Source organism: Mesoplodon bidens, assembly GCF_964165515.1.
Source record: "Mesoplodon bidens genome assembly, chromosome: 4".
NCBI classification, from domain to species: Eukaryota; Metazoa; Chordata; class Mammalia; order Artiodactyla; family Ziphiidae; genus Mesoplodon; species Mesoplodon bidens.
The window spans coordinates 167,866,194-168,010,372 of record NC_138160.1 but is presented as its reverse complement, the minus strand read 5'-3'; the positions used below and the strand labels follow the sequence as shown (position 1 = coordinate 168,010,372).

The 144,179-nt window shown below is 38.6% G+C and overlaps 4 protein-coding genes and 1 pseudogene across 10 annotated transcripts; 3 read left to right on the top strand and 2 right to left on the bottom strand.

Moving 5' to 3' along the window:
- The first annotated feature begins 40,134 nt into the window (after positions 1–40,134).
- CCNG1 (cyclin G1) lies at positions 40,135–46,957 on the top strand. Its single transcript, XM_081232577.1, has 7 exons — positions 40,135–40,371; positions 41,449–41,712; positions 43,340–43,593; positions 44,176–44,254; positions 44,335–44,433; positions 44,658–44,852; positions 45,692–46,957. The coding sequence occupies exons 2-6, from the start codon at positions 41,449–41,451 to the stop codon at positions 44,847–44,849; spliced, it is 888 nt and encodes a 295-aa protein (XP_081088703.1). The 5' UTR covers positions 40,135–40,371; the 3' UTR covers positions 44,850–44,852; positions 45,692–46,957.
- A 1,930-nt stretch (positions 46,958–48,887) lies between these two features.
- On the bottom strand, positions 48,888–57,364 carry NUDCD2 (NudC domain containing 2). 2 transcript variants are annotated; one of them, XM_081230776.1, is made up of 4 exons: positions 57,092–57,364; positions 54,265–54,313; positions 53,903–54,054; positions 48,888–51,685 (listed from the first exon to the last, which is right to left on the bottom strand). In XM_081230776.1, the coding sequence occupies exons 1-4, from the start codon at positions 57,143–57,145 to the stop codon at positions 51,602–51,604; spliced, it is 339 nt and encodes a 112-aa protein (XP_081086902.1). In that variant the 5' UTR covers positions 57,146–57,364; the 3' UTR covers positions 48,888–51,601. The 2 variants fall into 2 exon arrangements, with proteins under 2 accessions (XP_081086902.1, XP_081086901.1); XM_081230775.1 differs by lacking the exon at positions 57,092–57,364 and adding an exon at positions 56,851–57,085 and having other exon boundaries at positions 48,889–51,685.
- A 264-nt stretch (positions 57,365–57,628) lies between these two features.
- On the top strand, positions 57,629–102,567 carry HMMR (hyaluronan mediated motility receptor). 4 transcript variants are annotated; one of them, XM_081233517.1, is made up of 18 exons: positions 57,629–57,752; positions 61,020–61,118; positions 61,566–61,648; positions 63,558–63,605; positions 66,621–66,809; positions 67,842–67,928; positions 68,019–68,119; positions 70,060–70,134; positions 70,269–70,447; positions 70,917–71,065; positions 72,509–72,723; positions 75,833–75,949; positions 80,671–80,817; positions 81,064–81,216; positions 81,303–81,402; positions 82,716–82,892; positions 85,356–85,518; positions 102,484–102,567. In XM_081233517.1, exons 1-18 carry the CDS (start codon positions 57,707–57,709, stop codon positions 102,513–102,515), a joined length of 2,160 nt encoding a protein of 719 aa, XP_081089643.1. In that variant the 5' UTR covers positions 57,629–57,706; the 3' UTR covers positions 102,516–102,567. The 4 variants fall into 4 exon arrangements, with proteins under 4 accessions (XP_081089643.1, XP_081089642.1, XP_081089641.1 ...); XM_081233516.1 differs by lacking the exon at positions 102,484–102,567 and adding an exon at positions 101,503–101,696 and having other exon boundaries at positions 61,569–61,648; XM_081233515.1 differs by lacking the exon at positions 102,484–102,567 and adding an exon at positions 101,503–101,696.
- A 5,089-nt stretch (positions 102,568–107,656) lies between these two features.
- MAT2B (methionine adenosyltransferase 2 non-catalytic beta subunit) lies at positions 107,657–123,971 on the top strand. Of its 2 annotated transcripts, none has more exons than XM_081231211.1 (7): positions 107,657–107,817; positions 116,388–116,582; positions 117,923–118,037; positions 118,229–118,381; positions 121,012–121,205; positions 122,419–122,532; positions 123,047–123,971. In XM_081231211.1, exons 1-7 carry the CDS (start codon positions 107,788–107,790, stop codon positions 123,215–123,217), a joined length of 972 nt encoding a protein of 323 aa, XP_081087337.1. In that variant the 5' UTR covers positions 107,657–107,787; the 3' UTR covers positions 123,218–123,971. The 2 variants fall into 2 exon arrangements, with proteins under 2 accessions (XP_081087337.1, XP_081087336.1); XM_081231210.1 differs by lacking the exon at positions 107,657–107,817 and adding an exon at positions 110,029–110,184.
- A 9,464-nt stretch (positions 123,972–133,435) lies between these two features.
- On the bottom strand, positions 133,436–135,272 carry LOC308617056 (afadin- and alpha-actinin-binding protein-like; annotated as a pseudogene). Its single transcript has one exon. The product of its transcript is annotated as an afadin- and alpha-actinin-binding protein-like (transcript).
- Between the last annotated feature and the right edge of the window lie 8,907 nt (positions 135,273–144,179).

Sequence of the window (144,179 nt, the reverse complement as noted above, 5' to 3'; positions counted from 1 at the left end):
AAAGGAAAAAAAAGAGTCTTATTTTAATGTTAGCTCAATAAGAGTATAGATGTGAGGAGGCATCAACAACAATTAAAAAAAAAACATGAAGAAGGATATACAGATAACAAACTACCAAACGTAAGGTAGATAGCTAGTGGGAAGCAGCCGCATAGCACAGGGAGATCAGCTCGGTGCTTTGTGACTGCCTGGAGGGGTGGGATAGGGAGGGTAGGAGGGAGACGCAAAAGGGAGGGGATATGGGAACATATATATATGTATAACTGATTAAATTTGTTATAAAGCAAAAAATTTTAAATAAATAAATAAATAAATAAATAAATAAAAGTTTGAGGAACACTGAACATTACCTTTGGAAATGAGAAAACTGAAATGCAGTGATGTTACGTGAATTGCTCAAAATCACACAGCTAACCAGTGCCAGAGCCTGAGCTATCCTTAGCCTTTTTTGCAGTACGTCTCCCAAGGCAGAGTTGTATTCAGATTAGCTGTGGTTATTCAACACAAAGACATAGTATGCCTATTATGAAGAGGCCCAATTTTCCCACTTATTGGGATGTAGTTTAATGTCCCTTTGTTTAAAGATTCCCTGGCCTCTTCTATTCCCCTGTTTTCAATTACAATCTCAAATTGCAGAATAAATGTCTGTTAAGATTTGGGGAAAGAGATGTGACTAGCAAAATATTATCACACAGGCCTATTAGTGTCTTTTGAGGGAAGAAACACAGAAACACACACACACACACACACACACATGCACACACATGACTCAAAAGAAGGACCTTGGTGACCGAGTCAAGAAAAATGAAAACTGCACCTTTTTCTTTTAATGAGGAAAAACTGAAATGAGAAGGATGTCATACTGGGGATCTTGAAAAATGTTTAGTGACAACATCTGAAGTTTTTATAAGGACCTCCAAATGCTACAATCACTCCACTATTAGAACTTAGTCAATTCTTTTTCTAGGAAAGAAAGTAAAGGTAATAAAGACCTATTACCTAATTCTGGACTAAGGCTAAGTCCCTGTTTAAACAAACTTCAGTTACTGGCCTGCTTTCTCAAGGGTTAATCAATTGCCTTGAACAATGAATATGATGAGTCTTCCAGGCTTATTAGTCCAGCAGAATAGAACCACTCAGCATCGTTTTGTGGAAGAATGAAGTACAAGTCAATGTCTTCGGGGTTTGCAGGCTCTCTTCTATTTTGGAATTCGAATTTGCCGAACAAGCCGGCAAAGATGAGCGACTAAGAGGGAAGGAGAATTGGTACAGTGCCATGAAGACAAGAGATAAGGAACTCAGAGACCTGGATTCTTTTCACGGCCAAAACAAAACTCCAAAGTCCCTGGAAAAAGAAAACTTCCCAATACATTCACAGTAAGATGCAAAGGACTAATTTCACAGACTTTCCTTCCTTTTTTTTCAACAAAACTGCTCTTGGGAAAAAGCTGGGCCACTACTGATCCACTGCCTCCTCTCTTACTTATTAACTAATCTTAGACAAGTCAGGTAAGCTTTATGAGCCTCAGCCCTCTCCTCACCTGTAAAATCAGATATAAAATCACCTACTATTAGTGTGAGAATTAAATAACACACCTAAAATATTTAGCAATATGCCTGGCATACAGCCCAATAAATGACAGTTATTATTTTTATTATGATGTATGACAATGACAATGTTACTGCAAAATAGCTTAAAGATTACTCAAGCCACTTGACATGTGATGAGGGAGAAAGATAAAGGTAAAAAGTTAAAAAAAAACAGACAACATTTCCCTTTCTTTAAGATTTTGCTAAAGAATGATTCCAGGTTTACAAACAGTTGGCAGCCAAGCACCAAGGATGTTTTCTTAATTTTTCTTTCAAAATCCAACCAGTCTTCATAAGAATAGACCCTATGTTGGCCTAAGTAAACTAGGGTTGTCAGATTTAGCAAATAAAAATGCTGGACGCCTATTTAAATTGGAATATCAGATAAATAATGAAATTTTTTAGTATGAGTACTCCATGAGATATTTGAAATAACTTTACTCAAAAAGTATTTGTTGTATAGCTGAAATTCAAATTTAACCAGGCATCTTGTATTTTATCTGGGAACCCTAATAAACACCTGGGTTCCAGAAATCAGGAGAATCCGAATGGTGTACCTAGAGCAACCTTCAAACACAAGTGTAAGCCTGGGGGCTGACAGGATATTTAAAGGAAATGGAAAAGTGATATTTACCTTCACTGGCTTCAGTGCATTTCTATTCCTGAATACCAAAACACTTACCTTGTCCATTTTAGTTTTCCTATCTTGAAAGATAGAGGAATAAGAACCATAAGGCTCTTGTAAAGACAAAATAGAAACTGAATGTGAAAGTACTTTGTAAACTAGGTTTCGGGGACTTCCAGGTAAAAATGCTAGACTGAACACATCCTCCCTCCAGCAACCCTTCTCAAATAAGAGGGAAGGGATTTTTTTCAAGCATGAACCCAAAAGAAAAAGGAAAACAGGACCCGAAAGGACATAGAGGAGACAACAGCAGTGGCAACCCCTCCAAGGTGCCAGACTGGTGAGTGAAGCTGTCTTGGATCTTCTAGACCAGACCAGCTAAATACTATCAAGTGACCTCAGTCAACAACAGATGGAGAACAATCCCCCAGCTAAGTCCTATTCAAATCCTTGACCAAGAAAATGATGAGTTATAATAAAAGAGCCATTAATTTGGGATGATTCATTACACAGCACTGGAATCCATAACAGAAGGCAGAATGGGATTGGTGTCATTAAGACATAGGGTGATATGGGACACAGGTAAGATCCACTTCTAAGCAAGCAAACTGGAGAAGAGTTCACCAGGAAGGTAGCATTTCAGCTGGTCTTAAAGGATAAGTAGAAAACAAGAAGCATTTCATAGAGTGTATAGCATAAGCTTAAAGACCTTCCTCTCGTTCAGAGGGCTTTGAGAGCCCTAGATACTAGTTTTAAGGTCCCCTCAAATTATGGGAAATGCAAACATGAAGTGAGAAGTAAAATCCCCAGTGATAATGGAAGAGTAACTCCATTAAAAATATTAACTTCAATTCTAAAAAATAAGATTATGAAAAACATATTATTCCTAAAACCTTTCAAATACTGCTACCTGCAGAAAGTTTTCTTTGCCACTGAAAAGAGAGACCTGAATTTTTTTGTAATTTGTTTATTTTATTTATTTTTATTTTTGGCTGTGTTGGGTCTTTGCTGCTGCACAGGCTTTCTCTAGTTGCGGCGAGTGCGGGCTACTCTTCGTTGTGGTACGCGGGTTTCTCATTGCGGTGGCTTCTCTTGTTGCAGAGCACAGGCTCTAGGTGTGCAGGCTTCAGTAGTTGTGGTGCGTGGGCTTCAGTAGTTGTGGCATGCAAGCTCAGTAGTTCTGGCTCGTGGGCTCTAGAGCGCAGGCTCAGTAGTTGTGGTGCATGGGCTTAGTTGCTCTGTGGCATGTGGGATCTTCCCAGAGCAGGGTTCGAATCCATGTCCCCTGCATTGGCAGGCGGGTTCTTAACCAGTGTGCCACCAGGGAAGCCCCGAGACCTGAACTTTTAATAAAAGTTTTATTGCTTTTTCTTTTATGGACTGTCTTAGAAAAAGACTATTTCTGTTGCAACTGACAGAATGCCAATTGAAACCAACTTAAGCAACGGGACAACTTTATTGACTCAAGAAACTTAAAAGTTCACATATGAAACTGACCTTCTCTAAGAATTCAAATGACAATGTCATTCTCTCTTTCTCTCTGTGTGTCTAATTCTTTCCTATGATATGGAGGCTTCGGTCATAAGATGTTGAGCAGGCTATGACTTCAGATAAGACTAAGTCATCCCAGCTTGGTAAGCTCACAAAAAAATGAAAACTTTTTTTTCCCAACCTTGCCTTAGTATTTAAAATCACAGGGAAGGTCTCTCATTGGCTGACTTGTTCACATGTCTTTGTCCAATCATTGTCCAATCATTGTCACCAGTTGATAGGGTAATATGACTGGCCAGTGACAAAAGTTCCTACAGACGAAGGGGTAGTAGTGCCATAAATCAGAAGAAGCAGGGTAGAAGTGTTGCTGGGCTGATCAAAAAACAATTTTATATATATATGGCTGGTACATGGATGTAAGGACCGACTTTGTTTGCAGAATTACGGTTTGAACAATGAACCCTCATACTTTTAAGGGCAGCATAACTCTTCATTCCTAATGCACTCTTTCCTCATCCCACCTCAGTCTAATCTGATTGACTCTAGACTTAAGAAATCATAATTAATTCCTTGAGGAATTAAACAACTTGCACATCACAAAGAAGTCAATGAATAGACCTAGAAACATAATTCACCTTTTCTGAATTCCTAAGATGTGCAGGAAGGGAACACACAAGCAGGGATACATACGTCTTGAGAATGCAAAATAAGAATATAGACAATAAAAATAATGTGAGGAGTGGATAAATTTTACACTCCTGCACAGCAGATTTTATTTCCAAACATCTCATTCCCTCTCAAAAACTGCAGTGCAGATTTTGCAAACATGATGGGTTACATAAGTAGGATTATGTACTCTTCATGCAAACTCTGAAGCCAGCTGTCCATCTGGTTCTATTTCCCAGATAGCAAAAAGGATTACTACACAGCTCCAACACAATGCTGAACAGATATTGATAAATTCTGACTCTCTCATTTCAAGTTAGGAAGAGGAAATATATATATTTGAAAAGCTTATCCAACCAGACTCGCTTAATGAAGGCAATGGCATGTTGATTATATAATTATGGTTTTATAATTATATATTCAGTGTGTATATAAGGGATCCACACAATATATTAGAGTATTATGGGTTTAATTGTGTCCTCCAAAAATTCATATGTTGAAGTCATAGCCCACTCCATACTTCAGAATGTGACCATATTCAGAGACAGGGTCTTTACAGAGATAATCAATTTAAAATGGGGTCATTAGCATATGGCTGGTATCTTTATAAAAACGGGAAATTTGAAGACAAACACTCACAGGGAAAATGCTATGTGAGGATAAAGGCAGCAAGCATGGTGATGCTTCTACAAGCCAAGGAACATCAAAGATTGCCAGAAAACTACCAGAAACAGGGGAAGACGCATGGAACAGATTCTCCTTCACAGCTGCAGAAGCAAACAACCTTGCTGTGAGATCTGTGAGACAATACATTTCTATTGCTGAAGCCACAGTTTGGGGTACTTTGTTACAGCAGCTGTAGGAAACTAATATTGGGTTGGCCAAAAAGTTCCTTCGGTTTTTAAGTAAAAATAAAAGACACATTTTTCACTTTGACCAAGAACTTTATTGAACAACGTATTCACCGTTTTGTTCCACTACCTTCTGCCATTTCTCAGGCAACTTCATAATTCCATCTTGCCAAAACTTTTTATCATTTTGAGCAAAGAACTGTTCCAGGTGCCTTTTACAGTCTTCCAAGGAATTGAATTTTTTTCCATTAAGAGAACTTTGTAAAGACCTAAATAAATGGAAATCCGAAGGTGCAATGTCTGGTGAATACAGCAAATGAATCAGAACTCCCCAGTCAAGCTGTAACAGTTTTTGCCTGGTCATCAAAGAAACATGCGGTCCTGCGTTATCCTCATGGAAGATAATGCATTATCTGTTGACTAATTCCAGATGCTTTTCATCGAGTGCTGCTTTCAGTTGGTCTAATTGGGAGCAGTACTTGTTGGAATTAATTGTTTGGTTTTCCAGAAGGACCTCATAATAGGACTCCCTTCCAATCCCACCATATACACACCATCACCTTTTTGGATGAAGACAGGACTTTGATGTGGTTGGTGGTGGTTCATTTTGCTTGCCCCACGATCTCTTCCATTCCGCATTATTGTACAGTATCCATTTTTTGTCACCTGTCCCAATTTGTTTTAAAAACGGAACGTTTGGGGGACTTCCCTCATGGTGCAGTGGGTAAGACTCCAGGCTCCCAAGGCAGGGGGCCCAGGTTCGATCCCTGGTCAGGGAACTAGATCCCACATGCATGCCACAACTAAGAGTTCGAATGCCACAACTAAGAGTTTGAATGCCACAACCAAGGAACCCGTGTGCTACAATACAGAGCCTGAGAGCCGAAACTAAGGAGCCAGCGAGCTGCAACTAAGGAGACCTGGAGCTGCAACTAAGGAGCCCACCTGCCACAACTAAGACCAGGTGCAACCAAATAAATAAATAAACATTTTTTAAAAAAGAAAAGAAAAGAAATAAATAAAAACAGAACGTTTCCATTATGTTTAAGTAGAGAATTGCATGTGGAAATACAGTCAAGAAGGTTTTTTCACTTATGTGGAACCCAAACATCAAAGCAATTAACATAACCAAACTGGTGCAAATGATTTTCAACTCTTGATTTGGATATTTTGAGTTTGTCAGCTATCTCCCGCGTGGTATAACATTGACTGTTCTCAACGAATGTCTCAATTTGATCGCTATCGACTTCAACTAGTCTACCCGACCACTGAGCAGTCTCCAGCATGAAATTTCACAAATGACTTTTGACACATTCGATTAGTCACAGTACCTTCTTCATACACTGCACAAATCTTTTTTTGTGTTTCAGTTGCGTTTTTTACTTTCTTGAAATAATAAAGCACAATATGCAGAAAATGTTGCTTTTTTTCTTCCATCTTCAATATTAAAATGGCTACATAAAAAATTCACCAATTTTGATGTTTTTTTTTAAATGCACGTTGATATGACAGCTGTCACAATACAATCTAACAAAATTGTTTCGAATGAAGTTAAAGGCAACTAATAAGTGCTCACTACTGGAGCCACCTTACGGAAAAAAAACAAACCAATATTTTGGGCAACCGATCCATAAAGCAAGAAACATCATCACAAGAGTGGAAATGAAAGAAGGAATACATTACCTCTGAGAACTTTAAACTTTAATTTTTGCATTCACTCTAATGAAGAAAGGGTTTAGTCTATTCTCCTCAGACCAAACTACCTTCATAACCCAGGCCAAAATTTCTACTGTTTTATTCAGGAAAATCAGATTAATTGAAGCAAAATTAGGTTTCTTCCTACTGACTAAATAATCCAGATAACGGTCTCAGCCTTCAACTTTGGTTGGTCATTATGTAGTAAACCTGATTTCAGGTAAAGGAGTTTAGATTACCTTTGACCAAAAACACTTAACACCTTAATCAGTCTCTATTCATTGGCCCACAGAAAAGAGACCATTAACAGGCAGAGCTTTCCCTTTCTAACCTGCTAAGCAATTTAGTCCTAGTTTCAGTGTCTAATCTAGCTCTCCCTTTCAGTTCCATGTGGGTCCATGTTCCTTCCTGTGTAAGTGGTGGGAGAGGGGCTGGAGGGAGGGATGAAGATAATATTGAAAATGCAAAACTAGCAATCCAAACCATCTGTGTCTATGTGTCAGATGAAGGTCAAGACCCAGAACTGCCTGGGAAGATATCTAGGCTTCTCAACTTTTCCATTTCAGAAGCATTAGCTTCACACCCAGCCAAGAAAACGAATCAAAACTTTACTGAAGACACTATAAATCTGATACCCCTGATCCCATGACTCCAACAAGTTTCTTTTATAGGCCTGTGTACAGTTTTGGCAGAACTATATGGCCCTTAGCATCCTATTCACTGGTCAATCTGAGCATGAAATTCAATTGTTTCTCCAATAGGTAGCGAGAAAGCAGGATGCAGTGAAGGTAGTTATTAACTGGCGCTAAAGTAGCCTGGAAAGTCTGGGACTTGTTGTCATTTTAACCTCAGTTGAAAAGCACAGAAAGTTAAATGGGGTTAGGGTTACTGCATTGTTCAAGAAACAAGGGTTCTAGGAGAAGCATGTTGTCCTGTTCTTGCCTCCGTTGTCTTTTAGTTAGAAAACGTGGCTATTTACTCAATATCAGAAGCCCACTTAGGAATGCAAAAAGCATGGTAGGTGTGCCAACCTATATATTCAAAATGGCAAATGCCAAGTTGTTTTATGTAGGCAGATGGTATGCATTTGGAAAAGGCTTTGAGGTACAGATGCTTTGAGCAGAAGTAAAACTGCAAAGCCTCAAGAAATCTCTACCATTTCTGCCCCTTTTACCCTCCCAAACCTGCCCAATCCCCCAAGATGACACTCCTTTCACTTTATTCTTGGTTGTTGCCTCTCTGCATGCCCCACCCCCTTATAACTTGACCTATCACACTGCCTTTTGGTTTTGAAACTTGCTGCACTTAAATTGCCCTATTAATACCACACTCCCACCTCTACCTGGACTTCACCCCTATAACCAAAGATCATCACTGTCTTATTCCTACATCCCAGCACAAGCTCACCAGCCTGATGATTCAAAGCCTTGGTTTGCTGTTGTTATTTTTAACTTCCTTTATATCAAGAAAGATATGTGATTTTATCCCAAATGCCACTTCCTATTAATGGATAGAGCCTATTTCAGGTGCTGTGTTAAGAAGGATTCTGAGGTCTTATCCTAATTTAGTTGAAAGGATGCCTCAGCAATTAGCAATATCTGCCATAGTCACTAAGAGAGAAATGGAAAAATGCCTGCTATATGTTTGCCAACTGTCCTGTGTGTTACTAAATCCTGTGCTTTGGTTTACTTATTTCTTCAAATACACATACACACACACACAATCATTTTAAAAGAACTATTTTAGTTACATATTCTTGCATCTAGTAGTACAAGCCATGTGATCAAGGCAATTTTAACCACATGGTAGCAACCTGGTGTTGCAAGCCCATTTAAAAATGGGATTGCAAATTTAACTCGTAAAAAGATAATAGTGGAATTTCCCAGCAGCCCGTTGGTTAAGACCCCCATGCTTTCATTGCCGCGGGCATGGGTTCGATCCCTGGTCAGGGAACTAAGATCCCACAAGCCACGCAGTGTAGACAAAAAAATAAATTAATTAAAATAAAATCATTCTTAATTAAAAAAATAAATAGTAAGAAATTTTTTAAAAGATGATAGTAACATTACAAATTATAAAACATTAGCACATTCACTTACATTTGTTAACCATATTGCCTCAAAAAATCCTGAATAAAGAGAGCACAGAATGAGTCATTTTGATGAACTAGCAGGAAATAGACGAAAGGTCTAAAGCATGGGGTAGGGTCTAAAATGTCAAGCCTAGAGGAATGCTGAAAAAAGGGAAGGGACTTCTGAAAGAAAAAGGCACCAGAACCAAGTTGCCTTATCGCAGGGCTTTTGAGGGTAGATGCTAACTATAGAGAACATCTCATGAATGAGATGGTATTAGACTCTGTTCCAAAATGAATAAGCTTGAAACTGAAATCCACAGCAAGAAAAATCACATGAGTTAAAGTTTCCATAGTCTATCTTTAAACACAGTTTTTTTTTGTGGGGGGGAGAAATCTATTTTAAGCATGCATTTAGAAAAGCATTATTTCCCTGGCATGATTATTATGTGCTTCATGTTGGCAGAAAGACTTCATTTCCAGTGATATTTTCCAATTGTTAAAATTTAAAAAAAAACAAAAACCCGCTGCTTTCTTTGCAATCCATAATTTTGTATTTTTAATTTCAATAACTCAAGTGTCTCTAAGCAGAAATAAGCTGCATATTCATGAGTCCTGATTTGCTGTAATCATTATTTCTGTCGCTCTCTATCTATGAAGATTCCAAGTACTTGAGTCCTTGTTCTCAGGCAATTATATCAGATTGGCTTGGAGCTGAGGGAGCTCGGAGACCCCACTTTTTCCTTTTTCTCTTTGAAAGGCTCTGTTGCTCCATCTGAGGTCAACTTTCCTTGCTCCCAAATGGGGCTGTTAATTAGTTGCCTCAACATTAGCAGGAGGGATAAAAGTCTATTTAATATGCTCACTAGAGAATTGTTAACTTTTCATCAATCAGCCTTTGGTCATAGACAGCAAAGGGGAAAAAAAGATATATAAAAATGAGCTGAGCTGAAAGTAAAGGAAGGCAAATAGACATCAACAATGTTTTGTGTACGTGAAAGATATGGATGCAGAAGTAAAAAAATGAAATAAAATGAGGATGGCCAAAGGGTAAAAAAAAAACAATACTAGGAACTAGAAAAACATCTAGAAATCATCTATATTCCTGTCTAAAACTTGGCTTCTCTTAGTGGAAATAGCCCAGGTTTGATGTTCAAAGAAATAGGAGTTTGAACGTCATAGCTGCAGCTTACCAGCTATCTGCCCAAGGGAAAGTTCCCTAATCTCTTGGCCTTACTTTCTTGGTCAGGACTGATACCCTCATCTACAGTGGGGTGATCATACTTCCTGCTAAAGGTTTGTTGGGAGACTTAAATGAGATGTATTGAAAGCATATAGTATCGAGTCTAGTACAAAGTATACACTCACAATAAATGTTACTGTCTTGCTTTGCCGGATTTCTCTTCTAGCTACATAGCTATTCTGTTTTTAAAAGCCTAACAGCTCCCTTTAGCAACCATTCCAGGCTACAGCAAGCATCTCATTTAGGAAGTTCTTCCTAAAAGATGATACCAGAAAAGATGTCCCTGGTCATCTACCCATTTGCCTACAATTGGGCTTTCTTTAGATACAGTGGAAAGAGCACAAATAAGAGTTCCAAATCTGGCTCCACCATTTTCTACATATATGACCTTGGGTTCTCTAAACTTGTTTCCTCATCTATACTTTTTAGATTTAAAAGAGATACACTGAATAAAGGGGCTTACCATGGTAGGTGGACAAAGTAGTAGATTACCAAATAGTATTTGTTGTTATGTCTCTTCTAGTCCTCCTACTTCCCCCAAGAAAATGCCAGCAGGAAGAAAGAGCACATTTGGGAAATGTGTCTTTCCTTTCTGCAATTATTTGGCAACAGTTACATGGTCACATCATTCAGTTCCAGAATCAGCTTGAACTAACAGCTAGATTCCACCCAAAACATCTTTTTCAGATGTTGTGTGTGAAGCCCAGAAAGTTAAAGTCCCCATTGGAGGTCACGCAGCAGAGGAAGTCTGAGATTTTAAAGCCATGAGATCAAAATAATAGTATGTCTTAACTGCTCAGCTTCTTGCAGCTACTCAAGTCTACATCTTTAAAAATCTGACCCCACAGACCATTTTTTCTGCCTGTCAGCTGGTTCGTTTGTTTAGCATAAGCTAAATTTGAGATATATATTACCAGTATACACAAAGCTATAGTATATTTATTTATTCATTACTTAGAGAATGGATCTCTACCAGGGAAATAATAACATTTTCTATATAAATTCCTTGAGGGCAAGGGCTATGTCCCTAAAAGTACTTAGTAAAATGCCTCCTAATCAGTATTTGTTAAATAAATCATAAAGAATTATCTAATTGGGAGGGGGCTCCCCTACTTTTCGCTGGCTCCTTCCTTACCATGCCATTCGTGAAGGACAGAGGTGCACTTCCCACCACTAAACCTTTGCACCTGCTGTTCCTCTCCCTGTGATGCTCTTCCTCCTCTCTTCAATTAGCTGGCTCATTCTCATCCTTCAGTTCTTGGCTTACATGCCACTTCTTCCCAGAAGACACCCCAGACCATCCTTTGTAAATTCCAGTGACTTACTATCTTACACTGCTGGTAGCTTCTTTAATTGTGTCCACCATTAAAAGAATGACCTGATGGTGTGTTTCACATAAGCCAAATGGGAACACATTGCTTATCTGACTTGTTCTTTGCTATATGCCTAGGGCCTAGCATTGTGCCTGGCCAATAGAAAAGGCTCAACAAATGCTCACTGGAAAAGTGAGCAAAAGAATGCAAAGCAGAAACCCAGAGTGAATTTCTGATCCAGTGTTAGGAATACATGAACCTGTTCCTACTTGCCTTTTGTTAGAGATAGAAAATGTGGACTTGGTGCTCTTGGTTTTCTTTCTTCATTATTTAAAACATTAATCAATTAATTAAATTCATTCCAGGGTGCAAGAGCATGTGTGGTGAGTTCTGAAGGCTTCACTCCCCAACCCAAGACTTCATCTTGATCCCAGGCGAGGCCCCTAAAATAAAGATTAGCAATTGCATTGGGGAGTTTCCTGTTTCTTTTGAAAATTAAGTCCTGCCTGCTGTTCAAGAGATCAGCACTTACACCTCAGTTTTTTCTTGTTTGGTTACAAAGAAAGAGCAGGTCGATTCCCAGCAGGATGATTAAAAGGGCATTTTCCCCCTCTCTTAATCTTTCTATGTAAGTGAATCAGAGCTGACAGGCCATTACAGCAGTACAGTACCCAGCTGACAATATTGACTGAAAAGCAACTACCTTGCTTATTTTCTGTTGACTTAATGATGGGACAGGCACAAATGGAGCTTGCTGTCTTCGCTTTTAGTCCTTAATCCTGTAAAAGTGCTTAACCACGGCCATATTGGTCATGTAGAAAGAGACAGCAAGGTAAAACTAAAAGCCTGCCGAGAATATTTTGAGACAATCACAAGGCCATTTCACTCTCACACTTACAGATTTCTCCCTCACATCATGTTAATGAATTATATGAGAATATAACTAGAAATGCCTCATTAAAATAATTTTTGCTATATAAACATTCTTAAACATTTTACAAATTTTGCTTGTTAAATTATTTGGCTCTGGATAACACATTTAATTTTTATCAGCAATCATCACACGTACTTAGGAATTCCTACCAGGTGAGCAAATTAATTTTTAAGAAGTTTTCAAATTGAATGAATTTTTATGACATACATTTAAGATTATTAAAATTGACAATATATTATATTTTGCGAACATCTGATTTAACATTTATTACATTATGACTTTTTAACTTTTTATGGCATTTTTGAGCCAATTCAAAGAATTTTTTTTTTTCAGGTCTCAAACACAGCCCTTTAGGAGCCCACAGGCCCTAATATCTTAGAGGATAAATTAGCCCTACCTATGCCTCAACCATGCAAAATTCAGATTTAGAACTGATCAACTTTCAATAGATAATCATACCTCTAGAGTAAAATCACTGGTGGATTAACCTGAAATTGTGCACAAAAATAAAATAAATAAATAACATTTGATCTACGGGGCGGAAAAATGAATAAGTTCTTGACCCCCTTCAGAGAAAGACAATGGAAATGAGATGTTTTGGACAAACCTAAATACAGAACCTACCAAATAGTAGTTGCTAATAATACTTTTACTCATGTGAGTTTATATTATATAGAGTAGCCAGAAATAGCTCTAGTTATTTTTCATTTGGTGGTGGAAGAGACTACATTAAAATATTTTACCCTAAATTTATGTTTCTTTTATGTCCAACTATTTGGAAATTTCTGGTACCCTAGAAATTTTTGCAAGTATTATAACCAGTTTCAAAGAGAATTCCCTGGTGGTCAAGTGGTTAGGATTCCACGCTTCTATTGCAGGGGGCACGGGTTCAATCCCTGGTTGGGGAACTATGATCCCTCAAGCCACGGGGCACGGCCAAAAAATTTAAAAAACAAAAAACAAAGAAATAGGGCTTCCCTGGTGGCGCAGTGGTTGAGAGCCCGCCTGCCAATGCAGGGCACATGGGTTCGTGTCCCAGTTCAGGAAGATCCCACATGCCGCGGAGCGGCTGGACCCGTGAGCCATGGCCGCTGAGCCTGCGCGTCCGGAGCCTGTGCTCCACAACGGGAGAGGCCACAACAGTGAGAAGCCCGCGTACCGCAAAAAATAAAAATAAAAAAATAATAATAAAAAAAAAACACAAAGAAATAGTTTATACACTATACATTCTCTTATATACACAATGAAAGAGCTTCTAATCACCGATATTTTCTGAGAAGGTGTCTGTGGGGTGCAGTTGAGAACATGAAATAATACAGGGCATGATCCATATTCTCATTCCCTAACAGTTCAGTGTTAACATTCAGTGTAATTTGAAACAACCTTTTTAAATCACATTGGTGATTAGGTAATTTTCCTCTCCAGCTATCCAATTTTTCTGAAGCTGATCCCTTGAATTGAGTGCATTAATATTAAAGTTTGCAAAACAGCAACCTTGAAAAAAATGTACGCTCTGACTTTCCCCCTTTCGGAAGTGACTTCACCAGTGGCTGCAGCCATCGGATGCTCAATCAGCTGAATAACAATGATGATAATTAATATTTATGGAGCACTTGTCATATGCCAACACTGTGCTGAGCACTTTACATACATTACTTCATTTAATTTCTACAGCAACTATGAGACAGATATTATTCTCTCCATTCTAGAGATGAGGGAACAGACACTCGAAAAGTTTAAGTAAACTGCAAAAGTCCCACAGTTGACAAACAGTATAATAGGGATTCAAAGCCAAGCAGTCTGACCCAAGAGCTCACACTCTTACCTTCTTGGCTAGTTCTTTTCTTAAGTGGATAGTTTAATTCAACTATTTAACAGGCACAGGCAAAATTCTAGAAGATAATGGATTTTTTTTTAACTACACCAACCATCCTGACATTATGATGATAAAAACACTACAGCCTGAACTCCCAAAAACTAAACTGATTATTTCTTATTGTCAATTGTTCAATATGATTTAATTCTTAGTGAATGCAGATGGAACCTTTCTGGATATGAGGTGGGAGTCCAGACAGCCTCGTAACAATGGCACCAGCTTAAAAGATGTACTCTAAAAAAGCTACAGCTTTTAATCTTCAAAGTAAATATTGATTGACTTGGTATTTTTTCTCTAACTTTTGAAAAAGCTTTAGAAAGAGAAGAAAAGGGTGAGCTAAACTGAGAACATGATCAAGGAGGAGATGATCAAGAAGAAAAGGAAAAAAAGTATCACCACTATTCTGTGTTTCTCAGCTCTAAATTTTTCAAATAAACTAATCTACTCTGATATCTACTTGAATAACTCCACTTGACTTGGGTGATTTCTCAGGGAAACTGATAGGCATAGAACTGGGAATATCCTTTTTCCACTCAAAAATCTGCATTGTCTTCTTGAAGACTTCTTTTGTGGTCGTTATTACACACTAGCAAGGGATGCACGTAAAAGGTTCACTGGAATTCAACGCAGCTCCTCATTTATACCCTGTCATAGTCCATTCGGGCTGCTATAACAAATCCCACAGACTGGCGCCTTATCAAAAACATAAATGTATTTCTCACAGTCCTGGAGGCTGGAAGTCCCAGATGAGGGCACCAGCATTGCTGGGTTCTGGTGAGGGCCCTCTTCCAGATTACAAACTGACATCTTCTCCTTGTGTCCTCACATGGTAGAAGGGGCAAGCTAGCTCTCTGGAGCCTCTTTTATAAGGGCATTAATTTCATTAATTAATGAGAGCAGAACCACCATGAGCTAACCCCAAACACCCCACATCCTAATGTCATTATATTTCCACATGTAAATTTGGGGGGGACACAAACATTCAGACCATAGTACTTTCCTAGATAGGTATAATCTCTCTCTCTCACTCTCTCTCTCTCTCATACACACACACACCCAAAATGACCTTTATTTACTTCACAACTACATACACACCTCAGAACATAAGAGTTTTATGATTCCAATATTTAGTCATTTCTAAATGCTCTCAGCAAAGATTTATTGGGTATCTGTTGTGTCCCAGACACTCTGAATAACACCAAGTATACAAGATGAATAATCTATAGTTCCTACTGGATTTTAAAGGATCTTTAGTTGAGAAAACAAACATAAAAAAAAGAGCTACCTTTTTTGAGCATTTAGATGCCAAGCTAAGTGATTTCCATTTATTCTCTTGCTTGGTTATCACAAGAGCCTCATGATAAAAGTACTGTTATTTTTTCCATATGCCAGTTAGGTAACTGAAGCTTAGATAAGCACGTAATTTACACAGGATCACAGTGACAGAACTACTGCTACTATAATCAGTAGGGATAGACATTACATATACGGTATTTACAATGCACCAAGAATTGTTCTAAGCACCTTACATAGATTGGCTTATTTACTCATCACCTTCCTTTAATCAATGAGGCAACAGCAGCAAAGAGATGTTAAATTCTCCAAAGTTACCCAACTACAAAGTGGTAGAGCCAGGATGCAAACCCCAGCATTATAATACCAGTTGTTCTTAATAACTCACAGACTCAGTCTGACCATCCCAAACCCACACTCATAATCACTATGACACTGGAAAACAACGTATGGTGTCCCCGATCATGACAGTATGTCAATCTTCCTGGTCAGAAAACTAATGAAAGAAGAGGAGTTAAGGACAATGGTTTATTGCAACAGGTTAAACTTCTTTCAGAATATCTTCTGGTGTCAATCTGCAAACTGTAGTTAGAAGCTATAAGATTCATCAGTGAAACAGGGCTCCATTAAAGTGCCATTACACGGCTCAGTTTGCCACCTGTTTTTCCTGTTTATAACAAAGAAGTGAGTAACTAATAGTCATTTACTGCATAAGAGTGCTTTCCAAATAAAGCTCCATGAGAGAAAAATTAGGTCCATCTTTACTCATCAATTTGTTTAAGAAAGTGAGCACAGGGCTTCCCTGGTGGTGCAGTGGTTGGGAGTCCGCCTGCCGATGCAGGGGACGAGGGTTCGTGCCCCGGTCCGGGAAGATCCCACGTGCCGCAGAGCGGCTGGGACCGTGAGCCATGGCCGCTGAGCCTGCGCATCCGGAGCCTGTGCTCCGCAATGGGAGAGGCCACAACTGTGAGAGGCTCGCGTACTGCAAAAAAAATAATAAATAAATAAAACCGAGCACAGTGATCGGCATGTAGTAGTCACTCAATAATTTTTTATTGGATAAATGTTGAGGAAACCCATCTGAATAATCACTTCGGAGTATTTCCAGGGCTGGGACTAGGGAAAGGCAAGTGAGACATCCATTTGAGTGCAAAATTTAAGGGGGCATCGAAAAAATCTTTTGGAACCTTTTGCCTCAGGCTCCAAGGTGGATCAGCATGGCACTGATACTGGTCCTATCTTTATATAAATATTTGATATTTTCTTCATATGGATTATTTTGCATTTATTTTGTTTCTGCCCTGATTACACACATTCTGACTATACACAAACTCAATAAAGGCAATATAAGGCAAGAATATGAAGAAATCGCTCAGGCATGGATCCTATCTTCCTGAACTCACAGGGAAATAGATGATTTTATCTGTGTACCACTTTATAGTACAAAGTAGAAAGTGATACCTCATAAGAAAATCATGCCTATGTTTCTATAAGCTTTGAAGCAAAAGAGTTAGAGTTCCAACGTCCAGCTGGAATAGGAGATTTTTTTATATCTAAATCCTGATTAAACCGATTTCTTTTCTATAATAAATCTAGAAAAGGCTAAATGCCATCCCTACAAATAAAACCAATGAAACTTCTGATGTTGGAATATGGGGAACAGTTAATTTAAAGCCTTGTGCATAAGTCCCATCTTATAAAACTTGGGGTTGAATCTAGCTGAATTTACTGAGATTTTTTAAAAATCTAACTGCAATCAACATTTTCTCAAGAATTAAGCAAGGGTGTTTTACCGGTAAGTTAAGCTAACCTGGGTTCCAAACTCAGTTCTACCTTTTGGCTGCATTGTCTTGGGCTCATCACTAAACCTCTCGACTCTTAGTTTTCTCCAATGTAAAATGAGAGGTAATAATACTTAGTTCACGGGGATGTTATGAGACTTAAATGAAACAATTCCTGTAAAGTGCCTGGCGCACGGCAGTTATTGAGGCCGCTCCCCCAAGGGTTTAATTAAAGCTTTGGCTCTCTGCCTCTCAGTGAACAAAAAACTTTGAGTGTCATAATTAATGGAGGAAGTCCAAAAAAACAGAATGTCAAAACCACGCGCAGGATACAGATGAATGAGCTGGCATCCTTTCCAAACTCCTAAGCTGGAGTTTTTTCCTCCTAAATTTAGACTTTGCTGACTATTCGAAAAGTGACACGAGGCTGCCATCTCGTGGTTGAATGAATGAAAGCCAAACTCTTTGTATTTCAGAACCAGAGCTATGAATCCTTCAAAAGGTACCCCTGTTTTTAAAAGCACTCCCTCGCCACAAGACTTGATTGGCAGTAAAGTGCCAACTTCCTTAATCATAGCAACAAAGCTACTGACACAAACCCCTTCTTTGAGTTCTCTCCAACCTGATGCCCCACCTTCCGGCCAAAGTCTTGCTAGTTCTATCCCTGTCCAGCCTGTCAAAACCTGCTGTCAGCCACCTACCACACTGGAAAGAATCTGACTCATTTACAGTGCTATTTTATTTTCTTAAATTCCTAAGGTAGGGTCACTCCATGGGAGGTATGCATTTTAATTTTGATTTAGTTTGGATTTGGTTTTATTTTGCATTTCATCCTATTCTGTTCAGTTAAGGACACAATTGCTTAGGCAGTGTCTCTCACACCTTGGTGTACATCAGAATCACCCTGAGGGCTCTATAAATCACAGAATATTGGCCCCTACACTTTCTGGAAACATGGATTTCTAACGATTTCCCAGATGTTGTGATGTTTGCTGGTCTGGGGACCACACTCTGGTCTCCAATTTCCACGACAGAATTTCATAACAGGATACAGCTGAGGAGGGAGAGAATTTTTAAAGGAGCACCTCTGCAGACTGTTCCTGTGTTATCTCCTTTATTTCTGAAATCCATCCATCCTCTCCATCCCTGCTTCCATCTCTGTACTTGAGGTGACCACCACCTCTCTCCTCCATTCCTACAACAGCCTCTTTCAGTTTTGTCCGTCTCCAACAGATTCTCCATACATAGATTGAAGCAGTCAAAAGTATGTCACCATCAAGCCCCATCAAAAGCTTCCAATGGACCTTAGGACCCAAGTCAAACATCTTTTAAGACCCTTTATAATCTAGCCCTTGCTTCATGTCCAGCCCACTTCTAGCCAATTCTGCACCTCACTCATTGTGCTCTTTCTAGCCCAGTGGTTCTCAGAGTGTGGTCCCCAGACCAGCAGCAGCAGCATTACCTGGGAGCTTGTTAGAAATGCAAATTTTCCAGCCTTCCCGGACCTACTGAATTAGAAACTCTTGGGAGTAAGGCCCAGCTACCTGTGCTTAACAAGCTTCCAGGTGATTCTGATGCAGCCGAAGTTTAAGAACCACTGCCTGGCCGTCCTCAGCCATTTCTCAAGCACGCTACACCCTCCCTCTCATTGCCACCATTGTCACATGCCTCTCCCAGCACGCTCCAGCCCTACGCCTTCACCATCATAACTCCACGGCGTTCCTCAGGTCTCCCAATTCAGGTCGCTTCTTCCCCAGTAATTTCCCTGCCCACCCATCTGGGTTCTGGGCTCATGTTAGGAACTTCACAGCATCCTGCACTTCATTCAGTACTCAAGCCATTACCATAATACAAGTTGAGTGTTCACATGTTCCAGTCCCAGTCTGGGTACCAACTGCTTTATTATATGTACACTGTATCTCAAATGCCGAGGGCAGGGCCTGGTTAAGAACAGCTTTTCAGTGTTTGTTGAATGAATAAGCATCACATGAGTAAGCATCACAGGAACAGTTGCCCTCTCCACTTGGCTCCATATCTAAGACATGAAACAGGTGAGTAGGGCTTCCCTGGTGGTGCGGTGGTTAAGAATCCGCCTGCCAATTCAGGGGACACGGGTTTGAGCCCTGGTGTGGGAAGATCCCACATGCCACGGAGCAACTAAGCCCACAAGCCACAACTACTGAGCCCGTGTGCCACAACTACTGAAGCCCATGTGACTAGAGCCCATGCTCTGCAACAAGAGAAGCCACCGCAATAAGCCTGCGCACCACAACGAAGAGTAGCCCCTGCTCGCCGCAACCAGAGAAAAGCCCGCGTGCAGCAACGAAGACCCAACACAGCCAAAAATAAATTAAATAAATAAATAAAATTTTTTTTAAAACAGGTGAGTAAAATGCTTTCTAGTTCAGAGAAAGTATCGGGCCTTGGTAGGAGCTCACTGACTTCACAATGGATTGTGAGCCGCTCTGGTCTGAATAACATAATTGCTGTCGTAAGTCAGCCTTAGAATGACAAGGCGACATGAGCAATGCTTTAAGTTCAACAAGCATACTGAGGTCTTACAATATGTCAGGCACTGTGCTAGGTACACCAAGTCTAAGGAGTTCCTAATCTCCCACGTGAAACAGGCACACAAACAATTAGAATAGTGCCACAGAATCACAGAGCAGGGGGAAACGGTGTGGACTGATTAGGAAAGACTTCAGTGAGAAAAGTAGTGAGTTCTGCTGTAGTGAGTTCAGCAATAGTCCCCAAAAGATATTAAGTCCTAGTCCCCAGTATCTGTGACTGTGATAGAATTTGGAAAAAGAGTCTTTGCAGATGTAATTAAGTTACAGATCTTGCAATCTTCCTGGATTCAGATTCAATGACTGGTGTCCATACAAAAGAGAGAAAAGAGAGATTTGAGAAGAGAAAAAATAAGGAGAAGGCCATGTGAAGATAGAGGCGGAGACCAGAGTGATAAGGCCAGGAAGGCCAAAGATTGCCAGCCACCCCCCGAGCTGGGAGAGACGTATGGAACTGAATCCCCCTCAGAGCCTCCAGAAGGAATCAATCCTGCCAACACCTTGATTTTGGACTTCTGGCTTCCAGAACTGTGAAAGGAAAAATTTCTGTTGTTTTAAGCCACCAAGTTTGTGATTTGTTATGGCAGCCTTAGGAAACCAATACAGCCTTGAAGGATGGGTTAAAAGTAAGCTGTTAGATAGGGCTTCCCTGGTGGCGCAGTGGTTGCGAGTCCGTCTGCCGATGCAGGGGATGTGGGTTCGTGCCCCGGTTTGGGAGGATCCCACGTGCCGCACAGCGGCTGGGCCCGTGAGCCATGGCCGCTGAGCCTGCGTGTCTGGAGCCTGTGCTCCTCAGCGGGAGAGGCCACAAACGGGGAGAGGTCACAACGGTGAGAGGCCCGCGTACCGCAAAAAAAAAAAAAAAAAAGTAAGCTGTTAGATAAAGAAAACAGAACAAAGGAAAGAAAGGAACAACGTATAAGCTCATGAGGGTATCATGTGTTCCAAGGACAGGAAGAGATCTGATGAGGGAACACCAAGCAAAATAAGTCAACTCGAAAGGTAGACGGCCGCCAGGTTGAGAGGGGTTGAGAACCTCATGCTGTGTTAGAAACTGTAGTCGTACTGAGAGATATCTGGATGTTGTTATGGCCATCAGACTCAGGAATAAGGGAATTATCTTAGCTATTATCCTTGCTCTTACCCAGATATAGAAAAGGAAAGGAACACTTTAGTACCAGCCAGAGCCTTGGACCCAATCTCCAGACAGAAATCTAATAATCAATTTGTATCATATTGAAGCTTTCCTTCTCCTAAGCCTCAGACCAAAACAGACTCTGAGGCCAGCTCTCCCTCTGTCCCCTGCCCCCACCTCCAATGCTCTTTACCACCACGTTGCAGTAAAAGCAAACTGTTAAAAGGTAAACTGAGGCACATTAAATTTTTTTTTTTCAAGAATTTACTTGAGCACACGTCCATTCAAATCAGGCAGCAGCAAACCAGAAATTGCTAGGAGCACCTGACAGGAGCAGGGGGAGAGGTTTTTACAGAGAAGCCATAGAAGCAAAACAAGGAAATCATTACCTTGGCTGTAACTGAAGTGACTGCCTTATTTAGGAAAGCCTAGTTGCTGTTTGTGATTGGTTGTTCATAAGTTCCAACTTCTTGGATTCAAGTGCATTGACTTTGACTTAGGGTTTGGTTTGCTTTGCTTCCTTAAGCTGCCGAGGCATTAAAGCCACCCCAGTCTAATGGCCTTCTCATTTAATTACTTCAACAAAACCAAGCCTGTACTCTGCAGCATCACTGGAAATGAAGCCAGTGAGTCCCAGAAAGACCATGTTTACCCCTCGGTGCCTGGCACTGAGGCACCCTGAGCCAGTGTTCTGGGACCAGCTTCAAAGTAGAAGAGAGAGGATGTGTGAGAATGACCACACCCACTCCCCCACATGTCACTTCCCTTCTCAAACTCCACACAGGTTGCCTGTTGTAAATTTTACATTTATAAAAATACATATATACAGGGACTTCCCTGGCGGTCCAATGGTTAAGACTCCATGCTTCCAATGCAGGGGGCACAGGTCTGATCCCTGGTCAGGGAACTAAGATCCCACGTGCCACAGTACAGAAATAAAAAAAATATATATATATATATGTGTGTGTGTGTGTGTGTGTGTGTGTGTGTGTGTGTACGTACACATGCACATATACATACATACACATATATACATATTTATAAAGCAAATGCAATTTGCATTAATAAAATTCTTTATTATTTCCTATTCATTGAAGGAACTTTTTTTCTCTTTACCTAACATCACAGTCACTTCATAATTAGCATGTACTGTGGTATCTATACAGTTGAATTCTAGGCTTTGAACATGTTCAGCTGTTAGTAAGATACTCTCTGTCTCCTTTGACAGATCCTGTAAACTAGTTAACTGTGAGATGTTGTTTGCTCATAGCATCTCTTCATAGGTAACTGTGCAAACTAAGCTATTTCAAATGAAAACAAGATAGACAACTATATTTTTCAGCCACAGAAGACCTCTTCAGTCTACTTACTTTGAAACGCATGATTTGCCTCAGCCGAGGTTAATTTTACTTTGACTATGTTCTTAGCCTCCAGGCCATATGCCCCCATCATCCTACCCTCAGAAATTCCACTCACACTACACCCAAGGTCCCAGAGCTTACAAGTCTGGATTTGATCCATTTCCCAGACCAAGCTGTGTGGTATTCAGACACCCCTGAGCCTCCTTCATCTGTGAGACCAGCCAGCAGAACACAGAAGCACTTGAGCAGCACAAGACCTCAGAGGCAAGAGAAGTGGGTCCTCTCTGGGCCAGTTCCTAAAATTATAATGTAGAACCAAACTAAAATGGAGTCACTTATGTCAGGGACAAAATGGAGACAGTCAATGCAAGCAGAGAAAGGGAAAAAAAACAACCTCACCTAGCGGAAACTTACAACTCTTCTCAGAGATCAGCAGAGGACGCCACCTAATCCCCAAATGTCAAGTCTGTTCACACTATTTCTGGACTTCCTCGTTCCCATGACCCAGGTACCCTGATCCAAATAAGGAAGAAGGCCACTAGGCAACCAGTCAGCTGGAAAAGCCAAATAACTAGTGCCACATTTATCCCATAAAAATCCCTTAGTCTGTGAGCAACTCAGAGCTCATTGCTCATGTAAGCCTTGAGTTTCCCAGCTTCAGGTTGAAATCCTTACAATAAATTCATCTTCCTGCTTTGTTTTATCCAGTACTCTGAGTTTGTTGTTTGTTTGTTTTTTGCAGTACACGGGCCTCTCACTGTTGTGGCCACTCCCGTTGTGGAGCACAGGCTCCGGACGCGCAGGCTCAGCGGCCATGGCTCACGGGCCCAGCCACTCCGCGGCACTTGGGATCCTCCCGGACCGGGGCACGAACCCGTGTCCTCTGCTTTGGCAGGCAGACTCCCAACCGCTGTGCCACCAGGGAAGCCCCTCTGAGTTTGTTTTTTTGACAATAGCCTGGTTGCTGGTCCAATACAGGGAGAGAGCATGTGTTTGCCCCATACTGGTCTGTATCATCTAGATTCATCTTGCTCTTACTCCTCTTCCAATTGCACTGTTTAAATTTCTTTCATTTCTACTTCCTCATCACTATAATGTCCCCCTGAAGTTCGAAACATCTAGGGGCCAACATATTGAAATTTTCATAGCAATAATTAGTCTTCATAGTCTTTGCAGTAAAAAAAGGTCAACTGTTTTAGGCCCCCAACAAGCCTTTGAAAACATCCTTGTTTCATATTAATTTATGTCAGGCCATAGTGAGTCAGTGGGACAATATCTCAAACATATATAGTATATGTGACACCTAATTCACCAATGCGAGTGTGTAAGAAATCTCACATTTATTTTTCTTTAACCCAATTCCATCATTATTTCCTTCTCTAGAGTTACATGGAAATCTGGGGAGCTTAGAAGTATTGTACTTAAGAAATCAACAAAATTCATCTACTCTTCGGCCCACTGTGATTCCTGCCATTATCCTCATGTCTGATTTTTCAGGACCCCTTGAAGTGGGCGGTACCACTGCCACCATGTCGATAGAGCACAAGGGACTTCCCTTAGCCAGTAGCCCCAGAATTCAGCTTCCTGGGCCCACCAAGGGCAGTTCCTTCTGAGGTTTTGCCACTCTCTAGATGGGGGCTAGGGCTGCAGCCAAGGTTCCATCACATCATACTGCTGTTATATCCTGGCCTCTTACCCTCTGGAAGTGGGGCAAGTGCTTCCTTAATCATGCAGCTAAAATCCCTCTCATGCAACCTGATGTCTGACTTTGCTGGATCTCTGTGCTGCCCTAGAAGGAATGGGCAAAAGTACCCACCTGCCGGCTACTTCTGTCTCTGTGAATTTTCTCCAGTGGATATTGCAGTCTCAGGTCTGATGTGTGTGCTCTCTGGTTATTTGCCTTTGTTTGGCCATCACACACCCTATGCCAGAAGACAAGACAATGAATCTCTAGAGTGAAAATCACTTCATTCTTTCATGTCGGTTTTTTACTATGACACTTCAAAGCCATGCAAAAGGATTGACACCATTTTGGACTTCGTTTAAAGTGACAGTGTGGATACATGTGTTAACTGCCACTCCTTTCTGACACCCACTGAAAAAACAGTAAAAGAAATAGAAACAGTGTAATTCCAAAATACAAAGAGAATGGGAGTCGAGACAATGAAGAAGAAGTTAACATGTTTTTGAAAGATGAGAAGTAGTTAGCATAATGGTAACTGATGTACCAGAGCTGAGAAAGCATAAACCAGGACTGCAGGAAAGAGCTTCCCCCTCCCACCGTTCCTGCCGCCAAAAAAAGAAAACCTACTCAGTCAAAAAAAGAAAGACAAGAAGGGAAAGTGGAGGGAGGGGGGCGGAGAGAGAGAAGCACCACAGGAATTAAAGGCTCCAGGTATCTCAGAAGACAGAGTGAAATATTGGTGATCATTTGAAACTCTGTAAAACGAGCAGTAAACCACCCAGTTCCCCATCCCCACGTCACAGCCAGGTAATTGCTTCTCCCAGACCACCATGGACACTGCTGGGCTCATTCTCTAAAGACACTGAGGCAGAGAGATCTTGGGCTCTGGAACACAAGGCACTAAGGAGAGGGGGTGGCGCACCTTGCTGACAACAAGTGGACTTCCCTACCTCACTCCCCAAACACTGTCAGCTGAACTTATTTTCTTTTAATTCTGCAGACAAGGATCCCTTGGTGGAGAAAATGAATGCTCCCCAAGAAGCTCTATAGACAATCATTTTTGAAATAATTTTGTGAATATATCTCCCAGTTGTCTTATCACTAATATAGCAGAGGTCATTATACCCAATCACCTAGACAGAATGGACATTTTGGACCCTATAATTCTTTGTTGTGGGATCTGTCCTGTACTTTAGAGGATGTTTTAGCAGCACCCCTGGACTCTAGCCAGTAAAAGGCATAGATCTTGCCCAGTGGTAACAATCACAAACATCTCCAGATGTAGGCAAATGTCCCCTAGAGGGCAAAATCACGCCCAGATGAGAACCTCTGCCCTCCATTTTAACAGTGTGGTTGTAAATGCAAGAAAAAGTAGTTAAAATGTTCAGGGCTTTTATCTCTAATGAACAGAAGTGAGGGATGGGAAGAAGTTGGGGCAGAGATTTGAGTAGCATTGATAGATACGAAAATAGCTGTTACTATGAGTGCTAAGAAGACATGAGGTGATAATTGCCAAATGCAGAAGACAAATGATGTAAAAAACTTAAAAGAGAAAAAGCTATTTTTCTTTTGAGAACTGGGAATATCTTCATTGAAGAAGCTGTGTTTGAAAATGATCTGAAAGGGCCATAACAACTGAGAAGGGAGGAGCTAAGAAGGTGGGAGACATTGCAGGCAGAGGAATTTATGATTAGGTGAGATAGAATACAAAAGCCAGGGAGAACAGAATCAATGTTACTGGAGTAGTTGTAGGGAAACAAGGGAAAGAGTTCAGTTTCTTCAGCTAGAGGCAGAGGGCTGCACTGTGAGATGCAGTGCATGCTATGTCAAACTCTAATATTCCAGCCATTGCTGTAATCCTCAAATATTTTAAGAGGGGGATGTCAACCCAGTGTTTGGGATTAGGAGGTGTCTGTGGGGTGCTAGTCTTGTAGGGAGGATTAATGTATTAATATCCAGGTTTTTAGGAAACTACCAAGAGGAAGAGTATTGATTTAGGATGTCCTCATTATCTGAGGATAAATAATAACAAGAAAATTACATTGACTTAAAAAGAGAATATCATTTCATAGCAAATAATGAGAAAAATTTTATAAGGATATTCATAATGAGAAGAGAAACCAAAGATTATGAAATAATTTTATCACACATTTAAAAATTAGTTTATAATTACAATTAAGTTCTAACACAACAAACAAAAAATGTATTAAGGGTAGACTTTGTTTTATTTTTGGCATGATTCTTTTGATACACTTTTCTGAGAGTAATAAGTCAGTCTTTCATATTCAATTTTCAGATTTTTTGCAAAATGTACCAGAGCTTCATCAATTTTCCCAAGGGCCTCTCCTTATCCTTTGATATTCAAATCATTCCCTTCTGAATCATCTATCCTGTCATCATCCTTTTTACAAGGTTTGCAATTTCATTTTGTAATCCATTTGTGTCCTATTTACATTATATATTCTGTTTGACAAAGACGTTGACCTGATGGGTGGGCTGGACACAAGTGCTAATGAGTGAAAGAATCTTTGAGATGAGACTAATTTCATAAGTGTTTTAGTTCATTAGTGAGTATGTTCATATTATCATCCACTACTGCAACTGTGGGGTAACTTTCATAAGCACTTGTTTAACAAGAACTCCCTGTACCTACCACAATAATCTTCAGCTTACATATGAAATAAAGGCTCTGTTGTCCAGGGAATGATAAAGGAGAGTTACTCAAATATTCTGGTTAACTGATAGCATTCGGGTTTCCTTAACCATTAAACCACAATTCAAGGGAGTAAATAGGGAGGGACAACACCACCAGTAACAGCATGTGACCAAGAGAATGAAGCAACGGTGTCTTTCTTCTCAAATCAGAATAATACTAACTGTAGCAATTCAATATTCACTTAATGCTTAATACCTGTGAGTGTCAAAATTTGGTACCAGTAAGTAGACTGATGTTTGCATAAAAATATCAAATATATCTATCTGTAGAACTGTCTGTTTAGCAAAGTGACAAACAATAAAATTTGGAGTAGTTCTCCCCTACCCCAGTCATGAGTAACTTTCTCAACAGGCGCATACTGACCATGGAAATAATCAGACCTGGTTACACAAATGTAAATCACTTAGACTTTAAGTTCAAAATCCGCATGAATAAAGGCACTGACCATATTCTAGCAACACAGTGACTCTTTCTCCATAGAATTCTAAATGGCCTTCAAATCCAGTGTCTTTTTTTGACCTTCCCTGACATATTACTTTGTTCAACATTCATCTTTCATACTGCCTAAACTTTACTAATTTTATAATTAGGTGGTTTCGGAGTTTTAAAAAAGAACCCACACTGATAACACCCTGACCATTTCGGATGGCAATATATTTCTGTACAAGTTTAAGTAGAATGATAAAAAAAAAAACTTATTAGAACATTTCCTTCAAATCCTGAGATTAGTGAGTTTGCAAAAATAAATTCTACTTTGCAAGACTTTGCATGGAAAGCTTGGCTCATTTAAGCCTTAGAAAAGTTCATGGTTCCCTTTCAGAACTGAAGAATATGTGATTGCCTACCTAATGTTATTGAAAGAGCTGCCTAAATATCTCTGCCAGAGGTGCGCTTTATTGCCTGAAATTCCAATTTTGACAATCATTTCTTTAGATTTTGATCTTGCCTTTTTAAAATTTGTGTATCACCATTGAGAGGTGCAGGGATTATATTTTTCAAAAATAGCCACAGCCATATTTCCAGTTTTACATGCTCTTCTGGAACCTGGCAGCTCTCCATCAAGAAGTGGAACCTATTTTCTCTGTCCTTGAATTGGGCCAGGCCACCTGACCAATATAGAGGAAGGAAAGAAGCACGACTTCTAAAACTAGCTCAGACAAGACAATATGCCTTCTGCCTGCTCTTGTCTCTCTCCGTCTCTGTCTCTAAGTGATCACCCTTGGAACCCTGTCTCCGTGCTGTGAGGAAGGCCAGCGGCCACATGAAAAGGTCACATGTAAGCATTCTGACCACCGTCAAAGCTGAAGTCTCAGAGAGCATTAAAGACACACGTCTGAGTGAGTGAGTGAGTGACCCTTCAGAGAATTCCAGCCACCAGACTCCAACCCACTCTAGCCAATGCTAGCTGAGTGTAGATTTGTTAGTAAGTAAATGACATCATTATTTTACATCACTTAGCTTTGAGAGGTTTTTATGTACCCATAGATAACCAACAGGATTAACACATTAATATTGGTACAGGTTAACTTTTCAGAGTAGCTAGCCATTTTGTAGCAGATATAAAAACCATGAGGGGGACTTCCCTGGTGGTACGGTGGTTGGGAGTCCGCCTGCCAATGCAGGGGACATGGGTTAGATCCCTGGTCTGGGAGGATCCCACATGCTGTGGAGTAACTGGGCCCGTGCGCCATAACTACTGAGCCTGCACTCTAGAGCCCACGAGCCACAACTAGTGAGCCCGCGTGCCACAACTACTGAAGCCCGCACGCCTAGAGCCCCTGCTCCACAGCAAGAGAGGTCACCATAGTGAGGGGCCCTCACACCACAGGGAAGAGTGGCTCCTGCTTGCCACAGCTGGAGAGAGCCCATGCGCAGCAGTGAGGACCCAACGCAGCCATAAATAAATAAATAAATAAATTTATAAAAACCATGCGGGATTACAACATGAAGAGAAAAAGGAAGAAGAGAGATACTGCATCTAAGGCAAGATTTTTTTTCTGCTTATGTCAAGTAGGCTAAAACTATAAAACTCTTAAAAGAAAATACAAGGGGAAAGTTTCATGACATTATATTTAGCAATAATTTCTTGGATATGAAACCAAAAGAGTGGGCAACAAAATAAAAAATTGGACTGCATCAAAATGAGAAACTATTGTGCATCAAAGCTCACTACCATCAGAGTGAAAAGGCAACCCACAGAAAGGGAGAAAATATTTGCAAATCATATATATGATAAGGGGTTAATATCCATAATATATTAAAAAAACACCTACAACTCAACGACAACAAAAAAAAAACCTGATTAAAAAATGGACAAAGGACTTGACATTTCTCCAAAGAAGATATATAAATGGTCAATAACAACATGAAAAGGCACAACATCCCTGTGAAATGGGTGTTAGTGCTTTTACACAGAAGATGGAATGGATTCTCAGACAAGTTAATAATGTTCCCAAGGTCACACAGCTAGAGCTATCATAAATCCAAAGAGGTCTTAAGCACTAGATTATACTCAGTTACTAAGAAGAGCTTCTTGAGGTCCAGGATTATGGATGTACTTTGTTTCTGTATGCCCAGACCTAGGTCTTGGAAGACACCTAATAAACAACAGTTGAATTAAAAAAAGAATATAAAGAACATGAAAAGATGCTTAACATCACTAATCATTAGGGAAATGCAAGTCAAGACCACAGAAATACCACTTCTTACCCATTAGAATGGCTCTCATTAAAAAAAAAAGACAAAAGAAAAGAAAATAGCAAGTATTGGCAAGGATGTGGAGAAATTAGAACTATTGTGTGCTATTGTTAAGAACGTAAAATAGTGCAACCATTATACCAAACAGTATGGCAATTCTTCAAAAAATTAAAAGTCGAATTACCAACAATCCGACTTCAATATACACAAAAAGACTTGAAAGCAGAGTCTCAAAGAAATATTTATACACCAACGTTCATAGCAGCACTATTCATAAAAGCCAAAAGATGGAAACAACCCAAATATCTACTGACATATAAATGGATAAAGAAATATGGTATATACATACAAAGGACTACTACTTACTCTTATAAGGGAAAGAAATTCTTTTTTTTTTTTTTTTTTTTTTTTTTTGCGGTATGCGGGCCTCTCACTGTTGTGGCCTCTCCCATTGCAGAGCACAGGCTCCGGACGCGCAGGCTCAGCAGCCATGGCTCACAGGCCCAGCCGCTCCCCGGCATGTGGGATCTTCCCGGACCGGGGCACAAACCCGTGTCCCCTGCATCGGCAGGCGGACTCTCAACCACTGCGCCACCAGGGAAGCCCAAAGGAAAGAAATTCTGACACATGCTACAACGTGAATGATCCTTGAGGACATTATGCTAAGCTAAAGAAGCCAGTCACAAAAAGACAAATACTGTATGGTTCCATTTACATGAAACACTTAGAATAGTCATATTCATAGCCAACAAGTAGTATAGCAGTTGCCAGGAGCTGGGGAAGAGGGTACAGGGAGTTATTGCTGGGTACAGAGTTTCAGTTTGGGAAGATGAAAAAGTTCTGGAGCTGGATGGTGGTGATGGTTGCACAACAATGTAAATGTACTTAATGCCACTGAACTGTACACTTAAAAATGGTTAAAATGTAAATTTTATCTTACGTATATACTACCACAATAAAAAAAATTGGGCAAAGGCTTTGAACATTTTTCCAAAGAAGACATTAAAATGACCAATAAGCAAATGAAAAGATGCTCAACATCGTTAGTTAATAGGTAAAAGCAAACCAAAACTATGAAATACTTACTAGGATGGCAATCATCAAAACAACAGATAATAACAAGTGTTGACAAGGATATGGAGAAGTTGGAACGCTTACCTATTGCTGGTGGGAATGTACAGTGGTGCAGCTACTTTAGAAAATAGTTTGGCAGTTACTCAGAATGTTAAATATAGAGCTACCATATGGCCATCAATTCCACTGCTAGGTAAATACCCAACAGAAATGAAAGTATATGTCCATACAAAAACATATGCATGAATGTAGCATTATTCATAATTGCCAAAAAATAGAAACAACCCTGTTATGTGTCCCCTTAAAATTCGTATGCTGAAGCCCTAAAGCTCAATGTGATGGGATTTGGAGGTGGGAGTCTCTGGGAGGTAATCAGGTTTGCATGATGCCATGAGAGTCAGGCCCACTTAATGGGATTAGAGAGTTCTCTCTCTCCTTCCCCTGCCACCCCACCATTGAGGATACAGCCAGAAGGTAGCTATATGCACACCAGGAAGAGGGTCCTCACCAGGAACCAAGTCTGCCAGCACCTTAATCTCAGATTTCTCAGTCTCCAGAACTATGAGAAATAAATATCCGTTGTTTAAGCCATCCAGTCAATGGTATTTTGTTATAGCAGCCTGAGTTGACTAAGACAAATCCAAATGCCCATAAACTGTAGAAAAGATATACAAAATTTGGTATATTCATACAATGGAATATTATTTATAAGGAATGAAATGTTGATACATGCCACAACATGGAAGAACCTAGAAAACATTATGCTAAGTGAAAGAAGCCAATTGCAAAGGACCACATATCCTAAGATTCCATTTATATGAAATGTCCAGAATAGGCAAATATATAGAGACAGAAAGTAAATTATTGATGGCCTAGACCTGGGGAATTGAGAGAAGAGAATGAAGAATGACTGCTAATGAATATGGTGTTTCTTTGGGGGTGAAATGTTCTAAACTTAGATTGTGGTGATGTTTGCACAACTCTATGAATATAATAAAACCCATTGAATTGTACACTTTGGGTGAAATGTATTGTATGTGAATTAAAATCTTGATAAAAATATTCAAAAAGTTTTAAAAATCACTTTGAGAGAAGAAATATGTGGTCACTTATGGAAGGCACATACATGTGAGAAGGAATTATATATTCAAAAACAAACACTTATGTCCATAGATTCATTAAATTCCTTTTAGTAATGATCTCAAATTGGAGGTAGGAAAAGGGTAGCAGGTGTGCCTTCTGTGTGGATATCTTTCTGTAGAGTATTGGTATGATGACCTCTCCTTGGAAGAAAGGGAATTATAGCCATAATGGCTATGAAAACACCTTTTGCTTGAAATGTACAATGAATCAGGGATAAGTCTGTATGAAATATCTTTTCTTTTTTCAATATATAATGAATCAAGAGTAAATGTGTAAGTGTAATAAAATGTCTGATTAGAAAGATGTTTTGAGTCCTCAAATATTACCAAATTCTGTTACTCAACATTATACAACTTTTTTGAGCCTTGTGGGATGATGGACTGTGGGTGGGAGAGGCCAGAAGAACTGAGACTCTGTGTTCCACAGAGGACATTTCATTTGTATCAGTACTGACAAGATGTCCCTATTCATTCCCCTGTTTTAAAAAAATGAAAACTTGGAACCACAATAATAATTAATTCACAGCCCAAGAGAGGTTCTTAACATCACATTCCTCACAAGCAATTTCGTAATAGGCTCTTTCCTTTTTCAGGTTCTTATTGTTAAGGGGTTTGTGCGTTAGGGAGTATTTGAATAAGCTAGCCCTTAATTTCTCAAGATAGTCCAAAAGTTATTGTGAAATGACCATCTAAAAATTAACAATAGTGAAGTCTAAGACAGAGTTTAGTTGAATAGAGGAAAGTACAATCAAGCAATGAGATTGTGATATTCAGGATAAAGTAGCACTCTTTAGTCCATGAACTTAAAATCATTTTCATAAACACATGCCATCGGAAAAAAAGCATTTCTGGAGAAGTAATTCCAGAAGGGAATGTGGGATGTTCAATGGGGAAAAATAGGAGGATGAAAAGTCCTGCCAAGTGACCCTGAATAAAATCATTTAACCTCTCTGGGCTTTCTGTTCTCCCAAGAAAATATGGATCACAATCTGTTATGGACTGAATTGTGTCCCCCCAAATTCATATCCAACTATATTTGGAAATAGGGCCTGTAAAGGGATAATTAAAGTTAAATGAAGCCACAAAGGTGGGTCCCTAAGCCGATATGACTATTGTCCTTATAAGAAGAGGAAGAGACACCAGGAAGATGCAGATACACAGAAAAGTCCACGTGAGGATGCAGCGAGGAGGTGGCCACATGCAAGCCAAGGCAAGGTCTTAGGAGAACCCTAACCTACCGTCTCATCGATCCTGGACTTCAGACTCCAGACTGTGAGAAAACAAATTTCTGTTGTTTAAGGCAGCCAGTCTGTGGTATTTTGTGATGGCAGCCCTAGCAAACTAACACACAATCTCTGCCCTGAAAATCTGGCAAGGATTTTAGGGAGTTTGAGAAACTATATGTGAAAATCCTTGGTAAACTATGAAGTTTACTAAAAATAGAAGATTTTTATCTGGATGGGAATCATCATACACTTTCATACGTAAAGGAGAGTCCACTTAAGGAAAATGCTTCACAGAAGAAAGACTAAGGACAAACCTAAAACATTGGTTTATGTTTGTTAGTTGATTTGTACAAGCAACTCCTCCCAGTTTATGAGGTCTTATATCTGGCATAGTAGGACATGAATTCCCACTTTAAAGTGAAAACAACTGGAAGACTAACTTATTATTGTAAGTAAAAAAGAGCAAAGACCTTGATAACATTGCTTCGTTTAAATATACTTAGTAATTGATGTCAGCAGTATCGTGGGTTGCAATTTATTTATCTCACAGAAGGTTACTTATTTCTGCAGATAATAATATCTAACATTTATTAAGTCCTTACATATGCTATTTCTGAGTATTAGTTCAATTAATTAAACCTCTGATGTAGTACTGTTATTATTTTCCCAATTAAAATATGAAAATATTGAGGGTGGGAGATAGTAACTGGGGAAAATGAGACCCAGACTGTAGTCTGTCCTTTCATGTCTCAACCAAACCACTGCTTTTAGTTATTAAAAATTCTACAAGGCCAGGATTGACAGGAAATGTGTTATAGAAAAATCTATATCAATGCTATTTGGCAGTATTACTTATCACATCCACATATTTGCATGCTCAAACACATTTATGGTTGTATGATGTAAATATATGTATATTTCCATTAAAAATAGAAACCTCCATAATGTGCCTAAAGTTTTTATTCTATTTGAGCTCAATCTATGTATGGCTGACTTCCAACAAAAGCTAGATATTTAAGGCTTGGATGGATGCCTTGTTCTATCATATTTTAACTACATATGGGTACATAAAATGCATGTTTTTATTTATTACTCTTACTTCAACACTGATATAAAGCTCCTAAACCTGGCAAGCCAGAATATTTTAACTCAAGAGGAGGGCTTCAGATAATCTGAAACTGGAAATGCTGAATATAAAATAGCTATAGAAAACATAAACATTTATAAAGCATGTAGTGCTATTTCTTAACATCTATTTAGAGAATTTTAGGCATGCTAAACACATATAATTTCTGCCCCTTTGTGTTGTTCACCTCCATTGTAGTCTGTGAGTATTTGACTATATAGAAGCTTCTATAACAATACAGCTGACGGAATGCAAATTGACTAGTGTCATCTGAGAACTTAGATTGTTCTAGCAGTCAGATCTTTCTTTTTCTCTGCTGGCTCTTTCTGGTCACTACTTAAACATGCACAAGTCTAGCTCATCTTTGAAAAGCAAAATCTCTCTCTCAACACCATGTCCACTCTCTGTCCAGGGTCTCTATCCCTCACAGTCCAGCCCCTTGCAAGACTGGGTCACACATTCATTGATTTCATTTTCTTTCTCTGTTGTTCATACTTCATTATATCCTCTTTGCAGCATCAGACACTGGTGCTCACTCTCTCCTTGAAACACTTTCTCTTGACTCCTGTAACATGCCTTCTCCTTCTAGATCCCTTCAGAGACTCCTGTTCCCTACACTCCCTCCTCAGGCTTCTCTTACCACCTTCAATTGTCCCTGACTGATCTCTTTCCATGACTCAATCACCTCCCATATTCTGATGAGTCCCAAAGTTATCAGTAGCACCAAATGTTTCTCCGGATGCCTTTGGACATCTCCACCTGGAGTTCCCTCAGGCATCTCTAGGTCAACGTCTTCCCCCTACAAACTTGGTCTTTTTCCTGTATTCCCTGAACTTAGCACATAAATAGACTCTCCATTCAACTTTTTGCCTGAACCAGAAATTTGAACAGTATTCTTGACTCTGCCTTCAATCTGATCCCCTAACCAACCAAATCTAGTCAATCACCATAATCCACCAGCTCAACCTCCTAAGGTCCCTTGAATCCATCTCCTTCCCATTCTCACTCTCACTCCCTCAGTTCAATCTTCTCATTTTTTCCTAGGTTAAGGCAGTGGCCTCTTAAACTGCTCTTCTGACTCCACTTTGGCCCCCTCTTTCCTCTCTTCACACTGATGCCAAATGGTCATTCATTTTTTTTTTTTTTTTTTTTGCGGTACGCAGGCCTCTCACTGTAGTGGCCTCTCCCATTGCGGAGCACAGGCTCCGGACGCGCAGGCTCAGCAGCCATGGCTCACGGGCCCAGCCACTCTGCGGCATGTGGGATCTTCCCGGACCGGGGCACGAACCCGTGTCCCCTGCATCAGCAGGCGGACTCTCAACCACTGCGCCACCAGGGAAGCCCCCAAATAGTCATTCTAAATCACAAATCCAGTTGTGACATTCCCTTTAAATTCCAAAATTTGGTTCCCCAAAGCCTATAAAGTCCAGAATTCCAATAATGGTATATATGGTATACCTGGTCCTTCAGGATAAGCAACTGCTTCTTTCCCCACCTCACTGCTAGACTCCCCCACCTCCAACACCCTCCATGCTTTAGCCAGAGTCATCTATATTTCATTTACAGAAATCAACTTAGTCTCTCTTTCCTCCATACCTTTGCACATACTGTTGCTTTTGTCTGCAATGCCCTTTGCACCAACCTCTTCACTTGGCTGCATCAAAACTCAGATCACGAGTTAAAGAGTTAAAAGGCTAAAGAAATGAGAAAAGTGGTGACCTCAAGCAAGGAAGGCTGACCTAGAGAACAAAAGTTCAGACCTATGAGATCCCTAAGGGACAAAAAAGCTAGATTAGAAAGTACTTCATTTCCCAAAACTCAACTCTGTCAAAATCTTTTGTAAAAGGGTGTGTGGGGGGGCGGGGGTGTCTGCATGCACTTTTGTGAGGAAGGTTAGCAGTACAGGCAGACACCTAAATTAGGAAGGGAACTATTATCCCTCCCCATTCCCTACTTCTCCTACCAAAGCAGCAGACCCCAGAGACACCTTCAGCGTGGGCTTCAGACTAGAAAGAGATGCACCTAGAGAATGACCCAGGAGCATGATCCTTCCAACCCCTATCTTCACAAAACACAACAGCCAACACACCCTATGGCCCAAAATTGTAACATTTTCAATCTGGGACTACAGAACACAATGGTTTGGCACCTAGAAAGTTCTCAATAAATACTCGTTGAATTATGAGACAAACAGAAAGTAAACAGGCAACATGGGCAAAATGTTGATGATTATTGAAGTTGGGTAATGAGTTTAAAAGGTTCTAAAATAAAAACTTGTTTTTAAACGCTGTAAGATCCAAATTCAAGCTATGTGTTAAGAATATTTAGTAAACAGTAAAAAGTAGTTGCTAAACAGGAGATATACAAGATATTCCTCATTTCTGAAGATAATAATATCAGAGTTGTTAGAGGACTACATTAGATCATGTGTGTTTAAGTTCGGCACACAGCCTGGCACTTGGGAAATACATAACAAATGCAAACTCTTTTCGTTATTGGCTGATCTTGGCTTTGAGCCCTGTACTCAACAGAGCCTATGGCCATTAGACTAAATGCTAGCAAGTGGGAGATCTGCGTCTAATGTCTCCCAGTGCCTTTATATAGCAGTGGTTACTTGACAAAGTTTATTTTTTCACTGAATATAGTAACACCTCAATTAATTGGAAAGGGTTACTTTATCAGAGATAGCTAGAATCTCTGAAGGGCAAGATATACCTGACATTACTAATCTGTTTTCTATGTATCCTTTTCCCTGCCTCCCCATCACCACCCAAACTATACACAATTTCTCTGCAATCCCAGGGGCTAATGAAGACTCCAAAAAGCCACAGCCAAGCAAGTTCTCTTCTAAGACAGAGCAGATGCTCTAGAGAATAGTTGGAGAGGTGGAGGGGGCCATAATTAGTTCCAGGAAGGATCAGGAAGTAGAGCGGAAGAGACAGCTGAGATCTTTTGGATCCTCACTTTTCAGCCCTCATCACAGTTGGACAAGCCCACATTCAAAAGTTCTGGACATTTGTCAGGGAGCCTCAACAGAGGGTGAGGTACAAAGACTCCTCCAGTCTCTAGGATGGAAACAGAACCAATGAGGAATTTCCCTGGTCAGGGCAGCATTTGACAAGCCACCACTCTTATACCTGCTTGTTATAATTTTTGCTGCTCAAGGCACTTCTATAATCTGCAGTGTAGAGAATATGATTAAATCCTCCTGTTAACTGCCTTGGATTCTTGCCCAGCCTTGAGGCCATTATTCTGAGCTTCAGTACTTGCTGCACTTAACTGCTGATTAAGAAGAAAGTCTGAAGATGGCAGCTGAATATATCACTGAGCCTAGAAAATACCCTGGAAGTCAGTCCTTTGAAAGATTCCTGATAGACTCATTACTAAATCTGTAAGCCTTTAAAAATAAATCACAATTAACAAAAGGCTCATTTTTTTTTCTTTTACAATAGTACATAATTGAGTCTTACATTTGCACATTTTGCTAATTAGGACTTTAAAATTATTTAAATGATAGTCTGTATTCTAATATTATGGAATAAAAATGACAGTGGAGGTGAGGGGAAGGAGAAAAGGTAGAAAAATGTCCATTTGATCTGATTTGTATTGAAGCAATGTTTCTTCAGTGCTATAGAAACAATTTTTTTTCATGCAGGTAATTTCAGATTTTAATAAAAAGTAATAAGATCCTAACGTAAGAGAAAACATTTTTATTACATAAACAATGATATATTACCTAAAGCTGCATGTGAACATTTTAAGTATAAAAAAGGCATAGAAATTAATACACATGGGACTTCCCTGGAGGTCCAGTGGTAAAGAATCCACCTTACAATGCAGGTGACGTGGGTTCAATCCCTGGTCAGGGAACTAAGATCCCACATGCCATGGGGCAACTAAGCCTGCGTGCCACAACTACTGAGCTCACACGCCTCAACTAGAGAGAGAAAACCCACACACCACAACTAGAGAGAAGCCTGGGCGCCACAACTAAGAGCCCATGCACCGCAACGAAAAATCCCGCATGCCCCAACGAAGATCCCACATGCTGCAACTAAGACCCAACGCAGTCAAAAATAAATAAATAAATCTTAAAAAAAAAATTAATACACACAATTTAGATACTTTCATTAGTGTTAACAACTCCAATACTCCCATTCTAGAAGACTAACTCTGACAATAGATAAAACAGAATTAAATGTATGTTAAGCAAGACATTTCAAAAGAAATGTTAGTAATTTAATAATAAAGGCTACCATTTATCAAGTACTTACTGTGCTCTGGGCACAATGCCTACCTCTTTAGGTACTTTGCATTATTTAATCCTCTCAATAACCCTGTGAATAGGTATTTTTACTTCCTATTTTTTAATAAAAGAAAATGGAAACTCAATGCGATTAAAAACTTGCTAAAAGTCATGTACCTAGTTAGTAGCCTGTGACTTGAAAATAAATCAGTTTACATTGTCCACAAAACTACACGATCCACAAGGACAGGAACCAGTATATCCTGTCCTCCACTGGCACATATTACGTGTTCAACAAATAGTGAAAGAGTGCATGTGTACATACCTATATTCTTAATTTTGCTACTAATTTTGTTCCTTTGTTACTAAAGGAGAAACATGTACATTTGTAAACTCACACATTATTGTAAAAAGAACTTTTTTAATGTTTTTAATTGCCCATTTATATTCATTACGTGAGTTCATTTTCAAGGATGACCAAGGCCTCTTCCCCATTTGAAACACAGAGGTTTGACAAACTGACCTAGTGATGTAGCTAAGGTAATATTTTAGGGCATTAACTTTTTCTCTCAGGTTTTCCCTTCCCCTTTCTCTCCACAACTCTGCCCCCATTTCAGGGCTTGGTTCTGTGTCATTGCCTCAGGGAAGCACCCGGCAGGGCAAACAGCAAACATGCCGGCAAATCTTTCAGATTTTAATTTTTTCAAAGCCCAGGTAGCCACTAACCAGGAAGAGACCATGAGAACAGAGACATCAAAGTACAGTCCACCAGAACTGATAACCAATTCCTTGTTCACCAATCCTCAGGCCCTTTTAATGTAGACCCTTCCCATTTGTGACAATAGGGAAAGAAAGAGGGAAGGAGTGAGTCCAGGAAGGCTTCAAGCTAACTATTTTTCCAGTTACCAGGCAAAGGTTCACAATCAGAGATTAAGTTCACGGACAGCAAGTAAAAAGACTAATGTTGCTTCACACACGTATCTGTGAACTCAGATTCATAAGCACTACAATTATTTCTGTCTACTTATTCCTCTTGAGTCAACCACACCTTTTATTTTAAGCCGATGAAGAACTACCAACTTTTCTATTTCTAATTTGTTCAAAAATCAAATTCAGGAAATTGGTAGGAGACCAAGAATGTACGTAGCCCAACTCCACCCCTTGAAAATTATACAAAAAAGCAAAACAAGGCAAGGAACAAGTGATTTCCAAAGCTCACACGGAGAAACTTCTGGAAATTTAATAAACCACACCACAGAAAATCCACCACCTCTCCAACTGCAGTGAAAACTCAGGCCTTTTTGTGTGTGTGTGTGTGGAATCAGACACTGTATTTTTAGAGAGAGCAGAAGCACTCTACTAAACCGAACGGAACGAAAACTCCCAGTACATTCTGGAATGATATTCTGGCCAATCCACCCGCCAGCAGAGGCCTTACCGGGCCTGGGTTGGTGTGCGCAGCGTTCAGCTCCCCCTCCTCTTCATTGAAGACACTTGGGGAAATCCTCCAATGAGAGACAACTAGAGGCAGGGGGCGTGGCCTCAAGGGGCGGAGAATTCGACTCCGGGCTAGTTGAAAAGCGTGTGCTGATTGGCCGGACTTCTTCCCTCTACGGACCAGCCCTCTTTGGACAGCAGGAGCCATCCATCATAAGACTTACACCAATCAGCGGCGAAAATGCCTCCCATGTGCCCCTCCCACCGCAGCGAGAAAACCCCGCCCTCCAATATATTACTCAGGAGGCCAGGCGCGGCCCCTTCGGCTCCGAGCAGACCCCGAGGAGGGCAGTGTCGTCTCGGCGGCGCTGCAGAGACCTCCACCCAAGACGGCTCCCCCTCCCCGGGCCTCTCCCGTCTTGCCCGCGAGCCCTCTCGCCTCGTAGGCCTCTCGGTTCTAATATCTTGGGGTGAGGTGAGAGCAGGCCCGGGGAGGGTGATTACCGCTGAGGAGCTGCAGTCGCGATCAAGGTGAGCTTGGATTTCGGGGTTGACCTCGGAGTGCGGGTAGGGAGCAGGGTTGGGGGGCGCGGGGTGAGGGGTAGGTCTCGAGCCCTTTTCCTCGGTTAACTCTCCCCGACCAACAAGTTCAGGCTAGTACGAGCATGGAGGGGCGGGGCCAGATGCGACCTCCTCAGATGTCTTAGTGTCTTATGGGCCCGGTCCCAGCCCAGGGGCCAAAGAGTTGGACCCTTGAAGTTTGCGGTTCTCCATCTGCCCACCTTTCCGTCGCGCAACCCTAAGGATTCTTTCTGCTTCCCTGTCTTTCGGTTGTTGCGAGGAGGGACCGTCCGTGTGTCCAGGGCTTAGCCCGTGCCCGGAGCAGGCATATAGTAGATGTTCAGTATTGTCTTAAATTAATGAAACTCCCAGATTCCTCTTGCAGGCTGGATTAACCTCCCGCCCTGACTGCGTGCGCCCATAACTCCCTTTAAGCTTCCTTTCCTAACATCAATAAAAGTTAACAGTTACTGAGCAGTGAGTGCCAAGCACTATGCTAAACTCTTTAGTTGAATCATCTTGGTTAATCTTCACAGCCATTCAAAGAGGCAGATATTGCCTCATTTTACAGACTAGAAGTAAGCTCATTAATTTTGCCCAGTGTTTATTAGGCACCTACTGTATGTGCTAAGTACCTGTGTACCTAGATGATCCCATTCATTCCACACAAGTGTCTGTGAAATAGGTAATAATCTTATACCCACTTTACAGATTAGGAATTGAGGACTAAGAAAAATTTACTAACTTGAACAGTTCACATTGTTAATAAATGGCAGGATACATGCTACCATCTAATTTCAAAGTTTGGGCATGAAGATTTGCATTTTTTTTCTTTAAAAAGGCATGGCTACTGCCCTCTAGGAACTCAACAATTTAGGATGTGACCAACTGGTTGCGGAGGGGGAGAATAACAGATGGCATTTTTCAGTGACTTAGATTCACTAATAGCATTGAGGGAGGGGAGACTTGTGTTATAATGCACCTGGCACAACACAAGGCAGGAAGGGCTGTTCTTTCACTCCTTTCTGGGCTTTGTTCTATATATAGATGATAGAGGTACTGACAACAACTGACTCTCAGAAACTGCTACACCAGCTGAATGCCCTGTTGGAACAGGAGTTGAGATGTCAGCCAAAGGTCTGCGGCTTGAGACTAATTGAATCTGCACACGATAATGGCCTTAGAATGACTGCAAGACTGAGGGACTTTGAAGTAAAAGATCTCCTTAGTCTAACTCAGTTCTTTGGCTTTGACACGGAGACATTTTCTCTAGCTGTGAATTTACTGGACAGATTCCTGTCTAAAATGAAGGTACGTCTAAAGCTACATTACCCTGAATATTTCGTGGTTTTGTTCAATGTGTTTTGGAGGTGGTATTGCTAGCTTTGGGCTGGTATTCATAACTTGACCTTTTTCGTTTTCAGCAAGGAGCCAAAACATTATGGCAATTCTGTGTACTACAGCACTGATGAAACCCTTCCTTTTAATTAAGAGTGATGCATCATTTATTCAACTTACCTTCTGACATTGAAAAATAGTCTAATATCAAATCATTCATTGCAGAGTCTCCCAGTAGGAGAGTTGGCTGTTGTTTTTACAAGTCTTTTTTGATAGGTTGGGTGTTTTCATTTATTTGCTGCTGTTTCTAAATTTTAAGACATGTGTTAGAGGCAGAATGCTAGATTGTGGGTTAAGAATTAGACTATATTTCTTTTTTTTTTTCCTTTTTGTTGATGTTGTCAACCATCTGGTCATAGAGTACATTTCTTGATCTCTATTCATATAGAATAAAGTTCTAATTGTTTTAGCCTTAAATTTACCCAAGTCGTGCTTATGCTTGTCATTTCCAGCCTAAGTTTGCATATAATAGAGAGAGAGTATCTTCTGAAGGAGCATTTATATATAGTTGTTTCCCTGTATTGGATAAGCAGGACATCTGTGTAGCTTTCAGAGCTTAATTGTTAAAAATACATCTGACTTCTCTGTGTGCCAGTGGTCATTGGTAGATAATGAAGTAACGTGACAGTTAAAATGCAGCTCATCTTTTAGTCCTCAGTACCTAACAGAATGCATCATATGGGAGGAACACAATGTGTACTGAATGGTTCAAGAAACTTTTTCAATAGCCTAATTAAACAACTCTTCAGACACCATGTGCAGGCACTAACTTTGACTATAAATGTTACATAGATGGATGACGTACATATATCCCTTAAGTGTATTATAATCTTAGTGGCAGTAATGTTTGCACTGATAACTATTATATAGCACAAGGAATAATAAGAAAAATGATTACATTATACCTCAAAAGAGGCATAAATGTATTGCTGAAGGGGTTCTAAGAAGAGGAGAGCACAAATACTGGTAAAGGCTTCATAAAGTTTCCATTGAGTGGAACTTAAAGTGGACAGAATTTTGACTGTGACAAATTTCGTAGACATTCAGAAAATGATGAATAAATTTAAAATATTGGTAGTGAATAGAGCTTTACAGGCAGAGTAAACAGTATGTGCTATAGTATTTTAAAACATTTTACATGTGTTACTACAAAGAAAACAGCCTGGAAAAACACAGCATTCTGGAAAGAAATTTTGTGCGTAAGCTGTAAGGTATTTCAGTCCTCATATAAGCCTTTGACCTAGTAGCTTATTGCTTATCATTCTGCACTGATTTAAACAAACCAAAAGAAGTAAGAATTGTTATGTGCTGAAGCCACACATTACACTGAAACTTAGTCTGTTTACTCAAAAATTGGTTCCAAGTGGGTACATATGGTTAAGAGGCTACAGTTGAGGTATCAGTGGATCTTGTTAAGTCCTTCACAGCTGAGAAATATACCTCAAAGACACATTTTCGAAGTGATAGGTTGAGTTCTAGATTATCCTTTATGTTTTTTTAACTGAAATAAGGTAAAGACATGGACTTACTGTCTTTTTAGGTACAGCCCAAGCACCTTGGGTGTGTTGGACTGAGCTGCTTCTATTTGGCTGTAAAATCAGTAGAAGAGGAAAGGAATGTCCCATTGGCAACTGACTTGATCCGAATAAGCCAGTATAGGTTCACGGTTTCAGACTTGATGAGAATGGAAAAGATTGTGTTGGAGAAGGTGTGTTGGAAAGTCAAAGCTACTACTGCCTTTCAGTTTCTACAACTCTATTATTCACTCCTTCAAGAGAACTTGCCATATGAAAGGTATGTGATCTTTGTTTTTAACAAAGCAGATTTGGAAATGAGAATGATGTTGTCCGGATGTTACATAAAATCAATATCCTGGGAGAATTCCAATCAAAATAAGTAAAATGACAGCTAAGCTCCTTGAGTTTCACTTCACTCTCCAGAAGAAGTGAGAAGACTTTCAGTCAAAAGTAGCTTCTTGAAGTCTGTGAATTCTTAAGATGGACATTTCAACTTTTTTTTTTAATTATGTTTTCCATTTATAGACTAGTTAACTTATAGAACCTAGTAGGGAAGCATCTAACACAGATGTATGGAGGAAAAAGGAACTTCAGATTCAAAAATAGATTTATTAAAATGAAAAGAAAGCTTGGGAGTTGTAGCATGATACTTCTTTTTTGGCCCAAATCAGTTAAAATTCATATATGGTATCCTTAAGAAGTTAATGTTTCTGAAGGAAGGGAAATTCTTTACTTCAAATAATTCACTTTCTATAAGTGTGCATAAACTTCACTTTAAAATTGACTTATTTTTCTAAAAATTTCTTTTGACTTGATGTAAAATTATCTATATAAAATTAATTTCATTTTCTTTTTAAAGGAGGAATAGCCTTAATTTTGAAAGACTAGAAGCTCAACTTAAGGCATGCTACTGCAGGATCATATTTTCTAAAGCAAAGGTAAATATTTTATAAAGATTAAACCTATTTATATACCTACTTTTATATTCAATATTTACTTTAAAATTTATCTCTTTTAGCCATCTGTGTTGGCATTGTCTATCGTTGCCTTGGAGATCCAGGCACAGAGGTGTATGGAGTTAACAGAAGGAGTAGAATGTCTTCAGAAACATTCCAAGGTATGTCCAGGTCATAGCCTAAATCCTGTTGACAGCTGTAAAAGAAACTAAACCACTTGTTCCTAAAGTAAAATGAGATGTCCTGTGTTTATTTGAAACTTAGGTAGCTTATCCTCAAATTTTTTTGACGAGGAAACACACGTTAATAAGATTGCAACTATTACTATAATTAAATACTGTAGGAATTTTATTTTAAGGAATATATTTTTTTAATTTATGCACAGATCAATGGCAGAGATTTGACTTTCTGGCAAGAGCTCGTATCCAAGTGTTTAACTGAATATTCATCAAACAAGTGTTCCAAACCAAATGTTCAGAAGTTGAAATGGATTGTTTCTGGGCGTACTGCACGGCAACTGAAGCATAGTTACTACAGGATAACCCACCTTCCAACAATTCCTGAAATGGTTCCTTAATTGGTAAATTTGGTTCATAGTTTTTCTCCATGTAGAGAGACTTTTCTGATGCTATAATTTTCTTCTGCAATTCAAGAATTTAAATCTGCATTATTTTCAAAAAAAAATGGAGTTGGACTAGCAGAGGGGAAAATGACTTCACTGATCTAGTCAGCTAGTATTTGAGGGCATTTACTACACTCAAGGTACAACACCCTAAGAGTAAGGAATTTTCTTAACCTTTGATATATATGTTAGCCATTTCATTAAATTTTCAGCTTAAAAAGCAGCATCCTTAAGAACCTGAACTTTAAAAGTAGCACTAAAACTATTTTTTTTCAATTTCACATCATTTTGCTATATGTAGACTTAGGCTTTGGCTCATTTAAAGTTACACAAGCCTGAGTAAGGGAGCAGGACCAAAAGTTTGAACCATACATTGAACTAATTTGAGACTGTTAGCTTATTAGCAAAATCAGTATGAACTTGGGTATTGTACTTAAAAAGTAAGTTGTGACAGGTGGTCTCTACATTGAGTGTCTAGAAACTGCCGGGATGTCTCAACTGTATAGTTTTATCATAATACATCTCAACTATATGTGTATCATTGCTCTAGTAGTTGAGCACTGGAGAGTATTTACATGCATAAGAAGATGTAAAGCCTCCTCACAAATATATGATACACATTCTTGCCATCTAAGTTTAGTTCATGTTGGTGATTTCTTCCTACTCAAAACTAAATATTAACATAGAACACATCTATGTAAGACGTGATTATGAATCTTAGATATTTTAACAGGTAGTAAGTAATATTTGTGTTTGGCAGACTTCTGATAACTTGATTTTTTTTGTTTATTAAATAGGATTCTTACAGCAACAAAAAACTCTTCTGAAGCCTTTCTCCACAATCCTGAGCTGTGGATTCCATAATGTTATAACAGATTTAAGCTGTGAAGCCTCAAAACATCACAAGTAGATTAACATTGGTGTTCTCAGATTTGGGAAAACTGCCTAATTAACATTACCCTATGGTGGAATTACTCACATTTGAATTCACCTGTGAAGCATACAAATCAAAGCTAACAGCATAAATGTGAAATGCTAATGACAAGCCTGGGAAGGTAAACTGTGAATCTTCATTTCTAACATTGATCCAACTTTCTGTATTGGGTCAATATATTGTATTTAGGTGGTGTTAAAAATGGTAACCTACTTAATTTAAATTTAAATTTAAATATGAGGTTTACATCAAAACCACCACTTCACAAATGCACTTTTAAGGCATAATAAGGGTCAGTATTCTACGCAGTGAAAATGGTTTCTTGGCACCCATAATGCAAGTAATATATAATCCAGAGATGTGGACTTTATTGCTACATGGGAATCACATTTAAATTTGAGGGCATTTTATATAAAGCAAAACTACAGACCTATTAATTTCAGCATATTAAGTTATCTTTAATATTTTTCTAGAAAACAGGTGATGTTTATATCCATGATTTAAAAAGTTTTATACAAAATTTACTGCCTCAGTCTAGTCCCATCAAGAAAATTAGAAAATTAGTTTTTATTGTAGTAGTAACTCAAATTAACGCCACTCTGAAAACTTTCTGATTTAACACTCCAGAAGTTTTTACTAAGCACTGTTTTCATGAAACTGTCATTGCTTCTAATTTAGAATTTTACTTAAAGGGAGAGAATATACTTTCATTAATTGCCCCTACTGTGCCAAAAGAAAGTACTAAGAAAGGTAAGTAGGTAACTTCATAATTATAAGGTTGCTGAGGTAGTGTTCAGGATTTCATGAACCTAAGGAGATCTACTGTGTTAAAGTGTTATAAACAGTTAGTATAATGTGTAGCCTGAATCCATCCAGGATGGCTCTACCCAAATTTGACATCATGTTATGGGGAGATATGCATTGGAAAATAAACCAAAGAACCACAGTGTATCTTATACTTTTGTAAACCATGTTTTATGGATAACTTTCCAGTTTTCCCAAAAGACTGATAAATTTCAATATTTTGAATACATCAGTGTTAATTTTGAGTTGGCAGAGGTCACCTAACCAACTACTGTTATGTTTTGGTACTAAGGGATATACCTTTCAATAAAGTTACTGAAATGCATTCCTTTGCTGGGTGGTTATCTATTTGTTTCTCTTCTAATTTAATTAACTATTTTGGCACTGTGATAATAGAACCACAATAAAAAGCTGTCTTCACTCACTGTATTTAAATTTAGCACAAAAGTAAGATGCATGGTAGGAGAAACAAAATATCTTATATAAGATTTTGGCTATTACCTAATTGACACTTTCCTTTCTAATGGTTTTTTAAAGATAGACACAGGATGATGACAATTAAATATGCTTAATATGCATTCAAAAGTCGGTGTTTATACACTGTTGGTCGCTTTTATTATTTAGATTCATCACTACTATGGCTATCCATAATACAAATTCACCCTCAGATTCAGCCCACCTGAAGTTCTATGCAACCCTATTATCTAATTAAACAGTATTCCAGCAGGTGGTTGTTAATCTGCTTAGATCACTTGTTAATTATTATTATTGGAACTGAAACAATATATGACTTTGAACTGTTGACGTTTAAACTAACAAAATATAAAGTAGACACTGTACAGAATTACTGGTGAAAGAAAAACTTTTATAAAAGAAGGTTCCTGGGCTTCCCTGGTGGCGCAGTGGTTGAGAGTCCGCCTGCCGATGCAAGGGACACGGGTTCGTGCCCCGGTCCGGGAGGATCCCACATGCCGCGGAGCGGCTGGGCCCATGAGCCATGGCCGCTGAGCCTGCTTGTCCAGAGCCTGTGCTCCGCAACGGGAGAGGCCACAACAATGAGAGGCCCGAGTACCACAAAAAAAACCCAAAAAACAAAAAACCCACAATGTGATATAATTCCATATTCACTAGGATAGCTAGGATCAAAAAGTCACATAACACATGTTAGCAAAGATGTGGAGAAACTGGAACTCTCATATACTGCTGGTGGGAATGTAAAATGGTGTAGCCACTTTGCAAAACAATCTAGCAGTTCCTCCAATGATTAAACAGTTTCCATAAAACTTGAAATTCCACTCCTAGGTAAGAAATGAAAATACAGATGCACACAAAAGTTTGTACTTGAATGTTTATAGCAGAATTATTCACAGTAGCCAAAAGGTGGAAACTTCCCAGATGTCCATCAACTGGCAAATGGATAAATATGTGGTAGTTATAAATGGAGTTTTATTTAGCCAGCCAGAAAGAATGAAGCACTGACACATAGTAGAACATGGATGAACTTCTAAAACATTATGCTAAGTCAAAGAAACCAGAAACAAAAGACCACACTATGATTCCAGGTACATGAAATATCCAGAACAGAGAAATCTACTCAATGGAAAGTAAATTATTGGCTGCTTCAGGGGGTTGGGTGTGGGTGGCTGGGTGGGGTGATAGTTAAAAAGTAGGGATTTGGTGGGGTTTTTTTTCTGAGGTGATGAAAATTAAAGTTGACGATGGTGATGGTTGAACTTAATGTGACTATCCTAAAAACCACTGAATTATACACTTTAAATGAGTAAAATATATGGTATGTGAATTATCTCAAAGCTATGTTTTTAAAAAGATTATATATGATTCTATTTAAATGAAGATCTTGAAAAATAAATACTGAGGCAGAGACTAAATCAGTGGACTCCAGGGTTTGAGGCTAGGAGTAGGGTGTGACTATAAAGCATGAAGGAGTTTTTGGGCTGACTGAACCGGTCAATTTCCTGATTTTGGAGGTGTTTACACATATCTTTACATAAGTTAAAATTCACAAAACTACAAACAAAAAAAGTTGATTTTAGGGCTTCCCTGGTGGCGCAGTGGTTGAGAGTCCGCCTGCCGATGCAGGGGATGCGGGTTCGTGCCCTGGTCCGGGAAGATCCCACATGCCGCGGAGCGGCTGGGCCCGTGAGCCGTGGCCGCTGAGCCTGCGCGTCCGGAGCCTGTGCTCCACAACGGGAGAGGCCACAACAGTGAGAGGCCCGCGTACCGCAAAAAAAAAAAAAAAGTTGATTTTACTGTATGTTTATTCAAAACATTAAAAAATTTTAATGTCACATAGATAAGCCAATTAAAAGAAAAAAGCCTCTTCTCCAACAACTCATTCCTAAAGTTATTGGGTAAAATGAACATCATAGGTATCTTGCCAAAGGGTGTGGTTGGGCCACAGTGGCCCAGAGTGTGGCATTAGGATCCAAGTAGGTGAGGCGGGTTATCTCTGCTTGGCATAGGGTTTTGGAGCCTGAGCAGAGTGAGAAAGGTATTCGCATGGGAAGATGACCTAGAATAGTGAACCAAATATATTAAGGATAATAGGGATCAGGTATCTCACTGTCGAAAGGAGCTTTATACAAAGGGAGAGAGCAAAAATGAACCCCATGGGATCAGAAATGAAAGTAGGTGTGAACTCATGGTTTTCAATATATACATAAATATATAGATGTAAATATATGCATAATAAACACACACCAACAGCAACTACTCACTAACACATAGAACCTGGCTTCTAAACACCATTCTTCACTAGAGAACCAGGGCTCCTGGGAAAAATGGCTGATTCCTGTGCTAGGGTAGGGAAAGCTATAATAAGTCTGGTATATCTTATGCCAGAGAATAAGAAATTGCTTAAATAATGATGGGGACATGTCAAAAGGGCATAGAAGCCACCTACAATGACCTTCCACTGGCCAAATCCAGAAAAGATTTTGAGGATCAAAGTAATGGGAATAATAGATTTTAACCCAATGAATAAAGTGGAAATCATGAGTATATATAGATAAATTTAAAGTTTGATGAGAAACAAGGTGGTACTTTGAAACTACATCACACAAAATACTTAACCATAAACATGAAAAGAATAGCTTTATAGTGGAGAAGACTGACAGACACCACTTAATCAGTGATCTAAGTACAGTCGTCCCTCAGTATCCACAGGGTATTGGTTCCAGCATCCCCCTCGGACACCAAAATCCAGATGCTCAATAATATGACATAGTATTTTCATATAACCTACCCACATCCATCCCACAATACTTTAAATCATCTCTAGATTACTTAGAATACCTAATACAATGTAAATGCCATGTAACTAGTTGCCTGTTGCAAGGCAAATTCAAGTTTTGCTCTTTTGGAAGTTTCTGGATTTTTTTTTTTTTTTACTATTTTCTATCCTTGGTTGGTTGAATCTGAGAATTTGAAACCCACACATATGGCAGGCCAACAGTAAACACTATCAGAAAAAGGACAAATTGAAATTAATAACTTAGGATACAGAAAGAACACAGCATCACTCCTGCAACAGTCCTGTCAAAGATTCATAACCTGATTCTAATCATGAATAAATATCAAACAAAATTCACAATGACAGAGGTGTACAAAACTAGCCTGTAATCTTCAAAATAGCCAAGGCTGTCAAAGTCAAGGTTAAAATGAAGACTTGTTCCAGTTTGAAGCAGACTGAAGACCGTGATATTAAAGGCAAGGCATGGGGAATTCCCTAGCGGTCCAGTGGTTAGGACCTAGCACATTTTCACTGACGGCGGCCCAAGTTCAATCCCTGGTCAGGGAACTAAGATCCCACAAGCCATGTGGCACGGCAAAAAAAATAAAATAAAGGCAAGGCATGATTCTGACTGGACCCTTTTGCTAGAAAGAACGTTACTGGGACAATAAGTAAACTTGAATGGAATGAAGGTCCAAGGATTAGGTGGTCATAATGTGTCAATGCTACTTTCCTGATTTTAATGATTGTGTTGTAGCTATGTAGCAGCATGTCCTTCGAAGGAAATACACACTAAGGTACTCAGAGGTGACGGGGAATCAAGTTATCAACTTACACACACACCTGAAGAGTCAGGAAGAAAACAATTCTGGGTACCTGTAACTTTTCAATACATTTAAGACTTTAAAATATTTAAAATTAGAAAGGACATAAAAAGGATGAATTAAAACTTCAAGATAATTCTTACCTATATGTCTGGATCACTGGAGATCAAAATGATGCCACTGACTTATAACCATTGACTATAATTTGTTTTTGTCACTAACAAAGGATTCACCCAATAACCATATTCACTTCACCAATTCTCTTTTGCACTCATCTATTCTTATTGATAGGTTTTTCATTATTTTTCAATTTCTTGATTTAAAGGCATCTCTCAAGAAATAATATACTAATTCAGAAATTTTCAGTAACTCTTAAAATTAACTTAGAATATATCTGTGGATTGTTTTTTCCTTTCTGAAAATTTTTTCCAGTAATACAATTTCCTTGTATGAACTGGTACACTTAGACAAAGGGGTACACAATTCCTATTTAGAAAAGTTTATTGAAAATTATTCCTGCATCACACTTATTGAAAGAAAAACTTAATTTTCCCTGATGGCACCCTGTCATTTCACATGGTCTATACCCTACAGACTTTTGTATTAAAAATACAGGTTAAATATGAAATTAGTAAAATGCAGCATATAAAACTTCATGCTGAGCAAAAACAAGTCCAAAAAAAAGTTACCGTATATCAACAGAATAGTTCGTACAGTATTTAAGATGTTTGCTATGTAACTCATATTTGAATGCAATTTTTAGAACCATATTTAAATATATTTTGCAATCTGTTAACTGCAGATATTCACATTTTTCTTCCACCACATAATCTGTTCCTTTCATTAAGTTGGCAACATCTGCTAGGATCCACAAAATGCAGCAAGATGGCAGTTATTTCTCAAGATTTGAGAAATCTGGTCCACCTTTAGTGTAGTTTCCTGAGATTTCTGCTCCACTGAAGTCAAAACCAGGATTCTGAAAAACATGGAAAAAAAACATTATAAAACTTATAAGGAAAAATATAAGTAACCCAAAAGGAAAATGGTAAAAAGATATAAACCAGCAATTGACAAAAAAGGAAATCTAAATGGACAATAAACATGTGAAAAGATATCAAACCTCACTGTAATCACCAAAGTGGAACCTAAAACTATGAGGTACTTTTTAAACTTTCATATTTACAAATATTTAGAAGATCAATATGCATATTACAATACTGACAAGTGTATAGGCAAACATATACTTTACCATCAGTGTATAAACAGATTTTTAATAACTAGCATTTTTTGAGAGCTTATTACATGCCAGGCAGGGTTCTAAGAGCTATATATATTTTAAAATACTCAGTCCTCACAACAATCTTATGGAGTAAGTAAGTACTACCTCTGGCGTCAGTATTTTTAGAGGCATTTCATTTATTCAACAAACATCTATTGAGTTCCTACTGTTTAGAAGACACCATGAGAGGCATGTGGAATTTAAGAATGAAAAAAATAGACAAAGATCCATATTCTGGTGGAGATTACATTCTAACAGGAGGAGACAAAAAATAAACCCTAAATTACCTAGAGCAGGGGTCAGCAAGCTTTTCTGTAAAGAGCCAGGTAGTAAACACTTTAGGCTTTGAAGGTCATGTAGTCTCTGTCATAACTACTTAATTCTGCTGTGGCTATATGAAAGACAATACACAAATAAATAAGCATAGCTGTGTTCCAGTAAAACTTTCCTTCAAAAACAGGCAGTGGGCTGGATTTGACCAGTGGCCATAGTTTGCCAACCCCATGATCCAGTGTGTTAGAAGTTCCTAAGTGCTATAGTATAGGAAAAAAAAAAAAAGAAGAAAAGTAGGGCAAGTAAGGAAAATGAGGAGATTAGAGTATTTAAATAGAATGATCAAAGTATGCTTCATTGAGAAATGACTTGAAAACAGTAAAGAAATTAGCTAAGCTTTGGGAGAAGACCATTGCAGTCAAAAGGCCAGGCATGTTTAATGAACAGCAAAAAGGCCAGCATGGCTAGAGCAGAATGAATGAGGGGGGCAGCAGTAGGAGAGGAGGGTCAGAGACACCATGGAGGACCAGATCAAGGACCAGGGCCTTGTAAAAGACTTTGTCTTCTACTTGAGTGAAAGAGTTCTGAGAAGTGATATAATCTGACATGCATTTTAAAAGGACTGCTCTAACTGCTATTTTCAGAAGACGGTAGCTTGGCAAGGGTAGAGGTAAAGAGAACAATTAAAAGGTCATTAGAGTAACCCAGGCAAGACGTTAGAGGTGGTCCAGGTGAGAGTGGTAGTAGAGTTGGTGGTGATGAGTGGTCAAATCCTAATATATCTAGAAGGCCATGCCAGTAAGGTTTCCTGACAATTGGATAGGGTGTGAGACAGAGAGGAATGGAGGATGATTCCCCAGATTTTTTTGATCTGAACAACCAGTTTCCATCACGTGAGATGAGAAGGCCATAGGTAGGACAAATGTGGGAGGGAAATTAGGGAGTTCACATTGGACATATTGAGTTTGACATGTCTATTAGACAAAAAAGTGAAGATGTTAAATAGGCAGCTGGATATGCAAGTCCAACATTCAGGAGAAAAGTCCAGGCCAGAGACATACATTTGGGAATCACCATCATATAGATGGAAATTATCCATCAAAACTTTAACAGTGGTTTGATCCAGTAATAATTCTCCCATATATCTATCTTAAAGGAGAATTTGAATATTTTCAGAGATGAAAGTACAAACTGTTTGAAATAGACACAAACAGAAAAATCTAAATCTCATCAAAGAGGAAACAGCTAAATAATAACGATACACTCAAACTAGGGAACACTCTAAAGCAGTTAAAAGTAATGAATTTTATCTGTATGTACTAGTAGGGAAAGAGACCAAAGACATTTTTTTTTTTTTTTTTTGGCTGCACTGGGTCTTAGTTGCAGCACTCGGCATCTTTGTTGCGGCATGTTTAGTTGCGGCACGCAGGCTCTTAGTTGTAGCATGAGGACGTCTTAGTTGAGGCATGCAAATCCATATATAGAAAGGCCAGTCATTTTTCTAACCATTTAACTTAAAAAATTTCTTTGAAGAATTTTAGCAATTTTTTAAAACCACATTTGAGTTTTAATTTCAAATAATAATTATTCTATGAGTTTAAGATGTTTAACTATACATATTCATACATTCATCTGACTTACTTCTTTCTGGAATCTCTCTAATGTAAGTTTTCTCTGCATTTGGTCTTGCACCCAAGGATCAGCTGCATATCCAGATTCTAGAAGAGAAGTCCAACAATTTGCCGCATCTCTCTTTGTCTTTGTAAGAACAATACGGACCATTTTTCTATCCTCTAAACAAACAAACAAAAATCACAAAGAAATCAGAGTTAATCATTAATTTGTATTTTCAAAAATCATTAGGGAATCTTGACATACAATTGTTTTCAATACATTACTATATCTTCCAAAGCTGCAAATCTACAGCCGGGAGAAACATACTAATTTCCAAGACAAAATTAATTTTTAAAAAGATTCTAAGAAATATAATAGATTACCCTTACCCAGAGTCCACGTTCCCTCATCAGCTATTGTAGAATCAAAGAGTTTGCCCTGAAAAATAAACATATGAGTACTAAAAATAAAGAAATTCCATTAATTTTCATAAAGTTTTCATGATTTAAGACTTACCTTACTTCCCATCTAATCCACATATAATTACTTAATTTGTTTAGAGTAGGGAGATCAAATTTTATACCATTTCAACACACTGATAGGTGCTCAACCCTAAGTTCCCTCCTAGCAAGTGAAACAGAACCTAGTTTACACTACAGAATATATACTACGACAAAGAACACAGGGCTCTCTACAGAAAGATCAGGGCTCCTTAATTTTTAGAAGATGAAGAAATACTACTGATCACTGATTGGCCAAATGTGAAGTTAATATCTGAAATGCTTTAACTTTACCAACTATAATAAACTACAAGAAGAGCTCTCCTGTGGATATTAAGAAGAAATGATGTCTTTTAAAATAAACTTTTAAAAAACTAAAAACAGAACTACCATACAACCCAGCAGTCCCACTACTGGGCATATACCCGGAGAAAACTGTAATTCAAAAAGAGTCATGTACCACAGTGTTCACTGCAACTCTATTTACAATAGCCAGGACATGGAAGCAACCTAAGTGCCCATCGACGAATGGATAAAGAAGATGTGGCACATATATACAATAGAATATTACTCAGCCATAAAAAGAAACAAAATTGAGTTACTTGTAGTGAAATGGATGGATCTAGAGTCTGTCACACAGAGTGAAGTAAGGCAGAAAGAGAAAAACAAATACTGTATGCTAACACATATATATGGAATCTTAAAAAAAATGGTTCTGAGGAACCTAGGGGCAGGACAGGAATAAAGACACAGACATAGAGAATGGACTTGAGGACACGGGGAGGGGGAAGGGTAAGCTGGGACGAAGTGAGAGAGTGACATGGACATATATACACTACCAAATGTAAAATAGATAGCTAGTGGGAAGCAGCCGCACAGCACAGGGAGATCAGCGCAGTGCTTTGTGACCACCTAGAGAGGTGGGATAAGGAAGGTGGGACGGAGCCACAAGAGGGAGGAGATATGGGGATATACGTATATGTGTAGTTGATTCACCTTGTTATAAAGCAGAAGCTAACACACCATTGTAAAGCAATTATACTCCAATAAAGATGTTAAGAAAAATAAAATAAATAAATAAATAAAACTGGTTCAATCTCTTTGTAGGGCAATTTAGCATTAAAAAAATTTTAAAGCACATACTGTACATCTGAGGTCAGATGACTTGTCACTGATTTTTCAGAAACTCGTTTTAAGAAAGAAGCAAAATATAAGTTTAAAAGAGAATGCATCTGCTAAAATCCATTTTGATTTGTTGTAGGAAATGAAATTAAAACGTCACATTAAAAAAAGAAAACACATTCTTTTCATGTCAATACCAGTGGAAAAAATCCTACTTGTCTAAAATCCCAGAGTTAGAGTTATTGCTAAATTCCCTAAGCTACTGCAAATTAACTAAATTTACTAAAGTAAATTTGAAGTGTAATATTAAATCACCGTTCAGTAAACCGCACAAAATTGCACAGCTATTCAGAAAGGTCATCAAGATCCAAGCTGACATAAATCAACGTCTTTCACATGGATCTTCCTTTTCTCTGAGGCACTCAAAACGCTTTCATATAAAATAATAATAACTAACACGTAGTGTGAGCTTATTACATACCAGTCACTACTTACTCCAAGCTCTTCGCTCACCATGCTATGCTCAAAACAATCCTGAGAAAGGTACTATAATTACCCCACTTTGTGGATGAAGGCTTAAACAATGAATAATCTCTTGCCCAAGGTTACAAAACTGGAAAAATGACAAAGCCAGGTATCTTACCAAGTAGTATCCCTTGACCATTACACAACACTGCCATCAAATACCTTGGGCATCTAATCTGAGAAAGAAATCTAACCTCAACTTAACTGAATTTAACTATACATTTTAACAAGGAAAAAATGGGTACCAGATCCAAAGGGTACTGATGAGAATAAAAGGGATATTTATTTTCTTCACAACTTCTTGACACTGCTTAACCACTCCACAAACGAGCAGAATTTTTCTAATTTCAGATGAGAAAATAAATCACCTGACATCACCTTCGAATCCTCATCCTGACATCTTTATCCTTTATTTTCATCTTTATTTTCCTATAACTGCCTAAATATTTATTAGTTTAATTATGACTCCCTACAAGAGCATAACCTCTCTTGAGTGCGGGAACATTATCTGGCTCGTTCACCGCTGTCCTACTAGCACCGAGATCAGTGCCTAGGAGAAAGTATAGGTACCATAAGTATTTGTTCCTTCAACGATCTAGTTAAGCAGTTCTCGGCTGAAGACCCGCAGAGGAACAAAAGAAACAGCTTCATTTGGCTTAGAAACAAAGCCAGGAAAAGTGGCGTACTCAAATTCCCACCTCAACTCAGGACTGGCCCTGAGGGTGGGGCCTCCGCAGACCAGTCTTTCCAAGGAAACTATCAACTCTAGCACTCAGAGATTTGAGGGGGCCGGGAAGAAACTGAGCACAAGCCCCAGCCTGCCGCTACCTTGAGTATCTCGCGGCCCCCCACGGCCAGCGCCACATGCCGGCTCTGCAGGCCGCACTGAATATCCTGGGCGCGAGTGCCTGGCGGCACCTGAACTTCAATGAACACCTCCTCCAAGGTCTGGTACCACTGGCCCCACGGTGTTGCGCACGGAACCACCCCACTGCGCTCCTCAAACGGGGCTGACATACTCCAGTCGCCTCCCGACCCCGGTGGCACCGAGCGAACTGAGCGCACTCACGTAATCTCCGCGTTCGAGCCACGCCCCGGCTTCTCCGCTCGGGTCACTGCACATGCGCAGGAATGTAACCTGAAGTCTCCGCTCGTGTTCGTTTTTCCCTTTCAGGGGCCATTTAGGACGCTGGCAGGACCCAGGTTTAACGAACTGAAATCCGGAAAAGTTTACATCCAAGGAACGATGGGGGAGAGCTGGAACCAGTAAAGTCAGAATTCATTACATTGCCACCAATATGACGTCAAAAGCGACTGAAAATTCTTTGATGTGGACTGCGCTTGCGCAAATGCTGCTGGTGCGTCATTAAAATTGAGTAACGCCAGTAGGGGTTGGGCCCGTGGGGAGGGGGAGGGGCGAGAGGCGACAGTAATCGTCTCCTACTGGATGGTAACCTAAACAGGTCACCTAATTGGACGCTGCTAGAACCGAGTACGCATGCTCTATGGATGTTCCCGTCCTGGATTGGTGTGCCCAAGACTTTGGCTTTCCGATTGGTTAAAGTTGGGTGGGTGGGGAATAAGCGGGGAGTTTTGAATTTGAAGCGAATAGGGCCTAGCAAGCCGCGGGAAGTTGCCGAGGAGCACCCTAGAAACCTTCGGTTTTGTGCATCTGGTCGTCAGCATGTCCTTTTCTAAGGCGCCCCTGAAACGATTCAATGACCCTTCTGGTGCGTACGGGGAAAGGATCTGGGGGACAGAAGATGCTCTCACGCCCCTTGGCCCTCTTGGTTCCCTTCATCAGAGGCAAATAGAAGGCGGTTTTTAGGGCTGGGATGGGGCTCACTTAATTGATTCATTTTCCTGAAACACATGCTAAGGTTTTACTACATGCCAAGCACTATTCAGAATGATAAGGTTACAACAGCGAGCGAAGCAAAATCCCTGCTCCCTGAAGCTTACATTCAATTGGAGAATGCAGCCAATAAACAGTGCTGTGGAGAAACTAAAGCAGAGGGAAGGGAATAGGAATTAGGAAGCATTGATAGATTTGTTGGTCAAGTCCGAAGTCCTCACTGTTAAAATATATATATATATATATATATATATATATATATATATATATATATATATATATATATATATATATATATTTACTATTGCTTTTGATTTGAACTTGTGGATTTCTTTTGGATATCCCATTCAGGCGTAAAAGAAGGAAGATTAGTAAAGGCAGTTTATGGGTGTAAAATTATGGCAGTAGCACTTAGTGAAAACACTATAGATGAAGTAATGGGAGCTAATTTTGACAGTACCCCAGGCACCACACTAAGTCTTTACATAGATTATTCTATTTTAATTCCCCCAAATCCCTATTATTCATTATTTTATTGATAAAGAGATGGAGACTATTTGCTAAATGTTACACAATCCAAACTGTCAGAACTGGGGCTTGAAACCAGGCCTCCACGAACCCATCCTGTGCTCCTAACCACTGCGGTGCAAAAGCACAGTAACCATGAAGCCTTCCATGTGGTTGGTAAGGCATTCATCATTTAGTGGCTACTAACTGTATGCAGGGACTATGCTAAGGTCTTCCCTACTAGATCTGGTTTATTCTTGCCAACAGCCAGGTGAGGCAGGTACTGATATTGTCCTCGTTTTACTGCTGAGGACACTAAGGGGTTTTGTAACTACTGAGCAGCCTGTGACAGAGCTTAATATCAAAGCTCATGATTTTTCCTTTATAATGTACACTTTTAACAGTCACTCATTACACCTCAATCTCTATTAGCTAAAATGCAAATGGAAAAGACCTCTGCTCACAAAGGAAGGTCAAGGGAGCAAATGGATCAGCACAAGCATATTTTTTAATTAGAAGACTCAAGAACCATATAATTTTCCAGACATTCAAAGAACCTACTCTAAGTTCTGTCAGCAGTGTGTCTTTTAGGAGATTTGTTTGTTTGCTTGCTTTATAATAGATTAAACTGCTTTTGCCAGTTACACAAAATTTCAGGCTCACAGTTTCAAAAGTAATAAGTTACCATTTATTTGATGGTGTGTGTGTGTGTGTGTGTGTGTGTGTGTGTGTGTGTGGCACTGCAGTGATTTCTCGTATTACTCCAGAAATCCTAACAACCAAAGTATGAGGTAGATACTGTTTTTTTTATTCCTGTTTCGTGAATGAAGAATCAGTCTCAAATAGAAATAACTTTCCAGGGGTCTTAAAGCTAGACTGGAAAAGGAGAGAGTATAATGTTCTTATTCATCATCTTCTCCCTATGACTGCAAAGAACCTGGCATATAGTATTATCTATTGATTGGCAGGCAAAGCTGGGTTTGAACATCGATCTAGCTGATTACTATACAAAACTCTATTCCCAATCCCACATCCCAAGTAACTTTCTGTTTTCTTTGCTACACTGCCAAACTCAACCCTGAGCTAAATACTGAGGAAAGGGACATGATTGAGACTGTCCCTAACTTCAAGCCTTTTTGTCTAAGATGGGAGATGGATAAGTATGTTATTATAACCCATTACAAAACTGCAAGAAATTCTGTATAGTAACAATATGCGTAGGCTGCTGTGGAATGGAGGTTTCTAGCTTGATTTGGGGATTTGGAGAAAACGAAGAGGCGACCTCCAGGCTGAGATCTAAAGTAAGTAAGAGCCGGATCTCAAGTCAGCTTTGCATAAGCACTCTGAAATGCCTTCGATTTGGGACTCCAGTTACATGAGGTTATACAGTATAAATTGCTGGAACATAGAAATATAGTCTAGTGTAGTAGTTTGTACTTTGCATAACATGGCTTTATAAATTTTCTGGTGTATTGATATTAGACAGAGATGGATCGTCACTTTATTCCAAGCTAAATCTTGAGGGCTAGACAATTTTAGTTGCTTCATTTCTAAAATCTGCTGATAGTTACCTCAGTGAATCTCTCTTGAGTAGAGTTGATTCCAAGTATTTTATTTCTTATATTCAATCCTTAATAACAAAGCTGTATTGCTTGTTCTGACACAATTTTCATCCCAGAACTGTCTTTGTTGTTTTGCTTGGTTGTCTGTGTTCCTTTGACCCAATTGAAGTAAAGGTCATTTGGGAAGATAATGATATTATTCTTCACAGAGAAGCCTAGTATCAAATGGGTGCTATTTTTACATTTGAAAATAAAGGAAGCAATTTTTAAAAATTTTATTGGAGTATAGTTGATTTACAGTGTTGTGTTAGTTTCAGGTGTACAGCATAGTGATTCAGTTATACATACACATATATTCATTCTTTTTTAGATTCTTTTCCCATATAGGTTATTACAGAATATTGAGCAGAGTTCCATGTGGTATACAGTAGGTCTTGTTGGTTATCTATTTTTATATAGATATGTATGTGTGTATATGTTAATCCCAAGCTCCTAATTTATCCCTCCTCCCCATGTTTCCCTTTTGGTAACCAGAACTTTGTTTTTGAAATCTGCGAGTCTGTTTTGTAAATAAGTTCACTTATATCATTTTTTTAAATTAGAAAAAGAAGCAATTTATTAATAGTATTTTTACATTTATATTACTCACTTTACTATGACTTTTTTTTAACTGAAGTATAACTGATTTAAAATATTGTGTTAGTTTCAGGTGTACAGCAAAGTGATTCAATTATATTTTTTTCAGATTATTTTCTATTATAGGTTATTATAAGACATTGAATATAATTCCCGGTGCTACACAGGAGATCCTTGTTGCTTATCTGTTTTATGTGTAGTAGTTTGTATGTGTTAATCCCATACACTTAATTTGTCCCTCCCCACTTGCTCCCCTTTGGTATACATAAGTTTTTGTTTCCCATGTCTGTGAGTCTGTGTCTGCTTTGCATATAGATTCATTTGTATTAATTTTTAGATTCCACATATAAATATCATATAATATTTGTAAGACATGTTTTTAACTTAAGATCATAAGTCACATTAGATGAGATTTTAATATTTTATGTTTCCTCTAGGATGTGCACCATCTCCAGGTGCTTATGATGTTAAAACTTCAGAAGTATTAAAAGGACCAGTATCCTTTCAGAAGTCACAAAGGTTTAAAAGACAAAAAGGTAATTGATCCCAAAATAAAATAATGGTTATATGATCTGGTAAATTTTGAAGTTAAGAAAACAGTATTTAAATTTAAAGATGCTGTAGTATTTCTAAAAATGTGAAGCTACACCTATATTTAATTTTTCTTAATTGATAGATTTACAAAAGGGTCAACTTCAGAATAACACTTTCATCATTATGTTGTATAACCAGGAAAATTAAGCAAGATGCCATAGATACGTAGTTTTCCTTTTTGGTTACTTTAACTCTCTGTTGGAGAATATTAGAAAGAATATTAGGAAAATCAGGAAAAAGATGTGTAAAAAATATTGTGCAACTAATTATTTGAAAATGTACAATCAAGAAAAATAACTTTATATTGCTATAAGAAATTTGGGAATTGTGTTTTGTCTGTGGTTCAAATATGTAAGCACAAACCATGACCTGTACAACTTGTTTTATAGCAGAATCTCAACAAAATCTTAATGTTGACAAAGATACTACCTTGCCTGCTTCAGCAAGAAGAGTTAAGACTTCGGGATTAAAGGTAAGGAGCTCTTATATTCTAGCTGGTTTATAAACTGTAATATGAAAATATTTCTGAAAGGTACTGTATTTGACTAGAATGGGTTAAGTGTATAAATTAAGGTTATTGGTAAATGTGTAAATTAGTAAAACATTATCATTGGAACTCTAGCAAGCTTTACATACCTGCCTGTGTCATTACTAAATATATTGTGTTTAAATGTGCCCTTAGTTCAGAATTACAAAATGGTATCCACTTCTCAGTCATTTCTATAGCTGGGTAAATTTTATAATACTTAGTAAGCTTTTAAAAATTATGCAATGCTTTGATTTGTTAGTTACCATAATTTGAGTTGTTCTGGTTTTGTTTTATTTGTTTTGGCGGAAGAGTAAATATTGGTGAAGAAAAAGGAAAAAAACATTCTAATGCCTAAAAGAGGTTTGCTACTCAGAAACTGCCAAGGAGTGGTAGGAGATTAAATTCTTAATAACTTTATGTTATAGCTTGTGCAAGAGCCTACTATTACGGTTTCCATTAGTTCATAAAGCAAGTTGTACTTCCTTAAGGAGTTGCACAAGTTGGTATTTTAATGTGAAAAGATTCAGAGTTGGGAAATCAAAGCTATAAGTTAAGCTTATTCTTGTTCATTAATTTGGCGATTACCTAAGTCTCTTGTTCTATAAAAAAAGAGCTGTTGTCCAATATGGAAGTGATGAGCCACATGTGGCTACTGAGCACTTGAAAGTGAAGAATTGAATTTTTAGTATTATTTAATTTTAATTAATGGGTAGTTAAAAACTGATACTCGATTCTGTTGTTATAAAACTTAAATGTTTTTGGAATAACTTGGGTATGTGAATCTACTTTTTCACCTGTATATTTTGTGAAATCTAAATATAGATAGATATTTCTAATGAAAATTTAGCACCTGAATTGAGACGTGCTGTAAGTGTAAAATATACAGCAAATTTTGAAGACCTAGTACCAAAACTATAAAATATCTTGTTAATAATTTTATACTAATGACATGTTGAAATAATATTTTTGATATCTTGGGTAAAGTAAAATGTATTATTAAAAATTTTACCTTTTAAATATGGCTACTAGAAAATTTGAAAATATGTACATAGCTTGCATTATATTTTTATGGGCAGCACTGATACAGATACCCTTTTCTTGGAAATTGATGTAAATTTCTTGACTCGAATTTCTTGGAGAAACAGTTCCGAAATTTAAAACTAAATTACAAACAAGTTTGTGTAAAACTCCTATGTAATAGGCCTTCCTTGATAGAAAATGCTATCAGGTGTGAAATTAATAAACATGAGACTGTGGCCCTCCCCCAACTTAGAAATATATGAAACACATTTTGTTCAAGGTGTTTATGACTTTTCTTCCATCTTTAGATGGAAAAGATAGATATTCTGTTTTGGGCCATTATCTCAGAAAGGCTACTGGATATAAAAAGATATGTAAAAATACATCTTATTGAGAATAAAGGCAATGAGTAGATTAGAATCAGTTTGTATTATTTCAGTTTTTCTTTATGTTTTTGCACTTGAAGTTTTTTTTCATATTTGGGATCTAAGTTTAAGTTGATTTCTCTTTTTAAGAGTCTTTTGTTTCTGAGATAGCATACTTAAGTATTTAAAATGTATTGCTGTTTAACATTAGAAAAGAGGACCTGTTCTTTTCAGTGGACTTGTTAGCAAAAGCCTCATCTATTGGGGTAAAAATGTTCAGGCCTAAAATATTTTAAGATTTGAAGAACCTTTTCCTTCATTTGCTAGGTAAATCATCTACAAAGTATTTTATAGAGTCAGTGAAATGTTTGGAACCTTCAATCTTTTCTGATAACTAAAAATCAAATTTGGCTATGGTATTTGTGGCACTTAAATTTGATTGTCTTTGTTCTTTGATTTTCAAATAGAAAGAATCTCAAAAGAATGAAAAAGATTTGAAGATGTTGGAAAAAGAGGTAAGCAGTACTTTCAACTTACTGAAAAGTAAGTGCAATATAATGGAAAAAGAGTTACACATAGTTAAGAGACAAGGATTCTGTTGCTATTTGAGGAGTCATATAGGGAGGCATATGTACCATCCAGGCCAGTACCTACAGGGTAACCAGTCCTTGGCTTGGATATCATATTTTAGAGCTTGGTTGTCAATGTGGTATGCAATTTGTTAGCATACCAAGGGACATATTCAAGATAATCTACCTCATGAAAAACTGATAACTAAAACTCAATATGTTAGTTTATTACAACTATACGTGTATCAAATATTAACCTTTACTCATAGCATACACTCTTCCTATATAGTTATCTGTGTGTTAAGACAGTAACTAGCTAGAAAACTTGATGAGCATGAAATCCTAGCAGGTTATTTGAATTGTGATGGAGCTGTGCTAACTTACTGCATCTCTGCACTATAGGTATATGCCTTCCTCAAGGATAAAGTGACCTACTGCCTGTACTATCCAATATAGTAGCCATTCACCGCATGTCTCTATTTAAATAAAATTAAGAATTCAGTTCTTCAGTTCCACTAGTCACATTTCACCTGCTCATTAGGCACTTGTGGTAAGTGGCTACCATACTGCACAGTGCATTTCCATCGTAGCAGAAATCTCTATTGAGCAAAGCTGACCTCAAAAACCTGCCTACTTCCCTAAGCAGGGTGAGGCTGATCACTGCCAGCTTTGCTTTTCTGGCAGTCTTTTTTCTGTGTTTCCATTACTGAGCAACTCTTTCTAGTAGACATATTCTTTTTTTTTTTTAAAGAATTTTCTAGTTATCTATTTATTTATATTTTTGGCCACACCACACAGCATGTGGGATCTTAGTTCCCCGACCAGGAATCAAACCTGTGCCCACTGCATTGGAAGCGTGGAGTCTTAACCACTGGACCACCAGGGAAGTCCCCTAGACATATTCTTTTGACGGACGTATTAAAATTTACTGTTGATTACAGTTAAATGTTGGCTTAAGATCAAGAATATGTCAAAATAACTTTGCAAATCTCTGCCCTTGTTGCTCTGATCCTTTTTTGTATTTATTTTAGTACTATTGCCTATCATTTCATTGAGGATACACGCCTATGATGTAGGAGTTAATCCTTAGATATATAACAACTGAGTGTCTCCGAGTCTCTATGAGATAGCTGGTGCGTGAGCGGCAGTGCCAGGATTAGAACTGGTAATTTGTGTCCGTTACTTAATCTTTTGGAATAGAAATTTTTGACACATACAGCTCTATTTTATTTAAGCCCCACAGTATTTGTTGTTTGTTTGATTAATTTGAATGAATTATCAACATCTAAAGTAAAATATCGTGCAAAACAAATTCAGATTCCTGGCTTCTCTTGCAAAGTTAGAAGCTCTGGTAGCATGGTTTCTGCATCCCTCGCCTTCTGTAGACCCCACATTCGCTCAGTCAGTCCTCGCCTGGCTCCTCTCATTTATATTATCTGCTTGGTCATGGAGGCATTTGAGTTTACAGTCCTGTTTTGGAGCTTAAGTTTCTTTAACTGAAAAAAAGTGTGATGTAGATCATCTCAGCGTCCTTTTTTCTACTTTATGATATGCTATCCACATTGCTTTTAAACCAATAATGTAGGCATAAAGAATCTTATGGTAGGGAATCTTAAAGCTCGTGCAGTCCCTAGCATCTAGTTCACAGCTGTATATATAAGTGGTGCTTGATATATTTCTAGTTAAAGCAATTGGCTTAGAATACTGAGATTAGTATGAATCAGGGTAGAAAATACTTGGCATGTGATTTAATGCAGCTGGGCTTTCTTGATACTTTTATACCCAGCTAATAGTCTATTTGGCACAATGTTTTATGTGCACTAGAAGAGAATGTACATGCACTTGTTGGTTATAGTGGTCTATATATGACAATTAGTTCAAGTTGTTTAACAGTTTTCTTCAGGTCTTGATCTCTACTGATATTTTTGTCTGCTTATTCTATCAGTGACTGAGAAAGGTATTTTTAAGTTTGTAGCTCTGGGGATTAGTCTATTTATCTTTTTAATTCTGTCAGTTTTTGCTTTGTATATTTTGAAGTTATGATATTACTTTGTTGTGCACAACAAATTTAAGGTTATGTCTTCCTCTGGAAATAATCTTTTACCCATAAAATTCTTTATTCCTAGTAATATTTTTTGCCTTAAAGTCTACTTTGTATGATATTAACATAGCCATACCAGCTTTCTTTTGTTTAATGTTTACATGGTGAATCTTTTCCGATCCCTTTATTGTCAATCTATCTATATCCTTAAAGTGCATATCTTACAAACACGTGGGATCACTTTCCTTCAGCCTGAAGAGCTTCCTTTAGGAGTTCCTTATGCAGTTCTACTGTGGACAGATACCCTCAGCCTCTTTTTTTTTTCCCCTCTGAAAACATCTGTATGTCACCTTCGTATTTTTAAAGGATATTTTCGTTAGGAATAGAATTTTTGATTGGCAGATTTTCTGCATACATTCTTAAACATTTCATTGTCTTCTGGCTTCCACATTTTCTGTGGACAAGTGTGTGTTTTTGACTTAGGTTTTGGTTTTTCCCTAGTAATTGCAGCAGGAATGATGGCTTGCTGATGCCTACCATATCCTACTCAGAAGCCCAGTGCTGCTTTCCCAGAAATGAAAAAGATATTTCGTCTTTCAAGCTATAATTTGACTTCCTATAATTAGAACTAGAGTAAAGAAGACTTTTTATAGGTAGAAATACCTTAAAAGTGAATAAACAGTTTAATTACACCTAGAAGTTTATGACAGTTCAAATCCTCTGTTCTTAAAATGCTTACAGTTTTACAAGATGTGTCATAAAATAAATATGATTGCTTAAAACAGCTAAGAATATCTAAGAGCATCATGTCACAATCAGAAGTTTGTCTAGAACTTTAATATTTTGATTATCAGTAGCATTTAGTGATTATGTTGGCAGTAATCAGTGAATTATTCATTCATCACCTTGTTTCTGTACAGATTCGTGTTCTTGTGCAGGAACGTGGTGCTCAAGACAAGCGGATCCAGGATCTGGAAGCTGAGTTGGAGAAGATGGAAGCAAAGCTAAATGCTGCCATCAGGGAAAAAACATCTCTCTCTGCAAGTAATGCTTCACTGGAAAAACAGCTTATTGAATTAACCAGGACTAATGAGCTACTAAAATCTAAGGTATTTGAATCTCATGATAATATTTACAATTGAATAAATAATAAACATGTTTTTTTTCTCATATAGCTGTTTGGGAATTTTAGGCCTAGTTTAGTCATTTTCCTTCACTAAATGTTCTTTAAATATTAAGCTGCTTCCAGTAGGAATTATTATTGCATCTTTTTTATTTTGGTGCCTGGCACATAAGAGGTTATAAACAAAAAAGTTTACCTTTTGTTTTAATGTCTGACTTTTTCTCACCTTCTTCAAAGTCACCCCCAATAAATAAGGCCACTAATAAATGTTGCAGAATTTATATCTAGAAGTATCTTTAAAGATCTTTCTCTGAAATAAATAATAGCATAATAGCAAGCTTCCATCTCAAATCCTTTTGGAAATATAGTGGGAAATGAATAATTGTGTGGACTAAATGTGTTCAATAGATAAATTGTATTTATCAATATTAACATACTAATGATCTTAAAGGACTTAACATGGTCATCTTGCTTTTTTACAGAAGTAGCAGGAAGCTGTAAATCACTGTTCAGCTTAATAAGAGTCATTTATTCAGGGCCTGTAATGTACTGGGCTCTTTGCTTACAAAGGGAGTAAGGATGCATAAGAATTAAGCACGGGGAAGGGAGCAGATTCCTGGTCCCCACTCAGGGAGATTCTGATTTATTAGGCCTGCGATGGACCCTGTAGTCTGCATATTTCAAAGTAGACCAAACAATGCGGATGCATTTTGTTAAGCAAACGCACTTTACGAAATTCTCTCCAAGAAGCTTGTTTTAGAGCCACACAGTGGACTTTCTAGCATATACAGATAAATGACCACTGAAGCTGATTTCAAAAGTAGACCAGAAAGTCACATGAAGGAAAAGGAGAGACAAGAACAGTAGTAGTGTAAAACCAGTAATCCTGGCTCTTTTCTCTACCAGAGTATGTTGTAGGCAAATAATAGTCCCAATAATAGATAATCAATATTTAAGTGATTTTTTTACAGGACTTAATAGAAAATATTTCTCGATTTTTTATGTTCGTTGTACTTAGTTTTCTGATGATAGTAACCAGAAGAATTTGAGAATTCTAAGCCTTGAGTTGATGAAACTTAGAAACAAAAGAGAAATAAAGATGAGGGTGAGTGATACCTTTGGTAAGTTTGCTGTGTCTGGAGCGGGGGATCTGAACAAGTTCTCATTTCCTAAAACAGATATTTCTGTTGTGTAGAGCATGATGGCTAAACAAGAAGGCATGGAGGTGAAGCTGCAGGTTACCCAGAAGAATCTCGAAGAGTCTCAGGAGAAAATAGCACAACTTGAGGGGAAACTGTGAGTGACTAAAAGGAAAGAGATTCCTTTGTATAACCAATTTGTGTGTGTGTGTGTGTGTGTGTGTGTGTGTGTAACCAATTTTTGATTTACCTTTCTCGGCTAGTTATTGTTTACTGAGACTTTAACCTTCCCTTCATACTTACCTCATTGCCTGCCTCTACTTGCCCTATTTCTCTTCCTAAGGGACAGTTGAGCCCTAATCATTCCCAAACATTTTATGCTGAAAGATGTATGAATGTATTACTTTTGTACATCTTCTATATCAATGATGAGGAAAGACTCATAGTCTTTCTAACAACATAATCTTACGGAGGTTGTAGTGAGACCAAAACTGAGAAGTATTGGTATAGGAAGCTGTGATGAATGCACAATCCTAGCCTTCTTTTATTACTCAGCTGTAATTCATATACAGTAAAATGCACAGATCATAAGTATTCAGTTTAGTGACTTTTGACAATTGTATACACCTGTATAACCACCACCCAAATAAGGCAGAGAGCGTGGCCATCCCCTCAGAAAGTTCCTTCGTGCTCCTTCCTGCTCCCCTGTTCCTCCCCCATGGCTGCCCCATACCCCTGCAACCACTTTCTGACTTCTATCATCATAAATTAGTTTGGCCTTTTGGGGGACATTTATTACCACATGCATGCATATGTGTGTATATATGGCTTCTTTTGTTTAAGATAATTTTTTGAGATTCAGCCATACTGTTGTGTGTATTATAATTTGCTCCTTTCATTTCTGAGTAGTATTCCATTATATGAATATACCTCCATTTGTTTATTATTCTCCTACTGATCAATACTTGGGTTTCCAGTTTTTGACTATTATCAGTAAGTCTACTATATATGCCTTTTTGTAGACACAGGCTTTTATTTCTTTGAGTAAATATCTAGGAGTGGAATTTCTGTGTCATAGGGTTGTATACATATAACGTTTTTTAAAACACTCAAAGTGGTTTTGCTGTTTTACACTCCCACATAACAATGTGTGATAGTTTCATCTGTTCTTTACCTTCATCAACATTTGATGTTGTCATCTATTTGATTTCAGCCTTTCTAGTGGATGTGAAGTAGTATCTGATTTGTGATTTTATTTATTTATTTTAATTTATTTATTTTATTTATTCTTAGCTGCATTGGGTCTTCGTTGCTGCATGTAGGCTTTCCCCTAGTTGCGGTGAGCGGGGGCTACTCTTCATAGCGGTGCACGGGCTTCTCATCGTGGTGGCTTCTCTTGTTGCAGAGCACAGGCTCTAGGCGCACGGGCTTCAGTAGTTGTGGCGCATGAGCTCAGTAGTTGTGGCGCACGGGCTTAGTTGCTCCGTGGTATGTGGGATCTTCCTGGACCAGAGCTTGAACCCATGTCCCCTGCATTGGCAGGCGGATTCTTAACCACTGCACCACCAGGGAAGTCCCTCATTTGTGATTTTAATTTGTTGTTATTAATGTGGAGCATCTTTTTATGTGCTTATTGACCATTCATATATATCCTTTTGTAAGGTGTCTGTTTAAGTCACTTGCCCATTTCTTAAATTGTGGTGTTTGGAGGAGGTAAACACATAAGTAATTGAATATAAGGCATCCTGCAACAAAGGCTTTGTGGCACACAAAATGCTGTTTTGTATGTGTGGGGGGTGGGGAAGCTAGGAAAGCTACAGAAAAGATGATTTCTGTTACACTTGGAGTGTTGCAGGTGATGACTCTCATCATCATAACCCTTTTGTCAGAATATATTTGGAAAGCTTTCTTACTTAAAAAAAAACAAAAACTTGAGCCTCCTATTTGCATATATTAAATTGTCAACTTGAGAGGTCACATAAGTGAATGGTTAGGAGTTTGGACTCTGGAGTCAGCCTACCTGAGATAACAGTATCTGGTACAGAGTAAGCATTATGCGTGATTATTGTGTATATTAATATGTGCAATTTTTTTTAGTATTTCAATAGAGAAAGAAAAGATTGATGAAAAATCTGAAACAGAAAAACTTTTAGAGTACATCGAAGAAATAAGGTAATATGAAGAGTAGTTTTAAATTGGACTTTATTTTGTTGAACTGTGATGAATACATCATTTTCATCTCTTTTCATTTAATGTTCCCTATGCTTAAATAGATGTGCTCTTCAACATAATTTGTTTTAATGCAGTTGTGCATCAGATCAAGTGGAAAAATACAAGCTACATATTGCCCAGTTAGAAGAAAATCTGGAAGAGAAGAATCATGAAGTTTTAAGCCTTAAGCAGTCTCTGGAGGAAAATGTGGCTATATTGTCTAAACAAGTAGAAGACATGAATGCTAAATGCCAACTGCTTGAAAAAGAAAAAGGTATTCCACTGTTTATAGTACTACTTTCTTTAGATAAGTGCTACCGATGATTTTTTTTAAAGTACTGCTATGTTATAACAACTTTCTAAAATAATTATATAAACAACAAAAATTTTGTTCTATGTTTGGGAATTTTTGTCTTTTATGATATTTGTTATCTGTTTATTTCGTTATATTTCTTGTCTTGATTGAAATATATGTGGTTGTGCAGTTCTTGACTTCCCCATTGGGTGGCCATTTAAAATTGGTAGATACATAGAACTAGGTTTGGGGGTTTTATTATATAATATACATACTATTTTATATATAGTAATCATACCAACTTCAGAGTTATTTTTCCCCCCTTTGGAAATACTTGATCTCTGTAACACGCTATAAAGAAGTATAGTGGAATATTATGGGAATCTGGGTTTCTCAAACTTAATATTAGTATCTAATTACAGCATTGTTAATGTTCTCCCTTTTCTAGAAGACCTCATCAATAGGGACAGAGAACAGGATGAAAATCTAAACTCTGAGATACAAAACTTAAAAGAGAGGTCTGTTCTTGAACAACAAGAACATGAAGAGCTACAACAAAAAGTATTGCAAATTGATTCACTTCTGCAACAAGAGAAGGTAGTTTACTACAATATTTTAAAACGCTAGTGCTTCTTTCAGGGAATACATTTCCCTGTGTATCAGAAAAGCTTTAAATTGTATATGTCCTTTGATCCAGCAGTTCTACTTCTAGAATCTTATCCTGAGGAAATAATCGTGCCTATGTCGCATATTTAACTGCTGTTCACCACAGGGTTATTCATAATGTGAAAAAATTCAAGCAACAATTGAAGCAAAATAAGGAAATTGTTTTAAAAAATTTTTCAGCACATTCTTGTGTTAGATTACTACATAGGCATTTACAGTTCTATGGTAAAAGAGTGTCTAATTAGACAAGAAAGGAAACTGACAGTTTTTTAAAATGCAAATTACATAAAGAACACTTTACATATCAATGAGGAAAAAAAGACAATTCACTAAAAAAATAGGCATAGGATGGAAATAGATCATTCTTAGAAGTAGAAATTCAGATAGCTTTGGGAATTCCCTGATGGTCCAGTGATTAGGACTACATGCTTCCACTGCAGGGGGCCCAGGTTCGATCCCTGGTTGGGGAACTAGGATCCCACAAGCTCATGGTGCAGCCAAAAAATTTAAAAAAAAAAAAGAAAAAAAGAAAAAAGAAATTCAGGTAGTCTGTAAACATGAGAAGATGCTCTACCTTAGTAGTAATCCAAGAAATTGAAATAATTTGTTTTGTCACTTACAAGATTGGCACATATTAAAACATTTACTCATATGACACATTGTTGAGAGTTGGGCAAGCAGGCATTCACATGCACATGAAATATTATATCGTTGGGCAATCTGCAACAACAAAAGAATTAAGTAGATCTGTATATATTGACTTGAAAAGATCTCAACTACTATTTTTATGATATTTTAAATGACCTTTACATACACAGTATATATCATTTACGCTTTAAGTATATAAATATATAGAAGAAGACCATAAGGCATAGAATACCAAACTAGTGGTTATCTCTGGAATGGGAAAACTAAGGTTAGAATACGAGTAGGCAATTTTCGTTTTATTTGTAATGTTAGAATTTTTTCACAAGCGATTTACTTGTATTTATTTATTCATATTTACTCATCTTACATAACATTAAAATATTTTATATAACATTGAAATCGTAGTACTCTTTTTATATAAATCATATGAGAAAAAGGATAAAAGTCAGTTGTAGAATATGATTTTAGTTTTCTAAGTGTGTGTGTGTGTGTTGCGTAGGAAAAAAGGCTAAAATAACATTTACCATAATGTTAACAAGGTGTAGGATATAATCCATGATAAAATGAATATGACATCTCTCTATTTTTCAAGTTTCCTGGAGGCTCTTGAATTTAGTGTCCATACTTCATCATCTGTACTTCTTTTTTGCCCTTAGTAAAACCTCACAAATCATTAAATTTTCAAAAGCTTTCAAATTATTTTGATGGTTTTCTATTTGGATGCAGGAATTATCTTCTAGTCTTCAACAGAAGCTATGTTCTTTTCAAGAGGAAGTGGTTAAAGAGAGAGGTCTCTTTGAGGGAGAATTAAAGCAAGCACTGGATGAGCTAGATAAATTACAGCAAAAGGAGGAACAAGTTGAAAACCTGATCAAGCAACTGGAAGAAGAATCAGAATCTAGAGGTGAAGAACTAAAACTCGTAGAAGAAAGGCTGAAAGGGTTTGTATTAATAGGACTTCATTTTTATATATGACTTCAGATGTTAACAAGTGTTTTCTAGTACATTCTCTCAGGATTCTCACACCAGTCATGTGAGTGGTGAGGTTGGAATTATTTTACAAATAAGGGATAAACACGGACAGGTAAAGTACATGCACAGGATGTGCATATAAACAAGTATGACAGCCAAAGTCAGAAGCCATGCCCTTTCTTTATTTAAGGCCCAAGGTTTAACTAAAGAGAGTTTTAATAACCAAAATTTTGTATTCCTGTACTGCTCTTATATTTTCTAAAAATGATTGGACATTAGCATTACAATGATAACAGATTTAGAAAAACACCCAAAATAGTAAGATTCCCACCCTTTAATAAGAAACATTTCCATTTTTTGTCCATATGTGCATCATAGTGTAAGTTATACTTTTAATTACCTCTTTTGAGGGAGCACAAACACTTCAGAAGTAACAATCAAAAAGCACAATGGGGGCTTCCCTGGTGGCGCAGTGGTTGAGAGTCCGCCTGCCGATGCAGGGGACACGGGTTCGTGCCCCGGTCCGGGAAGATCCCACATGCCGCGGAGCGGCTGGGCCCGTGAGCCATGGCCGCTGGCTGAGCCTGCACCTCCAGAGCCTGTGCTCCGCAATGGGAGAGGCCACAACAGTGAGAGGCCCGCGTACCGCAAAAAAAAAAAAAAAAAAAAAGCACAATGGGAAAAAAACAGCCAGAAATGGGAAACATTCAAAAATAAAAAATTTGTCATTAAAAGTAGAAAGCCTGGGGCTTCCCTGGTGGCGCAGTGGTTAGGAATCCACCTGCCAGTGCAGGGGACACGGGTTCGAGCCGTGGTCCGGGAAGATCCCACATGCCACGGAGCAACTAAGCCCGTGCGCCACAACTACTGAGCCTGTGCTCTAGAGCCCGTGAGCCACAATTACTGAGCCCATGTGCCACAACTACTGAAGCCCGGGCACCTAGAGCCTGTGCTCTGCAACAAGAGAAGCCACCACAGTGAGAAGCCTGTGCACCTCAGCAAAGAGCAGCCCCCGCTTGCTGCAACCAGAGAAAGCCCATGCGCAGTAACGAAGACCCAATACGGCCAAAAATAAAATAAATAAATTTATTTAAAAATAAGTAAATAAATAACCTCAGTCTTCAAAGCCAGAAAGAGGAGGAGGACAATTTCAGGTAGACAAAGCTTGTGGGTTTAAAAAAAAAAAAAAAAAAAAAAAGTAGAAGGCCTAAGATCTCATGCTTTTTTTTTTTTTAACTCTTATTCCATATTATTTTCATCACATTATAGGTCCTTCTCCACTACATTTATTTAAATGGGTTGAGGGACTTCCCTGGTGGCGCAGTGGTTAAGAACCCACCTTCCAATGCAGGGGACAGGGGTTCGATCCCTGGTCAGGGTATTAGATCCCACATGCGTGCTGCAACTAAGAATTCACATGCCACAACTAAGGATCTGCATGCCACAACTAACAACCTGCAACAAAGGAGCCCACCTGCCGCAACTAAGACCCGGCACAACCAAAATAAATAAATAAAATAAAAAGTTTAAGTTGTTAAAAAAAAAAGAGAGTCAGCTAATAAATACAGAAGGTATAAAAATAAAATAAAACAATATCTGGGTTGATTCTTGAGTTTAATTTGTGAATAAATATTTGAATCCTTGGGATTTCAGCAGTAAAACATTTTCTAGCAAGGAACCATGGACTAGACATAAAGCTACAGAACTGCCACTAATTTCACAAGTGTGTATCTATCTCTTATTAGGTACTTTTGTTATTAATCCCTTTTCTGTTTTCTTTTAGTTGTCACTGATTTAAAAAACACCAAAGTTTTATCTATGCTTGCATTTTGGGGAATACTACCAAAGTGTACTTAGGGGGATTGTTCTATACTGCAACCAGCCTCAGGGAACAGGTACTTTAAGAAACTTGAGTGGATGATGTCAGTTTAGGAAAGAAAGATGAGATAATCATTTATTCTGACTCAAAGAACTCAGTCCAGAAGTCAGGAGATAAGGATTTTATTCCTAGATCTGTTAACTAGTTGTGTGATTCTGAGCAAGACAATCTTAATTTCTTTTATTTTCTCTTTCATTAGATATAAAATAAAGGAGTTTTACGAGATCATTTCTAAGGTTCTTTCCAGCCTGGAAATTTCAAGCTTAAGAGAAAAACTTAGAAGTTGACAATGATTCCTCTAGGGGGCAGGAAAGAGAATATTTTTATTATAAACCCTTTAGTCCTAGTTGATTGCTTTTAGCTGTGGTATATATTTTTTAAACCCTATACTCATTACAGAATGAATTTGATCAGCCATCTTGTCTCAGTGTCCAACTTAGTCTATAAGTGAATAATGCTTCTTACTTACAGTTCTTATTCTTTAAAAGATCTCTTATAAGCTCATATGCCTATCAAAAAAGTTGTATCACTATTGTGGTAATATGTAATATTAATATTTTTTTAAATCTCTATAGATTTGTAGTATATATTTATAAAGATGTCTTAAAAGCCATTCTGTCTATGCAAAATAGTCTACTAAATAAGTTGTTGAATCTTTGGATAATTAACAATTTATTATGTGGGTAATTGGTATAATCAAAATAAATCTGCTTAGTTCTGTAACTCTTTTTTCAAAAGAACTCTTAAAATGAAGATATAACTTAACTGTACCTAGTGTTCCTTAAATGTCTAAATGCAGAGAATTAAATTTTATTCAACCCTAGTGCTTTTAAACTGGTAATCCTTCACATTCTTTAGTTTTAGCTGCTATCAAGATTCTGTTTCAGTCTTTTTAATCTACTTTCTCCCAAAAAAGTGTTTAAACTACCTACCTAAGTACGTATGATATGAAACGATAAGTAAATAAATTAGGATGAAAATAGAAGTAAAATAAAAGCAGGAAAGATAAAATGAAGCTGTATGTAAATGAACAGGCTATTAGATGTAGGTCATAAATTTAGATCTAAGCTGCCAGTATCTGATATAAACATGAAGATATGGGATATATGATTCACAGTGTCAAAGGTATATCCTAGTCTCTTTCTGAGACTAATGATTTGCAGTTAGCATTTTATCTTTTAACTGTTCCTTTTTCTTAGGAAAGAAGCTGAACTGGAGAAAAGTAACGCTGCTCACGCTCAGGCCACGCTGGTTTTGCAGGAAAGGTATAACAGTACAGTGCAGAGCCTGAGAGATGTTACTGCTCAATTTGAAAGGTATTTGTATGGGGAGACTGCACTCTCGAACATACATGAGCAAGGAGGGGTGTTTACATAGGAACATCTGTCAACAAAACAATCACAAAAATAAAACAATTAGTATCACTTTAAATTCCATAGTGTCCAATCATAAATGGGCATTTAATGTTACCTCATATCTTAGAATATATAGTAATTTCCCTTTCCCACTACCCACTTCAAATTTCATGCATTCTCAGACCTTTGGCACTTCTGTCTGACTCTCCTCATGTCATCATTTTCCACGTGAAGAATCCAAACGCTTTTATTTCCTCTTCATCAAACCTGTAAACGCACCTGCATCTATGCTCATCCCGTCTTCCTCCCACTTATTACAGATGAAGTATCTAATTCCTTTAACCTTCAGTGACCTCATGCTATCATTTATCCCTTGTCTCATAATTTTCAGCCTTTCTTCTAGAATTTTTCCAGTCAATATTAAAGCATGTTAATATGCCTTCATCTTTAAAATACATTTTTAAAAAGTCTCTGTTTACCCCCCACTTCCTTCTGCAGTTATCCAATAACATCTGTCACTCCCAGCACCCTTCTTACCCCAAAATTCTACTCCTCTCTATAGCCTTTTTTTTTTTTTGGCCACGCAGTTAGTGAGATCTTAGTTCCCCCGACCAGGGATCGAACCCATGCCCCCTACCATGGAAGTGTGGAGTCCCAACCAACCACTGGACCACCAGCGAATTCCCCCATCTCCTTTTTTTGTTTTAATTTATTTTATTGAAATATAGTTGATTTACAGTGTTGTGTTAATTTCTGCTGTATTGCAAAGTGATTTAGTTATATATACATTCCTTTTCATATTCTTTTCCATTATGGCTTATCACAGGATATTGAATATAGTTCCCTGTGCTATACAGTAGGACCTTGTTGTTGATCCATCCTATATATAATAGTGTGCATCTCATAGCCCATCTTCTTGATAGAAGATTATATACTGTATCCACTTCTTCACTTCCTATTTTTCTCACTTGTTATTTTCCCTTTTTTTAAAGTTTATTTTGGAGGGGACTACAAATTGCAAAGGATAATACAACAAATACCAATACGTCACACAGTCTCACACCAAGAGTATATTAATGTTAACATTTTTACTTACTGTATATACTTTATATAATTTGGGGAGAAGGGCTCTTCTTTTATCTATTTTAGTATGTTCAATAAATAGAAAAGATATACAACGTATACATAAATTATAAAGCATAAAGGTAAAATTAATGTGCATGAGCTCATAGAAGACAACCTACAGGCTAAAAGATTTCCAACTGCTTGGTATATATATGAGTTCTTCCACTTCCCATCTTCATGCCTTCATGCTTTCCTCCAACAGATAACACCATCTCAGAGTCTACATTGATTATTTCCTTGCTTTTTTTCCTGTGTATAATTTTATAGCATATATATCCATATGAATAATATATTATCTAATTTTGTTTTTTCCTGAATTTCACCAAAAATGTCATGTAGCGTATGCCATATCCTGGGACTTGCCTTTTCACTCTGCGTTATGTATGTTTCTAGGATTGAATCACAGTGTTGCCAGTGTTCATTCATGGTCACTGTTATAGAATATTTGATTTTATCAATCTACCACTATTTATCCATTCTCAGTTTGGGCTTTTGGGTTGTTTCCCATTTCTTTCATTCTATTAATAGTACTCTATGAATATTCTTGTGGTCTTCTAGTATACACGTGTAAGAATTTATCTAAAGTAATATTTAAGTGAATGTTCAACCTTAAAATTTAATGCCCAATCACTTTACAAAGTGGGTGTGAAAATCTACATTCCCACTAGTGATGTGTGAGTTCTCAATGATCTATCTCCCCTCCAAAACTTGTCAGACTTCATAAATTTTGCCAGTGTAATAAGTGTAAAAGAGCTTTTTCTTATGGATGATTTATCTTTCCTTTTCTGTAACAGGCTTGTATGTGACTTTTTTTCATTTCTCATTTCATTTCTTTTCTTCATTGATTTGTAGTTTTTATCAGTGATATGGGTTGCAAATATCTTCTCGCAAAGTGTGGCTTGTCTTTTCATTTTCTTTATGGTTTCTTCTTTTTTTTTTAAAGCTTGTGTCTCACTACCTCTTTTTTTATTAATTTTTATTTTTTGGGGGGGTAACATTTATATACAATATTGTGTATGCTGCAGGTGTACAGTATCTTTTTCTGTTATACATATACATATATCTATTCATCTTTGGATTCTCTTCCCACATAGGTTATTACAGAGTATTGATAGACCTCCTTGGTATACATAGGTCCTTGCTGATTATCTATTTCTTTTCTTTATTTTTTTAGCTGCATCGGGTCTTAGGTGCAGCACGCAGGATCTTCACTGGGGCACGTGGGATCTTTCATTGCGGCATGCGGTCTCTTTGTTGCAGCGCTCAGGCTTCTCTCTAGTTTGGTGTGCAGGTTTTCTCTCTCTAGTTGTGGCGCCCGGGCTGCAGGGTCGGTGGGCTCTATAGTTGTGGCATGCAGGCTCCAGACTGCGTGGGCTCTGTAGTTTGCGGCACACAGGCTCTCTTGTTGAGGCATGCGAGCTCAACAGTTGTGGCACTCGGGCTTAGTTGCCCCGCGGCATGTGGGATCTTAGTTCCCTGACCAGGGATCGAACCCGAGGCCCCTGCATTGGAAGGCAGATTCTTTACCACTGGACCATCAGGGAAGTGCCTATGGTTTCTTCTGATGAATAGAAATTCTTGATTTTAATGTGCTTAAGTTTACAAATTTTTATGTGAACACTTTCACATCCAAAACTTCTTTCTATCCCAAGAACATAAAGATATTCACCAATTTTTTTCTAAAAGTTCCAAAGTTTCACTTTTCATTTGTCCACCTAGAACTGATTTCTGTATGTGTAGTGATAAAGGGATAAAATTTACTTTTGTTTTCCCATATGGATAATCAATTGCCTAGTACCCATTCATTGACTAGTACCTTCTTTCCCCAGTGGTCTGTTCCTACATCTGATATATTATGACATACATATATATATACAAACACACACATACATAACGTATGTGAGTATATATATATTTTAATTATAATTTACGCATGTCAACATGAATATAAATTGTATAAATTAAATATATATATATATATATATATATATATATATATATATATATATAATTTTTAGTGCTGTTCTCAACCCTGAAAAGCGATTTCCCTTCTTGCTATTTTAAAAAGTGCTGCCTTAAGAAGTTTTCAACCATTCTATGATGTCACTCACCATCAGTATGCTAATAGCATTAAAATTTATTTCTTCAAACCAGACCTGTCCTTTCAGCTTCCTACCCATATATCCAGCTGCCTACTAGACTTCTGCAAGCAGATATCTCACTATTGTCTAACATCAACCTGACCAAAACAGCTCTTGATCTCCTTTCTACCCCTTTCTCCCTCTAGTTTCTCATTCTTGTTGATCTCAGTCAGTGATATCTCCATCTTCCGAGCTTCTCGTTCCATAAATCTTAGAGTCCTCTTGATCATTTTCTCTCCCCTTCTCCCGACATCCAATCTATTTCTTGAATTTTTCAATTCTGCCTCCAAAAGAGAGCTCATATCTTACCATTGCCAACTCCTTGGTTCAAGATTCTTTTACCACTCACCTGGGCTGAAAAATAATTGTCTTCTAGTTAATCCTCCAGTGTAGCGTTCCTGCCCCTTCCCCGGTCAGTTCTCCACGTATCTCTAGAATAATCTACACACTTACTTAGAGACCTTTGGAGTCTCTCCTTTATCCCTCAGATACACCCACTCACTGGGCCCCACCAGCGATGACTGGCCTCCTGCCTCTTGCTTCTGCCCTGCCTCTCTTGTTCATTAGACTCCAGTCCCAGCTCTTTATGCACTGTGTTCTACCTGTCTCTGAGCACATGTGCATCTTTTCCCTCTGAAATACTTGTCCCCAACTGGCTAGCTAAATCCTTCCTATCCATCATGTCTCAGCTTAACTGTAAATTCCTCAGAAAGGCCTTTTCCATTTCTATCAGCTAATCAGCTAAGGTGTTCTGTAGTTTTCCTTCAAAACACTTACTACAATTTTTTTTTTTTTTTTTTTTTGCAAAGACCTGTGGAGGCATTTTTTTCCCTCTCTTACCCACAGGATGATAAAGTCTGTGACAATAGGTGGAAGGATGTGTGGGCTTCTTGTTTTGGGATAATTTTGATGTTTGGTAGTTGATTTTTTTTCATCTCTAGGCCTAGTTTCCGCACATAGTAGGCACTTGACTCTTTAAATGAACAGCATATGTCATATAAGTTCATATAAGTACTGACTTCAAAACACTGAATTCTTACCTATGCAAATGCAAAAATAGATAAGATTTTATTTGTTTTACCTAAAACCAGCAGTCCCCAACCTTTTGGGCACCAGGGACCAGTTTCATGGAAGACAGTTTTTCCATGGGGTTGGGGCTGGGAGGGTTGGGGCTGTGGTTCAGGCAGTAATGCCAGCAATGGGGAGCAGCAGATGAAGCTTCACTCACTCGCCCGCAGCTCACCTCCTGCTGTGCGGCCCTGTTCCTAACAGGCTGCAGACTGCTACCGGTCCACGGGCCAGGGGTTGGGGACCCCTGCCTAAAAGTGCATAAAATATAAGCTAATCAGCTATAGGTTTGTCATGCGTACAGCAGTTAGAAAAATCCTTTAACCTTTTTTTTTTCTTTTTTATAAGCTATAAAGCATCAGCAGCAAGTGAGATAGAAGATCTTAAGGTGGAGAACATGTCACTTCACGAAAAAGTGGCCAAGGCTGAGAAAAGTGCAGAGGATGTTCAGCATGAGATATTGGCAACTGAAAATGCAAATCAAGAATACGCAAGGTATTGGGGAAAAATAAAACCTGCCGACACCTGTGACCTGAGAACCATTAAGACAATTTAATGTTGTTGAAAGCCAGCTACTAAGTGATGCAGGAAACTGTAGTCCCATGGCTTGCTTTGGGTGATCTTCAATTGCAAATTAAGAATTTACACAGTTAAAAAAGTACAATTCTTGATAGTTGCTTGAGTTGAAAAAACTAAAATGTCTGTAAATTGTTTAGTGGACTCTTCTCTCTCAAACCCAAGGATGCTTCTAGATCTGCAGACCAAATCAGCACTTAAAGAAGCAGAAGTTAAAGAAATCACAGTTTCTTCTCTTAAAAAAATAACTGATTTGCAGAACCAACTCAAGCAACAAGGTGAAGACTTTAAGAAACAACTGGAAAAAGGAGAAGCAAGGTAATTTAGGTTTAGAACTGAAATGCTATGTGTCTCAGTTATTTTTTCTAGTATACTATAGTTTAAAATTTAATTTTCCCTTACAGAAAAGCTGGAAAAGAAAAATCAACAGCAGAATTAACTGAGGAAATGAATAAGTGGCGTCTCCTCTATGAAGAATTATATAATAAAACAAAACCTTTTCAGGTCTGTCAATTAGGACTTAGCTTACTTGTATTTAAGAATTCATGTTGTTCCCTGTCAGTCATGACAGTGACATGGTTCTTCTGAAAGATCATTTTGCTGTGCATTTACAGTACCAATTTAACTTCCTATTTTAAAAAGCCTATAAATTTTATTGCATTATTATGCATACTTTTTTTTTTTTTGGCTGCCTTGGGTCTTCGTTGCTGCATGTGGGCTTTCTCTAGTTGTGGTGAGCGGGGGCTACTCTTCATTGCAGTATGCATGCTTCTCATTGTGGTGGCTTCTCTTGTTGCGGACCACAGGCTCTAGGTGAGTGGGCTTCAGTAGTTGCAGCATGCAAGCTCTGTAGTTGCGGCATGCAGGCCCAAGAGCGTGCAGACTTCAGTAGTTGTGGCATGTGGGCTCAGTAGTTGTGGCACACGGGCTTAGTTGCTCCACGGCATGTGGGATCTTCCCGGACCAGGGCTCGAACCCGTGTCCCCTGCGTTGGCAGGCGGATTCTTAACCACTGTGCCACCAGGGAAGTCCCTAAAAGGTAATTTTTAAGCCTATAAAGATGACATTAAAAAATGTATGCATAGGGACTTCCCTGGTGGTGCAGTGGTTAAGAATCCGCCTGCCAACGCAGGGGACACGGGTTCGAGCCCTGGTCCGGGAAGATCCCACATGCCGTGGAGCAACTAAGCCCGTGTGCCACAACTACTGAGCCCACGCACCTAGAGCCCATGCTCCTCAACAAGAGAAACCACCGCAACGAAGAGTAGCCCCCGCTCGCCACAGCTAGAGAAAGCCCGTGTGTAGCAACGAAGACCCAAGGCAGCCAAAACTAAAAATAAAAATTAAAAAATTACCTTTTAATAAGCTTCTTAAAGTTAATGGCTTAGAAGGCTCTCCTGATGTGAACTTTTGATAATTAAGCTATGTAAATTTGTGACACTTACTTTATGATTTTTCTCAGTGTTTCTCTAGTACGCTGATCGTAAAAGGATAAATGCTAATCTTGGTAGTTAAATAGAGTCAGAAAACAGTATTAGTTATAATGGGGTGATGTGGCTGTTGTGGGTGATTAGGCTGGCTAGCAGGGCTTCTTTCCTCATTTCTTTCCCTCTGTTTTAATAATGACCTTTGAAATGAAAAACAACTTTTTTTAAAAAAGAGCCAATTTATGGAGAACCCTAAGTAAGTCAGCATAATCTTTTTTTTGTCTTTTGCCTTTTTATTTTCTTTCACTTTAGTTGTACTTATAGTTTATATGAGTCAAGTAAGATTTAACAGTTTTAAATCTTAACTTTATAAAAAAATATATTTTTCAGCTACAACTGGATGCATTTGAAGCAGAGAAACAGGCTTTGTTGAATGAACATGGTGCAGCTCAGGAACAGCTAAATAAACTAAGAGACTCGTATGCTAAATTATTGGGTCATCAGAATCTAAAGCAAAAAATCAAGCATGTTGTGAAATTGAAAGATGAAAATAGCCAACTCAAATCGGTTTGTAAAATCACATTTAGTTCTGTTGATATTGATATTGGGGTGGGGTGGGGTTTATTTTATTAGGGTAGTGCTGACCTCATAAAATGAGCTGGCAAGTGTTTCATCCTTTCCGTTTCTTTGGAATAGTTTGTGAATAACTGGTATTAATTCTTTATTGAATGTGTAGTAGAATTCAGTGTTAAAGTCATCTGGACCTGGGCTTTTCTTTGTGGGTGGTTTTTGATTGCTAGTTTAATCTATTTGCTTATTAGAGGTCTATCAGATTGACTTTCTTTTGGAGACAGTTTCAGGAGTTTCTGGATTTCTTGGAATTTGTTCATTTCATTTTAGTTATTGGATTTGTTGGTATACAGTTGTTCATAATATTCCCTTACAATCCTTTTTATTTTAGTAATATCAGTAGTAATGTCCCCTCTTTCATTTCTGATTCTAGTAATTTGAGTATACTCCCTTTTTTTAGTTCCTTTACTTCTGCGAACATGTTTATAATGCCTTTAAAATCTTTTTTGGATAAATTCAATATCTGATTACTCTCTTGGACTGTTTTTGTTGCCTGCTTTCTCCCAGTATATAGGTCATGCTTTCCTGTTTGCATACTTTGTAATTTTTCGTTGGAAAATGGATGTTTTAGATAAGATTTGGTAGCACCTCTGGGTACTGCTATCCCTTTCCAGGTATGTTGTTATTTCTTGTTTAATGAAGTCTATCCTCCTCCCCAGCCCCAGTAGTTTGTGCCTCTGATGTTGCTACTGAGGAAGGTTCAGTTTGGGGTGTGCCCACAGTCACCCTGAGATGACTTTAATTTTGGTAAGGCTGTCTTCCTCTCTCCCCAAACACTCGCAGCTGCTGGCTTATCCCTCTGTTATTTTCAACAATGCCCTGGGGCATAATAAGTTGCTCTACAGACTAATCCAATCTAGCTCCTTTGTTGGAATTGTCTTAGGTCAGTACTCCAGGAGGGCTCCTCCCTCTCGTCTCATTCAGTAGTTCTCCTCTACAAAGCAGACAGCCTACAGTTTACCCTACATTTTGAATCACTTTCCAATTCCCTTGTACCACAAACTCTACTATTCTTTTTTTTTTTTTTTTTTTTTTTGGCTGCATTGGGTCTTCATTGCTGCACACAGGCTTTCTCTAGTTGCGGCGAGCAGGGGCTACTCTTCATTGCAGTTCATGAGCTTCTTATTGTGGTGGCTTCTCTTGTTGCAGGGCATGGGCTCTAGACGCATGGGCTTCAGTAGTTGTGGCACACGAGCTCAGTAGTTGTGGCTCACGGGCTCTAGAGCACAGGCTCAGTAGTTGTGGCACACGGGCTTAGTTGCTCTGCAGCACGTGGGATCTTCCTGGGCCAGGGCTCAAACCCCTGTCCCTTCATTGGCAGGTGGATTCTTAACCACTGCGCCACCAAGGAAGTCCCTCTACTGTTCTTGAGAGCACCCTTCAGCTTGAACTTCCCTAAGCTCTGTTGCAAGTGAAGTCAGTTCCTTTGGGAATAAATTAGGAGCTCTTTGTTTTACAGCCTGCTTCTCCTACCAGGCGAAATTTCTGAGCCCAAGCTTCAGAGCTGGATTTGCGGACAATGGCAAGCTTTTCTCTGAATGACACCTCTGTCCCAGTAGCTGGATGCTCAGTAGACTTGGGGGAGAGAGAGATGGGGAGCACCCTGAGGTTCTCTCACCTTGCCTCTCTTGGTTTGAAACCATTGTCTCATGAGCCAGGGAAAGGGTGATCAGGGTCTCCGTATTTTCAGCACTCTGCACCTGAGATAAGGCCTCCATTCCTTGGAAGAAAAGACCCCCCCACCTCTCAACAACATTTGCTGTGGTTCAGAGCAACAGATAGCTGGGGGGAAAGATGAGAGATGCTGATGTCCTGCTCCCCCTGGCAGGAAAAGCCTCTGACTGGGAGCTAGGGAAAGAGGGAGCCCTGTGCACTTGGCTGCAAGGGTCTGATGTAAAGTCTTTGCTTCACTAAGCAGGGATTGGAGAGAAATGGAACAGGACTGGTTCAAACACAATAGGCCGCTGCCTTTTTTAACCACCTTTTTGTGGATCTGCTTGAATAAATATTTCTTCACTTGCTGTTTTACCTTAAGACCATTTTCAGAGGCTTTAAATGGTTGCCTTTTTATAATTTTTTATATCACTAGGGAGCAGGTCAGCAGAGCTTCTCCTGCTATCATGCTTGTAGTGGATCTCAGCATTTAATTTGGTGTTGAACTTTTATCAGAAACATAGCTTTATACCTGTAGAGGGACAAGAAGATTTAAATGACTTGTCTTCTTTGTCACAGCTGTTCAAAGTCATTTTGTAATTTATAGTCTGAAAGCCTATATCTAGTAGGCTTTTGCCATTAAGTTTCAAAAAATGAACATCTTTGGGATTGTCGGTAGCATTGGTAATGCATTTCACCAACATGATCTTCAATAATTATTTATTGACTGTATTTTTTCTTATATAGGAGGTGTCAAAACTCCGCACCCAACTTGCTAAAAGAAAACAACATGAAACAAAACTTCAGGAGGAATTGAATAAAGTTCTGGGTATCAAACACTTTGATCCTTCAAAGGCTTTTCTTCATGAAAGTAAAGAAAATGTTGTTCTCAAAACCCCGCTAAAAGAAGGTAAGAAATGAATAAATGTCCATAAGTCTCACCTTCCTTTGGATTTCCTTTCACAGCATTGAGCAAGTTATCCATCTTTGTGAAAATTTGTTAACAGTTTCTGATATAAAAGAAATTCTCACTGAGATTTTTTTGTATAAAATGCCTTTTCTTGGGCTTCCCTGGTGGCACAGTGGTTGAGAGTCTGCCTGCCGATGCAAGGGACACAGGTTCGTGCCTCGGTCCAGGAAGATCCCACAGGCCGCGGAGCAGCTGGGCCCGTGAGCCGTGGCCGCTGGGCCTGCACGTCCGGAGCCTGTGCTCCACAATGGGGGAGGCCACAACAGTGAGAGGCCCGCATACCACAAAAAAAAAAAAAAAAAAAACTGCCTTTTCTTTCCTGCTTCCATACTCTCTATTCTCCATTTGTTCAGATCCCATCTGTCCTTCAAGCCCAGCTCAAGTTATATCTTCCTTGAAACCTTGTCTGACTTTTTTGCTCCTACCCACCCACTACCAGAGTTAATCCCTCTGTCATACCCTTGGCATTTTTAACCTAAATGTCCAATTTGTAATTTTGAAGAAGTAGATTTTTCCTCTTTCTTGACTACAAATCTCTGTATCTTTGACAATAAACTGAAATTGGCTGAAATAGTGAATGAAGAAATATAAATAAAATTATGCTAAAGAACACATGCATTGCTTCATCTGCCTTAGAGAAGATAGAAGCTGCCTGTTTTTACTTCATAATGACTGATGAATTCATTTTAATTTAGAAAACTAACACTGCTGTTTAATACTCCTTTCAGGCAATACGAACTGCTCCTGAGCTCTTAGTGGAGTTTTAAGAATCATGCAAGTAAACATCTGAAAAGCCTGTTGAAGTTTATTTCATTCTTATTATTTTTATTGTTATTGTTGCTACTTTTGTTGTTATTATTGTTTGTAATGAATATTTTTAAATCTCGTATTTAATATTAACTTCCTGTCCTTACATATGTGAAAGGAAGTTCAGAATTTTTACATTTACTAAATGTTTCTGACATTTTAGTTTCTATTGTCAGTACTTCCTCCTTGATGCTCACCCTATTACCTCATTCTAAACCTTCTGACAGGCTTTCCAGCTTTGCAGCTCATCCCATCAAGTCAATATTCTTTTAAAAATGCTGACTCTCATACTATTATTTCTGTATTCTGAAACCTTAGGTGGTTTCAAGCCTCTAATCCCCAGGTTTTTTAGTTTGATATTGGAGGCCTTTTCTAATCTGAACCTTAAGGGCTAAAATACCTTGGCTTGGGCTTGCCTCTATTTTGATTCTCCTAATAATGTTCATTCTGTCCTACCCATCATCCATTTATCCAGTTCAAGTAAGAAATAAAGGTATGCTTAATTCTGTAGCAACCTCTTTATCTCTTACCAAAGTCACTGAGTTGGTTAATAATTTATGGATTCCTAGACCCCATCCCAGTCCTCCTAAATTAAAATCTGGGATTTGGTCTGAAAATCTGCATTTTTAACAAACTGCGGTTAATTCTTAGAAACTCTGCTCATAACCTCTTTAGAGAATTTGTCTTATGCTGCTTGGCATCTGCCTGATTCCTGGGTGTTTGATTTATATTTATGTAATGTGAAATAAAATCACACATTAAGTCATTGACCCAATTATACAACTTGTATTATATGAAGTTACATTAATCCTTCTGTTTAAGGTATGTTTATGGTCTCTGCCCTCCCCTCCCCAACTTGTCTCCAGAATCACTAATGGTAATATACTACTTAGAAAGTGGTCATTCTCCATCTAAAATATCTGATTAACACAGTTGGTATGATATTATAGGCCATCTTTTTTGTAATGTTTCCCCATTGATGGACCAACAGAGACTATTACAGTAAGAATAACTTTTCATAATAAATTATTTTATTAGATATTAATACATAATTAAGTTCAGAGGAAATGTAGAAATTAGAAAAATTGTCTAATAAAATGAAATAGTTCAAGACTTCTGCTTTTAGCCAAGATGGAGTAACAGCGATCAGATTTATTACTCCTCCTCCTACCCTCCACACACACACACACACACGTGCGCACACACACACACACCCCTAAAACTATCCAAAATGACAAAATATACAAAAGAATGATTTTAAAGATGCTAGACATGAGATAAGAAACACAACAATCCCTTAGAGTTTAGGAAAATCAAGGTGAACCCTACAGTTGCTCGCTGTTTACAGCCTTGAGAGAGTTTCCAAACTATGATGCAGGGAAGGGGAACCCAGGCAGAGCCCACCAAACTAACTGAGTTGAAAAGACAGAACTGAGACCTGGGGAGATGAAAGAGGCTAGAGATTGCAGGACAGAGTACTAGAAAGGAGAACATTGCAAGGAGAGAGAATTCTGGAGATACACAAAGGGTCCCTCAAGTAATCACCTGAATACTGACTAGTCGTACATATAAGGAAACTACCTGAAGCCTAGGGAAGATCCACCCTCCAAAATTAAAAGTAACAGTGCTCAAAGTTCACACAGGCTAGAAAATACTGCCTGTTCCCACAAGCCAAACTGGAAAACCTCATGATTAATAGGGCATTGAGTAGGGTATACAGCAGTGTTCGGTACTGGGGAATAATTAGTACTAATGAGCACTGCTCTAGTCCCACCTAACAAATCTTAAAAGGAAGACCCAGAAGGATCAGACTCCTTCTAAGAAACTTAATTATTACATCCCAGAACAAAGCTCAAGAAAATTTATAGGCTTATAAAAATATCAAGCACCCAAAAAAGTAAATTTTAAAGTAAAATCTAATCAAAACAAGATTCTAAAAATGAACAGGACACCAAGGTGCTCTGGGACAGCTTCAAGCAGCCTAATATATATGTAATCAGAGTTCCCTGAAGATAGAAGGAGGGGACAGAAAAATCATTTGAAGAAATACTGGTGGAAACATTTCCAAATATGATGAAAACTAGAACTCTAGGAACAGTAAATATGAAACATCACAAATTGCTGAAAAGCAATGATAAAGGAAAACTCAACCTAAAGCTGTCTCAACAAAAATAGTTCTCAGAAGCAAAGATGAAAACTTACTTTCAGACATAAAAAACTTTTTTCTTATTAGTGTCTTTAAAATATAATTGTTTAAACAAAAAGAATAGCAATGTGGTCTGTAGTTTATACATACTTAAAATTAGAGTATGACAGCAATAGCTCAAAGCCCAGGAGGGGAGAAATGCAAGTATATGATTGTAAGTTCCTTATACTATATGTAAAATGGTATAATGTTACTTGAAGACAGACTGGTAAGTTAACAATGTGTACTGTAAACCCTAACACAATCACTAAAATAAAACACTTGTAGCCAATAAACCAACAAAGAAGATAAAACGGAATCATAAAAAAATATTCAATTAATTCAAAAAAAGGCAGAAAAAGAGGAAAAGGAAAACAGAACAGAGGGGTCAAAAAGAAATCAAATAGCAGTATGATGAATTTAAACTTAACCATATCAATAGTCACATAAAATGTAAATGGTCTGTATGCCTCAATTAAAATTCAGAAATGATCAAATTAGATTAAAAAGCAAGACGACTATATGCTGCCAACAAAAATACACTTCAAATATAATGACAAAAACAGGTGAAAAGTACAAGGGTGTTACAAGATACACCATGCTGAAGGGATAGGAAGACCTGGTCCCTCCTTCCTCCCACAAACACACTGACTCAACAGCAATACAGAGACAAATTCCCTTTGGAAATGGGGAAAGAATAGTCTCTCCAACAAATAGTGTTGGGAAAATAGGATATCCAAATGGGAAAGAAGGAAATTGGAACTACACAAAAGGCAACTCAAAAAGGATTAGAGCCTTAAACGTAAGACCTTAAACTAAAACTACTGTAACAAAACATGGAAAAGACTTAATGACATTGGTCTTGGCAACAATTTCTTGGTTATGATACCAGAAGGTCAGTCAAGCAAAGCAAAAATGGACAAGTGGAACCAGATGCAACTAAAAACTTTCTGTATGACAAAAGAAGCAAAGTAAGTGTTGGCAAGGATGTAGAAAAATTAGAACTCTTACACACTGTTGGTGGAAATTTAATATGGTGTGACGATATGGAAAATAGGATGGAGCTTCCTCAAAAGATTAAAAATAGAACTACCGTATGATCCAGCAATCCCACTTATGGATATTTATCCTAAATAATTGAAATCGGGATCTGAAAGAGATATTTACACTTCCACGTTCATTGCATTGTTATTCACAATAGCCAAGATGTGGGAATGGATGAGGAGAATGTGATACATACCTGCAATGGAATATTATTCATCCTTTAAAAAGAAGGAAATCCTGCCATATGCAAGAAATGGATGAATCTTGAGGACATTATGCCAAGTAAACTAAATTAATCACCAAAGGACAAAAACTGCATGATTCCACTTATATGAGGTATCTAAAATAGAATCATAGAAGCAGAGAGTACAGTGGTGGTTGCCAGGACCTGGGTGGCGGGGGAAATGGGGAGTTGCTAATCAACAGGCATAAAATCTCAGTTATGCAAGGTAAGTTCTAGGGATCTGCTCTACAACATCGTGCCTATAATTAAAATACTGTATTTTACACTTAAAATTTTCTTAGAGGGCAGATCTGTTAAATATTCTTACCACAAAAAAAAAAAAGGATATGCCATGATAATGTTGACCAGTTGAAAACAAAAACTAGAGTAGCTAATATCAGACAAAATAGATTTCAGAGCAAAGAATATTACCGGGAATATAAAGAAGTTCATTTCATAATGATAAATGAGTCAGTTCATCAGGAGGCCAAAATCTAAACATTTATGTACCCAGTCATGGTCTCAAAATACGTGAATCAAAAATTGATAGATTTGGGCTTCCCTGGTGGCACAGTGGTTAAGAATCTGCCTGCCAATGGAGGGGACAAGGGTTTGAGCCCTGGTCCGCGAAGATCCCACATGCCATGGAGCAACTAAACCTGTGTGCCACAACTACTGAGCCCGCGCGCCTAGATCCCATGCTCCGCAACAAGAGAAGCCACCGCAATGAGCAGCCCGCGCACGGCAGGGAAGAGCAGCCCCCGCTCACCGCAACTAGAGAAAGCCCTCACGCAGCAACAAAGACCCAACGCAGCCAAAAATAAATAAATATTTTTTAATTGATAGATTTACAAGGAGAAATAGAAAAATCTGTAATTATAGTCAGAGATATCAATAGCCTCCCTCATTAAATTGTAGAACAAATAAATAGAAAATGAGAAAGAACAGAGAAGATTTAAAAAATACTCTGAACCAACTTGATCAAATTGACATTTATAGACATCACCTAACACCAGCAGAATACTTTTTAAGTGAGCACACAAAATTTACCAAGATTGGTTATACACTGGGCCATGAAAACTGTCTCAATAAATTTAAATGGATTCCAGTCAAACCAAGTATGTTCTCTGTCCACAATAGAATTGAATTAGAAATCAATAACAAAAATCTCTGGAAAACCCATAAATGGTTGGAAGTCAATTATCACACTTTTAAGTGAGCCACTGGTCAAAGAATAAATCAAAAGAGAAATTAGAAACTATTTTGAACAGAATGAAAGTGAAGACACAACATATCAAAACACGTGGAATGGGGCTTCCCTGATGGCGCAGTGGTTAAGAGTCTGCCTGCCGACGCAGGGGACACGGGTTCGTACCCCGGTCCGGGAAGACCCCACATGCCGTGGAGCGGCTGGGCCCGTGAGCCATGGCCGCTGAGCCTGCGCGTCTGGAGCCTGTGCTCCGCAACGGGAGAGACCACAACAGTGAGAGGCCTGCGTACCGCAAAAAAAAAAAAAAAAAAACACGTGGAATGCTGCTAAAGCAGATTTAGCACAAAATTACTTCACTGATGGCCTATATTTCAAAAAAAAGAAAGGTTTCAAATCAATGACCTCAGCTTTTACCTTAGACATAAGAAAGAAAACAGCAATTTAAATCCAAAGTAAGTAGAGGAAAAGGAATAATAAAGGTCAGAGCAGAAATCAGTAAACTAGAAAATGGAAAAACAATAGAGAAAAATCAATGAAAATAATTCATTGAGAAAAGCCAATAAAATTGATAAACCTCTAGCTAGACTGATAGAGAATATAAAAATACATAAACTAGCAATATCAGGAATAAGAAAGGTGACATTATTACTTTTGTGTGTGATGGATATATTCACTATCTTGATTATGGTGACAATTTTATGGGTATGTATATCAAACATACCAAATTGTTCAAACTGTACACTTTAAATTCATACAGTTTATTATGTCAGTTATACTTCAGTAAAGCTCTTAAAAAGTAGTTCATTCTGAAACTAAAGTTTTAATATTGCAATTATTCTTGTCTCTTGGGCTACTGGTTTTAAATGGCTTTATTTCTGAAGAACTTTTGGGGGTCTTTGGGGATTTTTTTTTTAGATTTATTTTTTATTGACCTAAGACCTGTTCATTTGTGTGTGTGTGTGTGTGTGTGTAATTCTTTTTTTTTTAACATCTTTATTAGAGTATAATTGCTTTACAATGTTGTGTTAGTTTCTGCTGAATAACAAAGTGAATCAGCACAGTGTATACATATATCCCCATATCCCCTTCCTCTTGCGTCTCCCTCCCACCCTCCCTATCCCACCACTCTAGGTGGTCACAAAGCACTGAGCTGATCTCCCTCTGCTATGCGGCTGCTTCCCACTAGCTATCTATTTTACATTTGGTAGTGTATATATGTCAGTGCTACTCTCTTTGTCCCAGCCCTCAAGTCCATTCTCTACATCTGCATCTTTATTCCTGTCCTCCCCTAGGTTCATCAGAACATTTTTTTTTTAGATTCCATATGTATGTGTTAGCATAAGGTATTTGTTTTTCTCTTTCTGACTTACTTCACTCTGTATGACAGACTAGTAAGACCTGTTCATTTTTACATGCATTATTTTTAGTTAAGATTTGTTCAAAGGAAATAGTTTTCATTCTTAGAAAATTTTGAGCTTTGTTTTGGGGGGAGGGTTTCAGAATGTGTTTGTTTTTTAATTATTAACAGAAGAAAATCCCTTAAGGGAAAAAAATATGCCCTTTTTTGTAGATGCTAATGATTTCTTCCCTTTTGAGATTATGAGGAAAATGGGACAGTTGTTAGGAGGAATCCTTGGTACCACATGTATGGTGGTTTCAGATTGAGAATGTCAAGTCCCAAAACTTATTTTCTTGTCCCCACCTAACCCCTCTCATCCCCAGCATTATACAATCCTTCGAGTATGAAATGATAAACAACCCCCTTACCTCATTATATGAAGTACTAAATTCCATTTATTAGCAGTTTTAATAGATATTTGGAACAGCTTCAAAATATATTCCCATATTTTTGCTAACACCATTCCAGAGTGCCTATAATTTCTGAGAAGCACCCAATCTTGAAAAGCCACATATTGGAAAGTGTTCACGGTTAAGCCCTAATAAAGATTTACAAGTACTCAGCCCCTGAAGACTGGGCTTCTGATCATATAGGTCTTAACTAATCAAGTTGATCCCAATTTTCCTCCTACTGCAGATAATATTTTCCAGAGATGGCCACAATAATATCTCCTAACCAACATGCTCTTCTTTGAAGTGACATTCTCTTCCACTGGGAGACAGTGGTCTGTTTCCTCCCCACCCCATGAATTGGGAAGGCCCATTAACTATAGTGGAAGTGGCACTATGTAACTTCAGTAGCTAAGTCATCTATATTAGTTTCATATTGCTGCTGTAACAAATTGACCCCAAAATTAGTGGTTTAAAACATCACAAATTTATTATCTAAAAATTCTGGAGGTGAGAAGTCTAAAATGCATCTTATGGGGCTGAAATCAAGGTGTTGGCAGGGCTGCATTGTTTCTGGAGGCTCCCGGGACAAATCAGTTTCCTTGTCTTTCGCAGATTCTGGTGGTCACCTGCATTCCTTGGTCCATAGCCCCTTCCTCCCTCTTCAAAGCATATCACTCAAATCTCTGCTTCCTCTGTCGTATCTTTTCTGATTCTGACCCTCCTGCTTCCTTCTTATAGGGACTCTTTTGATTACCCTGGACCCACATAGGTAATCAAGTATAATCCCCCAATCTCAAAGTCTTTAATTTAGTAACATCTGCAAAGTCCCTTTTGCCATGTAAAGTAACCTATTAACAGGTTCCAGAGATTAGGATGTGGACATATGTGGTGGAGTCATTAGCTTGTCTACCATATTCATCAAAGATGATACAGTGTCTCCCTGGTGTTCTCGGATACTCATTCTTGGAAGCCATTCACCTTCAGTTGATTCCCATCCTTGGAGTTAGCTGCCCCAGGTGTGAAGCAGCAATGAATGGCCTGGGCTGAATCCTACCCAAATTACAGATTTGTGAACAAAATAGATGTTGCCATTTAAGCCACAAGGTTTTAGAGAGAGTTGTTACCAGACTACCTTCTATTTAATTCCCTTTACTACTTCTCTGAGACCCAATGTTCCATCACTCTACCCTCTATCTTTCCATTCTTTTTCCTCTCACCTTCCTATTAAATTCAACACTTCACAAATTCAAATGTCTGTATCTTACACTTTTGTACCCAGGCCGTCAAGCACTACTAAAGAAAATCGTCTAATTTCAGAGTTGGTGGCCATGGCAAGGTCCTGCTTTCCACCTTAACTAGGTTCTTAATGTCATCTAACATTATTGTTTCTTTTTCTTTCCCATTTTTTATTTTTCTCAAACCTCAGACTTTACCACCTCCCCTCAGCTGATGATAGCAACTTCTACTTCACAAAGAAAATTAAAATAACAATGGTGGAATTTCCTAAAAATGTAGGTTATTCAACAAATGATTTTGAGATAACTGGCTTTCCACATGTTGGAAAGAAGTTTCATCTTTTACCTCACTCTCGAACCAAAAATAAACTCCAGATTTAAATTTTTTTAAAAAACAACTATATACAAATATCCCCTCTCTTTTAGATTCTTTTCCCATATAGGTCATCACAGTGTATTGAAAAGAGTTCCCTGTGCTATACAGTAGGTCCTTGTTAGTTATCTATTTGATATATAGTAGTGTGTATTTGTCAATCCCAGTCTTCCAATTTATCCCTCCTCACCATGCTGTGCTTCCCCACCCCCACCCCCACCCCACCCCCCGGCAACCATAAGTCTGTTTTTCTACATCTGTGACTCTATTTCTGTTTCGTTGTACAGCAGAAACTAACAAAACATTGTAAGTCAACTATAATAAAAAAATTTTTTAATTAAAAAAGAAAAATATTACAAGATAGGGGCTTCCCTGGTGGCGCAGTGGTTGAGAGTCCTCCTGCCGATGCAGGGGACACGGGTTCGTGCCCCACTCCAGGAAGATCCCACATGCCGCGGAGCAGCTGGGCCCGTGAGCCATGGCCACTGAGCCTGCTCGTCCGGAGCCTGTGATCCACAACGGGAGAGGCCACAACAGTGAGAGGCCCGTGTACCGCAAAAAAAAAAAAAAAAAAAATTACAAGATAATGTGGGAGAATGTCTTTATAATTTCAAAATGGAGAGGCTTTCTAAAGAGGATTATGAAGCCAGAAAAGATAGCTGTGATTTCTTAAAAAGTAAAAGAATCTGGATGTAGAAAAATTCCATAATAAAATGACAAAGTCATGCAATGCAAATTTCCTCTGATTAGAGGCTTTTTTAAATCAATAAGTAAACCAGATCCATACAGATATAACTTAAAAGAAGAAATGCAAATGTTCTTTATTTTTGAGAAGATAATCTTACTCATCATCCAAGTTATGCAAAGTAAGATGAAATGTTAATCTTTCCATATCAGATTAACAATGATCAAAACTTTGATGATACACTAAGGTGAAGGTAGGAGGAAATGGCATATCATACAACTTAATCATAAAAATCATCGTTTTTTAAAATTAACTAATTTATTCATTTATTTTTGGCTGTGTTGGACCTTTGTCACTCCGTGTGGGCTTTCTCTAGTTGTGGTGAGTGGGGGCTACTCTTCGTTGCAGTGCGCGGGCTTCTCATTGCAGTGTCTTCTCTTGTTGTGGAGCATGGGCTCTAGGCTCGAGGGCTTCAGTAGTTGTGGCACATGGGCTCAGTAGTTGTGGCTCACAGGCTCTAGAGTGCAGGCTCAGTAGTTGTGGTGCACAGGCTTAGTTGCTTCATGGCATGTGGGATCTTCCCGGACCAGGGCTCGAACCCATAACCCCTGCATTGGCAGGTGGATTCTTAACCACTGTGCCACCAAGGAAGTCCCCATAAAAATCATCTTGACAGTATCTGTTAAAGTCAAAAATCATGTGCTCTTTGATCCAAAAATTCCTCTTCTAGGACTTAATCTTTCAGATATCCATACAAATATGGATAGAATTCAGTATAAGAATATTCTCTACAAAACTGTTTGGTAGCAAAAGACAATGTAGTCCTTGATTAACTAAGTGCCTGATTAAGTACGTGCTTGATTAGCTAAGTGTTAGTGATCTAGCCAGGAGTCTCTAACCTCGTCCAGGTCAGGTCAGGAGGTGAGTGCTAAGGTAGAACCTCAAGAATTAGTAGGAGTGAGTCAGATGAAGGGGGCTGGGGATATGAGGATTCAGTGCAAATGTAAATTACATGACATGGGAAGGTAGGAGAGTTTGGCATATTCGAGAAACTGAACGTTCAGTATCACCAGCAGAAAAGTGGTGAGGAGTTAAACTGCAAGGGTAAGTAGATCTGATTGTGTGAATCATAAAGAGCAAAACATGCAATAAGAGTTTGATCTTTAACTTGTGGACAATGGTGAGCCATTAAAGGGTATTAGAGCAGCAACAGGTATGTGTTTCAGAACATCACTCTGACTGCTGAGTAGGAAATTCATTGAATGGGAATAAACCTGAAGTCAGACTATTCATCCAATACTATTTATGAATACCTCACATATAGTTAGACACTGTCTAGTTGCTTAAAAAAAAAAAAGACAATACTCCATGTAAGGGTAAAATATGGCCCCTGGCCTGAGGAAGAATTCAAGGCTTTCTGGCTTGGGCAGTTGGAGGAAAGACCATACTATTCCTTGAGATAAAGAACTTGGGTAAAAAAAAGCACATTTGCAGAGGCAAGTTGACACTTTCGGTGTGATACACACTGAATCTGAGGAAGTGGAGGTGTCAGGTAGAATCTTGCATACATACGTCCTCAGGAAAAGGATCTGAGCTAGAGACACACATCTGGAAATGATGTGTGTGCAGATGGTAATTGATCTTTAGGATCAGTGGGATCTGCCAGAATGTTAGAGTCATTTAGCAACTATCAAGATTTTTTAAATAAACACTGTGCTAGCGGCTATAGAAAGAACCAAGACAATTCCTATCTTCAGAGTTTACAGTATAGCGAGAAAGACAATCAGTCATCCTTATAAATGTAACATTACAAACTCATTTAACTACTCTGAAGAAAAAGGAGCACAGCTTTAATAGTGTTATGGGGATAAAGGTACAGATGCTAATAAATGACCAGCAAGGGTTTGCACCAACTACATGAGTGAGTGGCCAATGAGGTTAGCTTTCCATAAAGTTCCTAATAGTAGTAGTAGTAGTAGTAGTAGTAGCAGCAGCAGTAGTAGTAGTAATAGTCCTGGCTTTCTGCAAAAGAAGATGCTATCTAAGGGGAGATTTTAGATCTTTCAGAATTCAGCTCTGGTATGAGTGGACTGCATTCCTGAGGGAGTGCCAGGCTAGAGTGTATTGAAGGTGTGGATGAGGTCTCTTTGGGAGGAATGAGCTAAACCTCGGTCTGTTTATTAAGCCTCCAAACTTTTGCCTTAAGGTTTTTGCCATGTTGCCTGCCAAGGAACATGCAGGGCCTGGCCTGTGTGTGTTGGGCTGACAGGTAAAAATCCAAGTGATGAGAAGCTTGGGCCATGTCTAGTTCCACTCAGGCCCTATCTCTCCATAAGAGCCCTTAACCGTGAATACCCATCCATGCTCCACACTACTGACAAGAGGGGATTGTCTGCAGTTTGGGATGCCCTGCCACCTTCCCCACTATCCCTGGAACCCTTCTACCACATCCTCTCTTCTTGCTGCTATTCATGACTTCTACATGAACACCACATTATACCAGGTGGGGCCCAGGAGGGTGGAGGCCGTGTAAAAGATAAGGCCCCAGAGTCTAAAGACATTGAGACATCTACTCTCATTACAAAGGTTTTAGTTAGGACTCCAAGTCTAGCTCATTCAATAGTCCTTGAACTTAGAAGTCATCTGAACCTCAATCACAAATCAAATTTTGTCGACTAGATTTTCTGGAGACTGTTCCAACAGAGAGGGTGGCTTCAATGCCTTCTATCTCCAGCTCAGTCACAGTAACGTTTATCCATTTTCCCTGAGCCGGAATTGATTGATTCTCTCCCTCCCCCATTCACTTCACAATCCCTGTTAGCTCTAGATTCAAGAGAATAACAACAGCCGAAAAAATATTTGCTGTTTCTGTGTACTTTCACTTGAATCATCCTAATTCTCCTCCTGGCTCTACAGATGCTTGCCATCTGGGTAGGAAAAATTAAGGAAGTGCAGTTAAGAAATGTAAAAACCATGAAGGTTAGTATTTCAAGATCTTATCCCACCATGCTACACTTCAAAGCTCACGTTGAGGGGCTTCCCTGGTGGCGCAGTTGTTAAGAATCCGCCTGCCAATGCAGGGGACATGGGTTCAGGCCCTGGTCCGGGAAGATCCCACATGCTGTGGAGCAACTGGGCCTGTGCGCCACAGCTGCTGAGCCTGCGCTCTGGACCCCACGAGCCCCAACTGCTGGGATCTGCGTGCCTGGAGGCCATGCTCTGAAACAGGGGAGACCACTGCAATGAAAAGCCCACACACCACAACGAAGAGTAGCCCCCCGCTCGAGGCAACTGGAGAAAGCCCTTGTGCAGCAATGGAGACCCAACGTAGCCAAAAATAATAAAATTAATTAATTAAATAAAATTTAAAAAAATAATCCACTGACATTAGGACATTTAAAAAAAAAAAAGCTCACGTTGAGAGAAATGACCAAAGGAAGAGAAATAAACGTAAAATTTGTGAAAGCCAATAAATGTTTATTGACATGCCTAAGGTAGAGATACTTAAAGCCACCTCTGAAAAAGGTACATAGTATGGCTCTTTCTCCTTTGTTAGTCCTCATTTACTCTAACCCACTGTAGTTTGGTTTCTGTCCCCAGTCCTCTGTGAAGTCTCCTGCTAATTTCTCCAGTGAATTCTATCTTGCCAAATCCAATGGACACTTCTCTAGTTCCGCCTTACTCTAATCCACAACTTCCTCTTTCTTGAAAGCTCTCATCTCTAGATCGCTGAGGCCATTTCCTTGGTTATCCTTTCACCTGTTTCTTTCCTCACTCCTTTGCTGGACCATCCTGCACTAGACTTGTAACTGTTGGAGTGAGTAAGGGATTAACCATTTCTTCTTTCTCCACACTCTCTTCCTACATGAGCTCACTGAATTTCATGAATTCAAACACCATCTTTACCACTTTGCCGCATCCGATGTGATAATTGATTTAGATGAGGAACATCAATGGAGGCAATTAGGTAAAAGTTGTTAGGTTTCAGGATATTTACAGATTCCAAAGTAGGACCCCAAAGATTACTTACTATTGCAAAGGGTAAAAAAAAGTACCACTCTAACAAATGGGAAAACATAAAATCACTAATATTGAGATGACCTTTTGTCATCTAATGTGATACAATATGGAATACACAGCATCGTCAATCTAATCAAGTCTCAAAAAAAATTCACTTTACAGAAAACACAAAGCTTAGTGGAATATTAAATGACTCCCTGAAGAAAATAATCAGATAATTGGTATCATCATTGGTATCTTCAAAAAGCCAAAGCGACGGAAAAAAAAGTAGGAATGTCTGCACAAAAACCTGCACACATGTGTTTATAGCAGCTTTATTCATAATTGTCCAAACGTGGAAGCAACCAAGATATCCTTCTGTAGGTGAATGGATAAATAAACTGTGGTACATCCAGACCTCCAGACAATGGAAACTCATTCAGCACTAAAAATTACTAGCTGTCAAACCATGAGGAGACATAAAGCAGGAATCTTTTTTTTAAAATTAATTAATTAATTAATTTTTGGCTGACTTGGGTCTTGCTACACACAGGCTTTATTGAGTTGCGGCAAGCGGGGGCTACTCTTGGTTGCGGTGCATGGGCTTCTCATTGTAGTGGCTTCTCTTTGTTGCGGAGCACGGGCTCTAGGCACGCGGGCTTCAGTAGTTGTGGCATGCGGGCTCAGTAGTTGTGGTGCATGGGCCTAGTTGCTCCGCGGCATGTGGGATCTTCCCGGACCAGGGCTCACACCCATGTCCCCTGCATTGGCAGGCAGATTCTTAACCACTGCGCCACCGGAGAAGTCCTAGAAGAGGAATCTTAGATGCATATTTCTAAGTGAAAGAAGCCAATCTGCAAAGACTACGCACTGTATGATTCCAAATATATAACATTCTGGAAAGGGCAAAACTATGGAGGCAGTAAAACGATCAGTGGTTGCCAGGGGATGAAGGGTGGGGTGGAATAAATAGGCAGAGCCCAAGATTTTTAGGACAGTGAAAATACTCTGTATGATACCACAGTGATAGATACATGTCATTATACATTTGTCTAAACCCATAGACTGTACGACAGCACAAGTGATCCATAATGTAAACTATGGGATTTGGGTGATTATGATTTGTCAGCGTAGATTCATCAGTTGTGACAAATGTACCACTCTGATGGGGGATGTTGATAATGGGGATGCTGTGCATGTGTGAGGGCAGTGAGTATTTGGGAAACCTCTGTAACTTCCCCTCAGTTTTGCTATGAACCTAAAACTGTTCTTAAAAAAAAAAAATAAAGGTTTAATTCTTTTAAAAAAGTAGAAGTGTTGATTTAGATGAAAATAAAACTAATAAGACATAATAACCAAACAAAATTTGGGTAGAAAGTATAATGGTATCCATTAAGCTATTCTCTAAACTTTTCTGTAAGTTTGAAAATTTTTATAATAAAAAGTTTTAAAGGGGACTTCCCTGGTGGTCCAGTGGTAAAGAATCAGCCTTCCAATGCAGGGGACGCAGGTTCGATCCTTGGTCAGGGAACTAAGATCCCACATGCTACAGGGCAACTAAGCCTGTGTGCCATAACTAGAGAGAGGCCTGCGTGCCACAACTAGAGAAGAGCCTGTGTGCCACAGCGAAGACCCAATGCAGCCAAAAATAAATAAATAAATATATGTTTTAAAAAGTTTTAAAAATTTCCCCACATTAGCTAAGAAGTGATAACATATAATTTTAGCTCAGGCCTCTCCTCAAAGTCCTGACTCATGTATCCCTCGTTCCTTATCACCCTCAGCTGATGGCATTACCACATACTTCACTGAAAATTGAAGCAGTCAGACAGGGACTTCCTCATCCTTCCTCTATTAAATTTTCCAACATAAATACGTATGTACTCATATCCCCTGCCTTTACTCCTTACAAGGTGCAGCACCTTGTATTATTCTTCAAATACAGTAATTCCAAGGGGAGGATTATGTTTCTCACCTCCATTGATGTTAGGCTGGGCCATGAAACTCGCAGTGTACCTCCCTTTAGGAGAATTATACATCCCTGCCCTAGTAGATGTGAGTTGGTCAATGGCCCTGTTTCCGAAAAAGATCACATCCTGAGGTGTTGCGGCTTAGGACTTCAACATATCAACCCATAACACCTCCCACTGGTTAACGGATCATGCCCACTATCATATAAACATGATCTAATATTGGACCTGCTAAAACAAAACAAAACCTAAAACCCAAACTTACAATTCTCCTGGGATCTTCTATCACTCTCCAGCTTCCATGCCTTTACTTAACCCCTTCACAGGAAAGGTACTTGGAAGAATTTTCTACAGTATTGGCATCCATGTGTTTATTTTCCATTCTCTCTCCTCACCCTTCAGTTGAACTTCTGTACCCTCACTCCACCAACCTGACAATTCCAATGGTCACTTCAGAGAATTTGGCAATGGTCACTGAATGGTGGTGATGGCTGCACAGCTCTGTGAATCTACTGAAAACCATTAAATTGTACAATTTAGAAGGCTGAGTTTTATGGTATGTGAACTATATATAAATAAAGCTATTTTTTTAAAAATCCTTAAGCAGAGTGCCGTCTTAAGTTGCTTAGAAATATGTTACCTCCTAGAAAGCAAATTTTCTTGCCTGTACAACATAAAAATAGTCTGACACAAACAAAGGCTAGTTTTGGTCGGTGTGTTCATCTTCAACAATAAATATTTTGAATATTTGTTCTTTAAATATACACACTTCAATTTCGCTATCAGCAATCACCAACAGAAACAGACTCTCTCTACACTGTTTCTACTATTCTGCCTTTTCCTATAGTGATTTCTTTTCACAGTCAAGATGTGCTGTCTCTTCAATCACTGGTGCTTAGAAGAGCAAACCAGTGATCTTTAGCAGCAGAATCATGACAAACACATACCTTATTAATTTGGATTGTTTAGAATAAAGTCTATTTTGGGGAAAAAGCAATCAAAAAATATTATAGTCATGTCCTTACACAACGGAGAATTTAGTAAGAATGAAATAAGTTCACCAATAAATTCTGCTTTTTTTTTTTTTTTTTTTTTTTTTGCGGTACGCGGGCCTCTCACTGTTGCGGCCTCTCCCGTTGCGGAGCACAGGCTCCGGACGCGCAGGCTCAGCGGCCACGGCTCACGGGCCCAGCCGCTCCGCGGCATGTGGGATCTTCCTGGACCGGGGCATGAACCCGCGTTCCCTGCATCGGCAGGCAGACTCCCAACCACTGCGCCACCAGGGAAGCCCAAATTCTGCTTTTGATATTGATTTTAATCCATTCATTTACTCATTGATTCATATATTCAAAAAATATTTACAAAATATCCATTCTGTGCCAGGTGCTGTGTCTGGAGCTGATACAAAGAGGTGAAAAACTTAAGTTTATAGTTGAGTGGAAGGAGACAGACTTGAAGTAAATGACGGTAATCACACATAAAAAACGCTAAAAAAATAAAGGTATAAAATGCTGTGAGAAAGGAAAACATGGAGGCCTAATTAAGATTGTGTGTGTGTGTGTGTGTGTGTGTGTCTACGTGTGTCTGTCTGTATGTCTATTTGAGGAGAGAGGCTGACAATGTGAGTGGAGTCAAAGGTGGGACAAAGATCATGTATGGTCATGTAGACCGGAAGTTATTGACAGGTTGTAAGAAAGTAGGAAAACAATCTGATCTATATCTTAAAAAGGTTATTCAGTGGGTGGTGGTGTAGTGCAATGTGCAGAGATGCCAAGAATAAAAACCAAAGTTATCACAGTGGCCTAAATGGCCCAAACACATCTCCATCCCCACATGCCCACCCCTCCCCTCTCTGGCTTCACCTCCTACCTCCCACTTCCCTATTTTATTCTTTTCAGGCACACTAGACTTCTTGCAGATGCTTGAGCCCATCAGGCTGCCTAGGCATGTGTTCTGTGCACTTGGTGTTTCTTCTGCCTGGAATGTTCTTTTATTAGATATTCTTGGAGTTACAGAATGGAGGAACCTCTTTTACCTGGCTTTCTGGCATAAGTGTAAAGCAGAGCCCTGGCTGGTTGACCTGTAGGAGAGGGAAGTAAAACTTCTTAAAGTGAAGCCACTGAGATCTTGGATTTAATGTGTTAACTTAGTGTAAACTAGCCTATCTTGACTAATAAATACAACAGTTAACATAACAGAAAAAAATTATTAATTAAAAAAAATCTTTAAAGATTTTTCAATCTGTTAGAGAACTTAAAATAGTGTCAATTTCATTTTGTTGACTAATGGTGAGGTTGAGTATTTTGTCACGTGTTTTGGCCATTCAAATTTTATCATCTTGAATTGCTTTTTTTAAAAACATATATTCAGGTATAATTGATTTACAATGTTCTGTTAACTTCTGCTCTACAGCAAAGTGATTCAGTTAAACATATATACATTCTTTCTCATATTCTTTTCCATTATGGTTTATCACAGGATAGTGAATATAGTTCCCTGTGCTATACAGCAGGACCTTGTTGTTTCCCTATTCTATATACAATAGTTTGCATCTACTAACCCCAAACTCCCAACTGAATTGCTTTTTAATATCAATATTCAATTTCTTATTTATTTATTTTTGGCTGCATTGGGTTTTCATTGCTGCACGCGGGCTTTCTCTAGTTGTGGCGAGCGGGGGCTACTCTTCGTTGCAGTGTGCGGGCTTCTCATTGCGGTGGCTTCTCTTGTTGCAGAGCAGGGGCTCTAGGCACGCGGGCTTCAAGTAGTTCTGGCTCATGGGCTCTAGAGCTCAGGCTCAGTAGTTGTGGCACATGGGCTTAGCTGTTTTGCGGCATGTGGGATCTTCCCAGACCAGGGCTCAAACCCATGTCCCCTGCATTAGCAGGCGGATTCTTAACCACTGTGCCACCAGGGAAGTCCAATATTCAATTTCTGTTTATTGGCTTTTTCCCTATTGATTTTCAAAAGTTCCTTATGTAGCATGGCAATTAGCTCTTTGTCTCTCATGCATCACGTATATTTTCTCCCAGTCTCTCTTCTGATTATGTTAATTATCATTATTGTTGTTGTTATGCAGATATTTACAAAAATCTATGTAGTCTATTTTCTTGATATTTTCACTTTTGGTTTCTGAATTTCATGATATGCTTATAAAAGACTTCCTCACTCTAAGATTATTCTACACATTTTCCTCTAGTACTTTTGTTCCATATTTTGGTTAAACTTTTTTAATCTGTCAAGAACTTACTTTAGTATAAGTGAAGTAGGAATCCAGCCTTATTTTTTTAAATTAATATTTATTTATTTGGTTGCGTTGGGTCTTAGTTGCGCCATACAAACTCTTAGTTGCGGCATGCATGTAGTGTCTAGCTCCCGGACCAGGGATCAAACAGGGGCCCCCGGCATTGGGAGCTCAGAGTCCTATCCACTGCGCCACCTGGGAAGTCCCCCAGCCTTATTGTTTTTAATGATTCATTTTTAATTTATTATCTTTATCCCCTAATAAATTCCCATATGCATATTTGAGTCTAGCTGAATTAATTAGTGTAATAGTATCTTTCACATAAACCTGGGAGGTTAAGAGAAAGAGCAGGTTGGGGGGCAAGATGAGGAATTAATATTAAATTTACTTTCAGTTTCTTGTATCTGTGAGTTTGATATGTCAGTGGAATATCAGGTATAAATGCCTTTTAGGCATCTAGAATGTGGAAACTATGGTTTGGGAGAGAGTACTGGTCAAAGCCATTTGTGTGGGCGTCAGGGTCACAGAAATGGGAACAGCTGGGATGGGGGAAGCAGAGGGTAATTTACACAGGGACACAGGAGGCTGTAAAAAGGAAGAAACAGAACTCTTTGTTCTTGTCCTTTGGTATCACGATAACTTAGAGATGGATTTCTCAAACTTGAAATATGTATGCGTACCATGTCAAGGAAAATTTTTTTGATTTTTAAAATCCTAATGAGTTTAGAAATTTAAAAACTGTCCATTTATTTCATCACTTGGTACCAATGCAATGGTTAACACTACCTCAAACTAGTACCCTGGAAGTTGTTGCCTATGTCTAAGGCTGTGACCCAAATGATCCAAAATATGACTGTATTATTGTTTTTAAATTGAGGTATAAACTACAAACAGCAATACAGACAGTGAGATAAACAGATCTTAATTGATATAGTTCGATGAGTTCTGATAAACATGTATACTCATGTTACCCACACCCCTATCAGGATATAAATCATCTCCATAACCTCAGAAAGTTCATTTATGGCTGCAACAGTCAATCCCTACCTTTCCCTAAGGCAAGATAAGTTCTTTGACCATAGGTTAGTTTCACCTGTTTTAGAGTTTCACATAAATCAAATTATACTGTTTTGTGTCTGGTTTCCCACATAGTATGATTTTGAGATTCCTTTGTCAACAAAAGTTCATTGAACAGTCAACTTAAGCAATAAAAGGGAACTTTATTTGAGCCAAACTGAGGATTATAACCTGGGAAACAGATTCTCATAAAGCTCTGAGAACTGTTGCTCCAGTTAGAAGTTGAAAGCACAGTCATATACATTTTTGAGACAAAGGCTTATACATCAAATGACATACTAATGTTTACATAAAGTTCACCAAAGGTACGTAGTCCACGTAAGCACATACAAAGTGAGCAGTAAGTCACTAGACCCCTTACAGAGCTGGGAGGGAACTTTATTCTTTTAAAAAGTCACATTGCTAGCATCAGAAGAAAGGAAAAAGGTATTGATCTTTACAGTCGAGCAAGCACTCCCATCTTTGATGCGCTCTGGTTAATGTGTAATACAGATGCACAGTGCATATTAGGGAGGGAGGGAGGAGGCCGAAGTGGACACACAGAGAGAATTTTATGTTTAATTTTCCTTGTCTTGCCTTAAAATATAAAATTTTATTTCATTACATTCATATGGTTCATTACTTCGCATAGTTGAGTAATATTCCAAGGTATGGTTCTACCACAGTTTATCTATCCATTCATCTATTGATGGATGTTTGGGTTGTTTCCAGTTTTAGGTTATTTTGGGTTTTTTGTTTTGTTTTATTTTGGCCACATGCAGTATCTTAGTTCCCCAACCAGGGACTGAACCTGTGACCCCTGCAGGGGAAGGGCGTAGTCCTAACCACAGGACAGCCAGGGAATTCCCTAAGTTATTTTGAATTAATCTGCTGTGAATATTGTTGTGCAAGACTTTGTGAATATATGCTTTCATTTCTCTTGGGTAAGCACCTAGAAGTGGAATTTTGGGTCATGGGGTAGGTGTATATTTGACTTTATAATAAACTGCCAAACAGTTTTCTAAAGTGAAACTAACAATGAATCCCACTAACAATGAATGGCATTCTAATTGCTTAAAATGCTTGTTAGCATATAATGTTATCAGTCTTTATTTTAGCCATTCTGTTAGGTATGTATCTCAGTGTGATTTTAATGTTCATTTCTCTGATTTTGAGCATCTTTTTATGCGATTATTGGCCATGATGTCTTTACTTTGTAAAGTGTCTGTTCAAAACTTATGTCCATTTTAGAAATGATTTTTAGAAAACTATTAAGCTGTAGGAGTTTTTTAAGTATTCTGAATATGTCCTTTTCAGATATATGTATCAAGATTATTTTTCCCAGTCTGTTTTATTTTTCTTAATATTGTCTTTTGATGAACAGAAGTTTTAAATTTTGATGAATTTTAATTTATCAATTAAAAAAATTGTATATTCTTCATCACTTACAGACCCTCTACATGCCTCATACAGTTTACCACATGCTGTGTACTCTGAGTAGACTATAAAGAGTTAAGTGACTTTTTTTAAAGCTCTATCTGAATGGCAATTTTTTGTTGGTTGTTCTTAAATTGTTACAGAGCCTTAATTCAGAACAGTGGTTCAAAATTTAACTGAGCATATTCATCACCCTTGAAATTGTTAAAAATAGGATTGCTGGGCTCCACTTGATCGTGTTTCATGGGTTCTCGGATGTTGGCAGGTCTGGGAATCACTGATCTAGTAGTCCTTAAAGCTCGGCCAAACTTAAGGCTACTCCACCTACCACTTCCTCAAACAGAGGGCAGGACACTGTTCATGGAAATAACCTGTTGCGTTTTAATTTCCTCGTATTGTTACCACCAGTGCCTTTTACCATCCTTTGAAATAGTTAATTAGAAAGCACGGGTTGGGAAAGCACTGGCGAACTTTACCAAACGGATTCTGTTGTAATAAGGCATAACTCAATAAAATATTTCAGAACAGAAATCAATTGCATAGTCTGTGTGCTTTCCAACAACTGCTGGCTCTTGCTTTTCTTTTGCAAGAGAAAACTGCAACAAGTTTTCACAGGAAGTTTTTGTTGTTACATCTTTATTTCTTTAAAAAAAAGTTGGTTTTCCTAATGGTTTTGATAATGGACCTTCATTTGGCTGGCAATAAAACATGAAACTTCTCATTGGGTATTTTCAAGATTGCCACGGGGAATCAGCTGCCAGTTTACTGCAATGTGGAAAACTGCACGAGATTCTGGGATTGGACTCAAAATGCTAATTTCAAAGGTCGAGTGAAGCTGTGGCTCACGTTTTCGCGTGCCTGCGCTCTCTGCAGGCAGAACAAAGACCCAGCCCGAGGAGGCAGAGGCAGAGACCCATCTTAAATCTTTTTCCTGAGATAATTTTGGAATCATGCCTGAAATGCCGGAGAACATGGAACAGGTAAGAGTTAGCTATTCAAGAAAATAAGCATTCTGGAGTTAAGAGTTTCTTTAAAAGAATCCCAATGAAGGTCTGGTAAAAGCCGAAAGGGTGTGTAAAAAAACAAATAAGTGTCATTCATTTCTTTAAAATGTGTAACTTTGGGACTTAGAATAATAAAGCAACTTTAATTATTGACGCTGTATGGAGAGCTCAGCTAAGTCTCAATTGACAAAAATAAAATCCAAAACAGAACAGCAGTTTAAATGCAGTGATGTAGGTGAAGGTCCTATATAAATAACGATTTTTATCTATAATTGTGTGCTCCAGCTTTTCTTTGTCTTGGCATGAAATGAATCTGCTAACCTAACTTTTATCTCCAGATTGCTGTCGTTAAATTTATAGACTTAGCCACCACAGGAACTTGGATATTGTCTGTGTAACAGTGGCGTTTTTATTCACAAAGAAACTTTCATTTTTAAAAAGAATGATTAAAACCCATACACGAACATGTGCCCCTGGAACCATACCCACGTTTTATCTGGCAAACATGAAACCAGATCCTCAAACGCAGGCAAGTAAACTCTATTTGTTCCTCACTCTAGATAGGGCTGCTCTGAGACTCAAAATGCTAATTGCATATGCATGACCTTAAACCGTCTTCGCGTTGAACACATTTTTTTTTCCTGGAAAGATCAGACTGCATCACACGTTGCAACTAGAAACTTCACAAAAATTCCCGCTCCTTAAAGAGAGGAGGATCAAGAGGATCTTGAATCCGCTCTCCCAAAATCCACCCGCACATTTTCTTTGTTGTTTGCAGATTATGCATGGTTTAGTGTTTGGGGCATTCTTCTCAAGGACTCTAAATAATGCTAAATTGATTAACATTCTGGATTAAAACATGGGGGGGTCTCAGGCTGTCATCTGTTACTGTTCCAAAGAAACTTTATGCTTATGCAAATAAGGAAATGAGTTCTTGTTGGGGTTTGGGTAGGAAGGAAAGTCACGGGACTCAGATGTGGAAAAAAAATTTTAAAGGCTGCTTAGCGTTGAGCTCTAAGATTAAACCAAAACAAGGTTTACGAAAATAATGTTTTAGAAAGATCCAAACAGTAATCACGTTTGCGGGCGACTTTTAAGGTCTTGGTATCCTGTATGTCTGGACAAGAACACTCAAGACTGTAAGGTGGAAAGTTGGCGAAACCTATGCGGTCCATGCTCTGGTCCCCGCCCCCCCCCCCGAGTAAATTTCATAAGCATCTCGGCTGGCCGGGGGCTTTTCGGATTTGAACTGGAAGAGAAATCATTTGTAATTAAGTGCTAGGTCAGCCTCAACGCTTAGAGCTGTCTTTGTCACTTTAAAAAAGCGCGATCCAGGTGGTAGAAGGTTCAGTATTACTATATTCCCCTGGTTCCTTTAATTTTCCTTGGTAGCGGAGTTTCGGCTCGTGTAGCCCGACGCTGCAGCCTGAAGGCGGTGCTTCTCAAGTGATCTGGACTCCCGTTAAATCCACCAGAAGTCCCAGGCTCTACTACCACAGCTCATTCTGCAATTACTGGTAAAGTCCGAGAATCTGCGTTTTGAAGAGGCACCCAAATAATTCATCCCCCAGCCTCCCACATCTTTTTATTTTTAACTAGTCAAAATTAGTTCGACATCTTTGGAATTTCACACGTACTACTTTTTAGCATCCCGGAAAGACAAATGGGTTCTTGAGGTGTTAATGACTCAGATACCAACACTTTTATTTTTATTCCAGTGTCTTTCTAAATCTCTCAAAAAACACTCTTAATGCTCTAGAGACACAGGTCCATTGTGCTTCCTCCCTTCCCCCTCACCCCCCCGCCTCCCCGCTCCCACCATGACTTTAAACTATTTTATCCCACTTTATGTATTACGTGCCCAGTAGATTCTTATGCAGTAGATTCTTATGCACTGCGCAAGTCTAGGCGATCCAATTCAATCCTTACCTAGTCGAGAAGGAAAAACACACAAAATAAACAACTCCTCCTTCCCCTCCGCCCCCGGCCCCAAAACAAAACTCGCAGTCCTTGCTTAAGACCAGCGCCTTTGTTTCCCTTTAAGAGTTGGCGCGTGGGCTGGGAGCGTCCCGAGCGCGCCAGTCCCCTTTCTGGGGCGTCGGCGGAGCGTGGCCAATCAAGGGGCGCGGTCTTGGCGGCGGAAGCCGGAAGCGGTGAGCGGGGGCTGGCCCGGACCTAGGGGAGGCGGGCCGAGGGCGTTAGAGCTGCGGACCGCGGCGATTCTGGGCTGGGGGAAGTGGCGGCTGCTGCTGCGGCGGCGGCGGCGCCAAGACGGCGGGCATGGTGGGGCGGGAGAAGGAGCTCTCTATCCACTTTGTTCCCGGGAACTGCCGTTTGGTGGAGGTGAGGGAGTCGGCCCGGGTCTTGGGGCGGGGAGGGGAGGTGCGTCTCGTAGGAACTGAGTGTACTGAGGGGGACGAGTCTTGCAGCGGGCGCTCGAGTGGTTTTCCAGACGCCTCCTGCCGGAGTCGGAGGCCCCGGGCGGCGAGGGCGGCGCCGCCGAGTTTGTTTACTTCGGTGCACACCCTTCTGTGTTTTCTTTTTCAGCCGCTGTGACGGGAAAAGAGTAGGTTGGGTTTCAGTTTCGAGCCTCCTGTCTCCCCTCCCGGGAACGAAGAGGGGTTTTCAGAGCTGTTTCAGTTTTGATTATTTCTAAATTTCTTTTTCATCCTTTGTTCGTATCCTTCGGTCTTAACAGTTCGTATCCCTAAGAAAGAAGGGGCCAGGTGGCTTTTCAGAAATAATAACAGGATTGGAGTTGAAAAGTTACTGAACTCGTCACTGTGTTATGCACTTTACATGAATTATTTACTTTAGTTCTCATATTTATAAGATACTGGTTTTGTTCCATTTTACAGATAAGAAAATTGAGGCTTAGAGGGCGAGTCCTTGGCCCAAGTTCATTCAGTAAGGTTACAGGCGGGATTCAAATACAGATCTATTCGAACCACTACGGAGGTTGCATAAACGAAAGCTACTACTGTGTTTGGAGAGCCTCCATTCTCTCCTGTTTCATTCCAGGCCCCCCAGCATTCATCAGTCCACAGAATATATCTAGCACTGGGGATAAGAAGAATTTTAATGTCCAGGCCAACATATCTTAAGGATATAAGGGAGGACATAGGTGATGGCTATTTTTGATTATGCAGAATTTTTACGCCTTCAAAATACAGCATATTTAGTGTTTTGAAATCGTTTTGGTATTTGGGGGGTAAGTTTAGAATAATGGGCAATTTAAACCTCTCTTGTTCCTGTGTACCCCAAACAATGCTGAGTGCTGTAATGTTACATATTGTTTATGTCAGTGTATATGTGCACATGTATGTATATACAGCTTAATCAGTTTTCACAGTAGGAGTTCAGTAGACTAATAAAAATGGATTTTCCTTCAGTAAAATTGCACAACCAAAAGCTTGGCACATGTTTGCTGCTCTCAAAACCGGAATTAAAACTTGCTCGTGTCTTATAGTTTATGTCTGAGAAATAGACTGTAGTGGTTCCTGTTAATAATACTGACTGGGGTACAATAGGGTGCCAGTAGGAGTTAGACAAGTGTCACCTAGGTATTTAAAGTTTTTTAAAGTCCAGGAGTATCTCCTCAAAGATCTGCCTCAAGGGGAATGTTGTAAGAATCATATAAATCAGTGTGAAGCTTTGCCAAATTGAAGAGGTTCTAAAAATAGCAAAGTATAATTACATTTACCACTAACATTTAAGAAGATCTCTCTTTAGATATTTGCTTTGTTTCACTCTTGACTTTTTCTAGGACATTTTTTAGTAGAAGTTAATCCAAGTGTGCTAAAGTAGAAACCTCTTTTCCAGAGTACTGTGTAGACCATTTTGAAAGGGCCATTTATCTTCCATTACCTGTACAGTTTGGTATTATTTGATTTGATGGCATAATAAGAGCTATAGCTCTTCGTTTATTTATATGCATTTACTTTTTCAAGGTTTTTTTGGGGGGGTTGTCTGTAAATCTGGTCACCTGAAGTTACTGAATTCTGTACATCTAAGAGTTTATAGGATAAGAGGCACATATGTTCAGGGCAACTTAAAGTGGTGTTTAATATTCCTGACCCATAAGAATAAAAATTGCAAAATAGACTTTTCAGGCAGACAAAGTATCTTCAACTCTTAATTATTCTTTGGGTTAACTAGACAGCTTTTTGTTCCTCTATTCAGAGTTCCTTGAAGTGTTTGGGCATTCCTGTGTTTTGCAGAACTAAAGTAATTTACAGAGTCATGGTCCAAAATAATTTTTAGAGGGCTATTTCTCCTGTTTTAAAAAGAAAAAAATCTCTCCACAGAAGATATACAGACTGCCAACAAACACATGAAAGGATGCTCAACATCTTTACTCATTAGAGAAATGCAAATCAAAACTACAATGAGATATCATCTCACACCAGTCAGAATGGCCATCATCAAAAAATCTAGAAACAATAAATGCTGGAGAGGGTGTGGAAAAAAGGGAACACTCTTGCACTGCTGGTGGGAATGTGAATTGGTACAGCCACTATGGAGAACGGTATGGAGGTTCCTTAAAAAACTACAAATAGAACTACCATATGACCCAGCAATCCCACTACTGGGCATATACCCTGAGAAAACCATAATTCAAAAAGAGACATGTACCAAAATGTTCATAGCAGCCCTATTTACAATAGCCCGGAGCTGGAAACAACCTAAGTGTCCATCATCGGATGAATGGATAAAGAAGATGTGGCACATATATACAATGGAATATTACTCAGCCATAAAGAGAAATGAAATTGAGTTATTTGTAATGAGGTGGATAGACCTAGAGTCTGTCATACAGAGTGAAGTAAGTCAGAAAGAGAAAGACAAATACTGTATGCTAACACATATATATGGAATTTAAGAAAAAAAATGTCATGAAGAACATAGGGGTAAGACAGGAATACAGACACAGACCTACTTGAGAATGGACTTGAGGATATGGGGAGGGGGAAGGGTAAGCTGTGACAAAGTGAAAGAGCGGCATGGACATATATACACTACCAAACGTAAGGTAGATAGCTAGTGGGAAGCAGCCGCATAGCACAGGGAGATCAGCTCGGTGCTTTGTGACCGCCTGGAGGGGTGGGATAGGGAGGGTGGGAGGGAGACGCAAAAGGGAGGGGATATGGAAACATATGTATATGTATAACTGATTAAATTTGTTATTAAAAAAAAATCAAAATAGTGTGCTTTTAAGAAGCTTCAGGTAGAGTTTTGTTTATACAAAGTCAAATATAGAAGAGATAGTTTTGTTTGGCCTCTTTTAATTTCAGAGTGATGCATATTTTATTTGCTAACCAATAAACTTGCAGTCCAAATGAAAACATCTTGTTGAGTTCGTATACTGGTGACAAAAGGTGCTCATTGAGTCTCTAGAGAGAACTGTATGAAAAGAGGATAAGTTACTTTAAGTAAATGAACGTTCTTTCACTCTATTCAGATCCCTCTGTGGTAAGGATAATATGGAATTGTAGGACTGTAAAGCTGGAAGAGCCTTAGGCATCTTGTCCAAATGCCTCATTTCACCAGTGAGGAGTTAGATCAATAGAGATGGAGTCACTTCTCAATGCTACAGAGTGTGGTTAATCATCATGAAACCGAGTATAAGTTCAAAGGATTGAGACAGAACTCAGTATGTATTTGGCTGGATGATAGAAGCAAAAGGGCCCAAGATCTGTTTCCAACCTTTTCCCTTTTACTGTGGGCAAAACCTTTAACATCTGTAGACAAGGTTCCTCACTTCAGAAGTGATATCTGCCCTGCCTGTCTAATAGGACTTCTCCTGTGGTCAAAAGGTATGATGTAGGTTTATATAACACATGATGGTTTTCAAATATGATTGTGCAGAATCATTTGTTTCAGAAAATGCTTGTACTTTAGATCCCTGCTCTTTTAATGTGGAAAATTCTTGAGCGTTGACATCTGACCACTAGGTAACACGGACTGTTTCATATTTTCTTCCAGGGACCTTACATATTATCCCAGGGTATAAGGATGTAAGGTTGTATTTTTTCCATGCAACCCCCATCCTTTTCTAAAGTTAAGTGGTATTATATTCCCTAAAGAGCCTTGCTGTGCTTGTAACTTAATACTGTATTTCATCAAATCTAAGAGGCTCTCGATTATAAGATTATCTGGGCTCTTATTTTAAGATGCACTAAAAAGCAAAAAACACTGCCAAACCATCTTTATTTCATTCATTTAACAGAGATGATAAATGAGGAAAACATGTGCTTCACAGAATCAGTGAAGTACCTAGAGATCTTATTTTACTGTTTAAGAATTTTGTGGTTACTGCAAGCATGATGCTTGTTCTTTAACGACTTCTTCTAGTTTTCCTTTTTAAGGGGGAAAATGGGAAAGATGTTGTCGCTGCTAGAAAGGTAGATGGCAGTTTTTTGACTTCTTTGATTACGAGCTATCTTTAAGAAGGTCTTGGACTTTCCTGGAGTTCTCAAAGTTCAGTTTCCAAATCACCAGCATCAGCACCTGGAAACTTGTTACAAAGGCGAATTATCAGGCCTCATTCCAAATCTACTTGATCTGAAAGCCTTCCAGTCGATTCCTGTCCTCAGCGAATAAAGCCTGTGAACCACTGATCTAAGAACTCTTGTCTATTCCTTTCCTTCTTCAGAGTGAAGTGAGAAACTCAGAAGAAACCAGATCATAGCTCTGTTAATAGTATTTTCCCAGGGATCTTTATGGTATTTATCCTGTGTAAATTGTTTTCTGATTGTATCTCTACTAGACTTGGCATGTTTTAACCTCTTTACAATTAGAATCTTTGTAGAGTTGTTTTCTTGCCAGAAATTCAAAGAAAATATTTTGCTGGCTGAAATCCTTGTCTTTATAGATCATTTGGCTTAGAGCCAAGTTTTGCAACAGAGAGCATAGATGAATTTTTCTCTAACTTCTAAAATGTCTTGAAATTGGTTGAACTAAGGAAAAAATATCTTTAAGAACTTACCTTTGTACTATCTCTGTCAGCCCTTTCATTTCAGGTTTTTCGTATGATAGAAATACTTAATTTGGGTGGGCTTTTAAAAAAAAATGTATAGTCTTCTAAGTTAGCTGAATTGAGGGCTAGGAAAAAAAAGTCTTTTTGTGTGTACAAAAAAGGTTATTGTGTGCATATTTAAGATTTTTGACAGCTCAGAATTAGGTGACTATAACAACATTTGAAATTTAAAAGGCCTCAAGTTGATAAAATTTAATAAAACTTTTTGTTGTTTTTTGATAGTAAATGTTGACTTAATTCAAGAGTCTGAGGAAATTCGGTGTTACCTATCTTGGGAAGAAGAGAAAGTTCTTTGTAAACATAGAACTTAAATTGTTTCTTAAATAGTAGTTCCTTTTTAATTTCAGTGTGTGAGGAATTTTTCCTTTCACAATAGCAGCACAGACCAGTTTAAAATATTTATTTTTTTCTTATCCTCTATCTTTGTTTATTTGTTTTAACTGGTCTAAATAGGTAAATTAAGAGTTAATGCAGGAATATGGATGGTGGTGGTGGTATGAATTGGGAGATTGGGATTGACATATATACACTAACATGTATAAAATAGGTAACTCATAAGAACATGCTGTATAAAAAATAAATAAAATTTTAAAAAAGAATGTTATATGATGTGGAATCTAAAAAAATGATACAAATGAAAGTATTTACAAAAAAAAAAAGAGTTAATGCAGGAATATTTACCAGTTTGGTTAAACTTAGAAAGAATGTTAGTGCTATAAGGACCAAATTTATTTTTCTTCTACATAAATTCCTGTGAAATGTGAATTCTCAAATTTGGACCTATCACAGTATGATAAAGTCAATGAGATTTGAAAAAAAAACTTAAGATTAAAAACTGAAGACCAAAAATGTCAATTTGGAAACATATCAGCAGAACATAGCCCCAGTATTTAATCAGGCCATAAAGTAAATAAGCTTAGAACTAACTGCATTTTTATAAACGTAAGAACGTAGTTGCTGTTTTTTACTAATTTGGACATCATTGATCGTAAAAATAAGCTTTTCCATTATTACCACAGGAAATCTAAATCTATTTGACTAGGTGATTCCTTACAGTATCATCTTAGGTTCTTTTTCTTGCATAAGATTATTAAAAGTTTTTAAAAATAAATTTATTTATTTTATTTTTTATTTTTGGCTGCATTGGGTCTTCGTTGCTGCGAGTGGGCTTTCTCTAGCTGTGGTGAGCGGGGGCTGCTCTTCATTGCAGTGCGCGGGCTTTTCATTGCAGTGGCTTCTCTTGTTGCCGAGCACGGGCTCTAGGTGCACAGGCTTCAGTAGTTGTGGCGCACGAGCTTAGTTACTCCCTGGCAAAACTTTTTCTTAAGTGACACACTTACCCATGCATTTGGTTAATCTTTGTTCTAACTTAAGAATTGGCTTATAGATATGGGAAAGGAAGCATACAATTAAGACTTGAAGTATTTAGTGAATGAAGATGGTGGCTGATTTCGTTGAGAGACTATTTTCAAATTAAACAATCCTTTTCTGCCCCCTTCACGTTTAGGAGGAAGTTAACATCCCCAACAGGCGGGTTCTGATTACTGGTGCCACTGGGCTTCTTGGCAGAGCTGTTTACAAAGAATTTCAACAGAATAATTGGCATGCCGTTGGCTGTGGTTTTAGAAGAGCAAGACCAAAATTTGAGCAGGTTAATCTCTTGGATTCTAATGCAGTTCATCACATCATTTATGATTTTCAGGTATGGTTTATTTTAACACATAAGTTAACTATTAATAATTGTCTGGATGACTTGAAAAATGCTCTTATTCTCAAGGAAGTTACTGTACTTAAAGCTCTAACATATTAAGCAACAATAATATATAGTGCACTTTTTTTTTGGTATGGATAAGAATATGTCATCCTTAAAAAGATTAGTTTGAGACATAGGTTGACAAAAGGCAGAAAATGAAGCATTTTGTAAAATGCTTATGTTTGTGAAGTATTCTTCTAAGTACTACTTTCTATGCAAATCCTTTCTTAATATTATCTGTAAACCTTACAACACTGCAAAATATTCTCATTTGCATTTTAGAGATCACAAAGGCAAGAGTGGTTAAACCATTTGTTGGCGATGGTCACAGAAGACTTACAGAAAAATTTAGATTCTGTTACACCTCTGATCAAATCAGAAGTTCAGGTTCTTTCTAAAAATATGATCGAAGGAAAACCTGCATCAGAATCACTTGGGAAACTTGTTCTTAGGTTTCACTCTCAGAGATTTTCATTCAATAAGTGTGTGGTGGGGCCTAGGACTCTACATTTTAAGAACCATCCCAGCTTATGCACATTTAAGTTTGAAAACAGCTCTCAGATCATGCTTCCTCAAGCAATTGCTGAGAAGGAGGAAGTTGGGTGAGTGGGTACACGAGCCCTGCATGTCACTGATCTTCCCAAATCTTAGCTCTTACTCAACTCCTCTGGGAAGTAGGTGCCACTTCTCTACAAAGGACCCTCTGCATTCCTCTGTCCTGATGTAGGTCATACGGATATTGAAACAGTCACTTTACATATCTGTCTTTTGCATTAGATTGTGAAATCCTTGCTTCTCACACGGTGCTTAGCGTATAGGTGGCATACTTAAATGCTCAACTGGGAATACCATTTTTATGGATGGTTAATCTTCTTTAAATGACTGGTTTAAGAGATTGGAATTTATGAATTTAATTTGCAATTGATATTCCTCTCCCTTTACCATAGACTTATTAAGTATTTAGGTCATGTTAATTACATAAATGATCGCTCTTTTCTCCTACCCAGGTTAGGGGGATGAAGCTTCTTTTGATTTAAAAGCATGGTTGTCAACAAGAGTTGTGTCTGATTTTGCCTCGGGATTGCTAAATTGCTCTTTCCCTTTCAGGAAGTTTGAACATTGAAAAAGGGAAGTGTGACAAAACTACATTAAAAATTACAATGATTCTTTAGTTGAAGGAATGTCGATTTAATAAACATTTTCTATGAATTAATTTACTGTTGGAAGGCTACAGTTCTTCTGTTTTATTCCTTTTTTGGGTTAAAAACACATCAATGCTGAACTCCCAGCCCCATGTCATAGTACATTGTGCAGCAGAGAGAAGGCCAGATGTTGTCGAAAATCAGCCGGATGCTGCTTCTCAACTTAATGTGGATGCTTCTGGGAACTTAGCAAAGGAAGCAGGTAATGATGTCTTTATAAAGTCTTCATAAGATATTGAGTGATCACTGAGTTTGTAAAGATTAAACTTTTGTAGACGGTTTATAAAAGATTTGTTATATATATGATGAATAAGCTGTTACAAATTCCAGTAAAGAGTAATGTCATGTAGTAATTTAGTAGATTCTTTTCTTTCTGTCTTTTTTCTTTTGTAGCTGCAGTTGGAGCATTTCTAATCTACATTAGCTCCGATTATGTTTTTGATGGAACAAACCCACCTTATAGAGAGGAAGACATACCAAGTCCCCTAAATCTATATGGCAAAACAAAATTAGAAGGAGAAAGGGCTGTCCTGGAGAACAATTTAGGTAAGACACATCTCTTTAGCCCCGTACGTGACTGCTTTTGAGGATTCCTTTTTGTTTATGATGTATATATATGTTTCTAATTAAAAAAAAATTAGTCAAGGAACATAAATCATTGGAGAAAAACTAGGGAATGCAGTTAATAAAAAAGAAAAACAAGAATTTTTGAAATCCTGAAGAATTTATGAATCTTTCCAGACTTTTTCCAGTATCAGTGGGTACAGGAATATTGTTAAAGAAAACAAATCATACAGTACAAATTTTTGTAATCTTTCAAAAAATAGGTCAATATCATTTTTCTTGGATTGCGGTATTCTGTTATTTGTATGTTTTTTCTTTTTTCCTGTGTGTGTTTGTGTATATATACGCACACATAAATGTGCTGATTATAAAAAGTATATAAAGATTATATAAAGATTAAGATTATAAAAAGAGTTCTCTTCAATACTCCCTCAGAGAGAGAAGCACCAACTGTGCTTATGTATGGAAGTATTTTTTTGAATTTTTAAACCTGTGTGCACGTTGTTTTGTAACCTGGTTTTTCTCCCCCCACAGACATGCATTTCAGTTCTTAAGGAGCCATCTCTGGAATATCTTTTTCATATCAGTAGCTGCATAATATTTGACTTAATGATTCCCTGCACTAAAACTCCTGCCTCAGACTTTACTACATCCCTGAGAAGCATCCCCTAATATATATACCATACTAACACATTGAGGGTTTTTTTTTTTGGTATTATAAATTATCCTTTGGAAATCATCCTTGAATATATTATCAATATATAGCTAACCCTTGGACAGTGCAGGGATTAGGGTTGCCAATCCCTGCATAGTGGGAAATCCATTTACTCCCCGAAGACTTACTCACAGCCTACTATTGACTGAAGCCTTACTAAAACATAAACAGTCGATTTACACATATTTTGTGTGTTATATGTATTTTTTTAAAATATAATTCCCAGGACAGTCACGTCTTTAACCTTTCCTTTCTTCTCTCTCTCTCTCTCTCTCTCTCTCTCTCTCTCTCTCTCTTTCTTGGCTGTGTTGGGTCTTCGTTGCTGCACGCGGGCTGTCTCTAGTTGCGGTGAGCGGGGGCTACTACTCTTTGCGGTGCGCAGGCTTATTGCGGTGGCTTCTCTTGTTGCGGAGCACAGGCTCTAGGCGTGTGGGCTTCAGTAGTTGTGGCACGTGGGCTCAGTAGTTGTGGCTTGCGGGCTCTGGAGTGCAGGCTCAGTAGTTGTGGTGCATGGGTTTAGTTGCTCCGTGGCATGTGGGATCTTCCTGGACCAGGGATCCAACCTGTGTCCCCTGCACTGGCAGGCAGATTCTTAACTACTGCGCCACCAGGGAACTCCCATTGTTATCTTATATGATACAAAACACTACAGATGTTACACATATTACTAACACTACACATCAAAAATGAAAAGACAGTGTGAGAAGAAATTTGTATTTATTTACAGGTATGATTCAGGCGTTGATAAGGAAGAAGCAGTAATATGATTGCTTTATGGTAGCCTAGTGTAATCGATATGATTGTTTCATGGTAGCCTAGCCTATACACTAATGAATGAATCTTTGTAAAATTTAAATGGCATACAGTACTACAGTCATATTCATAATACAGTGTTAGAAATGCTGGTATATTTTTTTCTAAAACCACTTATCTGTGTGGTAGACTGGTACAGAGTTTCTCCAATTATGAGAGAGAAGAGAGGCATGCTGTATGGTAATGTAACTCTTTGAAAACAAAGTTATAAAACAATAAGAAAACTAACACGTTATTAATTTTATATTAAAGGTCACTCACCTTATGCCTATGTAAGGATAGGCTGTCCACTTCAAGTCTTGTATATGATGTGCTACATGAAAAAAATCCACATATAAATGGATGCACACAGTTCAAATCTGTGTTGTTCAAAGGTCGTCTGCATCTGCGCAATAAGTTAATTTAATTTTAAATAGTTTTTTAAAAAATTTCAGTTAAAGCATTAATTATTTAATCTGTTGTAACCCCTCAGTATTGACCAACATAAAATCGAAATACTTCATAATTCCTTAGTCAGTGTTTTCAAGGACTATGTGATGAACACTCATATACCCTTTATATAGATTCACCAGTTGTTAATGTTTTGCCATGTGTTTTATATGTACACTCTTTTCATCCTGAACTCATAGAGAATTAGTTGAATTTCACCCTGAAATACTTCACTGTGTATCTTCAACAAGGATGTTCTTCACATAATTACAATGCAGTTATCACACTTAGAAAATTTAACATTAATACAGTACAGTCTGTATAGGAATTTTGTCCCAGTAATGTCCTTTATCGCATTTATTTTTTAGGTACAATCAAGGATCACTTGTTGTGTTTAGTTGTCATGATCAGTTTTATTTTTAATGGCCACAATATTGAAGAAATTATTTAATTAATATAATTATTAAAAATACCCCACATGACAGACACACTTAAAAATATTCAGGATCACATTTGTTAAATAGGTGAGCTGTGTCATTTTGGTATATTGCAAGTTTTCTGCGATGATGTTGTTTAAATCTGCACGCTTTGATCTTATAGCAAGACTTAAGAACCAGTCAGCTTTGAAGTATTACCTGCTTTTATAACTCTCTAGGAGCTGCTGTTTTGAGAATTCCTGTTCTGTATGGAGAAGTTGAAAAGCTTGAGGAAAGCGCCGTGACTGTTATGTTTGATAAAGTGCAGTTCAGCAACAAGTCTGCGAACATGGACCACTGGCAACAGCGGTTCCCCACACACGTCAAAGATGTGGCCACTGTGTGTCGTCAGTTAGCAGAGAAGAGGATGCTGGTGAGAATCTAAGTGCTTTTTTTTAAAATAAATTTATTTTTATTTTTGGCTGTGTTTTGTCTTCGTTGCTGCGTGCGGGCTTTCTCTAGTTGTGGTGAGCAGGGGCTACTCTTTGTCGCGATGCGCGGGCTTCTCATTGCAGTGGCTTCTTGTTGCAGAGCATGGGCTCTAGGTGCATGGGCTCCAGTAGTTGTGGCTCGTGGGCTCTAGAGCGCAGGCTCAGTAGTTGTGGCTCACAGGCTTAGTTGCTCTGCAGCATGTGGGATCTTCCCGGACCAGGGCTTGAACCCGTGTCCCCTGCATTGGCAGGCGGATTCCTAACCACTGCGCCACCAGGGAAGCCCTCTAAGTGCTTTTTAAAAACTTAACAAGGACACCAAACAAAAGTAGTTCAGATAGTAGGCTGTATTTATGAATAATAAAAGTATTCTGCTCTTACGTTTGATTTTATTTCTCAAATACCGTAGACCCCATCTGTCATTCTCTTATTGCAAGATAACTGAAAAGTGGTATTTTTCTTCGAGTAGCAAAATAATCTCCTAATGTCATTTAAGAAGACTGTCTTAAATAATGTCTATTTAAGATTTAGGTAGTGGCAAAGAAGAACCTACATAGGGATTTATCATTTCAGCCAGTGTAAGAATAATTTGTCATTGTTTTTGGATATTTGAATAGTAGTTCATTTTAAGCATTTGAAAAAATAGAATATCCACAGAAAGGAAGATTAGAGGCTGATTTATTTTAGAATATTAATAGTAGCATGACTTTTTTTAATACATCAAAATTTATATATATATTTTAAAAAATATGTACCATGACAATTTTTAAGGATGTTATGACCAATTAGCTCATCTTGAAAAATGGTTCTGTTAAGTTTTGGTTTTAGCTTCTTAGGGTAGTTGGAAATACTTGTTAAATTGGCCTCTGTTTCATAAAAATCTGTAATCATTTTAGGATTCCCACTAAATAAAATGGGAGCTACTTACATTTTTATTTAAAAAAATTCTTAAGGCTGAATTCTAAAAATTGCTTTTCTGGTTTAGCTGGGGATATTTATAGGAATTTGATTTTAGATACCTTGTGTGTAGCATTCCAGAAAGGAGCGACGCATTTTATTTCCTGAACCTGCTTAAGTTAGTCTTCTTGTCAAAGTTGCCATCCCACTCAACTCAAAAAGTTTGAAACCATTTTGAATTTTTTGTGTCCTTGTCAGGATCCATCAATTAAGGGAACCTTTCACTGGTCTGGCAATGAACAGATGACTAAGTATGAAATGGCGTGTGCAATTGCAGACACCTTCAACCTCCCCAGCAGCCACTTAAGACCGGTAAGTACATGGCATTTAAAACCTTCTTACTGGGAATTCCCTGGCCGTCCAGTGGTTAGGACTTGGCGCTTCTACTGCAGGGGGCACAGGTTCAATCCTTGGTAGGGGAACTAAGATCCTGCAAGCCTTGAGGCGTGGGCAAGAAAAAAAATCCAAGCTAACCTTACTGTTTGGAAGTCCAGGTCTATCACTACAGTGTGTACTATGGATAACATTTTTCTTGTTTGGAAGTTTTGGATAACTTTATTTTCTGGTACTAATCAAAGTGAACTTTGCTTGTATTTTGGCAGTTTCTATTGTTAATTTTCTCTAAATTACCATGTATAAAGAAGCCCATGAGTATTGGTGAAGTTTATAGAAAAAGTATTGTCTTGATTGTGGCAGACATTTTATTTATTTTTCCAGGGATCAAATCTGATTTCTTGCACCGAGGGCAAGAGGGCAGAGGGAAGTAGAGAATATAAAACTTCAGCCTGAGGCTTCTTATTTTTGATTATTTGTTTTTGTTTTAAAGATAACTGATAGTCCTGTCTTAGGAGCACAACGTCCGAGAAACGCTCAGCTTGACTGCTCCAAATTGGAGACCTTAGGCATTGGCCAGCGAACACCATTTCGAATTGGAATCAAAGAATCACTCTGGCCTTTCCTCATTGACAAGAGATGGAGACAAACGGTCTTTCATTAGTGTATGTGTGTTGTTGTTGTTTTTTTTAAAGGAGAAGTCAAGTATGTGGCACTTTTTAAAGAAAAAAGGAAATAGTTTTGTACGAGTGCTCTTTAATTGTGACTCATGACCTTTCAGGTAAACGATGCTCTTGCACTAGTGAAACTGTCTAAGGAAACAAGGGCAGTAATGCCTTGTTTGAAGTAATGAGTTTTCTGTTTATCATTTTGTTCTGGCTTAACTTGCTGTTTGAATATAGTAAATTATGATTCTCAAGTATTTGAGAGCCAGGATGAAACACATCTGCTGTAGACTTCTTTTTGGATGAAATGCATTGTTCATTCCTATAAATAACTTCTACATTTTCAGGACTTTTGCATCTGTTGATCCTTTTATGTTTTAAAGTATGTTAAATAGTATAAAAACCATTGGTGTTCATTATTTGCTTTGCTTGAGCTCAGATCAAAATGTTTGAAGAAAGAAACTTTATTTTTGCAACTTAAGTGTAGTTTTTATGCTTGAGATGTTTCAACTTGTTATGTATATTGGAACTCCTGCAGCTTGATGCCTCCTGCTTTTGTAGCAGTGAATGGTGAGCCTTTGAGAGAGAGAACGTGTGTATGTGTATGTATTTTTTTAATATATATGAAACTGTCCTTTTCACTCCATGTCACTAAGTGACATTTCATATGTGTGGTTATACTAATAGTAATGGGCCTTGTAAGTCTTTTGACCATTCATGAATAATAATAAATATGTACTGCTGGCATGGTAATGCTTAGTTTTCTTGTATTTACTTCTCTTTTTTAAATGTAAGGACCAGATATCTGAACTGTTGTTTTGTTGCTCTAATTTTTTACAATTACCTTCTTATCATGTAACATCTGATGCATACAAGAGAATATAGTTAATATACATTAAGATGTAAAACACAATAATAAAATGAACCCTGATGAACATACCACTTGAGATCTAGAATGTTATAGATATTGTGTTTACTTGTTGTGCCCACTGACTTTTTTTAAATGGAAAGTAAATATATACTCTTGTAATAGATTTACATAGAATGTTCCTTTTGAAGCATGCAGAGTATTTGAATGTGTTTTCTATACCAAGTGATACTCAGGTTACCTTAGCCTCCACAATATTTTTGGTCCTTAATAAGGGAGCAGAAAGGTAGAGTAATTAGTGAGACTTGGCTTCTATTTGGAGTTCGGTGCAAATCCTGGTTTCAGATTTTCCAATTTCACTTGTGGAGTATTCTTTCCCTAGATATTATGATCTTATTTTCTCATTAGACAAAAAGTATTTGTTTCTAATTTCCTAATTTTCTTAGAATTTGGGATTTAGAGAGCATCAAGTCTGGGTGATTTGATTAAAACAGCAGTTCCCAAACCATGCTATGTTTTATTGTTAACTAGGGAAGTTTTACCGCTACCTGAGCCCTATCCTGGACCCACTGAAATAGAATTTCTGGAATTGATGCCTGCTAATGTAGTTTTAAATGTTCCCCAGGTTCTTCTAAGGTAGCCAGCCTGGCACCTGTATTTGGCAACCACTGAAGCATTCTGGCTTGTCTTTTTAAGTTACTTCATTTCACATAGTACAGAATTCAAATTTTCAGAGTAAAAATACTTCTTTCTCATCCTTCTCTAGCCACTTATCTTTCATCTGTGGAAGAAACCAGTGTAGATAAGATTCTGGCATGTTTTTGGAGGCATTCTACCTATATCAGAATATAGTCTCCTGACATACGTATTCGTGTTCATACTCTCACCATACTTTCTTTATTTACATAGCGTAACATAATACATTTTTCTGCACTTAGTGGTTTTTTTTGTTTTTCATTTACTATGCCTTAGAATTTATATAGTTACAAAGCATGTCTTTTTTTTCCTATTCATTTTGAAATTTCAGTCATTCAGAAAAGTTGTCATAATACCATATAGAATGCCTGTAATCCCTTTTTCCGGTTTCCACAATTGTCAGCATTTAGCTGTATTTTTCCTATCATTTTCTCTTTCTCTTTTTTACATATATACACAGGATACATGTATTTTCCCCTGAACCATTTATTTTATTTTATTTTATTTTTTATTTTTATTTTTATTGTTTTGCGGTACGCGGGCCTCTCACTGCTGTGGCCTCTCCCGCTGCGGAGCACAGGCTCCGGACGCGCAGGCTCAGTGGCCATGGCTCACGGGCCCAGCCGCTCTGCGGCATGTGGGATCTTCCCGGACCGGGGCACGAACCCGTGTCCCCTGCATCAGCAGGCGGACTCTCAACCACTGCGTCACCAGGGAAGCCCAATGCGTGTGTTCTTTAGCATAATTTTATTTATATTTCTTCATTCACTATTTCAGCCAATTTCAGTTTATTGTCAAAGATACAGAGATTTTATTTTATTTTATGTTAAAAAATTTATTTATTTATTTGGTTGTGCTGAGTCTTATTTGCAGCAGGTGGGCTCCTTAGTTGCAGCTCGCTGGCTCCTTAGTTGCGGCATGTGAACTCTTAGTTGTGGTGTGCATGTTGGATCTAGTTCCCTGACCAGGGATCAAACCCGGGCCTCCTGCATCGGGAGCACGGAGTCTTATCCACTGTGCCACCAGGGAAGTTCCTCCCTGAACCATTTAAGAGTAAGTCATGATGCCTAATCACCTACTTAGTATATAAACTTAAGGTATGTTTTTTAAAAGTAAGAATACATGTCCACATATCCCATAATGTAACCATCAAAGTCAAGAAGTTAACATTGATACAATATTATCCTCTAATTCATAGACCCTATTCACATTTCATCAGTTGTCCTAGTGATGTCCTTTGTAAGTCTGTCCAATCCAAGATTACTCATGGCATTTGTTACCATCTTGCTTCAGCTTCAGTCTAGAATAGTTCCTTAGTCTTTTTTTCTCTTTCATGACTTGACATTTTTGACATCATGGATTCACATCAATGCCTCCAATTCTAGTGTTGCTCCACAGGGTTTATTTTAGCTTCCCTCTTCTTATATTTGTAGTTCCTTTTCTCTGACAATGAGAAACCTAGCTCCCATTATTTTCAACATTCAAGTCATCTATAAGAGCCATTCTTCCGATCACACCAAGTCCCCCCTGCTCCCCCCTCTACCCCACAGGCTTCTGTGAGCCAGTTCAGCATTCCTGACCCCTGGGCCATGGCCCTGATGCCAGTGACCATGTGGGCCACTGCACCTGGTCGAGGACCTTCTCCCAGCCCACAAGGCACTGCATCAGCAGCCCTGCAGTCCACCATGTACCAGGAGAGCACCAAAGAGAAGCAGCTAGGTATTCTTTAATGGCTGCATTTATTCCCTTGTATCAAGTAAATGAATCACAGTTTCTTTAATCAGTTTCTTACTGATGTGCTTTTTTAAAAATTTTATTTATTCATTTTTGGCTGCGTAGGGTCTTCGTTGCTGCATGTGGGCTTTCTCTAGTTGTGGCGAGCGGGGGCTACTCTTCGTTGTGGTGTGTGGGCTTCCCATTGCAGTGGCTTCTCTTGTGGAGCACGGGCTCTAGGCACGCGGGCTTCAGTAGTTGTGGCTCATGGGCTTAGTTGTTCCGCGGCATGTGGGATCTTCCTGGAGCAGGGCTCGAACCTGTGTCTCCTGCATTGGCAGGCAGATTCTTAACCACTGTGCCACCAAGGAAGCCCCCTTACTGATGTGCTTTTGAATGTATGGAATCTTTAGTCTTGTGCCTTTTTTTTTTTAATTGAAGTATAGTGATTTGCAGTGTTGTGCCAGTCTTTGCTGTACAGTGAAGTGACTCAGTTATTTGTGTGGAATCTTTAGAGCATGCTTTTCGTGAGCTCATTGTCTAAAACTTTCAAGTTTGTGGGACTTTTTATTCTATTGAATGTCCACAGATTATACCTGTAAGCTGACAAGTATATGCTACAGGTCCTGAATGTGTATCAGTCTGTGAAGTAGGAATGAATTCAGAAAAAATTCATTACCAAAATAGGAATACTCCTTGAGATATGGACCTGAATGTGTGAGGAAAAGAATGCATCCTAATCAGACTGTTTTTATGTTACATGCTTAAACTAACACTGTCCTACCTCAAAGTACTTGCTTATTTTGCATGGGTTTTAATACGAAATAATCATTTTAGCTACTTTCAGAAGGAAGGAAGGAAACATCCAACTTGCCAATGTTGCAAAACCTTTGGAATAAATTACTGTTGGAGTCTAAATTAAATCCTATCTCTTTGAAAACCATATCATTAGTAGTACTTTGCTACAATGAACATACTTTTATATTTAGAAATAAAATTTTGAAAAATTGAAAATAATGTAAATTATTTTTATAACCTGTTTAGCCTAACAACTTCTGAAATTTCTATATTTTGCCACACAGATGACACGATACGTGAATTTATATGCATGTACTTATATATCTGGAAATTGGATAAATTAAAATTCATATATTTACTTGCAGATGATTTATATCAAAAGATGGCCGTAAAATTGCTCAGCTCACACTCATGATTGTTTGCTTTCCGTGGTCCCCATCTCCAATCTAATTTTTGAGAAACATAGTACATGTTACCGGGCAATTCCAATTTTTCTGTACTTTGTTATAGAACTCAAAAAATGTTACCTTTGAGGCCGTTCTTGCTTTCTGAGATGGCCTACACTCTGTCTGTGGAATGTGTTTCTCTCTAAATAAATCCACTTCTTACCTAAAAAAAAAAAAAAGTTACCTTTAAAATGTAAACTTGACTTAGAGGCTTCAAAACATCTTAATATGAGATGCTAAACTTATTCAGGAGAGGACAAACACTTGGGTATGTTGAAGGGTGGGGAATAGTTTCTTTTTCTCCTTATACTGTCTCATGCCAGACTTTATGTGCTTGGTACATAATAAGTCATTGGATAGTTGAAAGAGGGATGAGGGTTCTTGCATTCAGAACCAATGTTCTTCTGTAGTTAGAATTCACACTGAAACTAAAGGACGAGGATGGATGATGGAAAAAAATATGTGCTATATGAGCTAAGACCATATGAGATGGCACCAGTTTCTCTCTGGTTTGATAACATGTCTCTCAGCAGCCTGAGGGATAGTCATCTTTCATAATGTCAACCTCTAAACATTCTTAAGTTTTTAATGACTAATTTCAGATCCATCATTCATGATCCACTTAACTCTGCCAAGCCAATTTAATCATTTTCAGCTACAGAGAGGTTTATCAGGCCCAGGTTATTTATTTAAAATCTTGAAGGGTTAAGAAATCTAGATGTGAACTTTGGTGAATAGATTGGGTTTTATCCCAATCTTAGATTTTTTTTTAAAAGTATTTTTAATGGTGAAAAAAATCTTACATGCAGAGGGTGCATAAAATGTATGCACAGTTTAAAGAATAGTGATAAGCACTTATGTACTACCACCCAGGTTAAGAAATTGAACACTGCAGGTATCTTTTTTTTTTTTTTGCGGTACGCGGGCCTCTCACTGTTGCGGCCTCTCCCATTGCGGAGCACAGCCTCCGGACGCGCAGGCTCAGCGGCCATGACTCACGGGCCCAGCCGCTCCACGGCATGTGGGATCTTCCCAGACCGGGGCACGAACCTGTGACCCCTGCATCGGCAGGTGGACTCTTAACCACTGCACCACCAGGGAAGCCCTGCAGGTATCTTAAAAGCTCTCTGTATGTCTTTCTCCTATTGTGCCTGTATTAATTAGGGCTCTCCAGGGACACAGAACCAATATGATGTATATATATGTAAAGAGAGATTTTTGTAAGGAATTGGCTTATGTGATGGTGAAGGCTGGCAAATTCAAAATCTGCATGGTAGGCCTGCAGGTCGGAGACTCAGGAGAACCGGTGTTGCAGTTTGAGTCCGTAGGAGATCTGTGATAGAATGAGGAAGAGCTGATGTTGCACATGAAGTGTGAAGGCAGTCCCTCTCTTGCTCAGGGGAGGCTGGTCTTTTTGTTCTATTCGGGCCTTCAACTGGTTAAATAAGGCCCACCCACATTATGGAGGGCTTTACTCAGTGTCCACTGATTTAAATGTTAATCTCATCCAAACGGCCTCACAGAAACACCTAGAATAATGTTTGCCCAAATATCTGGGTACCCTGTGGCCTAGCCAAATTGACACACAAAATTACAAAATTATACACAGTGCCGGTTCTCCCTCCAGAGGTAACCATTATCTTCACTTAAAAAAATTTTTTTATATTGTGATAAAATACACATAAAAGTTACCATCTTAACCATTCTAAAGTGTACAGTTCAGTAGTATTAAGTACATTCATCAAGAAATTTCCGAAACTTTTCATCTTGCACAACAAACTATACACATTAAACAACAACTCATCCCCTCCTCCTCCAGCCCTGGGCAGCCACCATTCTACTTTCTCTATGAATTGGACTATTCTAGGTACCTAATATAAATGTAACCGTACAGTATTTGTCTTTTTGTGACTGGCTTATTTTACTTAGTGTGATATTCTCAAGATTCATCCATGCTGAAACATGTGTCAGAGTTTCTTTCATTTTTAAGGCTGAATAATATTCCATGTTTGTATGTACACATTTTATCTGTTCATCCATTCATGGATACTTGGGTTGCTTCCATTTCCTGGCTATTGTGAGTAATGCTGCAGTGATTATGAGTGTCAAATAGCGCTTGAACTCCCTGCTTTCAATTCTTTGAGGTGCATCCTCAGAAGTGGCATTGCTGAATCATACAGTAGTTCAATTTTTCAATTTTTTGAGGAGTCACCGTATTGTTTTCCATAGTGGCTGCACCATTTTACATTCCCACCAACAGGGCAAGGGTTCCAGTTTCTCCACAGCCTTGCCAACACTTGATATTTTCTGTTTTTCTGATAGTACTGATCCTAATGGGTGTGAGGTAGTATCGTGACTCTTGAATTAGTCACTGTCTTGATTGTCTTAATTTACAATTTATGTATGCATCTCCAACTGTATATTATTTAGTTCTGAAAAACGGATAATAAGCACACAGCCAGGGAAGAAAAGGATAATATTGCTACTGCAAAGTGACAGCTCCCAGGAGATGATTTACTGAATGTCTCTGGCTTCAGCTTTCCTGCAAGTGTACAGTGGGCAATGGCGCAAATGAGTCTTGGGAAAAGTGGACCAATGACTGTTGTGTAGGTCTGGAAGGCCAGTAAGAATGTGGTAACAGGGACTGGCTTGCTCTGTGTTTTCTGCTTCTAAGCTTGCTGTGGCCTACCATCTAGCTGCCAGAGGTAGGTAGCTCTTATTCTTTGGGGTTAAGATGAAGATACCCACCAATTCCAGGCTTCACAGCATAAAGGGCAGAGCAGAAACAGAACAAACTGGGACAGACTCATCTGACAGTCTCAGGTTTAAAACAAAGATGATAGGATTGCAAACACCATCTTGGAGATAGCTCTCAGCTTACTCTCTTTAGTCACTTTGCTCCCGTCTGGACTTACTGCCCTGTGTTTTCTGATCTCCCTTCTCTATTGTCCTGGAATTTCCTTTGTCTCTCCTGTGTTGAGTCTCCTGTTTCCTGCATTTCATTTCTGTCACTTTATTGTGCTTTCTAGCTGTGGTCGCACATCCTTCAGTGGCTTCCTGAGAAAGGGTCTATAAGGGATAAAAATGTTGAAACTTGACCACCTGGGTATAAAATGTTAACAGGGGAAACATTTCCCCCCAGAATGTTGGAGACATTGTTCCATTGTTTGTGCTTCCAATGTTGGTATTGGAAAGTCCAGAGCCAGTGATTTTTTGTCCTTCATATGTTTCTTTTCCCCCTCGCTAGAAGCTTATTGAATCTTCTTTTTATCTTTGCTATTCTGAAATTTTACAGTGGTGCCCCTTGTTGTAGGTCTATTTTCATTCATTTTGCTTAGCCCTTAGCCCATTCAGTCTTTAAACTTAAAGCCTTCAATATTTCATTACTATCTCCTCCTCTCCATCTTCTTTTTCATTGTACTTTATGGATATCACGCCTCATAATCCGATTGTGGTAGGCCAAAAAATGCCCCCTGCCCAACTTGCCCATGTCCTAATCCCCAGAATCTGTGAATGTTACTTTATGTGGCAAAAGAAACTTTGCAAATGTGATTAAGAATAATGAGATGAGGAGATTATCCTGAATTATCCTGATGGGTTCAGTGTAATCACAGGGTCCTTTTAAGAAGGAAGCAGGAAATTAAGTAGTAGGTGTGATAATGGAAGCAAGAGATGGGAGTGATGCAAGGAAGAGGTCACAGGCCAAGGAACGTAGGCAGCCTCCAGAAGCCAGAAAAAGCAGTATGGAAACAGATTTGCCTCTAGCACCTCAGGAAGAAGCATGACCCTGCCAACACCTTGGTTTTGGCCTAGTAAAACTCATTTCAGACTACTGACCTCCAAAACTGAAAGATAATAAATGAGTGTTGTTTAAGCCACCAAGTTTGTGGTAATACGCTACAGCAGCAATAGGAAACCAATAACTGATCCTCTGATTTTCATCTCTATTTTTTAATTCTTTGTCTTTAGTATTCTCATTCTGGGAGATTACGTTAACTTTAAAAAAAAATTTCCCCACTTCTACTAAATTATTCTTTTTGTTATCATCTTAGTTTCCAAGAACCTGTGTTCTCTCAATGTTTCCTTTTTAAAAAAGCATCATTGTTATGTGTCATGGATGTATGGACTGTGTTATCTCTTTTTTATTAATGATAGTTTTGTTTTAGTTTTTTTGGGCTGCAAGGTATGTTTCCTCCAAACTGCTTTTATTTGACTGATTGTGCTTAGTCTGTTTTCTTCTCTGTTAGAGGCTTTGCTAAGCTGTCTGGTAATCCTTGGCTGTCTGATCATGATTGAGAACGAGACACTGAAAGGCTAATTGGAACTGCTGAGTATCTGTGTGTAGGAAGATTGTCCTGTGTATTGTAGGATGATTAACAGCACCCTTGGCCTCTCCTTACTAGACACCAGCCACACCCCTCCAGTCTTGACAATCAAAAATGTTTCCAGACATCGCCAGGTATTCCCTGGGAGCAAAGTCATCCCAAAGGAGAACAACTAGTCTAGGACAATGTCAGTGCTTCCCGGCAGCTGGGGGAGCTCCCAATGTCATTATTTTCAGGTTTTTCCTTCCGGGCAGGTCAGATTCCTCAGAAAAGGGTCTTCCAGTCCCCTGCTTGGAGGGCAAAGGTTTGACTGCCAGTGCTCTGGTGACTGGTTGGAGAAGAAGCCTGAGATCTATATTATTAAGCCGTTTCAGGGAGAGTGAATCAGAGAGAAAGTTTTATCACAAAAGAAGTGTTGCCAGAGGGATTAGAGCACTAAGTACATCAGCACATCACTGCCTTTAAGCTCCCTTGAGATGCTGGAGATAGAAGGGCCAAAAGGGTGACCCGCAGGCGGTACTCATAGCCTCCAGGGACTCTCTCATACCATCCTTTTCCTACTGAGATTAATACCGTTTAGAGAGTCCATGATTAGTAATGTAGAGGGCCACTGTTAGAGAGCCAAGTTTATCTTTTACATAATAGGCTTTTTTTTAACATAAATTTCACTTTATTTAAAACATATGAACGAGCATATTTCAAACCACACTAAACATAATAAATATATAACTTGCTTTGTTAAAAATCTGCAGTATACCTTCAAGGAAAGGCTAAACTTCCAATGCCAACTGTATATGAGACAAAATTAAATATTTACAATAATCAGTTTCCTAAAAACGCTATTTTTAATACCTATAAGAGGAAACTCATTCTAGTGCTTTGTTTCCATCGAGACGTCTATACATTCCTTTATTCACAGAACCAGGTGCTTCTGTTACTAAAGATACATATCCAAAGCTTTTATACCCTTTTAAATAGATTTAACATTTTAGCTCTTGGGGGGAGGAACAGGGAAGTCCAAACAACACAGACCATCTTAAATTATTAGAGATGATTGAATTTATTTGTTTGTTTGTTTGTTTTTTGCGGTACGCGGGCCTCTCACTGTTGTGGCCTCTCCCGTTGCGGAGCACAGGCTCCGGACGCACAGGCTCAGTGGCTATGGCTCATGGGCCCAGCCGCTCCGTGGCATGTGGGATCCTCCCAGACTGGGGCACGAACCCGTGTCCCCTGCATCGGCAGGCGGACTCTCAACCACTGCGCCACCAGGGAAGCCCGAGATGATTGACTTTATAACACGCCCTGTTTCAACTCAGATGTGAAATTTGATGAACATGCTAATGAAAAACAAAAAAATCCCAGTTCACGTGTCTAAGGTAAGTCATCCTTCTCTACGTGAGAATTTGTGTAGGTCGAGGAGGATCCACTATAGCAACCTTCCTGTGATCCAGACCTTGATACCACGCTCCACTTCTGATCTGTATGTTCTCTTCCAACCTGATTTGGCTTAGATTCTTCAGGGCTTATATTTAGTACATTGATTGAACTATGTTCAGATACACAGGAACGTGTCTGGCAAAAGTCGGAAGTAGAAGCAGAAGCAGGAAGAGATTTAATAAGTTTAGACTTGCAAACTGGAGACCCAGTAGGCACACCGTGAGGTTTCTTTTGCCGTGGCCTCCAGTGTACTGTAGGGTTGTCCCGATCAGAACTTCCTGAGAACACACTGAAAAGTTTCACATTTTCTGAGCTCTGGTGGTCATAGGTAGTCATATTTAAAAACTGTTGGTTTAACCAACTGGCTCGCTCTTCTTCAAATGCCTTTCTCTCCAATCCTAGGCGAATAGCTGCTTCTGTAAAGCTTAGTCTTTCTTTCTCGAAATTCTTCTTTTGCTCTTTAAATAGGGACCATTCTTCTTTGAGGCGTTCCTTTTCTTCCAACAAGTAACAGTCTTGTAGCAGTGAAGTGGTGTCATCATCACATGCAGTAGCGAGCTGCTGCTATAAAAGTTGCTGCTGAGTTTTAATCATTTCTTTACACTGTTGAATTTCTAACTCAAGTTTTTTTCAGTTTCTTGTTCATGGTCTTGTCATGAGATTACATCTTCATCATTAAAACCTTCTAGGTGTACCTTTGAAACTTGGTTATCAAGTTTTTCTACGTGACTTTTCAAAATTCTCCACTGTTTTCTGATGCTGTTGGTAAGCTGCTCTGTCACAGTTTCACAGGAAAGGTGAAACGTACTCTCTCTTTTCAGTTTCCCAGCATCTTCAATATCAAGGATAACAGTTCCTGTACTATCATCTGCTCTTTCTCTAGGTTTCTGCTTTTGGGGAAAAAGAAGAGAAATTATTTCCTTTTTCATTTGCTGAAAAACCTTCTTAAGTTCAGCATTTTCCATTAGGATTTGTTTCTGACAATATTCAAGAGAATTTTTTACATTTCATTTTCATTCCTGGCTTCAGTTTTACTCGTCCTCCAGGAGTCTCTTTTTCCATCAGCTCTCCCCACGTAATTTAAAACTTCCATAGCTAGTTTTTTATCCTTCTTGTTCATAACAAGTTGATGTAGACGTTCCTTTAGTTTATTATCTTCAGTCTTTTCTCTTCATATCATGATTATATTGAGTAGCTTGACTTACAATGATATTTTGTAATTTCTGCACCTCATCTTTCAGTAGCTGATGCAAATTCCTATTCTTGCATTGTAACTGTCTGTCTCTCTCCTGAAGATCAATCATTTCTGTCCTGGAGGTTTCCAGTTGTTCCTTAAGTTTTGCATAGCAGTTCTGCAGATGGTCCATATCACTTCCCAGTTTGAGATTCTGTGTTTCCACATTTTCCTGGGCTAGAAGTTTCTTCCGCTGAGTACAAGTAGCTCATTCATACAATTTAAAACAGCAAGTATATTTAATTCTCTCTTTGTCTCTTTACCTTTGGATTCTTCATATAATGAAGGAAAACCGAAAGTAGTCAATTCCTGATCAAGACATGAAATACTTTGTTCAATATTCTCTTCTGTGCAGAAGGCACTAAAAAAACCGTGCACATTTTTTGATAAAGGTATCGAAGAACATAGCACTTGCTGTGAGTATAAACTTGATGGAGACATCTTTGTTTCTGAGGTATATTGAGAGATATTTTTGCTTTCTGAAGACAGACCTCGATCTGTAACAGTCATCCAATCTCCCATAGCAACCGCCAGAGCCAGGATACCTGAGGAACCAGTTCAGCGGTGAAACATTCAGCCCAGCTGCTGTCACTCTACTATGTAGGCATCACGGCCCCTGGGTGCGGCGGAGATGCACCGCTTGGCTGTCCTAGACCTGCTCGCACAGCCCCCGAGGGCCCGCACAGGCAGCCTACATAATAGGCTTTCTTAAGGTGTGCAATTCATCCAGTAGAGACCTCGACCCAAGATATTGAACTCCTCGCTAGATTATGTTAGTGTTCCCGCACAGTTCAAAGCCCTGAAGTTAGCATTCAGCTTTCATACATTCACTTATTCCTCCTGTCTTCAGTGTAGCACCTCCATCCTCAACCTGCCCATCTCACCTCCTGTACTCCACTCCAGAAATCATCTGTGTTAAAAGACTATCCAGAGGAGAGATGTTCAGAAATCTGGAGGTGTTGGGGAGAGGATCTGGGAATCTAATTTCACTCATTTCTCTTTACGCTCTTCCTTCCCTTTCACCCAAGATTTGGTGGTATCTGGTCCTGAATCTTTTAAGGATTTTCAGAGTAAACTACTTTGGTTCTCAGCTCTCACAACCACTGGCTACAACTCAGCTTTTGGGGGTTGGTCAAATCCTTTACCATAGTTCCCTTTGCTTTACAGCTTCCAAGAGTTTGTTACTGTTGTCTCCTTTCCTGTTCTTCCTGTCCTTGTTATTTTATGTCTTTTTTTTTTTTAAAGTATTTTTCACTGGAGTTTTGGGAGGAAACAAAATTTGATACATGTATTCCATCCACCATCTTAAAATGGGACACCATACTTTTATTGATTTATAAAGCTAGATCACGGATCTCCTCCTGACCTGCTTTATGAGCTGAATGCTCCCAGTTTTCTTTAGTTTGATGCCTTCCATAGCAGTTTTTGTGATCTCCTGCCTCACTTGAATTGATATTCTTTGCTATTGTGTCTTTGGGAAAGTTAATTAACTACAACTGGAACATGATATCTAGGATAAGGTCATCCATGGTTTAATACAAGTGAAGCACTAAACTAACCATTTTATTTTTGGCTATTAATATTGCCTGCATTACCTGGAAAAAGTGATTCTGTTATTAGTTATGATTCCTATCATTTTGGAGTATCTTTTAGTTGAAGAGATCTATATATTCCTTGAACTCCTGTGGACTTGTTATTATAGACTGCCAAGGCTAAGCTTTAAAATTGAGAACAATCAATTTTCCAATTCCTGCCAAGAGCCATTCTTAGGAGATGATTAAGGGTCAGCATGGCATATTAACATTGTTGATCTAAAACAAAGCTAATAATTTTCTTCCTTTACCCAATGTCCCAGTCAGTGTTCTTAAGTTAATAATGTCAGCTTCCTAAAAGGACACTAGAGTCTTTATATTTTCCATTTGTGAGATATAATTTAATTTGATTTTAGCAAGCAGTATTTGAATTTCCATTGCACAGGGCGGTACTAACTAAATGCTAAATGATAATACAAGTCATATTAAATCTCTTGTATTTGGCCATTAGGAAGATTATCTGGGTACCAAAATAGGATATTATCCTTTAGACAGCATATTGGGTTTCTGGGCACCTTTAACAAATAACCACCAACATAGTGGCTTAAACAACTCAAATGTATTATCTCACAGTCCTGTAGGTCGGAAGTTTGACACAGGCCTCAATGGGCTAAAATCAAAGTGTCTCCAGGCCACATTCCTTTGCAGAGCATAGTATTGCTTTAGAGAAGAATAATTTCCTGCTCATTAGGATTGTTGATAGAATTCAGTTTCTTGCATCTGAGGGAATGAAGTCCCCATTTTGTTGCTAGTTATAAACTGAAGGCTGTTCCCAACTTCTAGAGGCCACCACATTCCTTGGCTTGTGGCCCCCTCCTTCCATTTTCAAAGCCAGCAGCAGTGGGTCGAGCCCTCACGTTGAATCTCTCCAATTCTTCCGTCTCATCGCTCTCTGACCACAGTCGGGAAACGGTCTCCAATTTTAAGGACGCACCTGAGTAGATTGGGTGTCTCCCAATGATCCAGGATAATCTCCCCATCTTAAGTTCAATAGTCTTAATCATATCTACAAAGTCTATTTTGCCATGTAAGGTTCTGGGTGTCAAGGTATGGACATCTGTGGGCAACCATAATCCTGCCTACCATGTACATTAGATAACAGTTCTGTAACTAAAAAATGGAATTATTTAGAAGTGGCAGCTTGAAAACTCAAGGTAAAAAGGTTCTAAAAAAGTGTTCCATCATTTGCTTAAATTGTTAAATGGTGGGTTGGAGAAACACAACCAGCTTTTGACAGCATTTCTTCTCCTCCCCAAATTTGGTTATTTTATTTTTGCTTTAAGCTTTATTTAATCTTTGTTTAGGATTCTTCAGAATAACAAAGACTGTACTTTTGTCCATTTGTAAATAATGACTGCATCTACCCCTCCCCACCCCACACAAAGTGACAGCCATTGCAATGGGGCAGATTAAAATGGGAGATTTTCTTCTTGCTATTCGTATAGCAAGACACTGCCATTTAAATGGAAACCAAATTAAAATAGAGATACTAGATAGTTTAAGAGGCAAATGTTGCCTTTTTTTGCTGTCTCTTACCCATAAACTTCAGCGTGTGATCTGTAGACAGACTGGCAATATTGTCTACTGTCTTTCATCATCCTCCCAAAAGCAGTTGATTATCTTGGAAGGGCTTCAAAAGCAATTAAGAAAATCCCTTATGTCAAGTTACATTTCAGACAGGATAAATTAGATGTATGGGGAAATGTCCTGATAAAGTACTCGATAAATAATGAATCTGTGTACAATTTGTAATTGCTCCTACAAAAAATTTACAGCATAAAAGAGGCTGTTAACCTGAGACTGGACGCTCAGAGATGTTTTTTTTTTTTTTTTTCTCATTACAAATGCAAATGCCTTATGAAATTGAGCCCAGAGCATTTTTAAATGTCCAAAATGTAATTCAAAACATTGTTTATTACATTTCTGTCCTGGCTCTTTACGGCATCACAAGCTTCTTTGTAAACGCTGATTTTTAAGCCAGGGGGTCTGCAATGAAAAAATGGCCGATTTGACTCACTAATGTGGAACAGGTCCTAAAGGGCAGCTCCACTCCAGAATGAAGGGTGAGGGTTAGCACCAGTGCCACAAAAGGATGGTGATGGATGGTGACTGGAAAGACATTGATTTGTTAAGTGTCCATGAGATTATTGCGTTTGGTTTCTACTTTATGCATTAAAGATAGACAGATGATCTTCAATCTGCATAACCCCATCCCTGTGACTCCAGAACAATACAGGCTCCATGGATGGCCCATAATGAGTTGGTGGGGACAGGGATTGGTGGGTTAGGTGCTGGAGCCTGGGGATACTCTGTCAAAAATAGGTATCTAGTTAGAATACTTTTATTATCACAGTGCTAGGAAATTCAAAGCAATTTCCTTCCCTTATGAACTGCTATTCCCTTCTGAGTAAAGTGATTTCAACTCTTCCAAACTACTTGGATTTTATCTCCCATTTCCTAACTTTTGAAGTATGGGTGTACCCGTTGCTAATTTTCCTCCCGTGATAAACATTAGCAAGTGGGAAGTTATTAGAGGGTTATTATACAATATTCATAGACCGCTTTTATTTGTGAAAGTGTTTGAAGGTCTCTTAAATATGAACTGTTTCCAAATAACCTTGGGCTCATTTTTCATCTTGATCCAAATCCCATGGAAGCAAACCAATCATGAAGCTCTCTGAAAAGTCACTGGAAGCCCCAGGCTCAGAACCCAGCTGTGGAGCATGAACTATTAGGTTCTGTGCTGCTGGAAGCTTTGAGTAACTGAACCACAGGGACTGATGCTCATTTAGGAATCAAAGTTGGTGCTTTGTTTCCAGAAGCCTTTGTCTGAGCTGAGGAAAGTAGACTAAACCTCTCATAGGAGTTCAGATTGTATAGACTTTACTTTTTACACAGTTGCTTTTTAAGATGGTTCAACAAAGTGATGTCTTTTCTGTTTAAAGAATAGGGAACAATAACAACAGCAAAGCTAGTGAAAAACAAACTGCAGGGTATTCCTATCCACAGAACAACTCTGATTTCTAAGTTTGTCTTTGTTAATGTTCTATCCATTGACATTCGTCCATGTTCTCTCTTGGTGAGCTGTTTCCCGCTCCCATCCTCAAATACCATCGCAGGTCGAAACTGAGACCTCTGCATTATTTCTCTTGCCTTGATCTACCTTCGTCTGATTTACAGCTTTATCATACTCCTTTCTACTTCTCATCAAAGTATGTTTGTCCTGATTCTCTCCAGAGTCAGCAGCCAACATAATAATAGTATTGCTTACTAAGTACATTTCTAAGTGCTTTATTTGTAATTATCCTCAAAATAACCCTCTTGGGTAGTTACTATTCTTGTGCTCATTTTACAAATGGAGGTAAGGGAGACAGTGATGAAAAATGATAAGCATGTTGTTTAAGTCTCACAGCTGGCAAGTGATGGAGTCGGGATTCATGCCCAGATGATCTGGCCCCAGAGCCCCTGCTGTTCACCTCTGCTTTTCATTGGCTGTCAGAACTGGGAGAACTAATTGTTGCTTTAGGTTAGATCTTAAATGTAGATTCTGACATTTCAATGGCTGTTTGATCTAGGGCAAGTTAACTAACTTCTCTGAGCTTTAGTTTCCTCAGCAGTAAAATAGGGATATTTGTGTGAAGAAAACATAGATAACCCCCATAAACATTCATGGCTATAGTAGGTCCTTGAGAAAATTTAGTGTTAGCTAACCCTTTCCTTTCCTTAATGTTCTCTCCTTAATGATATAATTTGCAGATGAAATTAGCTGATTTCTGATGTTGATGGGGAAAGTGGTTTACCATGTTGCCTCTCTCTTGTGGTAACATCAAGCATTGTGATTTTTCAGATTGGCAGACTTTCCAACACTTCATTTAGGCAAGGACTACATCTTCTCTGAAGTTGTACCAAGTCACATAGTCTTAGATGTACTTGTTCTCGATCTGGAAATTTTATATTTCACGTACCACGTGCTCACTGCTATGTCTTCGGGAAATTTTTTTTTTTTTTTTTTTTTTTGTGATACGCAGGCCTCTCACCGTTGTGCCCTCTCCCGTTGCGGAGCGCAGGCTCAGCGGCCATGGCTCACGGGTTCAGCTGCTCCGCGGCATGTGGGATCCTCCCGGACCGGGGCACGAACCTGTGTCCCCTGCATTGGCAGGCGGACTCTCAACCACTGCGCCACCAGGGAAGCCCTTCAGGAAATGTTTTGAAGCAGGAAATGAAGTAAAGCGGCAACCACCTGCTTGTGGGTTTGTATCATATCATGAAGAGCTGGTGGGCTGGTCTTGTCCTCCAAGAATGGCAGTGACCCATGGAAAATGCTTTGGCAGAAGTCAGCATATTCCCTGGCCATGGGACCAGCTGTTTCTAACTACACACTATGTAGTTACACTACACACTACATGGTGGGAAGTTCCCTTTCCAAGTTCTGGGAACCACACGGGCTATTAATTTTATGACAGTAAATATAACTGCAGGTGTCTGTGCAAGACTGGGTTGCAAGATAAACATGATGAATTATACACTTTCTGGGGATGAAATGGAAAGTTATCTTTTTTGTTACACTTATCACAATAGCCAGTAGAATGCACAGGCCTTTGCCAAGTTTTAGTCACACTTATTTATATGAGATAAGAAGAATATGAAAAGTTCATTGTATTGTATTTGAATATCTCCTCAAATAAGCCCTCACATTACTTTCATCTTCATTTTGATGAATCTTTGTCTCTATGCCCCATCTTTACTTAGCTTTACCATATGTAACTCTGAGCATGTTAATCCACAGCCTTTTATTGAGTATCTACTAAGTGTAATTTCCTGTACACATAGGAATATAAACAGGAACAGAGCATGATCCCTGTCCTGAGGGATCTTGAAATCTAATAAGAGCTAAGAATCAAACATGTAAAAATGCTACATAAACATATTAATATTTTGGGAACAACAGCTACTTGCAAACTACCAATTATTTACATATCCTCTCAGAGATAGCCTGTGTATAGATTGAGCATATATATATACACATACTCTTTTTAAAAAGTAACAGTTAAAAGCATGCCATATGTACTGTTATGGTCCTTGTTCTTTTCCACTGGATAATATGTCTTATAAGTCATTTCATAGCTGTGCATATATATCTGCTCCATTATTTTTAATAACTTCATAGGCTCCCATTATATGGAAACCAGTTATTTTCTATTATTACCTTATTGTTTTTTTTTACATCTTTATTGGAGTATAATTGCTTTACAATGGTGTGTTAGTTTCTGCTTTATAACAAAGTGAATCAGTTATACATATACATATGTTCCCATATCTCTTCCCTCTTGTGTCTCCCTCCCTCCCACCCTCCCTATCCCACCCCTCTAGGTGGTCACAAGGCACCGAGCTGATCTCCCTGTGCTATGCGGCTGCTTCCCACTAGCTATCTATTTTACGTTTCGTAGTGAATATATGTCCATGCCACTCTCTCACTTTGTCACAGCTTACCCTTCGCCCTCTCCATATCCTCAAGTCCATTCTCTAGTAGGTCTGTGTCTTTATTCCTGTCTTACCCCTAGGTTCTTCATGACATTTTTTTTCTTAAATTCCATATATATGTGTTAGCATACGGTATTTGTCTTTCTCTTTCTGACTTACTTAACTCTGTATGACAGACTCTAGGTCTATCCACCTCATTACGAATAGCTCAATTTCATTTCTTTTTATGGCTGAGTAATATTCCATTGTGTATATGTGCCACATCTTTATCCATTCATCTGATGATGGACACTTAGGTTGTTTCCATCTCCTGGCTATTGTAAATAGAGCTGCAATGAACATTTTGACACATGTCTCTTTTTGAATTATGGTTTTCTCAGGGTATATGCCCAGTAGTGGGATTGCTGGGTCATATGGTAGTTCTATTTGTAGTTTTTTAAGGAACCTCCATACTGTTCTCCATAGTGGCTGTACCAATTCACATTCCCACCAGCAGTGCAAGAGTGTTCCTTTTCCCCACACCCTCTCCAGCATTTATTGTTTCTAGATTTTTTGATGGTGGCCATTCTGACTGGTGTGAGATGATATCTCATTGTAGTTTTGATTTGCATTTCTCTAATGATTAATGATGTTGAGCATTCTTTCATGTGTTTGTTGGCAGTCTGTATATCTTCTTTGGAGAAATGTCTATTTAGGTCTTCTGCCCATTTTTGGATTGGGTTGTTTGTTTTTTTGTTATTGAACTGCAAGAGCTGCTTGCAAATTTTGGAGATTAATCCTTTGTTAGTTTCTTCATTTGCAAATATTTTCTCCCATTCTGAGGGTTGTCTTTTGGTCTAGTTTATGGTTTCCTTTGCTGTGCAAAAGCTTTGAAGTTTCATTAGGTCCCATTTGTTTATTTTTGTTTTTATTTCCATTTCTCTAGGAGGTGGGTCAAAAAGGATCTTGCTGTGATTTATGTCAGAGTGTTCTGCCTATGTTTTCCTCTAAGGGTTTGATAGTTTCTGGCCTTACATTTAGGTCTTCTCTCTCTCTCTTTTTTTTTTTTTTTGCATTACGTGGGCTGCTCACTGTTGTGGCCTTTCCCATTGCAGAGCACAGGCTCCGGATACATGCAGGCTCAGCGGCCATGGCTCATGGGCCCAGCTGCTCCGCGACATGTGGGATCTTCCCAGACCGGGGCACGAACCCATATCCCCTGCATCAGCAGGCGGACTCGCCACCAGGGAAGCCCACATTTAGGTCTTTAATCCATATTGAGCTTATTTTTGTGTATGGTGTTAGGGAATGATCTAGTCTCATACTTTTACATGTACCTGTCCAGTTTTCCCATCACCACTTATTGAAGAGGCTGTCCTTTCTCCACTGTACATTCCTGCCTCCTTTATCAAAGATAAGGTGACCATATGTGCGTCGGTTTATCTCTGGGCTATCTATCCTGTTCCTTTGATCTCTATTTCTGTTTTTGTGCTAGTACCATACTGTCTTGATTATTGTAGCTTTGTAGTATAGTCTCAGTCATGGAGCCTGATTCCTCCAGCTCTGTTTTTCGTTCTCAAGATTGCTTTGGCTATTCGGGGTCTTTTCTGTTTCCATACAAATTGTGAAATGTTTTGTTCTAGTTCTGTGAAAAATGCCAGTGGTAGTTTGATAGGGATTGCATTGAATCTGTAGATTGCTTTGGGTAGTAAAGTCATTTTCACAATGTTGATTCTTTCAATCCAAGAACATGGTATATCTCTCCATCTATTTGTATCATCTTTAATTTCTTTCATCAGTGTCTTATAATTTTCTGCATACAGGTCTTCTCTCTAAAATATCTAGGTTTATTCCTAGATATTTTATTCTTTTTGTTGCAATGGTAAATGGGAGTGTTTTCTTGATTTCACCTTCAGATTTTTCATCATTAGTGTATAGGCATGCCAGAGATTTCTGTGCATTAATTTTGTACCCTGCTACTTTACCAAATTCATTGATTAGCTCTAGTAGTTTTCTGGTAGCATCTTTAGGATTCTCTATGTATAGTATCATGTCATCTGCAAACAGTGACAGCTTTACTTCTTCTTTTCCGATTTGGATTCCTTTTATTTCCTTTTCTTCTCTGATTGCTGTGGCTAACACTTCCAAAACTATGTTGAATAAGACTGGTGAGAGTGGACAACCTTGTCTTGTTCCTGATCTTAGTGGAAATGGTTTCAGTTTTTCACCATTGAGGACGATGTTGGCTGTGGGTTTGTCAGATATGGCCTTTATTATGTTGAGGAAAGTTCCCTCTATGCCTACTTTCTGCTGGTTTTTTATCATAAATGGGTGTTGAATTTTGTCAAAAGCTTTCTCTGCATCTATTGAGATGACCATATGGTTTTTCTCC

What these genes read in the sequence shown, in the direction of transcription:
- CCNG1 (XM_081232577.1), top strand. Translation starts at nt 41,449, where the DNA reads ATGATAGAGGTACTGACAACAACTGACTCTCAGAAACTGCTACACCAG. An exon ending in GAGAACTTGCCATATGAAAG is followed by an intron (nt 43,594 to 44,175) that starts GTATGTGATCTT and finishes TTCTTTTTAAAG; the next exon opens with GAGGAATAGCCTTAATTTTG. An exon ending in GTCTTCAGAAACATTCCAAG is followed by an intron (nt 44,434 to 44,657) that starts GTATGTCCAGGT and finishes ATTTATGCACAG; the next exon opens with ATCAATGGCAGAGATTTGAC.
- NUDCD2 (XM_081230775.1), bottom strand. Translation starts at nt 57,039, where the DNA reads ATGTCAGCCCCGTTTGAGGAGCGCAGTGGGGTGGTTCCGTGCGCAACA. An exon ending in GGGGCCGCGAGATACTCAAG is followed by an intron (nt 54,314 to 56,850) that starts GTAGCGGCAGGC and finishes TTTATTTTTCAG; the next exon opens with GGCAAACTCTTTGATTCTAC. An exon ending in TGAGGGAACGTGGACTCTGG is followed by an intron (nt 54,055 to 54,264) that starts GTAAGGGTAATC and finishes TTGTTTGTTTAG; the next exon opens with AGGATAGAAAAATGGTCCGT.
- HMMR (XM_081233515.1), top strand. Translation starts at nt 57,707, where the DNA reads ATGTCCTTTTCTAAGGCGCCCCTGAAACGATTCAATGACCCTTCTG. An exon ending in GTAGAAGAAAGGCTGAAAGG is followed by an intron (nt 72,724 to 75,832) that starts GTTTGTATTAAT and finishes CCTTTTTCTTAG; the next exon opens with GAAAGAAGCTGAACTGGAGA. An exon ending in AAAATAGCCAACTCAAATCG is followed by an intron (nt 82,893 to 85,355) that starts GTTTGTAAAATC and finishes TTTCTTATATAG; the next exon opens with GAGGTGTCAAAACTCCGCAC.
- MAT2B (XM_081231210.1), top strand. Translation starts at nt 110,122, where the DNA reads ATGGTGGGGCGGGAGAAGGAGCTCTCTATCCACTTTGTTCCCGGGAAC. An exon ending in TGTCCTGGAGAACAATTTAG is followed by an intron (nt 118,382 to 121,011) that starts GTAAGACACATC and finishes ATAACTCTCTAG; the next exon opens with GAGCTGCTGTTTTGAGAATT. An exon ending in CCAGCAGCCACTTAAGACCG is followed by an intron (nt 122,533 to 123,046) that starts GTAAGTACATGG and finishes TTTGTTTTAAAG; the next exon opens with ATAACTGATAGTCCTGTCTT.